The sequence below is a fragment of the Saccostrea echinata genome, unplaced genomic scaffold, assembly GCF_033153115.1.
Source record: "Saccostrea echinata isolate AGI-Se365-2 ecotype Australia unplaced genomic scaffold, CSIRO_AGI_Sech_v1 ptg000047l, whole genome shotgun sequence".
NCBI lineage: Eukaryota > Metazoa > Mollusca > Bivalvia > Ostreida > Ostreidae > Saccostrea > Saccostrea echinata.
This window is the reverse complement of record NW_026889796.1, coordinates 4,479,748-4,609,325: the sequence shown is the minus strand read 5'-3', so window position 1 is coordinate 4,609,325 and position 129,578 is coordinate 4,479,748. Positions and strand designations below refer to the sequence as shown.

At 32.2% G+C, this 129,578-nt stretch overlaps 4 protein-coding genes, 1 long non-coding RNA gene and 1 pseudogene across 5 annotated transcripts; 2 read left to right on the top strand and 4 right to left on the bottom strand.

Moving 5' to 3' along the window:
- The first annotated feature begins 28,048 nt into the window (after positions 1 to 28,048).
- On the top strand, positions 28,049 to 32,906 carry LOC133202293 (homeobox protein not2-like). Its single transcript, XM_061338082.1, has 3 exons — positions 28,049 to 28,644; positions 32,077 to 32,221; positions 32,368 to 32,906. Exons 1-3 carry the CDS (start codon positions 28,230 to 28,232, stop codon positions 32,636 to 32,638), a joined length of 831 nt encoding a protein of 276 aa, XP_061194066.1. The 5' UTR covers positions 28,049 to 28,229; the 3' UTR covers positions 32,639 to 32,906.
- Positions 32,907 to 54,940: 22,034 nt separating this feature from the next.
- Positions 54,941 to 58,035, top strand: LOC133202906 (heavy metal-binding protein HIP-like). Its single transcript, XM_061338768.1, has 2 exons — positions 54,941 to 55,268; positions 57,535 to 58,035. The coding sequence occupies exons 1-2, from the start codon at positions 54,941 to 54,943 to the stop codon at positions 58,011 to 58,013; spliced, it is 807 nt and encodes a 268-aa protein (XP_061194752.1). The 3' UTR covers positions 58,014 to 58,035.
- A 5,419-nt stretch (positions 58,036 to 63,454) lies between these two features.
- On the bottom strand, positions 63,455 to 66,605 carry LOC133202736 (uncharacterized). Its single transcript, XR_009723288.1, has 5 exons — positions 66,518 to 66,605; positions 65,658 to 65,771; positions 65,271 to 65,323; positions 64,563 to 64,707; positions 63,455 to 64,207 (listed from the first exon to the last, which is right to left on the bottom strand). It is a non-coding gene; the product is annotated as an uncharacterized LOC133202736 (long non-coding RNA).
- An 18,466-nt stretch (positions 66,606 to 85,071) lies between these two features.
- Positions 85,072 to 95,548, bottom strand: LOC133202905 (uncharacterized). The gene is made up of 5 exons (XM_061338767.1): positions 95,415 to 95,548; positions 94,451 to 94,721; positions 93,626 to 93,696; positions 90,151 to 90,219; positions 85,072 to 86,528 (listed from the first exon to the last, which is right to left on the bottom strand). Exons 1-5 carry the CDS (start codon positions 95,546 to 95,548, stop codon positions 85,085 to 85,087), a joined length of 1,989 nt encoding a protein of 662 aa, XP_061194751.1. The 3' UTR covers positions 85,072 to 85,084.
- Positions 95,549 to 112,591: 17,043 nt separating this feature from the next.
- LOC133202338 (coiled-coil domain-containing protein 15-like) lies at positions 112,592 to 121,954 on the bottom strand. The gene is made up of 11 exons (XM_061338139.1): positions 121,809 to 121,954; positions 118,859 to 119,008; positions 117,263 to 117,392; positions 116,234 to 116,295; positions 115,662 to 115,778; positions 115,488 to 115,545; positions 115,073 to 115,195; positions 114,525 to 114,717; positions 114,013 to 114,204; positions 113,423 to 113,571; positions 112,592 to 113,190 (listed from the first exon to the last, which is right to left on the bottom strand). Exons 1-11 carry the CDS (start codon positions 121,950 to 121,952, stop codon positions 113,141 to 113,143), a joined length of 1,368 nt encoding a protein of 455 aa, XP_061194123.1. The 5' UTR covers positions 121,953 to 121,954; the 3' UTR covers positions 112,592 to 113,140.
- Positions 121,955 to 124,638: 2,684 nt separating this feature from the next.
- On the bottom strand, positions 124,639 to 125,128 carry LOC133202703 (complement C1q-like protein 4; annotated as a pseudogene).
- Positions 125,129 to 129,578: the final 4,450 nt, after the last annotated feature.

The window sequence follows — 129,578 nt, the reverse complement described above, 5'->3', positions numbered from 1 at the left end:
AATCTTTATCATCTCAGTAAAATTTATATACTCTTATATTATTTGTTTGATATGTTGAATGAAGAATTGGTTGAAGTTTTTTATTCTTTTTAGAATCTGATCTGTACTCTAGAAGTCATACAACACTCTTATCTTTGCATTTGTGCACTTTCTACTTTTCATGGTTTTTGTTTTGTTTATTTCTTGAATTAATTGTCAACAAAGTCATCATGAACTCCGTACAATAGGTTTATAAAATCAACTTTGCATATATAAACTGTACTCTTTGTAATTATATTTTACATTTCGGAAGTGTAAAGTCTCAGTTTGAAATTGACAGTTATGTGTCTAGATCATGATTTGGTATTTATTTTCTATGAGTGTAATTACCAGAAACTGGTCTTCAATAAGTACAGAAAATTGATCGATTTCAATGTACTTTGCAAATATACCAGTAAATTGTTTCATGCACTTAGTAATTGTCTAAATGATGATTTGTGTAGGATGGGATCGATTCCCATGCACTTTGAAGTAAAATTCTATTAATTTCAATTTCTGGATAATAACAAAGATCTTTAATGCGAAGGCTAATCAACGTGTAACAATTCAGTTTTAATTTTTGACACCTTTTTTTAGAAAGTGAATTTCGCAAAAGTTGAATTTTAATTCTTCTCCTTAAAAACACTGTTTTCCTTATTTGAAAACAAAGACCTTTTGAAACATCTTCGTGGTTTTTGAAAAAGTGCACAGTAAATTTTGTCCACCCCAACCCTCTTTCTCTTTTTGTATATTAGAAATGCACAGAATAAATCTCAAGCTTCAATTGTTTTCAGTCTTGATTTTTTTTATGTATCGGTTATACTAAAATTCAACATTTTTAATGTTTAAAAGTTCATAATCTCGCTATATGTAATTAATTTAATACAGTCTAGGTATATAATTAAGCACTTGCTTCAGTAAAGGCTATATTTTAGTAGGTCTTTGGTTACAGGAGTGGAGAGGAAACATCTAAAACTCGATCAAAGAATACAGGATTAATGTGCAGTTTATGAATATTCTACAGAAATGAATCTGGAACAGTTAAAATTTATGTTGGAGTGCGGAAAGAAAATTTACGGTTCCTGGCAGCCTGGTTTTATGGAGCATTTTAAGATTTAATTACTCGTCAAATGACTTAGTGCGCCTTTGTCCGTGCCAGACTGGGTCTATCACAGACTGCCATTAGTCAAAATGGCCAATGCTTATTCGCTGAGCCGTATGGTTATCAAGTCTTAAATAACCCCACTTCGTTAAGTCCATTAAAGCGAGAGAAATGAATCTCATTACACGATCATTTACATATACAGATATATTATCTCAGTTAATAAGTCGATATTATTTCCAAGGTATGATCGTTCCCCTTTGTGTTTTTTGAAAACTACTCCATAAGCTGCGTTTTTATGTTAGTGAACGAGGTTCAGTCTGTGCAATGTGTCTCAGTTTGATGACAGTTTCAATATGAAACTTGAAGCTATTTAACATATAACCGTGAATGAAGAAAAATGTTAAGTCACAATGATTTAAAAGTCATAAGGATCCAAATTACAATTTTAATTTAGTATTTTAAAGTAGTTGGAATCTCTTGTAGACAAATATCTGACAAAACTTTCAAAATTTTTATTGTCTCCTTTTGATATATAATGTACATGCGTTTGGAGATTTTAAGAATTATTTATAATTTTCCAGTATATTGGACACAAGGACGCATACAAACAAGCACCAAAAACAAAATATGTAAAGTGTTAAAAGATATTTTTATCGATAAATTACGAAACGATGCCTCATGCATAAGACATTTATATTTTAAATTCATCCACACTTTTAATTTAATTTTAGTGAATGTTGGTTAATATACACGTCCACACTGGGTCTAAATAAAATAGTGTACCTAATGACCCCGCTGTTGACCTTGTTGACCAGTAAATTAACTCGGTATTATAACGTACAATAGGATTAAATATTTTTGGCGTATGGAATCAATCAGATGATAATCGGGGTTGTAAAAGTCTTCACTCCGTTTTCAAATTCCTGCGGTGCAAAAATAAATTCGAAGAAAAACCGTGTTACCGTCAAAAGCATTTATCGTAAGTGTGTATGAGCACTCTGTGCGCAACAATCATTTATTGTAGCTTGCTATCTTTCTTAAGTTGATTTTAATCAAAAAGTATGATAATTTAGAAACTAAGTAAATATATCTAAGCTCCTTTAGGTTTATTGGTTTATAATCATTTTTTAGAAAGATAAAGTAAAGTCTCTTGTTTAATTTCACATCCTTTTGCATTAATTCTGCATATTGACCCAAAAATGTAATTTTATATTATTTTTTTTTCTTTAGAAATTCCATAAATGAATCTTTATTTCGTGAGAGAATGACAGCAGGATATAAGTTGATATTTTCTTCCCACCTTCTTGCCAAAAGGAAACTGCATAATGATAATTATTGCCTGGAAGAATATAATTCTTCAAGCTTTTTTTTCAGATTTTAAATGCCATGTCTTAAAAATCGTTTAACTAAACTTTAATGATATACAAATGTGTGCTATGCAAACTAATTACGAGCTTTAATTGATGTTTCTCATGCATAATTCATGATAACTTATCATTCTCAATAATTAGTCTTCTGACGGTTAAAAAAATATTACCTTCTCAGTGGGTCAAATATGTTTCAAACAGATCTTTAAAGTCTCGTTATAAAGATTTTCCAATTCATTATCGGATATTTGTATTTACTGTATAAGTTATAGAGTTCAATTTTCTTGTTTTGCGTCTAGAAGTGCAAACATAATTTCGATTTACTTATTAGTTTCCACCTTTACGGGGTTTTTTTTTGTGTGTAATATTTGATTTTACATAATTATTATTTTAATAAGAAAGACTTCTAGAAATTTTGGAAAAAAGGAACAGGAATGTCATATAATTTTTTCCTAAAATGTACTAAGAAAACAATTTTAACTTATTATTTTCAAGAAAACATAATTTTGATAAAATTATGAAAAAGTAACATAAAGGAATATATTTTTAAAGAATTACATAAAATGAAAGGAAATCATTCATTGAAAAAAAAAATGTTTATTTTTTATTGTCATATCAACAAAGAAACAGAAAGAAAGCAAAAGTAATCAGATTCAATTTTAAAATGCATAGAAAGAATTAAGCCCCCCAAAAATATTTCAAACTATTTAAATAAATGCAAAAATATGAAAGCACTAATAACTTTATTAGTTTTATTTAGAACGTTAAAATAAATTATTGGAAATAATGCAATATAAAAAGAAACACAGGACGAAATCAAATTCTTTCTGCTTTTTTTATTGTTTTGAATGAATATTCATAAAGTAGCTGCTGAACACCAGACCAGAAAATTAGAAGTATTACACACGCAGGATGGATCAAAATGTGCTCTGAGGACCTGTCAAACTTCTCACTAATATGGATATTTTTATCTAACACTAAAATAAGGCAATATATCAAGCCGCCTAGGGTAATAACCTCCTCTAGTGTCACATATTTTTGCCACAACTATTGAAGATATTTCTATCTTGTTCACTTCATGCAAAAAAAGCTTTCGAAAGTACCTAATGGATTTTACTCGATGCATATATTATTCCTTTCGGAATACAAATTTTGCATTCTAATTTTATTTTTCTATATTCAGTTTGCATGTTTTAATATTTGCAAAATTGCTATTTTCTTTCTTTTTTCTTTTTTTTTCTCACTTTCTCAAAATGTCAAAAGAGAAATTAATTTAGCAAAGCGAATTTCAAGGCTTGCAAATTTTACTGATATCTTGTTAATGCTATAGTTATATCTTCACAGAGCATCTCTGCAATGAACAAAGAAAGCATCCTCTATGCACATTCCTTTTTTAAAATTACCATTAGTTGGATAATTTGACCAAAAAAAAATAAAAAAAAAAATTAAATTTAGAAAAAAAAACCAAACTTATTCAAAGTATTTTCTTTTACTCTGGTAAATTTCTTATTATATCTACAACATAAGATACGAGAACAATGAAAAAATGTAAAAACAAACATTTAATAAGAATTTCCAGGGGTCCATGTAAATCAGCCCTGTTCACAGATTTGTTTTATTTGCAGGTTTTATGAGATAGATCACCGTACGTCATCTTCACCTTCGTCATTACTAGAATAATTTCCCAACTGGATCTTATTAGTCGAGAACATTATTATTTAATCTTAATCTGTCAAATGTTATGATTCAACAGAACTAATTTTGCCTTGTAGTTTTATTTTACAGATATTGAACTTTCTAGGTGACCTGGTTTTTACGTTGCATTAAAAGTTTAATTATTCTTAACTTTATCGGCTCGTACCTTGAAAATTAACTACATGTCAGCATACTTATTTCAATTAAAATTCCACTGACTTCTTAGTATTGTAATGAAGTCCCAAAGTGTGTTTTTACATATTTTAACAGAATTTTAAAGATGTAAACCAGTGCATTAAAGGTTACCAATGATGTCAGAATGGTGCTAATTGTCGTAGTAGAACAAATTAAGTTTCAGATATATACGTACAGAGCCAAAATAAAACTGTGATCTACGTATAGCATACAAATGCTTAACAGACTATTACATATATTATACAAATTCTTTTTGACACTTTATATCATAATACTGAAATTACTTAATTGCATAGTCATGCCTCTCAATAACATTTTAAAATTTAAAATACAGTTTTTTTTTGATATAGTGAAAAACATTTTTAGGAAAGTAAACTTTCATCACGATCTATAATTTTTGATAACACGTACCTTAAGTAACGGTGTTAATGGTAGCTGTTTGGTATTCATATAGAACTAAAAACTGCAGAAATGTATGAAGACGTAATTTGAAAGTCATTTTTATGCATTATATACCTATTGTATATAATTAAGTTAACATTTAGTTGTAAAGAACTAACTGTCCATCTTTCTCAGTTTGCTAGTAGAATAACCACGTCTCAAAATTTTAAGTTTCAAAGTTTAATAAATATACGTGTTTTGAGAATATCAATGCAGGTATGTCACTTTTTGCACTTTTTTGGCAAGACCGACATTAAACAACCGATGCAATTTTACGATGAAGTTTTCGCAAATAAAGCTATAGGCAGATTTTGGAAATCGTATATACCATTTATCTGACTTCCTCTTTAAATGTTTTTTTCTCATATAAAATTCATTTCCTTGTAATTTTTTTGGTGATCGGATGTATGCTCAAAGGTTTGTCTTGGTTTGTTTAAAATTTATCAGATCACGCTATATTATTATTTTAATGACCCCATCTGTTGATTCTTCATAAAATAAATAGCTGATCTCCATTAAATAACCCCATGATTATATTAAATAACCCCATGATTATATGCTATTTAATAATCCTCTTTTTTATATGTAAAACCTCTTCAAAAGCTGATTCATTTTTTTATTGTTACAATGTGTAAATAGGAGTACTGATCTGGAGAAATATTACCTTGGACTATGAGGCCTTATCATATTTTGCATTTCAAGGTGATGGTGATGTGCCTCTTCTATAGATCTAGAAGTCAGAACATTGTTTGGAAATATATGCACGTTTCCTTATATCAGAAACAAGCCACCACGAAAGAAATTCGCACTGTACATAAATCTGTTATAACGGCTTTATTAAGTTTCGATGCAAAATAGACATAAAATTCACAACTTAAAGTGCATAAAATAGCCATAATAGTCTGTAAAATCGTTAAATGAGCCTTCCTGTTTCTTCTATTTGACAGATGGAACGTATGGTACACATCAATCTTTCTTTGTCTCCTTTCTCTTTGGTTTTTAGGGAGATGTAAAAGAGCTCACAGATTTTAGCAGTTTATTAATAGTGTAGAATGAATTGGAAACAGTCTAGTAATCAAGGCAATGTTCTATTGGATACAATCTGTCCCATCTGCGTATTACCTGATGCTGTTATTTGGTAAACCACTCTTTTGTAATTAGCACATTTTATGACAGTAACTGCTAATGATATTATCTATCATGCTATGGAATGTTAATTTCATGTGTTTACCTCAAATATAACAAATGCAAAACCATATGTTTTTTTGTATTGTAATGTTCGGGTGTAAGATGGCAAGGAAATGGCATACATGTAATTGCTAATTAGGCATAATCATGCGTTTGAGGTAAGCGCCCAGATGAAAAATAGCCAATCATATTCGTAGGAAAACATCTTAATTAATTTGCATATTAGTTCTTGCTACCTTGGTATCAAAAGTATATTCCATTTCTACAAAGAGGACTAAAGGCGTAAAGCGCAGAAAAACTGTCAAACATTTCTAACTGTTACTATGTTATATGTTACAATTCATCTTTGCGTACATTACCAAAAAAAGTCGCATATACCTTTAGGAGCATTTGATTGTTTCTGATTGTTCTGAAGGTTTGATAAATTCTAAATGATCTCTGTATTTTTCAGTTTGATTAATTCTATTTTTTTTTAATTTATCGTTATCATAAATTCCATTATCTTTGGTTAATCAAGTTTCCCTGAAAGAAACTAGAGAGACTTTTTTGTAACACAAGGAGATCTAAAGAATCAAACAGACGACTTCATAATTCTTTGGATTTTTCAAAGATAAATGGAAAAAAAAAATATCTAGGTGTCTCTGGAAAAAAAACCCATTTATTTCCTGGAATAAACTTTACTATCTTTAGAAGAATTACAAAAATAAATAATAATGCATCAATAATAGACAATAAAATATCATGTTTATTTTGATGGATAAATAAAGAAAATGGCTGAAACCTCAGAAGAATGCATCTAAATGCATAGACTTTAAATTCTCTTTGAGATGCATGTACAGATCCTTGCAGAGGAGACAGGTCAAAGTGCTTTGTATCTCTATCATAAAAAAAAAAAAAACACTGAAAGTGAAAACAAATGTTGGAGTAAATTAGTGTCCCAAAACTGATTCAAAAATCTGTTGCTTAAATCCTGATTGACTACATATTAAATGACATCAATCATTATCTATTTGCTGGTGGCAACTGCTGCATTTGATGTGAAAGAATATACTTATTTTAATTATACTATTAGTTGTGTCAGAACCTACACCAATATCAGCGTGCTAAAGGAACTAAGGAATTGCAGAGTTACGTTATGTTATTATTGAACAAAAAAATAAGTATTTGTTATTTGCTTGAAAAGTATATGAGATCGTGGCAGAACTGTTAAGTTCTTTATTTCTTTGCGTCATACGACACATCAGATTACATATATAAACATATATACAATATTGTAAAATATAACAATATGAGAGTGAGCCTAATCAATAAATAGCAAGTAAACTATGTAGGACGTGTTTTCTAACAGGCAACTGTAATTATAAAACACTAAAAATTTACAAATGTTTCATTCTTCTAGTGGAAGCTTGATATAAATATTTTCCAAGGTTACAAAGTTCCTTTATATTTTGTACACTTAGAAGTTGAATTAATTTCCAAACACTGGATTTCTTATAATAATACTTTTTCAAATACTTAGATCTAAGGTCATGATAAAAAGGACATTGTAAAATAAAATGAAATTCGTCTTCGATAACATTCAAAGAGCACATTTTACATAATCTGTTTTTTCTAATTTCATTAACATATCTACCAGTTTCAACATTTAGATTATGTGCAGATAGTCTAATTCTAGCAATTTGTATTTTGTACATATAATTAATAGGTTTACGCAAGTAATATTGTATACCAAAATTATCAACCAAATGTTGGTATAGCGGGCTACGGGCATTGCTACAAATATTAGTAATCATAGTATGATTATTCACCTCAAGGAATCTTTGTTTTACTAACATGTAAGTATTATCATTGAAATCTGCATCAAATATATAGCCAAGTCCCAGTTTATTAAGTTCATTTTGAATATCTCTGATCCAACTATCGTTATTCCTTAATCTTTCTTCCAAGCATGATTTTAGTAGAATATTTTGTGTCCCCTTTAGTTTCAAAAAATATTTTATAATTTTCAATTTTCTAGATTCCCTCATAGGCATTCTTCCAAGTTCGAAATACACAAGATTGTTACAGGCACTTTTTTTTAAACGAAGTAACTTTTTACAAAAGAGACTTTGTATTTTTTCTACATCTGGAGCTTTATGAAATCCCCACACCTCTGCTCCATAATTAAGAATACTACATACATACATTTCAAAAAGTGATATTTGAGTTTCGACATTAAAATCAAAGTTGCGGAATTTTTTGTTCAACGCATAAAATGCTTTTCTTCCCTGTTCAGCTACGTGCTTTTGAGTTATATTAAATTTACCATTATAATTGAAACACATTCCTAGATAACTGAATCTATCTACTATTTCAAGTTCTTTTCCATTGTAAACCCATTTTTCTTCATTTCGTAAACTTTTACCATTTCTAAAAACTAAAATTTTGGTTTTATCTGTATTAACTTCAAGACCCCATTTCTTATTATAAGTACTTAATTCATTCAATAATGTTTGAAGTGACATTGGTGAGTCTGCAATAAGTACCATATCATCTGCATACATCAATAGAAAAATGGAAATTAACTGCAGTTCAACATAAGGACAATTGTTTTCTAAAAAATGCATCTCACAATCATTAACATATAATGAAAACAATAGAGGTGATAAAACCTCCCCCTGCAGTAAGCCCACATTATTTTCAAAATACTCCGACAGCATACCATTGAACTTCACACATGATTTCACACTAGCATATAATGATTTAATAATATTGAACATTTTGCCTGTTATACCTTGTTTAACTAATTTACACCACATTTTAGCTCTATCAATTAGATCAAATGCTTTTCGATAATCTATAAAACAGCAATATAGTCGGCCACCCTTTTTCTGCAAAAATTTATTAACTAATGTTTGTAGTACAAATATTGCATCAACCGTACTATTTCCAGGTTTAAATCCAAACTGCGCGTCTGTAATAACATTATTCAAACTATCCCATTCTAACAGCCTAGCATTTAAAATGGAAGTGAATAGCTTACCTAAACAACTAATTAAAGTAATGCCTCTATAATTATTTGCATCATTACGATCACCCTTTTTAAAAACTGGTATTATACAACCCTTAGACCATTCACTGGGAAAAAACCCTGAATTAAATATTGAGTTGAAAAGTTTTGTTATGATGGGTAATAATGAATTAAATAGATCCATACATAAGGCAGGAATACCAAGAGTTTGCCTCTAAATATACGCTAGCTCCCTTGTATCCGGGTAGCGAAGACGCCACAAAAGTTATTATAAATTACATAAATACAAAAAAAATGTGTAAATGTATCAAACTGAGCGTAAAATGCAGAGGTGAGCATATTACCAGGGCCTCTTATTTTAAATAATAAATTCATTACCGGTCTGAAATAAAAGACAGTGATGAAGTAAATTTTGATTTTAAAAAAGGGATTTTCAGAAAATTTTATTTCTGTAATGAAAAAAAAGTGAAAAAATCGACCCAGATGGACCTTGCAAAGGTCCCCCAAGTAGAAAAATGAAAATTCTTAAACCTTATTGCTTCTCGGCAGGACAACTCCAACCATCTTGCAAAGGATAAAATGGCTACTGTGTTTAATGTTAAAGTTTTGGGAACCAGGTAATTGTAAAAACTTTGTTTTTCAAACCCCATTTGGCCGACAGGGCGAAAATAAAAAAAAAAATTAAAACTTTATTGACATCTACAGAACACCCTCAATCCTCTTGCAAATGATGAGATGGTTATTGTCTCATATGTAAGAGGAATTCTGGGAACCAGGTTTTTGTAAAAATGAAAACATCGTTTTTCGATCCTCATTTGACCCCCAGGGTGAAAGTAAAAATTCTGAGATATTGCATATTTACAGGACACCAGCAATCATCTTTAAAAAGACGATTGGTTACTGCATAAAATGTAAGGGGAGTTCAGTAGGCCAAGCTTTCTGTAAAAAAAAAATCTTTCTCGACACCCAATTAGAATCTAGGGTGAAAATGAAAATTCCAAACCTTATTGAACATCTTCAGGACACCACCTATCACATTCCAAAAGATAATTGGTTATTGCTTTAATTGTAAGAGGAAGAGGAAAGTGTAACAGATGGACGGGGGGACCAGAGTAACAACAATTTACCCAAACTTTCTTTAGAAAGTGCAAGTATAATTAACTCGTGTATCGATAGATACATCCGCAGTTCAGTTAGGTAAAGGTTCATGTACAGGAGAAAAAAATAGCCTTTTTTTAAAGAAGGATATGAGATGTCGGAGCGTATGCAATGGACACATCTCTTTTTCCTCAGAGTGCAATGCCCTAGGAAACATTCTTTCACGTTAAAGTTGGGCAACGGTTGTAGTTATTTTGGAACATCATTTTCAGTGTTTTTCTAGGCATTTAAATCTTAAAAGAATTTCAAGACCTTTATGTTTTCATAATCAGATTATTTTGATACATAAATAATTGAATGATATTCATATTTTAACTGCATGTGTAGATTTGTGTAGACAAAATGTACTATCAAAATTTATTTTTAGAGACATTTATTATCAATTTAGTGTTCCTGTAGAAAGAGTTTGTGTATTTTGCACCAAGTTTTTCAGTAGGTAAAAAGTAAATCTAAAAGTAAGATGAGAATATTTTTGGTTTTAGTCGGTGAATGATTTTATAAACACATGTACTTTTGCGATTCCTCTGCAACGTATGTGTCAAATAAGAGACGTTGCATCGTTTGTTATACCTTTGTGAGATTCATTAATTAATTGTATTTTAAATAGCTTATTTTAATGAAGTCCTTCGCATTATTACCAAAAATGAGCCCAATAAACACTGAATGTATACATATATTAACATATTGTTTCTTCGTGTGGTTTGATCATCTCATGTCCGATTCATTTTATAAATGTGAGGAATATCAAAGGATTTTTCTGTCTATATAGAGCAATATTTTGAAATCAACTTGATGTACAATAAAATTATTCATGTATCTAACTTATTACTTCCTGTTTTTCATGCAATATATTCATTTCCTGTTTACATATATTGGACCATCAGGTTTAAACATTTTGTCCCCTCTTCATAAACTTACCTAAACACTTCGGGGGGGGGGGGGGTCTTATATATCAAGAAAAAATATATATAACAAAATCTATTTAGTTCAACAATTTTAGTGTTGTAACATTTCGTCGTAAAATAAATCGTAAGAGAAATTTTGCTAGATCAAACAATTATAATGAACTCTTATGATTTTAATCATTGCAAACTGTTTCTTTAAAATGCAAGAAGGAAAGGAACACAAAACTGAGAAGGTTTTTACCTCCACCTCTAAAACGTTTGGAACATTTGACATTTTATAACGAGTATTTTCCTGTATATGTTTATAGGTAAACTGAATCCATTTGTGGAAATGAAGACCAATCATAGACATTTACATAAGAAATATTAATTTGTTGTCCGTAATTTAAAATTGTACATCATTTGTGACATCGGTCCTAGAATTGTTATTGTAACTTTTGGGCACTAAATAAACCTTGGACTTTGAAAACATCTGGATGTATAGAAGTATATATCTTGTATTTTTGTGCGCTTATATACATGTCCATGTTTTATTAAATACTTAGTGCATACCATATGCATACATGTATGTATATTATTTCATTGAATTCTTAAAAAAATAAATTTTGTACGGATATTTTTTTTTAAAAATCGTTTTTCAACTTATTCTTCTTATAGGTGTAATGTACAAAAAAAAGAATAACTTTGATGTGTATGATGAACTAGAACTTATTATCTTCAAAGCCATAGAAAATTGAACTGACGGTGCAAAAATCATGCTGGCATTGCCTGGGATGCATACAAATGAGGCATCAGGTTTGAAATATCAGTTTATTTCAAATGTATGTATTACTATATCAGAGCCCTTTCAACTAAGCAGTTGATTGTTAATTTTATTCGATTAATAGGACTTTAGAAAATTAAATTTTTTTGTGCAATATACCTGTTTAAAAATAGTTCATAAGCCTGCTTTGGTACACATCACAGTTTTAAATTAAGCTATCTTTCCAACTATTGCTTTTGCAATTCGGAAATTAAAGAAATTGTAATCTCCTTCTAGAGGAAATGTAAATCATAAATAGACTAGGAGGCTTTACCTCCTTAGCAAGATATCATTATGAAGCCAAAACAAGCTCTAAATGATGCTTTATACATACATACATACATACATACATACATACATACATACATATATATATATATATATATATATATATATATATATATATATATATATATATATATATATATATATATATATATATATATGGACTGAATATAACTTTCTTAAAATGACTGAAAAGAATTATTGAACAAGCCTTTTGTGTCCCTGACATAAACATTCCACGGACGTTGACGCCTTATCTGCCAATGGTTTCTTGAAGTGAGATACTTTTTATTTTATAAATAGAGTTGAATGATTGAAACCAATAAATTATATTGAAAAACTAAGGAATATAAAATTTTAAAGAGAAATTTAATCAAAGAATAAGCATTGGAACAAATTTATTAAAAAGAGGAATGAAAGGTATTGTAATATGCTTCTGGAGAAGGGGTCTTCTCTATACACCCTACTTTTTGGACATTGAGAAAATTATATCGTATAAAGAGCGAAATGAGTTTACCTATTTCATCTTCAAAGTAGGGTTCCAGCCATTTACCTCCAGGACAGAATGCTCAAAGACGACAAAGTATTGATGAACAGCAAAAGTGTTGCTTATTTAAATAGGTAATATATACATATGCAAATAAAGTGTCCAGTCAATAAACTTATCTTCGTCTACTTAATATTAAGAAAAGAAATAAGGATCACTCATTACCATAACGTTATAAAGATGAGCAACACAACACCATCCTCTTAAAATATAATATGATTGTATTTTTTTTAAAAAGACTAGATGAAATCCCGCGCAAGCGCGGGGAATTGAATCTATACTACTACCGACAGAAAATATTTTGTAGTTTCTACTGACAGCCTACAGGTTTATAGCAGGAAGAAATACTTTGTTCAAAATCTCGATAGTAAATGTACGTCTCCACCCCCCACCCCCACCCCCCTTTGTAAAAACTTGAAAATTAACAATTTCATTAATTGACGTTTATTGTGAAACCTGTTATACTATGTTCTGGATATTGTACTTCAGATGCTCTTATTTAATTTCCGTCAAGGATAAAAGCACTGAATCTGCACATTTTACTGATAAATTCAGTGATTTGGGGGGAGGGGGTCAAAATTCACAGGTACTTGGGTCTTCGTTTATAAATATGTTTGTACCTTACTGATATGTAATTAATGTACTATACTTTTTTTACATATCAATAAGGTACGTGCATATTTATAAACCAAGACTCAAGTACCTGTGTAAAAAATAGCTTTTAACGCCCTATGAATAGGCCGAGTAGTTGATACAAAAGACTGTTTAAAAAAATATGAAATGTATTGATTAAAGTACAAAATTTTACATCTTTAATTGTTTTTGAACAATACCTTATTCATTAATTTTCTCTTTACATGTAAGCAAGTTTATTACGAAGTATAAATTGTACTTCGGGTTCGTTGCCACGACGCTCTCAGTAAGGAATATATACAAATTTTACCGATAAATTTATTAGGAAAACCTACTACATACATGTATATATATTTAATGGTCTTTCGATATATAAATATATTCACAACTTATAGTGTTATCAATGATTTACCATTATTTCAATGACCAATCACAGAAAAGTTTTTTTTTTTTATGATATGCAGCTATAAGCGCCTCGTTTTTTTAAACATCGGACTCGATGCTATATGATGTTCTAGAAGCTTCCGTCAATATTAAGATCGGTGAATGACGAAAATAATTTGCATATTTCCCTTTTTAATCGGTTATCACAACTTATTTCTTTTATATAATTTAAATCAAGTTTTGATTGAATAATTCCGTGTTGACGTTTTATGAAATAAATAAACGATTGCTTGTTGTCAGTTTCATTAAAAATTGCCAGTAACTTAGATCCGCCAACCGGAAACGCCACCGTACTCACGTTTTTGCTATTTCATGGCTGTTTATAGAAAATAAAAGTAGACTTTTAATTTAATGTACGATTCTTACTATGCGAGTGAAATCTAAATATAGTTTACGGACATCATCTTGTATCTAATGTATTGTTAGAGGAGTAAGTAAGAACTCTGGTGCACCCGTTTCGGAGTTTATTTGCAAAATTTATTAATTTATAAGTATAGATACGATAAACAATAAGCATGCTTCAGCTTCATAAAAATTACCTTTTCTAGAAAATTATCACTAATTCGGACAGTTACGGCGAGGTTCAAGCATTTCACGAGGATGATTGTTGGTAAAGAAGAATGTTGAAGGAAAAATATATATGAAATTTTGATCAAAAGCTTTCAGATATTCATTTCTTGTTTTGTTTCAAATAAAGACAACAAGCAGAACACAAGCAAGACATCATTTTGTCATCAATTTTGAACACTGCATAAATATGACGCAAATAATTAAATCGAAGATTTCAATGCAACATTTTTTCTATATTAAAAAATGTTGCATCTTTAAATCTTTAAAAGTTTGATATATATAAGATGTATAAATATTTATCAAACCTTTAAAGATTAAAACGGATAGACATCAATATGTTTACATATTTCTTACAGGAGAAAGTTTCATTTTCCAATTGTTTAAAATTAAGTCACACACGCGTAGTAAAAAAATAATGAGACCACGATCAAGTCTGAAATAATTAAAATCTTATGAGTATGACTATGCTGATTCCAATGTGCTTTCTTTTATGCTTTTGTGCTAAATAACTGTCAGCAAAGAAAATAAAATATTAACCCATTTTTGAAATCTGCAAAAAAGAGACACATTTGAAAAGTGATCTATAATTCTCTCTAAATTAGACATTTGCAATGCAATTGTTTTTGACAGCGTGCGTCAACAATGTGACAAAGTGAACAGAAAATGCATCAGATTCTTTACAAATTAGCAACACAAACTAAAATCATTCACCGCAAATATCTACCTTTAGCGACAAAATACGCAAGCACGTCTCTGTTGGTGCTAATTTAAGTAACTTTATTTATTAGTTTATTAAATATTCTTTTTTTAAAGAAACAGTTATTGTCCCTAGGAAGTATTTCATTTTTGGCATCCAGTGATTTTTTTTATGAAGTTATGATAAAATAGCTTTATATAAGTGTATTGCAAAACAATTTTACTTTGAACTAATTTTGAAATATTCCTTTGTAAATTTGAAATGAATGTCATCTATGTTAAAAAAAAAGATCAACACTATTTTCTTGAAATGCAGATTAAAAACATTTCCATATGCAACGAATAAAATAAGGGCTATGTCTATAGTGTCGTGTCCTGACACGACATGCTCTGTTCATGTTTTTGTTTTTTTTATTGTCGTTGCAAATTTCCTTCACATTTGCTACTGTTTTAGCTTTGTTCAAATTTTAATGATTTCTCTCATTTTTCAATGGATATATATATATATGTTTGACAACTTCGACAAAGCAGATTCACTTCATTCCTCCATTAGCTTTACCTGCAATATTAAGGAAAATATCATCAGATTTAATGCCATTTAATGCCAAGTTTGCCTGTCAATATTATTGGACTTCATGACACAAAACAAACATTTAATCTCCAATTTTTCACGAAACAATTACGAGTTACGAGATTTTTTCCATATTTAACAGAAAGGTAGGTTACTTAACAGAAAAATGGGACACTTCACAGAAAAGTAGGTTACTTAACAGAAAAGTAGGTAAGAATCGGGAATGTTTCCTGATTCTGAAGCAAAAAATTTACCATTGATGTTGAAAATTTCTAGAAAAAAAAAATCCCACCTACATGTACCTACCGACCCAACTTTTTTATCCTGAGTCGGGAGAGGGCAAACAAACAATATTTTAAAGATGGCCTGAGAAAAATTATTTTGTAGAAAATTTTATTTCATTTCATTACTCCCTCCCCAATTTGCCCCTGGGTGAAAATGAAAATTTCCAAACCCTCTTGCACATTTCAGAACACCACTTATCATATTCCAAAAAATAAATTGTCTACCATAAGAGGAAATGTTGTACTCTGAAATGAGGATAGGTAATAGTAATTACCAATGGGTGATTTCATAAGAAAATTGTCAGACTGTACTCTGTGTTATGTATCTATGAATGTTACCTGAATATTGCAAAGAACTGCATATTTTCCAAATAAATGTGTTTGCAGAACCTACATGTAAAACCTTATTTATATTAATGCAATAAGTATTTTGATAGCCCAGTTACACATTAAATTGCTTATTTCTTTCCATAATCCTCTCATCACTAGAACACCATATCTTATCCTCCTTAAATGAATAAAAAGTCTGTAAAACAGTTTGTCGTGTGTTGCCACCTTTGTGACGTTTAATAATTTGTTTGAAATTCCAAATAAATGTGTTTGCAGAACCTACATGTAAAACCTTATTTAGGGTACCCCCCCCCCCCCCAAGCAAAAAGGGGTTATAAAACGGATACATTTACGTAGGTAAAGATACATGTAGTTTACATTGGTGTACGTGAGTAGTGTTGAATAAACGTCCAAATTTTATAATTGCATATTGATATTTACTCTCGTACAATTTTAACATTCCCACATAAAACTTTTTTGCCTGCGAAAAAAAAATTGAAACCACCTCTAGAGTGTATTCAAGATTTCAATTAATACCACCGTAATGTTTTTTACTTTTACAGTATATCCTTTTACAATGTTGAGATACATTCGAGTCAAATCTGATTCAAAGGCACCACTTCAAATCTTATTAGTAGATTACACTTATAAATTGGGAGAATATATCCAAAGTTTCATAGGATTGTATCTGCATCTACTTTTGGAGTAAATAAAATGAAAACTTCTCTTTCTGATACAAGAACAGCTTATACCAGAAGTTGTATAATTCTTTTTTCAGATCCTCCTTCCTTTTCTTTTATCATTAAGCGGAGGACAATAATTCCTTGAATTACCTTGTTTCGTAATGAATTTTAGTAAACGGAAATCAAACGTCAATCATGATATGTAGATTGAAGTTGATTGAATTGGTCTCCAATTTTTACTTGATAGTATTAGAAAAAAATCTCTTGGTGTGTTTTCAGAGTAAATTATCATATCTAACATAAAAAGATATGATTTACAAGACAATTTGATCTCATGGAATAAAATTAATACAGGGTAATTTATTCACATTTTATTCTACTAGTAGGCTAAGTAACCAAGAGAAGTCAAGATTTTGAAAAAGATGGAAATACATGCATGGCAAATAATTCTTATTTAATTTTTTCCACCTGTCCATCATCTTATTGTTGCTTTGTTCCTGTTGGCAGTAATTAGCTATTAACTTTTAAAATGTTATCAGAATTTGCTCATACAAATTTGTTTCATGCGCAGTTTTATAATTTACGACAAAATGCATCCCAAATGACATCAAGGATCCTTTCAACATACCCTGGTTTCGAATTCTGTGGTTTAAATGTTGTTCTTAATTTTTTATTTCCGACTTTGTCTTGACTTTAACTTTGACTTTGAAAATAAAATGGAACGTGTAAGGTTAATATGCCACTAGATTTCATTTCTAAAATAATTGAAAGTATTTTATTTGTTGATATCGAAGGCCACTGTACTAATCCATAAAACAATACGGAATACTTTAAGTAAGCCTTGAGAAGCTTTTCGGCTCATATGATTGTCTATATGTAAGTACGATGGGTTTTGCTAAATGTTATGATTATGCATTGCAATGTATAACTTGAAAACGAAGTAATGCTAGTGATGTGTAGGCAAAAAAAACAACAAACAACAAACAAACAAACAAACAAAAAACAAAACAAACAAAAAACAAACAAACAAAAACAAAAACGCATTTACATGTAATGGTAAAATAATGCATTACAATGCACTATTTTGTGTAAACCCAAATTTTTTTTTTAAATTAAAAAAGGAAATTATTGTAAAGATAAAATAAATTCTTAAAATAATAAAAATGAATTACACAATTTAATCTATTGAAATAAATTTACTGTATAGTTAAATACGCTTTCACTTTTATGATATTCTATCTAATTTATAATTACTACTCATTGAAATCTCCATACTTATTTTAGATAAGCTTTAATTAATTTCAAAGAGTATTCAAAAGAGTTTAAGATTTTTTTTAATTCCAATATGAGAAACACTAATTAAGGTACACTGTACACTGATAATTGCTACATTGTGAATAGAATGTCTGCAAAACACACAGTGCCTCTAGGATTATGTACCAATTCAAACTATGTATTGTTTTGAGAAGTGCTCCAAAAACCAATCCCTTTCTCCTGTTCGTATTTATGAAATATGGATTGAGCTGGTCTAGCTGGAACTGACCATGACAAATCTCTTGTACCAAAAGGAATTGAAGACCCTGACATGTAACTTTTAGTAGGAAAAAGTGTACACAATGCCCAACCCCCTGTACTTGTCAATGTTCTTTTTTTTCAAAAGGTACTTGCTCAAAACAATCTTTGTCTGATAAATTCAAATAGTTCAGGATAGGTGGTAAAATGTCCCAAAAGTTTTTCTTTTCTGACATAAATCAATAGTTTATTACATAAAAAGTACATATTCACATGTACAAAATTTGATCTAATTGATATATGTAATTGAAAATTTTATTCTTAAAAATAAACAAAATATATATAAGTTATAAACAGTGTAATAAATAGTAACTGATAATCAAATTTGAAAAATCAACATTCATCACATTAATTTTGAAAGGGGTGGGATCTTTTTGAAAAAAGTTGCACGAATTTTGATTTTCTATTTTTGAAAACCCAAAAAGTAATGGTAATGCATCACTTTACTAAATGGTAAAGTAATGCATTACTGTAAGAATTAGAGTAATGGAAATGGTAATTTAATGCCCGAATTCTAGAAGTACTTTACAATGTAATTCGCCCAAGTCTGATTGTAAGACATGAATTCTTTTAGTTCATTAATCTAAGTCACATGTGTATGAAGGAGGTATGCCTGACCGCTAGTATTTCATATTGTGTCAGTACACGTAGAGAGAAGAATGCCCTACTCCTACCGGAATAAGCAGTTTTATTTGAAGTGATAAGTGATAATAGTTTGCATTAAATGTACAAGACCAAGTTCTTAAAAAAATAAGTAAACCATCCTCTCTCCCAACAATGCAATTATCTTACAAATGTATATACCCTTATTACATGTACAACGCAAAATGTAATAACGACGCAAAATGCAATAAACTGAGTTATTACAATTTTCGTTACTAATCAACGCAGAATGTAATAACGCAAATTGTAGTAATGTACTTTTTGGATAATACATTTTGCGTAATTACATTTTTAGTTGAATTTGGAGCAGAATGTAATAATACAAAATGTAAAAAACACTTTTTTTGTTATTACTTGATTATCATTGATGGCATTTAACAAGAATCATGACACTTTATTTTAGTACACTTTGCCTCGGGATCAATATAAAATGTATACTGACAGGAAAGTTAGGAATATTCTGGATAAGTTAGTTAAATTTCACCTCGACGCATAATGTAATAACACTAATGTAATAATCCAAAAAGTGTGTAATAACATTTTGTGTTATTACATTCTGCGTTGATGTCGACTCAAAATGTAAAAATTCAGTTTATTACATTTTATATGTTGTGATTACATTTCGTGTTGTAACATATCCTCCTCTCTCCCAACATGTACATATTACAAAAGTATATGCTCTCCTCTCTCCCAACATGTACATATTACAGATGTATATGCTCTCCTCTCTCCCAACATGTACATATTACAGATGTATATGATCTCCTCTCTCCCAACATGTACATATTTCAAATGTTTATGCTTTCCTCTCTCCCAACATCTTACAAATGAATGAATACTATTATCTCTTTCAACATATATCTTACAAATGTATATATGATCCTCTCTGTCCCTATATATTTGATAAAAAAATTAAGCCAATGGAAAATAGGTAGCAAGTGTTTCTTTGCCAAGAACTCTACATTATTGAAGTGAACGTTGCGGGATGAGATCTAAAAAACTGAAACTTCGTGTCACGGCAGGTGTTCGCACGGTAAAGATCCCTCACTGTTCAATGGTCCTTCGTGCAAAGTAAAGGTCTAAATTTGAAGCCCTTCAAATGGCAAAGCCCAGCATCTAGTGAGGTTTCAAATTAAGGAAAGGGACGTAAAACAACAATCAGTCAATTTGGTTATGGTTTAAACAGAACAGAACGTGTGTATAGCTAACAAGTAATATATTAGCGTTTAGATCCTTATAATGAAATAAGAATGTGCATTTAATGACAACATACAAAAATAACACATCAGTACATGTTTGACGAAGAACCTTCAAGTGTGAGTTGATGAAAACACTATGTACATTAGAGCAAAAGCCTTCTTAATTGGATTTAAAAAATATATATACTTACAAGACCCGTAGGAAGCAGTGTCAGCTGTTGGGGGTGTCATTAGATGTTATCATTGAAAGGGAACAACCGTAAATCACCTTTTTTTACTATCGTATAGAGTATGTTATAGTCGACCTATTTGAAGCAATGGAAATTAAAGAGTAATTGGAAATTTAAAAAAAAGTAAATGGTGCGACTTTTCGCAAAAAAATGTTTCACCTCAAAAGTGAAGCGAGCAAAAAAATCTTCATTTCAGGATTTCAGGTGAAGTAAAATCTTTAATTCCAATCCAACTTGGTAAAATGTGAATATTCATAAGCTACCTTAATGTCAAGGATGGGGGTTTTCATGTGATTAACCTCAGAAGTAGCTGCATCCCGCCCGCCTTTGTAACTTTGGCTTTTTTGTCGTCCTTTATATGTGCAATATGTAATCAGAAGTATTGGTTTTAAATCATATTTAACTTAAATGCATGTAGCTTTATAAAGCATCAGAAAAGATAATTATGTACCTTTTTTCTGCTAAAATAATTTGGACAAATCCACTTTAAATGAAATCAAAATTACCAGGTACAGCTCATATGTACTATTTCTATGTATAAATTACATGTACATACATATATACTTTTTTCAAATTTTAGTTTTATTTTTTCTTTGCCTTTTTGTGACCCTAATTACGGGTTCCAGGACATTTCCCTGTATATTCAGAAAACCTGTAGTTCTTTACAATTATCACGTACCATTTGCATATATATCATATTTAAATAGTATGCATTGTTTTCCCTAAAAATCATCCCTAGCTATAGATAATTATTTTAAACAAAAAAATGCTTTCTTTCGTTGTTGACGCTGGGATAACGGTTGGACATTATAGATCGGATTTGTAAATTTCCCAGACATTCTGCAAACTTTATATTCGATGCTTTTAAAACTCGTCAGAATTTCACAAAAAGAACATTCTAATATAATTTATCTTCATTTATGTGCCTGTATATATGTATATTGTTAACATATAAACAGTGACATATAGGTCCTTTGGGCCGGGTGTAAAAAACTAAGTATATTGTTGTAAAATACACTGTATAACTGTATAATACACATGTCACTATAATAAATAATTTACTATTTACTTACTTATAGAAAAATACATAATCTGCATTATAAGCGGAAGATGTAATTTTTCAGAAAGTATGGGTACAAAAAAGGTGAAAGTAAGTAAAATATTGTAATATTGGTCCATACGTTATATTGATGGAAAGGCCCACTTTTTAAAGAAACTTTCACATGATTTGCTTTAAAATCGATTCCTACTTTATTGTTTATGTAGTGATAGGACAATCGGTTTTCATAAGACTTAAAGGGGAAAATATTCAGTGGATGTAAATATTAAAAGTTTTAAACTGTTAACCCTTTTCAGAACATGCAAAATACAATATTGTGTTTCTGTTGCTCTGCATTAAGGATATGGATCAACAAATGGGACAATGCTATACAGTAAGTGAATTAAGTTTACGGCATTTTTAGCTTATTATGCATTAATTATTAATGCATAATTAAAAAAAAACATCTGATTTTCGATAAAAGATGAATATATGTACTAGGCCATTTCATTTTAAAAATGCCCTACACGGTCATTTAGGGGTGTACAGGTATACATCTATCTTTTCAAAATCTTTTCATAGCATTTTTTTTTCTCTGTAAATTTGGAAGGAACTGGTAAAAGTAAATCAAAATAAATTAGCGTTAAAATATCTTATGAGGGACTAAAAATGTCGATATTTAGATTATCTTCTTGACCTCTGATTTCTATATAATAGTGAAAGTAAAATAAACTCTAAAGGTATCTTTAAAGAAAGACAAATATACATATCATTAAAGTAAAATTAAAGCAAGGCAATTTATTCACTTTTGTCTGTTAAGTTACCAAGAAAAAAAAGTTTGAATTTTTAAAAGAATGAAAATATACATGCATGACGCATAATTCTAAAAGTTAATTTTTTCCGTCAGTCCATATCATCCTAGCTTAATTCCTGTTGACAGTAATTAGTTCAATTTAACTTCTAAACTGTTGTCAAAATTTTGCTCCTTATACAAATTTGTACCATGTGAAATGTTATAATTTACGACAAAATGCATCCTAAATGACGCCATATATCCTAAAAAGAGCAATTTACATGCTCTGGTTCCGAATTCTGCGGTTTCTTGTTCTGAATTTTGACTTTCTGACATTGCAATATTTACGTCTCCACTCTGTCTCTTGGCGAGTCCATAAATTTGGCCGCACGCATTGGACTTCAAGTTTTAATATCTTTATGGTCAACTTTTATTACTTACCGATTGTATTGAAATTAGATCTAAAGAAGAAACAGGACCACATGAAGAGTTTAGATAAAAAACACGAAATTTAGTAACTGGTCATTTAACGGTGATAGTGGTAAAAGGTCGGGTATGTTACGCTCTTTTTTCCAAAGGCCTCATGCTGAGTCCCGCTCCCGATTTAAAAAGACGAGCAAATTATTTAAACATTTTCTATGTGTAAATCCATACTTATTAGATTTAAATTACCAGATGGACGGCGAGAAAATCTAATTAGAGGTGGATAAAGTCGATCTATGTCCATTATCCGAAAACGATTTCTTCTTGAATCAATAGTTTTCAAGTATTTGCTAATGCTGTGAAGAAAATATTACCGTAGGACATAAGGCTAAAATAAGATGAAACGTTTTTATCCCTATCGTGTTCGAGATTAAATTGTTGATAATGATAATTACAATAAGGTGAAGATTTGTTCAACAAATTATAGCAATTTACAACACTTGAGTGTTAACAAAAAGTACACCACGGGACAGGTAGCAACATTAGATTTATGGTTTGTGTCTGGGAAAAGTGGTGTTAACGAAGTTAGGAAAAGTACTAAATATGCATGTGTGTGGTTGTTTACTAATTAGCACATGTAAATTTCACACATTTCAAACACGCACGAACTATCGCCAAATTTTTACACAATTCAATTATCTTTAAAAAGAGTTGGATAATATCATTACAAAGATATAAATGAAAAAAGCTAATTGATGTCGTATCAATAATTAAGTAAACAAATTAGGTTTGTTAGTTAATATATATTCTTACATGTATTACATATAGAACAATTTCCAACCAATATAAAATGTGTATTTCAAAATAAATTCTTATTTCTTTAAAGTCATAATTAACTGAATAGAAAGTCAAAGTTGAATAAAATATAGCTTCCCCCCCCTGCTTTTCAACAAGGATAGATTTCTGCATTATGACTTTTAACTGTGTGCAATTCATTTTTATTTTAATGAAAATACAGTATACATGTATTATGCTTAAAGTTTGAAATTAAGGCAAATATATTCTAACTTTATGGTACAGAGGACGTTTAATTTAATTGATCTAAATTTTAAACTCTTAATGTAACCGTACATGCTTTTATTCTAAATAATGATGGTCAATGTACTCATATTTTAAAATATATTTTTATATTCCTCTTTTCGGGTTATTATTATTATCATTATTTAGTTTCTTTATTTTTTCTATTCTTTTTCTTTCTTTCTCTCTTTTTTTTTTGACAATTAATGGGATCTTTATGTATACAAACAGTGAAAATTATTGGTTTATTTTTAAGGAGATTTATTACAAATTTTCTAGTAAAAATATCTTTTTGATAAGTTTTCAAGGCTGGCGCCAAATTGATATTCGTTTGTTGTAATGTTCTGTTCGACCTTTGTAATTAATTCTATATTAATTGACCAAATTCCTCAATTAGATTGTAAACCCGGAGATATATCAAACCGAAATAAGATTAAAGAAATTGCTTAACCGGGAAATTCTGGAAAATACGAAAGGAATTAGTCATACACAATAACAGAAGAAATGAAGAGAGGAATGTCTCTTCATTAACAAAAATATTGTGTATTTATTGAGATAAGAATTTACTCCATTTTCCGAATATTTCTTATAAAAACACTCAAGTTTCGTTTGATATTGGCGCTAATCGAGTGTATATACCCCCAAAGCGGGGTTTTAACTGATAGTTTTATAATCAAAGATTACGCCATGTTCCAAATGTTTGTTTGTTAAACATTTTAATTGAGCTGAGTATCATTTTCCCCATTCATAGATGAAACACAAACACCTTAGGGCCAAAACACCTATTTCCCATCGGTGTGAAACTTACAGGCTGTATATTATTTTCGTCCATTTCTTTGGGAAATGTGTTAATAACTGGTATCAACATTATGCGAGTTGTAGGTCCCAAGTGCAAAATTGTTTAGACTCCGCTAGGAAAATTGGTGGTTACTCATTCTAAAAACTAACTAATGAATAAAAACTCATTAGAAACCGTAATTGATTTAAAAGAAAATCCTTCGACCCCACACCTTATAAGAAAATTTCAAAAATCACCGCTTCTCTTTCATCTATCCATGGTTAAGAATCTCTGTTTTCTAAGAAAACAAAACTTAATTTACATTGTAATTTGTTCAGCTTATTGTGTTTTTCTGGTCATGTTTCAAAAATTGCATCACTAAAGTTTTAAGATTTTTTATCAAGACACATTTAATTCAACCGGGGTGAAAATGAGAGATCAAAAGGAAAAAATGTCAACAGGTTTTTGTCCAAGTTTACCACCTGTTTTGATTTAAGAAAGATAAAGCACCTACAGCTCGTGGGAACGTTAAAATCACATGTGTCTACATGTACATGTATCTTATAAGTACTTGGTAAAAAAGACATAATTATATTACGATATGTGTTGGAAAATGAGCAGATCTGAAATTATTAATGGGTATATAAGACATATTTAAGACTATAGTTGGGATGTATATACTGAATAAAAATTGCCTCAAAATACCAAATATGATTTATAAACTATCGATGCTTACATTACTTAAATATGTTCCTTTCACGTAATTCATTATTCTATACCAAAGCACAAATCTTTAAAATATCACTGGCTTAACCCTTATATATATAAATATATATTTATTGAAAGCAAAATTATTTAAAAAAAATAATTACAGTTCACAGAGGATGGACAATACAAAGACATTTTTTATATTCCTATGTTCGTAAAACCATGTTTCAACAATAATTAACGATAGAAAATTAATAAAGATCCATAAATTTGCTAATGGTATCGCCTACATTGTCCAGTGTTGAATCTTTGACCACAAAACGTGACTGGAACTCTTTTACATTTCTAAGAACGTGAACACTACTCTAATAATAAAAAAAAGTTATACGGGCGTGCACATCAAATATCTCCAGTCATCCTTAATTTAAATTCTAATTTACAAGCAGCGTAGTAGCACTTTTGCAAACAGCCTTCTCCAATACGAATATCATTTAGCATCCTACCCTCGAAATCACATTTTAAATGCAATTATTAAAATAAAAAAATTAAAAAACATAAAAATGTATAACACTAATTTCTTAACATTTATGACTGTGCGAATATGAAATTAAGAGTAATTAGAATGAATTGCTCATTTGAACTGCAAGAAATATACATGGTCACAAGACCGCGGTATGCAAATTTTATAAAATGTCAGTAAGTTTTTATTCCCAATTAATTTGAATGTTTAACATTCAAGGTAAAATTAAAACACAGTTAATTAAAGGATATGTTCGAAGCTTTCTATCTAGTTCATTGAAGTATGTATCAAGAACCATATTTCCAATTTCACTCTTTCGATAGGGTTTCCACGGAAATGTGAAGGTGCCTAATAAAGATTGAATTCTTTATAATTCTGAAGAAAATATATTTAAGGTTGATTACACGCGCCAATTGCGCTTATTGGAATTAGCGCCAGATTATTTATAACACAACAATGAAAAAAATCGATCTTTCTTTCCTCTTCAGGGTTTTTAAGAGATGTGACACGTTTCAGCGAAATCGCGTTGATCCAATTTATACGCCTAAATGAAGGGACTTCTGTGTTTACACTGTGAAATTGACCAAAAGTACTCCGTATAGGTGATAATTAAAACTGTCTTAACAATTTTTCACCATCGCAAATACAGCACAAATAACTCATTCTAAACCTTATTCTAACTTAATTTTTGTTTGTATATGCATCAAATGATATATTTATCTGTTTGTTTTGTCGAGTATAAATCTGCCATACTGTTTTTCCTTTTCTGTATTATTCCAACCAACTTTGAAGTTGTTAAAAGCGACTATGTAACAAAACTATGTGGTCTTTTCTAAGCCTTTTTACTTAAAATGTGTAAAATACTTAAGTCCCACACCAGGACGAGTGCGTAAATCAAATCATACCAGAGACATATTAGGGCACGTCCAGACAAGATGCAGTCTGACATTTAGTTTTTCTCGTTTATATTTTTAAATTACGTACAATAAATGCAAATTATTGATATATTACGTAATTTGTTAATGAGAGTTTTAAGCAATAAATGCAGTTTTTATATACCACTATAAAAGTACTCGTGATGTTTAATAAATTCATATTATGATATATCAAAGATATAGCTACCAGATAATTATGTAAATCTTTCTGCATAAATGCATAAAATGCATGAACTACTAATGAAGTCCACCTTGGTATATATGTGCTTTCGCTTTTCTTAAATGAAGGTAATGAATATCCTATTTATCACCAAATTCCTCGAAGTCGTCGACTTTTAAAATTCACGAATTCTGGGGAGATTGATGGCGGCCTTTATAGTATTTCATCAAGATTTTTGTTTAAATACTGAATATTTTTTTTAAAGGTGCCTCATTTTAATATAAAGTTGCCGCAAAAGTACGGCTATATAACCAGGCGTACCTCATTTATCTTCATTTATATTTACGAAGTCAAATATACTTAATGAGATGATTATCTGCTCATTCATTTTAATGAAGTGTTGCATATTTGCATTTTATTTCTTATGATATTGAGTGATGCTTTATAAAACACTTAAAGGCTAAAAATAAGTTCTGACTGAATTGCTAATTTGGCCTCAAAGCAAGAATATGAATTATATCTTGTAAATTGTACAAAATTTTTATAAATGTATTTTGGTTGTTATAGAAATTCACTGGATATAATACGATTTGAAAAAAAGTATTGAGTCCTTTTTTGATAAAGTTCGACTGTATTATCAACCTGTCAAATTTATTTATTGATAAAAAAATTCCCATATTAAAATATTTACGCCTGTGTTATCTTTTTATTTGTTTGCGGTAATAATGTGAGAAAATTGATGTTCGCCACAATTTACATACGTTTCAGCACCTTGAATAATTATTCCCATTTCACCTGAAAATGAAGTTTGCCTATTACATATTTAGAAGTATTAAGAGTGCCTGTAGGTCATTAAAATGGTTTCGCATTATACGCTCCGGTGCCAGATCGGCCATTGATACGCCAAGCGTAAAGACATCAACCAATCAGAAAGCGACCAAGAGAAAGCATGAAAACACAATGTTTAAATATTCCCGAACTAATTGTTTACATTTGGGTATAAGATTGTCGCAACTTCGATTTACAAGCATCAAATCTTATCCTTCTGCATAAGATACCAATCTACTTCAACTTTAAAGGCACTGTGTTTCCTCACGATAATTAATTTGTTTCAAAAAAACAATTTCTGAGGAAGGAAGAGGAAAAAATATTATCCTTGCGTTTGACGAAGAATTTTAGCCAGTGGATATATTCTACCAAGAAAAATGAATGTTTTACCGCAAACTGGTTATCCATTTCCTCCCGGATTTTGGCCTTTTGCGACATGTGCCGGAATGAAGACGATGGATCTACCAATCCACCCGGCCTTCATCCATACACCGTATCCAACATATGCAATCCCTCCATCCGCCACCGTTCCACCTATGATCCATCCAGGAGTTCGATCCAAAGCCGATTCTTTTACGATCGATGCTATTCTTAACAGAGACAAATCAGAGAGTATTTCAAGAAAGATCAAATCACCGAGTTATCTTGACAATGAGTGTGGAAAAGATGTTGACATTCATTCGAGGCGCCATCAAAGACTTTTTGCCAATTCTCATCCATATTTAGCATCTTCTGAAAAATCCAACTGCGATCGTTCATCAGTGAAAAGTCCCCCTGAAGTATTTGATGATGGTAAGTGCATTGATTTCAAATTTTTTGAAACTCTAATTAATTGTTTAAGAAAAGATAAAAATTGGAATATTTTTTCCAATAATAATAATAATAATAATAATAATAATAATAACAATGATAATTAAAAAAAAGACATTTACTTAAATTCAAGTACTTTGAAAGGAAGGTCTTATTCATGATGTTTATTTAAAATTATTTTAATTATATCGTATTAAGCTTAATAATTAGTAATGTTTAAAGTAATTTTCTATGCAGGAAGAAATATGAAAATATTGAACTGTTCAGAATATGAACAGAATAACAAATTATCAGAGTTAATTAATGATCCTTATTACATTAGTATTTGCTGGCGCGTTAATTAAGTAAAAATATATGTCTTTTTTTTTGACGGTACTAGAGTACTTTTTGCAAGGTATTACCAATCTCTAGCATCGCGGATCTTGACACTTACTTTCTGTGGGGGTGAATATTATGCAGAGGAAATTCTTATAAAAAATGATTTGTAAACATTCAATGACAAGTTGTAATATAAAAGTCAGAATGACAAACGTCAGTCGGAATGAAGACGGACTGAACTTGTCAACTGAATGCCTTCTCCGGGGACGACAAAACATTCTCAGAGAAATTTTAATCTGACAAGTACAAACAACCAGATACGATTAATTAACTGCTTTTCTTTTAAATGAATGTAAATTTGTATAACCGTACTTCTTCATTTTAAAAACGTCTGGATTTTTGATTTTTTTCTTTACTTTTTTAAAATTTGAGAGGTCTTATAAAAAACATCAAAAATAATTTCGAAAATGTGCTTTTCCATTTCTTTAAATTTTTGCTTTCGAATGGTTATTGAAAAAAATCTTTAAAATTTGACATGAAAGGATGAAGTTTTAAAATTACTTACCATATTAAGTAACTACAATTAATCTTGAAAAAGGTTGAAATAGGTTATGCCTAATTCTACTCTCTTTTCTGAATGAAATATTTTTAATGATAATAATAATAAATTGCAAATTTGTGCAAGCATGCTTTTTCATTTTTTTTTTTTTTTTTTTTTTTTTTTGCTTTTCAAATTCCTTTTTAAAACAAGAATATCTTAAAATTTGAGATAAAGATCATATAAAAGTATAATGTGTATTTTCCTCTTAAAGTTATCGAAATTAACTCCATCGTTAATAAACATAAGACTATTTTTTTACATAAGAAAAAAAGAACCGGATTGTATTTACAGTATCTGTCAGTCTTCACAGTGTCAAATCTGTAACCGTCAAAGCACGATGAAGGAAATACGTCTCTTCAATTATTTTGTTTGAATGATATTAAGTAATCAACTCTTGAGATTAAATTAAGTTTATATTGACTGTCTCTAAAGGTGTTTATAGTCCAAGAGGTGTGGCATTTCGCCACCAGGTTCTCTTGTTTCGCTGCTATTTCCCATTTTCTCCACAAAATTAAGTTTACACGTGAGGTAATGACATCCGAAAAAGAAAACATGGGAACCGCGGTGGTCGGAGAGATTTATGGGATGTATGGAACTGCTGTTGTAAATAATTTGTTTCCTCGTTAATTTGACTACTGTAAATCTAGCAACGTTTGTGTAAATCTTGATCTTGCAAAAAAAAATCTTAAAATTCACATTCTGTCTGACAGTAATAAAATAGTTTTTGATATATTCTAACACAAATGTTAAATCAAACTTTTACTTTCATATCGGATGCAAAAATCTGTGCAGCTTCGTCATTTTTACTCGAGTCAGTTTTATGTCCTTTTACTTAAATTCTGAATTAAAAGAAAAAGAAATTCTCAAGAAATTTTCTCATGTGAAATATTTGTGAGATGGTCCGTCTATCTGAAAGTAAATAAACTTTTAATATCATTATTGTAAGTTCATTTGTAAAAGGGTTTCGTCTCTCGTTGCACGATTTGTCGTATTGTAGTAAGAATCCCAAAACCATAATTATCAGTTCATAAGAGTTCCGTGTCTACACCACCCCCTTGCAATTTTGCATAGTATTGCATTAAAATTCATAACACTATTCTAAAATAGGTCGTGAAAAGTCACCTGTTCATTCAGATTTTCATAAAACGATCATTTGGCTTTTTTAACGACAACCGCAAACAACACACAGATGTTACTTATATTACGACACTCTAATTACTCATTTCTCCCCCTTAATTTTATTCTTTAAACCACAGACCCGTAATCTTCTCTTTTCAAAAGAAATTCTATAAGAGACGTATGAAAGAGCAATGTTTATCTTTTTCACGAAAAGTTCAAATAAAAGCTTTAAAACTCCTGAAATTAAACAATGCTTTTCAGCAAAAATAAATAACTTAAATGCCACTTTACTGGAGAAAAAAACTTTATGTATAGATAAAAATTGGGATTTAGTTTTTCAGAATTAATAAAATAGCCACAGAGAGTAATTATTGATTAAATAACTTCAATCATTGACAAAATAAGGTGAAAAGACATACTGGATTTTTCAATAATTTTATTTGGTGACGAAAATTATAGAGCTCGAATTAAACCTTTGACAAGGTTTAGATCCCGTTTGATTTCATTATCACGATCCCGACATAATAAGGAGAAAATTCTCACCAAGTTTATAACTTATTCAGGTGTGTTTAAAAACGACAGCCAACACATATAATTTAACGCCAATTTTGATTTTTCATTATTATTTAAAATTCTGAATTCAAGTTTGCTTCTCCGCCTATTTTACACAATCCGTACAGAATGAGAAATCAATTAAGTACAATAAATGAACGGGAGATTTTCCATTTAACACACAGTTCTCGGGCAGATAAATGGCAAGTAAACATAATAAAAATGTGGTAAAAATGAGAATGGTGCAAAAGGGGCGTGGTCTCTGTGTCAACATGTTCCTAATTCTCACGCTTATGAATTTATACGGCTACAAAATAACACAATCTAGCTATCGAAAGCAGCTTGCGAAATCGGTGTAAAAATTAACAAAATCCTTTTATAAATATAAAGTAAATATCGACAAGTTTTTGGATTTGAAAAGCTTATTTAGAAAAAAAAATGACAACGAATGAATTATAAGACAATGAGTCAATATGTTAACACCTGCATGTATATTTTATGAATGTACATGTACACGTACAGCCAATGACTTAATGTAATTTTTTAAGGTTACATCATTTTTAAAAAGACATAAATTAAGGGAACGCACATATTTTAGGCTTCCACAAGATAAAATATATGAATGAATAAATAAATAAATAAGTAAATAAATAAATAAATAAATAAATATGGGACGTATTTATAAAAAAAAAAATAAATAAAAATAAATGAATAAGAGACGTATATATTATGATTCAAAAATATACAAAATATAGTTATGTATGCATATATGCAGTCAGAAATATTTGGATCTTACTTTTATATAAATCTTTTTTATTTATCAGATCAAAAAGAAGACAAAAAATTGGATTGTAAACAGGGTTGGAAGCAGGGCAAAGGGAAGAGAGTGCGGACGATCTTCACCCCAGAGCAGCTGGAACGATTAGAGGCGGAATTTGAGAAACAGCAGTATATGGTGGGAACAGAGAGGTATGCATATTTTCTTGTATTGTTGCATAAAAAATACTAGCATCAAAATTTCATTCTTATATTACAACAGAAAAAATCTTTCTAATGAATTTATAAAGATTAAAAAGTAAGAATAAATTTTCATGTTTTTTTTTCAATAAACACAGGTACTATTTGGCTTGCTCCTTGAACTTGACGGAAGCCCAGGTGAAAGTCTGGTTCCAAAACAGGAGAATCAAATGGCGGAAACAGACACTGGAGCAGCAGCAAGCCAAGCTTGCCCGATTTGATCTCTTTAAAGATTCCTTGGAATCGGAATCAGGATACAGTGATTCAGACGATGATAATTCTACCAAAGGAAGCCATTTCCCCACGTCTCCAGATCAGCGATGCGTTACGGCAGAAGTTCCGTCAAATGCTTACACACCACCGTATTAGAAAATGTTGTGTGGCATCATTTTTCAGATCAGTATTAAAGAAAACGAATATTAGCCTTGAGGTAGCACGTGACTTGGTGTACTTATTTGCCTTTTATGAAAGAGTGGATTCAATTTAATGTATGCTTAGTTGCATGGCTGAAGAAAATGCGTTGTTTTGTGTGATGCTTCTTATTAGTAGTGCTTTAGAAGATAGAATCTATAAGCACTTTGTTGTTGTTAAGTTTGAGTATATATTTTTGCATATTGATGGATTATCAATTTGTAAATATTCTTTATTTATTTATCAATAATGTATAAGAATAGACTTGAATAAAAAATGTGATTGATATGAAACACATATACCGTGCCTCATTTTCTCTTCTGAATTATTTTGAATAATCCGAAGAACGTTTTAATTCTGGGATGAAATCTGGTGCAAAGTAAAGTGTCAAAATATTATAAAGATATACAAAAAATAAATAAAAATAACAAAGCCCCCCCCCCCCCCACACACACACAAACAATTAGAAAATCCAAAAAAACCCTAAAGTTGTGGTTTCAAACTGAACATGATGTTAGTTTAGATAAAACTAAAACACGTATATAAAAAACAAAACAAATTTTCAATGATCCAATCCATACAATAACATGATAAAGCTTTGCAATATGCCTACATAAATATCATGATTCTAAAACTATTTAATATTCAGAAGTATGACTCATAACATCCCATAAAACGTGATACAATGAGGATGACACTAGACAGTTTGTTGCTGAGAGAGAGAGAGAGAGAAAGAGAGAGAGGAGTCGGAAAAAAATCTGCGTGGAATTTGGATGCATTCATTGGGAAAGGAAAATATATTCTGTCGAAATATATTCAACTTGTGTCTTATAAAAATAATGTTCTCTTTTTTAATAAATGTATTATCATGGATGATACATATCACATCGCCAAAACAGCTGTTGAGCTGCTCAGTTATTACTATTGACTATCTTCGCATCGTGCATCATATTTAGTTAATTAGGAGGTTGATACATACCGACAATCATACTGTATACACTGATTGAGCTTGAGTCATTGATCAAAAAACAAAACGAATTTTAGCACAGGTACAAATGCATAACATATAATAAACAAAAGAGAGCGACAATTCGCACAAGCAAATTTTTCCCTTCGTTTTGAGACTGAAAGGAAAATATGACGCAGTGTTCGTAAGCATTAATAAGAATTTGTCGCAGCATACTCCATAGAAATGACTCTCATCAGAAATATATTGACTATGTTATTTTATTATTGATTTTAATAATTTTTTTTATACATAAAACTACATTTGCTGGACATATGAAAATAAGATGCCTTTCAACGTAATCTCGTTAAATTTCCTTTTTTTTTTTTTTTTCTAAAATGAGATCCATTGTATGATGTACAGTATCCTCGATTTTTAAATATATTTATATTCTGAGTTTCAATTTCCACACTACGAGAGTTTATTTTTACACTCAATTAACGGTGACCTGATGTTGAGACAAAAGTTATAATAACGCCTGATACATTTTATCTAAAGTGTCTTTAAATGGTAACCTAACAACAAAACTTAATGATTAACGAGATGACTTCAACTTCTCTATCATCAACTTCCCTTATCGATGTAGCATTACAGCATTCAATATCACCTGCATATGGAGTTTATGTCTCCCAGTTGATTCGATAAGCAAGAGAAGGCTCAATTTCTAAAAGGAAACAAGATATTGACAAATAAGTTGATGAAACAAAAATATCAACAGTCTCGTTTAAGGTTAACATTTCAAAAATTCTATGGTCGATACAATGACCTTGTTAGCAAATTCAATCTATCATTAAGTCGAATGTTGACTGACAGTTTTAATACAAATTGTTAGGTAATTATTTTCACACAGTATTGTCCACATTTTTTTCCGTTTTCCCGATCTTGACAAGGAGCAAACGGCGGGAGTGACCAGTCGACAGGGGACGCTTACTCCTCCATGGCACCTGATCCCACCTCTGATGTTTTTAGAGTTCCATGTTTGCTCTGCTCCAAATTCGTATCATTTCAATGGACTTTTGAGCTGGATTACTGTTCGCTATCTTCTATTTCATCAAAAATACTATATGAAAATCCGTGAAAGCGAGGATCATTGATAACGGAACAATTCCAAAATATCATACTGTTTTCTATTGAAGTTAATAATGGTCTTAACCCTATCAAAAAAATACTATAGTTAACTATAGTTTACTATAGTTAACTATAGTGATAACTTTGACACTATGAAAACTTTGATTTACTATAGTGATAACTTTGACACTTTGATTTACTAAAGTGATAACTATGAAAACTTTTATTTACTATAGTGTTCACTAAGAATACTTTAATTAGCTATGGTGAAAACTTTGATTTACTATAGTGATAACTTTGAAAACTTTGATTTACTATAGCGATAACTTTGACACTATAGTGATCACTTTGAAAACTTTGATTTACTATAGTGATCACTATGACACTATAGTGATCACTTTGACACTTTGATTTACTATAGTTAACTTTAGTTAACTATAGTAAACTATAGTTAACTATAGTATTTTTTGATAGGGTTATAGCAAGAAAAAATACTTCAAATGATCCTTTGTTCAAAATATCAAGTTACTGTAAGAGCAGACAATATGTTTTTTTTTTTAATTTGCTTTTCACGTCTTATGTATAGGCCTAATATCTAATCAAGGTTGTAAATATTGTATTAAAAATAACTCCAGATTTATCGATGAAAGCACAGTCTTTAAAACAGATTTGGTAAAATGTGAGAACCTGGAGTGCGGGTATGTGTACAACTTTTCCTGCACATGTTTGAAGACTTTGACATTTTCTCTGTACATGTAATTCCTGTTGTACATAGATATTGTACTTCGGGTTCGTGGTCATGATGCTCTGTTTTCATTTCCATCAAGGATAAAAAAAAAAAGCGAATCGCATATTTTACTAATAAATTTACTGTTCTACTACAACTTACTAAATAGTTTTTCTATACTTACTCGTAAATACTTTTCTTTTCATAAGTAATGGCTAATTTATCTACTGTGGAATCATAATTGGTTCATGCCAATTGGTTAATTTTTGTGGTTTAAGTTTTGTAAATTTTTAGGGACATAAATCCATGCATTTACACCCATTAACACCAATACTGTTTTGGCACACGACATTTATCATAAACGGAAAATTATGTAAGTACTAGTATTGGAGTTGCATAATAGTGATCTATATATTTGAAAATCCCAAAATGCACAAGTTTATGACGTCACAATTAGCATTTAGGAAGTCAAATGAGAAAAACTATTGATCTTAGTGCATGGAGTTTTAACATGAATTTTAATTTCTTTCATCACTTTCATATTTTAGAAAAATACAGTTCCATATTTGTATTGAAACTATACCTTGTTCTTTGAGGCGGATGTAAATTCGTTGGTGAGGATTACTCACAAAATCCATAAATATGAACCATAACTAATTTAATAATACATTAATTGTCTAATAAGTGAAGACTTATCTAGCTGTTAATCGATCTAGAAAGTGATTTTATTTATCTTATTCTAATGTTCTTCTTATTATCAATTTACTGTTGAAATAAGTGATGGTTCATTTGTTTAAAGACCAAGTAAGTGTAGGTAATCACTTATTCAGAAAGTATCTAGTAAGTGATGACTTGTCCGTTTACTAATCAAGAAAGTAATGGGTTATCTATTTACTGATCTTTATCGTGATGATTTATCTGCCTACTGATCTAATTAATGGTGGTTTATCTTATGAATGACCTATAAAAAAGATATGACTTACCTGTATACTAATTTAGTTAGTGATGACTTATCTTTTTACTGATTTAGTAAGTATTGGATTTTCTTTCGACTAAACGGGTTTCTTTTCGAAATAGATTTCATACTGATAAAAATATCTGAGACTTCTGGGGGCAAAGTATACATGTATCTCATGCTTTTCTGTTTACTAATCTAGCAAGTGAGGGGTAGGCTTATCTTTTCTCTGGTGAGTGATAGCTTTTCTGTTAACTGAACTAGAAAATGATTGGTAATCTGTTTTCTCATCAAGTAAGTGAAAATACTGTTCACGTAAGTGTAATTCTGTTGTATTTGCGTACTGATCTAGTAAGTAATAACTTATCTGATTACTGGTCTAGTAAGTGGTGCTTAATATATGCACTTCAATAGTACGTGAAGTTTTTCTGTATACTTATCTAGTAAGTGATGACTAGATTATCTTATGACTGATCTAGTAAGTGATGACTAGATTATCTTATGACTGATCTAGTAAGTGATGACTAGATTATCTTATGACTGATCTAGTAAGTGATGAAATATTTGTTAGTAAGTGATGACATATGTTTGCTGAAACACTATGTGGTGGTTTTTCTGTTTACTGATAAAAAAAAGCGGTGGTTTATGTATTCATTTGTTTAGGATGTGATGGTTTATCTGTTTACTGATAAAATAAGTCATGAATTATTCATTTAATTGTAATTGTTATCTGTTTGATGATCTAGTGAGTAAAAATTTTTATCTGTTTACTAAGTCAAGCAAGTGAAAAAGTAAATGATGGTTTTTCGTTTTACTGATCGAGTAAGCGATGGTTTCACTGTTGACTGATTAAGTTAGCAATTGTGTATCTGTTTACAGATTTACATGTAGTACTTGATGACTTCTCTGTGTACTGATCTAATAAGTTACTTTTATAATATTTACTATTTTAGTAAGTGGTGGTTTGATTTGGTATTGATCAAATACGTTATGAGGTATTTGTATTCTTGATCTAGTAATAATTTATTTGTTTATTGATCAAGTAAGTGGTGGTTTATGTTTGCAAATCTAGTAAGTGGTAGTTTACCTGTTTACATACCTAGTAAATGATTGTATGATTGATTGTATATTGTTTTACGTCCCATTCGAGAATTTTTCACTCATATAGAGACGTCACCATATACCGGTGAAGGGCTTCAAATTTTGACCTTTACTCGGCACTCAGGGCCATTGAGCAGTGAGGGATCTTTATCGTGCCAACGCCTGCCGTGACATGGGGCCTCGGTTTTTAAGGTCTCATCCGAAAGACCCGCAACTTCCACTTCAAAGTGCCGAGCGCATGGCGAAGGAACAGTTGCTACCTATTTTTTATCGAATTAGGTCTGTCGCGGCCGAGATTCGAACTCACGACCTCCCGATCACGGAGCGAGCGCGCTACCGACTGAGCTACCGTGAACGGTCAGTAAATGATTGTAAATCTGTCCAGGGATATAGTTTTAACATATTTACTGATCTAGTAAATGATAAAATGTCTGTTTACTGATCTAATCAGTGTTAATTTATCCTTTTACTGGTAAGTGATGGTTTATTTGTTGCTGATCTAGTAAGTGATCTTGTACGTTAACGTAATTACGCCTATGTAGTAAATTTGTAATTGATGACTCAGTTTTAGTATGTCTGTTTATTATAATTTTCAAGGAACACTTAAAGATGGAAACGAAAGTTAAAATACGAAAGTTGGGATGAGAGAATTAAGAAAGTAAGACTTTGACAGTTAAAATAAGAATGTTGTAATAAAAAAAAAGTTATTGAACTTCCTCAACAAAATAAAAAAAAAAACAACAAAATTTTATAAATGAGAATCAAACTGAGGGAATTTTCAAAAATACCAAAATAAGAAGGAAATAATAATAATAATAATAATAATAATAATAATAATAATAATAATAAAAGAATAAAACTGGAACATTGATAAAAGTTCGAATTACCTGTAATACAATGTATAAGAAAATAAATAAAAATTTTAATATAAAATTGGAAAAACAAGAACTTAGAATTAAAATAAGAAAAAAAAGTAAGTAAGTGATTATTTATCTGTTTACAAACCATTAAGTGATTGTTTATCTGTCTACTTATCTAGTGTAGTGTTTACTAGCTGTTCTATCAAGTGATGATATTTTTCGAATTGAATCTGTACTGTTTGATCGCTTTTGCACGAAAGCAATTCATATAAGAAATGAAACATATTTTGTGTACATTATTGCAAAGGAACATAAAAATGAATTTTATTCATATTTTATGTAAAAGTTCCATCGATACATGTATATGTATAATAAAGATAAAACCTTTACTTACAATGCAAATTCATTAAGTATTTATTAGGAGGGGTAACTCATAAAGTTACATTTTTGGGGTTTTTTCTTCTTCGTTCGTTTGTTTATTTTGTTTGTTAGTTTGTTTATCTCTGTTTTTTTAAATTAAATATATTTTTAATTTCTGATTTTTTATGCTCATAAATAACATCTCGATATATACGAAAAAAAATAAATCTCCCAAACAGTTACACTATTTCGGTTTATTTTTTGTTTGTTCGTTTGTTTTTTTTGTTTTTGTTTGTTTTTGTTTCTGTTTTTGTTTTTGTTTTTTGTTTTGTTGTTGTTGTTTCTGTTTTATTTTTATTTGATTTTTTTCATTTCTGATTTTTTATGCTTATAAACAATCTCTCGAAATACGAAAAAAATATCGCAAAGAAAATGTGACATTATACAATATTCATAATTCGTAGCATTATTTTTCTGTTTTTACACAAGTTCCCTTGTAAATTATTTTAGTATATCAAAAATATTCATAAAATATCAACAGACAACGTGCATAAGAAACACACAAAAAGTTCAATTGAATTATATCTGCTGGGGAGAGAGAAAAAAGGACGCAACTATACTGCCTTATAAATAGACGCTCTTGTCTAATTCTCAATTATAAAAGTAATCAAGCATTCAAATGAAGATGATGAATACTCAATATTACATTGGTTGGGTGACTAATGGTGCGAATCTAATATAAACATCGTCGAAAGCTTTCATTATCACCCCTATAATTGACAATGCACCACCATTATTAGGAATGGCATACATTCGTTTGATTTGCCTCTCTATTTCATTTACATTTTTCTTTCGGCGTACAGAAAATTGATGAACGATTTATATTCAAGTATTTGCATGCAAACGTTAAAAATGCTGACTATTGTTTTATTAGAGATTTAATTTGAGGTTACTTGTCGTTAATAATGCGGGTCGTGAAATATGCATGGGTCATGTTTTATTTCCACATGGTAAAACCAATGCCAACCCTACATTATTTTAGACAATAATGACATTGAATGTAAATTTAAGAAATATTATATAGAAAAGGAAAGGTTTTGTTATCAAAGTCTTACAAATTATAACCCTTTCGGCTCTTAAATATACATTTTAATATCATCGTTGAGAACAAGTGTGAATACGTGGGTCATTCAATAAGTAATGCAACACACAGTTTATCATAATAAATGTAGTATTTGATTTTATTTTTTGTTTACAATTGTAAAGTTCTATTAAGGAACCCCTTATCACGGAAAACTTCATGCTTTTTCCTATTATTCTCGCAAAGGAATCCACTGTTAAAGGAAGCATGGTCACTACGCTGAGTTGATAACTGTTTAAAATGATCTCTGCCAAGAAGATGAAAATGAGGGCGTATGTGAAAACTGTGCTTCATTACATAAATAGCTGAAGAACCAATATAAAAAATATGATTTTAATATGTAAAAAGTCCAGTCTTTCACGCTGTATAGTTTTCAGATGGATTCGGAAATTTAAAAGTAAAACAAAGTACAAGTAAAAGATTGCAGTCAAACTGGTCAATTGAAATCTGTAGGGGTACCAAAGAGCAACATGATATTTGAAAACGCCAGATTTACTTTGATAGACATTGCTAAGATGCTAAACATTTCATCGTCACAACAATTTGTAGAGTTCTGACAAATGAAATAAATCTAACAATAATTCTATCAGATGGGTGCCTTATTTCCTTACAAATGCTTAATAGAAAACACACATTAAATGGCCAAATGGTTTATTTAAAATTGAACATTTTTCCAAAAAAGAAAATCTGATAAACTTGAGTGATAGATGTCGAAACATGGATGTAGTTTTTATAGCCAAAAGGGAAGATCAAGAATAAAATGTGGAATCAAAGAGGAAGCTATCGTCCTATTATTGCAAAGAAAAGCAAGGGCTCCGAATATGTTTTATAAATTTTCTTTTTATTCAAGAGATTCAGTAATCCTACAGCCAAAGGAAAAACTATCAATGGTAACTTTTGTGTTAAAGCTTCACTCAGGAAAGTTAGACAGATTTCCTGCAAAGCAAGACCAAATACCGGTCCTCAGGGTATTTTTCTGTACCTGACAACGCTGCTGCAAATGAGCATAGAGAAAGAAATAAAATTTTGAAGTTAAGTAAGTTTACAAAGCTAAGCCACCTCCCATATTCGCTAGATCTCAGCCATTATGAGATCTTTATATTCCAAAAACGTATGAAAACAATCAAAGGAAGACTTTACAATTGTTAGTAGATCATGGAAAACGCTATTCATCAGTGTCCTCAGGGCATCCTTAAAGATGAGTTTGCTGAAGTTCTCTGGTCATGGGTACAAAGACTTTAGACATGTGTAACTATTAGCAGGGAATGCTTTTAGGGATTGAAAGTATTAAGAATCTGCTTTACAAGCTTTTCCTATTTTTAGATGACATTTTGCATTATTTATTGAACAACCCTCGTATTAATAGACAGGAGCATTACGAAGCATGAGCTAAAAAAAATACAAATATTTTCATACGACAGTAATAACCACACCTAAGTGTTTGCTACAAAATATACCCCCTTCTTATCGGGGAAACTAGTGAGGAAGTCACGGTTATACTGTATTTATTCTATAATTTACATAAACAGACATGAATCCAATTAAATGCATTAAATTCTCTGGTGATGGTGTTGCTCATAGGTATATGTATCTAACATAAGTATTTTATATAATAAATTCACTATCAGCATGAAATTAAAACATAAAGAATTTAATAAATCATGTTTGAAGTATAAATAAACATAAAGAATTTAATAAAACATGTTTGAAGTATAAATTTTTTGAAAGGAGTTTTTTTTTTTTTTTTAAAATGGGGGGGGGGGGTGAGGGGAGGAAAATAAGCCCTAAATGGCCTCCTGAATGAAACTAAAATTTGCACATCTAGAGGACACCACCAATCATAATCTAATTTGGTAACATGCGTAGAATGTAAAAGTTCTTGGAGCATGGATATTGTCTAAAAACGTTTTTTGCCTCCAAAATGGCTACCCATATAAAAATAAAAATACTCGCCTTTTTGTAAATGTATTCCATCAAAGAGATAATATGGCTACGGCATTGTTCTCAAAAGAAAGTTATTGAATACTATGGTCGTTTTTTCTCACTCAATTGATCCCAGTGTATTTTGAAAATTCCCGAACCTTATTGCACATCGAGAGGATATTACCAATCATATTCCAAAAGACTAATTGTCTACTGCAGAAAATGTAAAAGGACTTCTGAAAAGATGGTTTCGAAGAAAAACGTCATTTTTGAACCCCTTATGACCCAAAGGATGAAAATGAAAATTATGAAAACTTTTTGCATATGTACAGGATCACCAATCATATACCAAAAGATGATCTGGTACGTAGTACTGCATTAAATGAAAGAAAAGTTTTAGAGTATCTTTGAATAACTACGTCATCTTTCGTGCACATCATGGGCACCACCAGTCACATTCAAAAACATGACTCGGCTACTTCGTAAAATTTCAGAGGAGTTTTGGGAAAGAATCGAAGAAAAAACGTCATTTTATGACCTGCAGTTGGCCCAAATGAATATTGAAATTTAGAAACCTTATTACAAATCTACAGGAAATCACAAATCATATTCCAAAATACAATGTACTATTTTCCAACTGCATACAATATAGGAAGAGTTCTTGAAAGAAGATTTCTGGGAGAAAAAAAACGATTTTCACGCCAAAATGCCCCCGCCCACCCGGTTAAAAATAAAAATTATATTATAAACCTTATTGCAAATCTACAGGAGACCAGCGATCATACTCTAAACAAAATGAGGAACTGCCTACTGCTTAAAATGAAAGAGGAGCTTAAGGAGGAAGATAGTGTGACAGACTGCCAGCCGGGCAGGAAAACAACAAAAATACCCGAACTTTCCAAAAAAAATTGAGAAGATTAAAAAAAACTAAGATATAACTCTCCGGAAATATGTTCAATCATGTAAAAGAAAAAAAAATTCTGAACATAACAAAATAAAGATCATAAAGTTTTCCTATCAAGGCATAATCATTAAAGTTTTTCCTTGGAGATGGGGGGTGGGGGTGTTATTTTCGTTACAAAAACAGAAATTGCATAATGATATTCAAGTCACTTATGTCTATAATTTCACCAAAGAGAATCAGCATCCTTGGAGAATTAACTATCCCTAATCCTGATCCTAGGTGTTAACGTCTCATCCAAAATCAACTTTGCCTATGTTTAATTGATTAATAATAATGAAACCAAATATACCAGGTTATATCTTTTATCTTCATAGCATCGTCGGGTCCCTTTTTATTCTTATTAGTTCAGAGCCTGCAATACGTGGCTTATGTTCAATTAGAAAGAAAGATAAGGACCAATGGAAGGAAGACAATTGGGGGGGGGGGGACTGAATTTTCATCGTGCGCGTATTATTAAAATCAAGCGTATTTACAGTTTTATAGCAAATATTTTCGAATAATTTATCAAATTTATCAAAATAAAAAAAATCACTAGTTAAGAAATCTAATTGTAATTTTAGGGAACTGATTTTTTAGCGATTTTTCTACTGATAGGAAGATGGACGTAGTAATAGTATGTTTATGGCGTAATGATGAACTGAAGTTCTTTAAGAGGTGGTCACAAAAATGTTATTAAAAAAGTATAAAATATATGCTCCTGAAATTTTAAACAGAGGAATTTGAAAACCTCACAACTATTTTTTAAATATCGTATTTTGTAGTACTCCACAAAACAGGTAAATATATATTTATATTTTTACATTTTGAGATGCCCCCTCTGGAAACCAGACGATAGAATTTAGTGTTTCTTACATGTAATGTGCAGTATAGTATTACTCATCATATAATTTCGGCAAAATGTCTATTATAGTATTTGTAAAGTTTACTTTGTGGTGCGAAAAATACGATGGCCGATATGAGCCGTCAAATTACAAGAAAGAGTAACTCTATTATGCACACAGAATTAATTGACTTTAACAGTCTGTAATACAGTATCATTTTGTTCATGTACACCTTTTGTCAATGACAAAACGCTTGTAGTTATATGTATAAAATATAAATATATACAAAAACTAATCCAAATATAAATTTGTACATGTACAATTCTTGAGACAAAATACATTTGAAACTACTTAACATTCCTCACCTTAATTGGGGAGATTATCTGTAAACTTAGAAAGGGTTTAAATCAAAAACACGTGTGTGTTGTTTTCTTCTCATGTTTTCTACTTTTTTTTCTTGGGGGAGGGGGGGGGGTTAAATAAATGTCGTATGCCTTAATTTTAATGGTATTAAAAAGAGCAAGACTGTTTTTACTTTCATATACGTTGTCAAGATCATGACCTTTGGATTTTCAATCAAAGAATCAAAGAATATTTTGTAAGTGTCTTTATTCAGATTCCTGGTGCTTTTTTTAATTTATTTATTTATTTTAACTTCTTTCACGACAACGCAATATCAAAATTCTTTCTTAGGCCCCAAATACTAGTTAAAGATTCCAGAGACAATGAAGCTGCATCTTTAAGAAAGAAGTTTATTCATTTCCTCATTCTTTTCCTTGTTCCGATGAAAAAACAATAAAGGAGAAAAATTTATATTGGTACAAGGAAAAGAGTAGAATGAAAAATAAACAAACTTTTTACTTACTCAGATCATCGAGCAACAGTCTTTTATCTGGAGGGAAGGGAAGGGAAATAATAAAGATGCAGCTTCATTGTCTCTGGAATCTTTAACCAGTATTTTGGAGCCTACGAATGAATTTAAATATTGCGTTGTCGAAAAGGGAATTAAAAACAAACAAAAACACAAGGAATCTGAAAAAGACACTAACAAAATATTCTTTGATGGAAAAATTTGAATGTTGAGATCTCAGACGACGTAAGTGAAAGTAAAAATAACCTCACTGCGTTTTGTGATCATTAAAAATTAGGCATAAAGCATTATTTAACAACAAAAAAGGGTGGAAGAAAAGAAGAAGGGAAAACCAGACACATGTGTTTTGTTTAAGTCCCTGTCTTAGGTTACAGTTAATCTCCCCAATAAATCTTAGGAATGTTAAGTAGTTTCAAATGTATTTTGTCTTAAGATTTGTAATGTACAAATTTATATTACAACTATACAAGCTTTTTGTCATTGACAAAGGTGTACATGTACAAAATGATACTGGTATTACTGTTAAAATCAATTAATTCTGCATACATTATAGAGTTACTCTTACTTGTAATTCGACGGCTCATATCGGCCATCGTAGAAAAACTAGCACTTTCTCATATAATCCTAAGAGATGGTACATGTAAATGCACCAATTTTGAGATGGTTCCTAAAAATACTCAGACGACAGATTTTCCCAAAACTTGGCAAATACACTGAATTCAATGTAAGTTACATATGATATAAGAATAAAGAGTTTTTCTATTGAAGTTTTCACACAATAAACCCCAGTCGTCCCCTTAAGGAATCCCGTGTCTAGTTTGTTGGGTATACCAGAGGTCAACGAAAGCTGGAAACGTGGGGTTTGCATAACGGGAGGAAAAGGTGAAGAAAACGAAAGTGATCAATCTCAAAAATCCAGTAAACAAAACGAATCGTGAACAGGGAAAAAACAATGACCCCCTGGAAACACCAGAGGTGCGATCACGTGCCTAGGAGGAGTAAGCATCCCATTTTGACTGTCAATTTAGTATAAAAGCAATGACCTAACTAATGGTATGAGATAAAATACGAACCAACACTAAGTTGTATTTGCAAACAAAAACATTATAACGACTGTTGAATCACTGACACATTAAAGTTGTGACTAAGAAAAAGTTTCAAATTGCTTCGCAAAATCAATTATTTGACCATTCTGCACTCACAAAATGTGATTTTTCTGGCATTAAAAATTTAACCAGCAAGAACATTATTTAAAAGTCTTAAACTTTTGCTGAATTTAAGCAGATTGATCAAAGTTATCTTATATATTCAGAAAAGAAAAACAAAAGTGGGGGTCTATGATATGTTAAAATTGGCTCAATTTTTTCCTGGACTTTCAGAATATATTTACTATATTTGTCACAATATAATGAAAGAATTCATAAGAAATAATTTAATAGATATTTCAGAACCAGCATAAAACATTTCACTGCAAAGAACAGCTCTGTTTGCAACCAGCATGGAAAAATAGGAATCTAAACTTAACAGTTCTGTATATATTTCAAAGGGAAAAATTGATCATTTTCTTCTAAAAAACCTTCCGCCACAAAATATAGTTCCTGGCTTAATCCTATTTGAATGGAATTTAAACACGGTTTTTTCTTTGGATATAGTTTAATTTACATTGTAGAATCCAGATTTAATGTAAGAACTTATAAATGATGCAGAATTTTAGAAATAAAGGTCTAGACCAAAATCTGTTCAAAAGCTCAGGATCGAACCTCCTTAATAAGGGAAGTTGACAATGGAAAAGTTGAAGTCATCCAATTTGTCACTGAGACATATTTCAAACTTGAATCATTTAAATGCTTAAAGTTGCCTGGAAGAGTCAATCAGAATAGTATAAAAAATTAAAATAAAAAAAAATCACAGTCTGAAAATAAATCATTACTGGACAAATAGAACAAATGAATGACATCTCAATTTGTTTAATTAAAGTTAACAAAAATATTATGCAATTCAAAATCCTCTGATAGACAATCTAAAAAAAGTATCGCATGTGTCTGCAGAAGGTGACAAACAGAACTATGTTAAAACGTAAAAAAAAAATATTCACACCAGTCAACGGTACATGTATCTCAAATCCTACTCCAGTAATTTTAAAACGTAAAATCAAAATTTAAAAAAAAGAAGGTTTTCGTATAATAAGAGAGCAAACGCATGAAATTAAAGAATGTATAGAAAGTACAATGCTTTGTCAAAAGAAATATTTATAAACAACAATTTAACACATTTTTTGTAAACAAAGAAAAACGTGTGAAATATTATGTATGCCGTGTCGTTTTTCCTATACTGTATTCGTGCTTACGTACATGCATGTATGTGATATTTTATTGATATTTTTCATGCTTACGTACTCTATAATTAATTATAATAATGTTAGGTGCAGCGAAAAACACCTAATAGATGCCGTTCAGTATGTTTGTATGTCATATTGAGAAGCTCGTAGTGCAAATAATTCCCACGAATTCAGTGAAATCTCACAATTTACTCTACCAATAAGGTTGGTATTTTGATACTAATTAATTAATAATGTGAATATCACTCTTATAATATTACCCCTGACATCGTATGCACATAATAGTGCTAGTCGTTCAGGTGTCTGAAATAATTTTATGATTTCTAAATTTTCATATATATATTTAGGGTATTTAACATCCATTCATCTTTCCGGGTAATTATCCCCTCGCGCAACAAGTTGTCGAGGAATATAGCTGTTGATGTGCGTAATAAATGTGTGTTTGTTTGTATGAGGGTGTGTGTTGGCGTGTTAGTGAACAAGCTTGTGGGTAAAATTAAAAGAGATTACATTGTACTTAGCTATAGGTCAAAGCCAAATACGTTTCCAAATTATTTGTAAATTACGTATTTCACAGGATACTGTATTGTTACAATAGAAATTTCATGTGCAAGTTAACAACAAAGAATTACAAATAAAAGCATTCACCTGAATGACTTCCGGGTTAGTGTATTAATATTGATCAGATTTAAGATTTTATTTGCTAATTTAGTGCACAGATATTGCCAACTTTTGTATAATAAGCCAATATAAAACAGTACTACTTATTATTGAAAGTGACCAGGCTAGTGTTAAAAGTATAAGAGATTAGTAGAATATATCAAAAATTTCCACTGTCAAAAACGATTCAAGATGAGACTATATAGACCGAGGTCACGTGTCGCAGTAGGTGCTGGCACGAAAAAGATCCCTAACTGCTCAAAGACTTAAGTACTGAGTACAGATCTAAATTTGCATCCCTTCTCCGACAAGTGGTGGTCTCAATATGAGTGAAAAATTCTCGAAGATATGCTAAACAACAAAACAAACAAACGGAGGGGACGACGTCATCTTTTCCATTGTCAACTTCTTTTATTTATGTAGTAATATTCCATTATCACCTGTATGTGGTGTTTATGCCTTGCAACTTATTCGATACTTAAGAGCATGCTCGTAATACTATCAATTTTTAAACAGAAGCAGGCTACTGACAAATACATTTGTAAGTTGATCTTGCAGGGATTTCTATAATCTCATTTCGAAATTTCTACCGTCCCGGTAGCTCATTCGGCAAAGCGCTCGCTCCTGATCGGAAGGTCGTGGGTTCGAGCCCTTGCAGCGACTGACCGAAGTCGATAAAAAAAAAAAAATAGGTAGCAACTGTTCCTTCGCCAAGCGCTCGGCACTTTGAAGTGAAAGTTGCGGGTCCTTCGGATGAGACCTTTAAAACTGATGCCCCTGTAACGGCAGGCAATGGCACGATAAAGATCCCCTGGCGCTGAGTGCCGAGTAAGGATCATAATTTGAAGCACTTCACCGGTATATGAGTGGAAAATTCTCGAACGGGACGTAAAACAACATACAATCAATCAATTAATCGAAATTTCTAAAGATCGTTAAAATGACTTTGTTAGCAAATACAACCTCTAATTGCGTCGAATTTTGACTGGCATATGTCATAAAAATTACTTTCTTTTAAACCAAATTTGAATAAGGGGTATTCCGTCTACAGAGTACCTGATCAATGCACAGGGTTACGGTGGGTGTCACCTGTCGATAGGGAATGCTTACTCCTCCTAGGCACCTGATCCCACCTCTGGTGTTTCCAGTGGTCCGTGTTTTTGCTCTGTTCGAATTCGTTTTGTTTACTGTATTTATGAGATTGATCACTGCATGTTCGTTATCTTTACCCTTTACATACTCATTAGCCATGTGTTCAGTACAAACTGCACAGGTGTTTAATTAAATAAAAAGAACCCTGACGCACTTGGGTGAATGCTTTTCATTGGCTATGGAAAAAAGGTTGGCTAAGTCTTGTATAAGAAATAGAACAGTATTGTATTCGTAAGTCAAATTTGTTAGGCTTGGAAAAACGTATATATTGAACGGAGAAAAAATATGACTTATCAGGTAAGCCCAACCGTGTGTATCGACCTTTAATAATAATTTTCCTAAGACGCAAGAGCAAGACACACTGTACATATATTGACAATACTAAGTGTACTAACGAGGAATTGGAATCATACATTGAACTAGTTGAATTTTTCAAATTATCGAAATTATCACTGCCACTTCTAAATATAAGTGCACTTTGAATATCATGGTGATTAGGAATTGTTACGTAACCTCCAGAGTGTTTCATAATATATGTTACGTTTTGAATCTACAAATTGACAAACACAAGAAAATGTTTCAATTTTGCCTAAGAGATACTGAAAAAGACTAAGGTGCAATAGAAATTTATTTGCAACATGAATTTTCCAGCTAAGACGATAGCGAAATAAACCACGGGCCACAAAATGTTTTAGGACTTCTTTAAAGAGTTATAGACATGTATAACAGGTTTTTTTAATGTGGTCTTCAATAACTGCAAAGCATCTTTTATTCGTGTGCGAGCAATTTCCGCGAGTTTCGTGACCTTGCTTTGCTTGCTTTCTCGCTTCGAATTATTTATTTCATTGTGTATTGATGTAGTCATGTAGAATATTTCTTCAGCTGCGAAAAATAGTCGTCGCGGTTAGATTTCAGACTTACAAATCGCAAATAAAAGTTGTGGCGAAAATCATGGTTTATCGAAGAGTAGAGGAAAAATCTTCAGTGAGAATGGATTGGATAAAAAAAAAAGTAATTTCGTGATTTCGCGCTGTAGGATTTGTTGAATATAAGTACATGTACATGTAGGTTTAATTCAACTTTGCTTGGTGTCTGTCTGTAAAACACAGCAAAAGAGACAGACTGCATCATAGCCCATTTAGACGAGGTAAAAATTTTGATTCCTTCGGTCCTTTCAAAGTTTCTCTAAATGCTTTATTTTCTAAGAAAAAATAAAATAAATATTTTTTTTAAAAAAATTCTTCAGATTTTATTGAGAAATAAAGTATCCTTTCATCTGAAAGTTTCTCTCACTCTAGATCTCTCACAAGGCATGTACTCACCATATGTAAGGTTAAATATTGTGTAAATTCTGAAAATAATATGATTTTTTTTTAATCCAATGTTTTATTTATCATGAATTTTAACAAATATCTCTGATTTTTTTTACACAAAGATATGTTCAAGATTTTTCTTTATTCTCCTGAATCATTATTAGTGATTCTGAGGCAATATTTTGCATGTAATTTTGATTTCACGGTATTGTTTAAAAATGACGTTCAGTAAGTGATTTAAGAAATGTTTATTTTCTGTTTTGTGTGAGTTATTGATGTGTAAATCACACAGATTTGTCGCGTAGGTTCATGAAAAATATGCCTACATGCAAGTGTGTGGTGTTTACACACCAATAATTCACACACAACTGAAAAACATTCCTTATATTTACATTTTACATGTTTAAACGTAGCAAAAATACACTCAGTGTTTAAATTTCTCGCTGCCCTATATCGTTATATTTTCATTGACGTCTCTGTATCCTCATCGTCATGTCACTTTAGCGCGAATTTCCCCTGTATATTTCTACGCGTGAGTATACACGAAAATGACCATTAAATCAATTTCTTAGTAGTATAGTAGAAAAACAAAGCAAATGTAAATATTTATGAGTCGTTATTTTAAAGTTTTTTCCCCAGAATCTTCATTGTCAAGTTTTTTCTGATTGTTTTTGTGCATTTAATTGAATTGTGTAAGTGGAAAAATATTCTTTCCTTTCTCTTCTTACTTCATCTCTCCTCTGTCTGTTACATGACGTTAACAGTAACTTTAGCTGAAATTTACTCTCTTGAAATCTACCAATATATAGAAATGGGTTTATCATACAGTTCAAAAGACGAATTAAGCCGAAAAAGAAATCTAGTGCAGTTTGTCTTTGGATTTCACACAGATGTACAAGAGTGAAATATATCACTGCTGGTGACTGAAGAACAAAAAATATGGCAATAATAATTGAAAGTTTTGAATAGTTTTTCCGAAACATCGGAGTAAGTTGAGATCCGTGTTCCAGTGGGGAAACTCGTTGGCTTTTCCTAGTAACATACGAAAGATAACCAAACATAGCATAATCGAATATTAGTATTCCTAACACAATGTAACATGAAAAACCATTCTCATGACTAATGCTGTATTCTAAACATTGTATGCCTGTTGTGTTTGGTTCGCCATTGAAATACAATATGTATGTAAGAATAAATCCAAGAATCCATATAGAAACGCAACAAAGTTTAACTTTCCTTGGTGTAATTTTTCTGTTGTAGTAAAAAACAAAGTAGCTAGCACAGCACTGGTCTATATTGATAAACGTTACAGTTAAAAATGAGGCGCGCAAGACGGTGAATAAAATATATTTTTTCACGTAACACCCCAAAAGTTTGTAAAACCAAATTTTTGGAACAATGAGTATCAGTCCTGTTCCAAGATCACACATGCACAGATTCATGGATATGATGGCAATCTGATAGGGTAGTTTTTTACTCCTTTTTAGAATTAGGGCTGCGAAAATATTCAGGATCACTATAATGAGACCGGTAACTAACAGGAAATAATATTCTATTTCTTCTATTTCGTATGACACAGATTTAGATGCGTTTGAGAAATTCCCAGCCATTATACTTTGAAAAGCAATGTTACCTCAACTCTTGTAAGCAAGTCCGAATAATGATCTGATTTGCTTTACACTGGGTTATATACGGGGATGGCCTGAAATTAACACATGTATATAACGTGTGCAAATGACACCGCAACTCTTGCATAACACGACTGCCCTTTTACTTCAATGGAATATTGATTTTGATCGAAAATACCTTTTGCTTTTTGCAGTAAGGTATTTGGTCACAAAGATCTACTATTTTTTAGCAACATTTTTTTTTATAAGTGCTTTGTATGAAAGAAAAAAATCCTTATGTTTAATATTTAAAATTTCATTTATTATTCTTGAACCAGGAATTTAAAAAAAAAATCTTAAGATGACAAGTAGAAGAAATTAATCATCAGATCATGACATTTTGGCCTAACTCTATTTTTTTCGACTACGTGCACCCGGTTCTCAGATTAATTAGACTTACATATCAAAATTACACCTTTCCAATTAAACATACTTCGATTCCATTTCCAAAATTTGGATTTGACTTGAAGTAATTCAACTAAGTAAAAAATGTCTAAAAGGGCAACCACTCTCATCTAATTCAACCGAGCACGAAATGCTCGGTCGATATGCTTTCTCTAGAGTCTTAAAGCCCTACATTTCTTAATCACAAGATTAAAAAATTCCATCTTCATTCATATGAAAAAGTTCTTTCCCTATATTGCAGGGTCACCCTAAAAACACAAATACCATAACATAACAAAACTTGAATAAACACATCCCGGGGATCCTTCTTTCTCAATATAACTAATATGGAATTGCTGTTCTGCAGAAGAAGAAAATATACACTAGGTGAAAACAGCTCCCTTTTTTAGCCTTACTCTAACCCCAGGATTTATCATTTGAAGAAAACTGTTGAATCCACTACTATGGAATATTTCCATATAAATGCCATTAAATGTAGCCCTGCTATTTTTTAAAACAATGTTTTAAATTTTCCTTTTTAGATATTGATCTCCTGATGTGGCCCAACTTAACCCCCGGGGCATTAATTGAACAATCTTGAATCTTGAATCTGAACTACATAATGTTTTCATCTAATATCTCTAATCATGACCCAACTGTTCTTGAAAAGATTTTAAAACAGTTTCCCCTATATTTCAGTGTAAAACGATTCCCTTATGTGGCCCCATCTTACACCCGGAGGGCATGATTGGAACAATCTTGAATCTGTACTACGACTGGATATTTGCATCTTAAGGACATACGCAACGTACCTTACCTACTGATAATTTTTCAAGATATTCTTAATTTAAGTTTATAGTGCCATCAGATGTTCATAGACAAAAAATCAGCATGCATTACCAGGGGTTTTGAAAAGATATCAATTGATGAAAATTCTCGTATAATTCAAAGAAAAATATACAAAAATTACTAAACATATATTCTAGATGTTTTGTTTATCCAAACTTGTTTTAGAAGAAGTGTACAACAGCATATATAGACATAGAGAAGTAACACACACTTCCTTTAAGTATTGGAACTCTTCAACTCCAGGGAAAAAGACAATAAAGTTCAAACTTCGTTGCGTATGTCCTTAATATTACTAAACATTGCCTTGTTTTCTTGAAAAGAAGTTTATCAAATATTTTTCTCATAAAATCCCATGTTAAACTTTGATCACCTATATAGTAGCCCCATCCTACCCCTTTGGGTCATGATTTGAACTAACTTAAATCTATATAAGACAAACAAACAAACAAACAAATTTATATAAGAAGATGCTTGCATATTTATGTCACTAATCATGGTCCTGTTGGTCTTGAAAAAAAACAAAAAACAGCCCCTCGAACTACATGTATGTACTCTTACAACAGTCATATACGGGATTTTCCCAATTTTGACCGGGCCAGCCAAATAGGTTCCCGGTCTTGTAACCTTAATTCCTTTTGACTGTCGAGGGGTCTCTCTCAGACCCCTCCACCAAAAAAGATCAAGGTCTAAATATGGGATCCCTGGTGTTAGCCAGCCCCTCGAACTATGTACTCTTACAACAGTCATATACGGGATTTTCCCAATTTTGACCGGCTAGCTAAATAGGTTCCCGGCCTTGTAACATCAATTCCTTTTGACTGTCGAGGGGTCTCTCCCAGACCCCTCCCCCAATAAAAAGATGAAGGTCTAAATATGGGATCCCGGGTGTTAGCCAGCTCCTGGTTTAAGGTTTACCTATTCCCTCCATTGTCATCATTTTGGTCAGGCTAGCTACATTGATTTGGTGTCCTCACTCTTCTTTTTTAAGTGATGTCTTTGACTTGCTTCTTTAACATGTATTATAATGAGTTATTCAAAGTTTTTGGAAAAAAATTATTAGGACACTTACGGTAATTTGAATAGGGAACCGGTCAAAGCATGCAGTTCGCCATTCGAATAGTCAATAGGGAATATGGAACAGCCTTCTAACTTCTGATTGCCAAAAAACTTAAATATTGTAAAGTTTAACTTTGATTTCTTAGTATGTGTGGCCCATCCTAATTGCAGGGAAAATAATTTGAACAATTTTGGCGCAACCCTACCCAAAGGACCCTGATTTGAACAAACTTGTATCTGCACTACCTGAGGATGATACTGTTTATCATGTTATTTAGTAGAGTGCTAATTTTAACTTATAGTATCGTTTTAGTAGCAGCTCAATAGAATGTTAATCTCTAAAATAGTCAGTATTCTTCAAAGAGTTCTTCTTTTGCAAAGTGACGGAGAATGTGTCTGCTAAAATAAATTACATCAAAATTATTGGCATACTTTAGAGACAATTAAAAAAGGGTTAGAAAGAAAATAATTTGAACATTGGAATGGACAAGAGTACATCCAAAACAAAACGAAAAAATAACTTGTCTTCAATTTTAACAGCTAGTATTTTTATATTACAAAGGTTATGCATGTACCAGTGAAGCACAATTTAGATACACTATAAATACATTACTTACAGAATATAATAAATTTCAAATAATATAAATCACGATAAATATATATTTATAGAAATTAAAGTTGTAGCGTCAATATCTAAAACTGACCAGTCTCCCGGGCTTTATTCCCTGGTCTTTCACCTAGGGGTTGTGGTGCAAGACATCCCATCCCAAAGTAAGACTTCTTGGTCATTCATATCAAATGATGCTGTTGAGTTCATTTTAACAATGCTAAGTACCGATTTCAGGATGGTATTTGAAAGATACTAGCTAGTATTGCATGTTCGGAAAGTGCATGATTTTCCTATTTTCAAAATGCTCAGAAAATATGGATCAGTGAAATATGGATCAGTGAGATACACTGAGGACCGTACATAATTGACGGCCATGTGTACAAAATTAGGTCTGCGATAAGGAACAATTCTTGACAGTGTACGTATATCTCAACATGACGTATCTTCAAAGAGTGTTCATTTTTGTACTGTGTTCTGTTTTTACAACGGAAGGAAGATTGGAAAATGAAGAGTGGAAAATTCATATGGAACAAAAAATGGAGGAAATGTTCCAGTTGATAGAGAGACAAAATGACGTCATTGAAAAGCAATCCAGATTCATTGAGGGACAATCCAAAGAAATAAAAAATCTAGAAAGCAAAGTTCAGTTCATTGAGAGTAAATCTGTTTTGGGGATTGTGAATGACCAAACGGAGAAAGTTAACAAAATGGTCAATAAAACAGAAAGAAAATTAGGAAATGTGAAATATATGCATGAAGCAGGTATTATTTGCTTTATTAATTTTATAATCATGTGATGTAAGTTAATGAATATTCATCGTTTAGAGAAAGAACTGTATATTTTTTTTCTTTTCATCTTTTCACGAAAGATGAGAACATACATACAGGCTTCGTATTTCATTATCAAACTAAATAGGACAAATTGGAACTGACAATGAACTCGAAAAGGACACCTGTTCAAAGCCAGGGTTGCGAGACTAAAACGGTGTAGGTTGGAAAGGAGTACCTTGAACCCCAACCTAATGTCGGACACTGAATTCACGCATTTTGTACATTAATCATTGATATTGCTGCAGTAACTGTTTATTGTGATTTATAAGGCTTCAGTTTTATCTAAATATAGATAACTATTTATCTCTCAGTGTCTTTCACTTGTGAACTCTTTGTGGGACTTCTTCCGTAGAGAAAAGAAAAATGTTGACTTGTCTGGTCTGGAGAAGCGATAAAATTTAGTTTTATTTGAAGTACATTCCTGGCTACCCCAATTTCTCTGACGTAAAAATGGATATAACATTAAATTTTAATCAAGATGGGAAATAAGACATTTATTACTTTTATTATATGATTACAATTAAATTTATCCTTATTACAATTCTACGATAATTTTATGAAATCAATATTGGGAGAATAATGCTTTCTTATACCTATGAACAGAAGCTGATAGTGTTGCCCTCAGATTGACCTGACAGGATGGTAGTTTGATATTCATTGGCCAATATCAGTAAATGGAACACAAAATAAGTTGGCAAATTAATGTGATATATAGTATAAACTATTTGCAAATATGAATTTACTTTAAATTACAGTATAGTTTAAAATGATAGAAAAAAGAAAACTTTAATATATATCTGTTAATAATTGTTTTTCACGTTTCACTTGCTAGGTTGTAGATTGCATAAATGTGAATAACAATATTCCTTATGTACTTCATTTAATTTGTATGCACCAATCAGTGATGCAAATTTATATATAAGTAAATGTATGAATGAAAAAAAAAACATTTATTCATTGCTTAAGGTATGTCACTCGTCAGCCTTTTAGAAAATTTCAGTCAGAACCTCTTACTTAAAAACTATTCATTACAATTCAATCTTTATAACATATTTAAATTTAACAATGTAAAATGTTCAACATTCAATTAAAAAACTGCGCAAAAATTCACAAAGAAGCAAGAATTATAAGGGACTATTTCTCGTGGCGGAAGGATATTAAGCAGAAAATTCTTCAAATCTACACATTTATTAAATTTAACATCTTGGAACTTTAGCCTCACATACTTTTACTCAGAGAATATTTTCCGTTATGATATGCCTGGAATATTAAATATAGGTCTCAATTTATATTTTTATAACAAAATTTACACCTTCGCTCAACAAACATTGCCAAGAAATGAAGATATATTAAGGAAGTCGAGATAAAATTACACAGTTTTTTTGCCTGAAAATCGCATATTTTGACCAATATTTCAAAATTTACATCACTGACTCCAACTTTTTCTTTCATTATTTTAAACTACTCGATACTTTTGACCCATCAGCACTTACGTCGTAAAAAGTTTGATACAAGAAAATATTCTATTGCCTATTTAGGTTTTTAATACCTCAAATATGAGACTTTTTTAGTGCAAAAAGGTCACACAATAATTTACGCGCATTAATTTGCATGATTTGTTCAATGATAAATATTATCCAAACTATTTTACGTAAAATAAGATTATGTTTATTGCCATAGTTACATCTTATAAAATATGATAACGGTTAAAGTGATTAACCAAAGAGTTACAATTTAAGTGCAAAAAGGTCAACTTAATTGTACCGTAGCTCAGTTAGATGCACACTGACCCCCCATTTTCTCTGCGATTTTGAGTCATACTTTATGAGTACTTATCCAAAATATACTTCTCAAAAAATTCTTGATATAACAAATTTCACGAGTGACATACCTTAAATGTAGATTTGTACAATGCATGTACTTCAAAAAAGATATACATATACTTCAAAATCACTAATTTTCGTGGGATCAAATTTTCGTGGTTTGAGGAAATAAATATTGGTTCTTGGGGATTTGATTACGTGATTAAAAAAGTGTAGCGTTATCTTGATAACAATTTTAACACTTTAAGGAGGACATAAATTCGGCAGTCATTTCATACCTCGAATACAACTAAAATTAAATCCCAGCAAAAGTAGCTGATTTTACGGTATCTAATTTAATATCTTATAAAAATTTTGGAATTGTGTCTTTACAGAATCCAAAAAGCAGCAAATACGTAGATTCCTTTCACCAGGTTTGGCCGAGGGTCATGTAGCCTTTTATGCCTACATTTCAAAAGACTTCGGTGGAGTTGGCGTGGATCACGTGTTTCTATATGATACTGTGGTAACGAATTACGGAAATGCATACAGCCAACACACTGGAGCTTTCACAGCGCCCACCAGTGGAGTATATGCATTTTCCTACACCATCTATGCTTCTGGTGAACATGTTGCTGGAGAGTCGGGCGATTACGGTGAAGTGTCGGTCCAGCTGGTTCATAATGGTGCGTATAAAGGTTCCATTCATGTTGATACTGAGACGAATTGGGAAGAAGAAATGTCAACAGGGTTTGCCATCCTAATGTTACAAGCTGGAGACACTGTATTAACAATGTCAAAAGGTACAGGCGAAGGATCCTTCCACAGCAACGAGTCTGGAAGATGGTCTTTTGCTGGGTTTCAGATTGCTTAAACAATGTATTAAAGAAAAAATACAAATATTCTTTCTCTGAATTTACACTTCCTATGGTCATAAGCAAACTTTGTGTGAAGTATGCTGCAAAATTAGAAAGTAATCCTCTTTTTTTTTCTACCAGTGAATTTGGCCAAATGACCTTATCTCTTCCGGTCAGCCTTCAGGGACAGTTCATTTACATGAAATATGAAGAAAACGAACAGTATTCAATTTCGAAAGTCCAATAAAACGATACAAATTTAGAGCAGAGCAAACACGGACCTCAAAATTTAGAGGTGGGATCAGGTGCCATCGAGGAGTGAGCTCCCCCTGCCGAACGGTCACACCCGCCGTGTGCTCCTTGTCATGAACGGGAAAAAACGGAAAAATCAGTAGAAAGTTCAGTGTATAAGCAATGGCATAACAATTAGTATGAAAAACGTCAGTCAGCATTTGACTCAATGATAGGTTGTATGTGCTGACAAGGTCATTGTATCGACCATAAAACTTGCGAAAAGATGACTTCAAACGAGACTGTTGATATCCTTATTTCATCAACTTGTTTGTCAAAAGCTTGCCTCGTTTAAGAAATTGTTCATACGTAGAGCATGTTCTTGCGTATTGAATCAACTGAGAGACATAAACCTCATATGCAGGTGATAAGGGTTTATTGCTACATAAGTAAGGGAAGTTGACGATTGAAAAGTTGAAGTCATCACGTTTATCATAAAGCTTTGTTGTTAGGTTACCATTAACGTCTTCTCCTAGTAAAATATTTAAATATGAGATGGATATGTCAGAATCTGTGGTATCTTTTACTTCAAGATCACTGGGATATATCGAGTCGACATATGAATGAAAGTAACTATTGTTAATTGATAATACGTCGTCAATATATCGAAATGTCGAGTTGAAGGCCACAGCAAGTGTTTTCGTCTTCTCATGCAGAAGTTTTTAAATAAATTCTGCTTCATATGAACACAAAAATAGGTCTGCTAATAAGGGGATCAATTGGTACCCATGGGAATTCCAACAGATTGTTGGAAGAGCTGATCTCCAGAAACTACATAGATATTGTCAATCAGAAACTTAAGCATCTTTTTAAAATCAACTTCAGAATACTTGTGTGTACATTCAGAGTGCTTTTTAACAGAATATTTTTGTAAATGACCAATGACAAGGTAAGTATATTTACGAGTTCCATTTTTATTGAAAAAGCAGTTGTCTATGCTGTCAAAAAGCCTGGACTTCAATTTATCGTGGGGAATGGTTGTATAAAGTGTTGAAAAGTCGAACATTTTGATGCTATTGATTTTAGTAAAATTTTTTGATTTCAAATTTTCCAGAGGTTCTTTGGAGTTTTTAAGTGTCCACATCTGATTTACACCACTTCTGGAAAATACTGTTGTACAGTACTCCTGACGGTTCTCCTTCATTAAAGTAAATATTTTAGTGGGGAGTAAAGAAAGAGGCTTGGTGGAACAATTACTGGAACCCGCTATGTATCTTTGTTTGTAATGATTTTTATGAAGTTTAGGAATCCAGTAAAGGTATGGTAATTCAAATTCATTTTGATTGTTGGGAATATTAAAAATATCTAAAACGGAAATATGGTTTTGAAGAATTTCCTCCTTAGAAAGGGAGGTACAGGTATGGGTGTAAGTTGGATTTCCATCCGTAGAATTAAATCCTAGTTCCTCTACAATACAATTCAAATAATGAGCCTTACAAACAAAGACTATGTTGTTAGCAGCTTTGTCAGAGATTTGCCCAAATATTTGAAATTAAATATTTACACGTATGAAATTTGACAAACAGGAATCTATACAGATAAGGTGTATTGCATCATTAGTGTAGTTCATATGACTTCAAATTTCATAAAAAATATATTTATATCAAAGTATCATTTAAGTCAAATTAATAAATATTTAATTCTTTCATTTTCCTTGTTTTATTTGTTCCATGTATAGCTGAATATAAAAACATAAATGTGTCAATAAAGTAATAAAATGACTCAATCAGAACATCCTCGAGGCAACTAGAGATACTCAGGGAAATACAGTATAAATGTGTAAAAGATGAGGATAACGAACAGCGATCAATCAATAAATCCAATACAAATCGTTAACAGGGAAAAACCACGGACGCCCGAAGACACCAGATGTGGGTTAAGATGCCTACAAGGAGTAGGCATCCCCTGTCCACCGGTCACACCCGCCATGAGCCCTATGTATTGATCAGGTATACGGAGTACTCCGAAGTAAAATTAAGTATAAAAGCAATGATTTAACAAATGAAATGAAACATGATGGACAAAATTCGACCCAGCGATATTTTGTATTTGCAAACAAGGTCATAATAACGACCTAGTAACATCAATATATTTGTCAGTAGCTTTTCCCTGTTTAAATTTGATCGTATTCAGAGCATGCTCTTGCGTATCGAATCAGTTGAGAGACTTAAACATATACAAGCGATGTTGGAATATTGCTAAATAAATAAGGGAAGTTGACGATGGAGAAGCTGAAGTCAGGATATACTCAGCGAACTCGAAATAAAAGAACTTCAGAGTCTGTCACATCTGTTTCATATGTGGATGTTCTACTGACTAAAGACAATAATTACCCACAATAACTAAACTGTATGACAAACTGGATGACTTCAACTTTTCCAATTGCTAAAACGTCGTCGCAGCAATAGTCTTCTTTTTCTTGTAATGGTTCCATGAATATGTTACAACATGTATTTGCTTGTAAATGCTTGTATCTCTAAAAATTGTACATATTAAATAAAACTTTACCAGACAATTTCTAGAAAACATTATAAGTATGCTGCAAATGCGAAATAAATACAAGGAGGTTTTTTTCAGTATTTAGCTATTTAGTACATTTGGAACACCTTGGATGACTATAACAAAACACCAGTTGCTGTACTCTTGTTTTTTTTAAGATATCATATATACAATATACATTGAACATAATGGAAGGTCCAAGTAGTATAAAATTGAGCTCCACAGGTCTGCAGTTCAGACGTTTGTAGATACACGTTCTGATAAGATCAGACAAAGGCAGGGAACTGAAAGAACATGGGGATGGAGAGTTAAGTTGAGTAAATGTAATTTTCATTAACCAGATCTTCTGCTTTAATTTTTGATTACAATACAGTACACTGTTTTACAATGTACATCTTCCACAAGTTTTACTCAGAATCGGTAGTCTTCTGAACTTGCCGTTGTAAATTGCCTACTATTTGCTCAGACAAAAAATGAACTGAGCTCAATATTGCAAACTTCTCATATTATTCACAAATGTATGTCGCATTGCATTTTATTAATATTGCCATAGTTTTCGTTAACGTTCGTCTTCAAATAGATGCCTGCAAAAACCTTTGCTATGTTTATGTTCATTCATATGTCGACTCTATAAATCCAGTGAACTTGAAATAAAAGACACCACAGCGTCCACCACATCTGTTTCATATTTAGATGTTTTACTGATTATAGACGATAATGATCAACGAACAACTATAAACTGTATGAAAAAAGAGATGACTTCAGTTTTTCCATCGTCAACTTTTTAAATATATATTTAGTAGGGATGTCAACGAATATTCGAGTACTTGACTATTCGATCATACCAACTATCGACTAAAATTTCTTTACTCGGTTATTCGTTAAAATTTTGCAACTTAATAGTAATCTTAAATTCAAGGTAATAAAATTGGCTCCGCCTTTTTCATTTCTCAGCGCATCAATGTTCTCGAGATTAAAACTCAGGTTAAGGCTTTACCGTTCTTAGTTAAGGAAATACGCAATGTAGTTTGAACTTTATTGTCTTTTTCCCTGGAGTTGAAGACTTCCAATGCTTAAAGAAACTGTGTGCTATATTTTAATGTCTATACATGTGTATATGCTTTTGTACACTTCCTCTAAAACAAATTTGGATAAACAAAACATTTAGAATATATGTTTAGTAATTTTTGTATATTTTTCTTTGAATTATACAAGAATTTTCATTAATTAATATCTTTTCAAACCCCAAGGAAATGCATGCTGATTTTTTGTCTACGAACATGGCACTATAATCTTGAATTCAGAATATCTTGAAAAATTATCATATTATATGCATATGTCCTTATTTATTCGGCAGACATACCTCCAAGATCTACAGTTTCGGGTTGACAAAAAAAGTTAAATCTATGTTATTACAGCTGCGTTAAACTGAACTTGCATTTAGCAGTGGAACATCAAATATGATGTATTTTTGCCGACATCCGTCAAACATATATCGAAATCCTAAAGTGAAACTTTCCTATCAAAAATGCCAAGTGCAGAGCCGGGAAAAAATGTTGCTATATTACAAACATGATATAAGGGATTGTCTACCTCGTATCGTTGTAAATGGAAAGGGTTTTCAAGTATTATTGGGTTTGTCATATACATTCATGATTATTTTCATGATTACAAAGTTTCTATTCGCAATTCCATAAGATCTCGTGTAAAGCTATTACTTTATTAAGATTAATTAAACGGCTGTCACATATTTGGAAAAAAAAAAAAAAAAAAAAAAAACATGTTAGGGGGACAGTTAGGACCGTAATTAAATGGTGTTTCTTTCTGATATTAATATCAGTCATCAATAACGGGTATATGTACTAGTGATATGAAAAGAAAGGACAAATGCAAGCGTTTGATATCCTGCATTTAGTTTGCAGTAAATAGTATGTGCAGTAAATCAAATACATTGTATATACATATAATTATTTAAGAAATGAATTTAATTTTTGAAGATTCATGAGGACATGAACTACGACGCTTCACGCCGGCATATTTCATGAAGCGCGTTAGCGCTTCATGATAAATATGCCGGCGTGAAGCGTTGTAGTTCATGTATCTCATGAATCTTCAAAAATTAAATTCATTTCTTATATTTACATTATTTTTATGATGAGATACCACAAATTTCACCATTCAACTGTCATTTTTAAAGCAAAACAGTTTGAACTATAGTTTTGACGTCAAGTACGGCATTATGACGTAACAATTGAGATATTCATTAACCCTAATGTAGATTTTCCGTAAGATCAGTGGAATTCCATATCAAATTCCGTGGAATTCCATGGAAAAAGTGTTCCATGGAATTCCAAGGAATTCTCAAGAGTATTGGGACGGAACTTTTTCGGAATGGTATGGAATTTCAAATCTAGCCTGGAAAAGAGCGGAACAATGCCAGAATAGAAATTTGCGGAAATAGCTGGAAATCCATGGAATTCCAGGATATTTGGAAATCTATGGAATTCCACGGAAATCCAAGGAATTCCAGGAAAATACAAAAAACTGGAATAATCAAAATAATTTAAGGGCCAAATAATTACAAAAAAAATGACTACATCACAATTTTTCATAAATCAAATCTATATTTTCAAAATAAAAAATCATTTTTGCTTTACGATGTGTTTGGGGACAAATATTGCATACACACTTCTATGTATAATGAAAGCACAAATTTTAAAAAGTATTATCACTGAAAGTATTTTACATCAAAGGTTATTTAAACAATGTTATAAATCCACAGAAAAATATCATTACTGGATGATCACCTTGGTTTAATTAATGAGAATTATTATAATATACATGCATGTACATGTAGTAAATTACAGTCTGCATGAGAAACAAATGACTTTTGATTAAAGAAAATCCTTTGTACCTAGAGTAATCTCAAACATATGACACTTTTTGATAATAAAACAAAATAGATTAAAAAAAAAACCCATTAATTATGACCTTTTGCTTCATTGAATGACCTTGGGAAAGGTCACTAAAGCCTTAACAGAGTATATTTGCAACATTTGTATGCAGTTACAATGATCTTCCAGTGGTCCATATACATTTACCATACAAAGTTAATGACTAGAGTGACAAACATAGGTATTAAGTACACAACTATCTACATTGTACTACACAACTATATTTGGAAGATCCCATAAAATCAACACATGCTATTTTTTTCCCCAACATGCCCCAAGATCCTAATTATTGAAGGTCCTAAACTTCTGAAGTATTGGCTAGAATCACTTCCTCACTGGTTCTGCTAGAGGGTAGTCAGATAATTGGTGTCACGAATGGATTCACTTTTGGTACGACGGCTTCAAAAGCTCAGCAAGTTTGATGTTGATCATTCCCAAAGACACTTCAAACTTTTCTTGCTCAATTTCTGAAAGAAAAGATCACCATAAAGATGTATGATATTTATCTCATATATGAATATATGACAAATAATAAACTAAAGCTATATAAGACAACCAGGCAGATCAGTTTAATACTGTAGAATAGGAATTCATTATCTTGTAATTTTTTGTTCAGATTAGGATTGATTTCTTTTTAAACTAATGGAAGTTGTGAAATTTAAAAAAAAAATAAAGAGACATGATTGTGTCTAAGTTAATTAACCTTGAATATGAGAGAGAACATTGTAAATTACATAAACTACATATATGTACCCTTAAAAACATTCAGCAAATAAAGTTAAGGTGTGAAATAAAGTACATTAGTAAATATAATTTATATACCATATAAAACATTCAGTTTTGCCTTGTCATTGGCTCGTCTTTTGTCTCTTAAGCTTCTGATTAAAAGCACCCTGAACAGGAGTTTGGACGCCTATGCTGCCTTTGATATATTATCCTCCATATCTGCTTACTCTGTTAACTGACCCTTGAAAAGAGGAAAAGACGAATTTATAGGCATATGTAATTGCTTTAAATGCACATTGGTTAATTTACAATGTAACAAAAATATAGACAAAGCAAATAACATAAAGTGAATATATAGAATATATTTGTTCTAGGCTTCAAACATGCAAATACATGTACATATATTTTATTTTTGAAAAATTAAGAAAATATTAGATAAACTGTTATAAATACATGTAACTTCCATGCATCAACAATTCAGTATTGAGTAAGATAATATATTAGCACATGTATACATGTACTCCTTTATTTCTCGAAATTTATATCTGCGACTAAGGTTATAGGTTTGTGTAAGAATATGATGAATGACATTGACAAGGCATAGGTAAAAACTTGTGAACAGGACAGAGAACTGATATAGGAAACAAGTTAAAAGCAACAACTTCTTAAAATAACTAAAATATATTTGAAAGAGTGGAGTCTAACATTCATAATAATTTTTCTCAATGCCTGGCTAACATTGATAAACACATAATTTCAATTCTTTTGATTTTATTGATTAGGAAAATGATTAAAAAATCTTACCTTTGTGTAAATTTCCATACAGCTCTGAGCTCTTGTCCTTTTTGTGAGCATTCCTGTAAATAATGCATGCATGATTTTATGTCATAGAGTATAGTCATTTTTGATATTTATACTTAAATAAAATGTAAAATGATTATGCATGTACTCCATGTAGGCATTTAGCATGTTTAGATTACCTGTCAAAAGTTATAATTGTTATGCATTATTGAGGAATTAAGAATATAAACCTCTTGTTACTTGCTCAATAAAAAAAAATCTTATGCTATAAAACATTAATTAATAAAAACAATGTTAGTTTATTTGTGCTGAATGATAATTATAAAACATTAATTAATAAAAACAATGTTAGTTTATTTGTGCTGAATGATAATTTGAGCAGGCTCTCACCATTCTCACAAGCTAGGTGACTGATTGACTTAGCATCTACATCTACATATTAGGACATTTCATCAAACTTGATGATTATAAAATTGCCGGCGCTGTGCGAATCGAGTACTTCAGCTATAAAATAATAAAAGTAAGTGCTGTGAATGATCATGAACATGCATTAGAAAATAGATATAATTATTTACATTGTACTCTGTAAATTTTAGTAGTATCTGTACTAAGGAATGTTATTAGCTAATAATTTGGACCAGATTTCTGAACTGAAGAGAATTCCATAATGGGGGGGGGGGGGGGGGAGCTTAATATTTAAATTATCTGTGCAAGTACTGAAGGTCTGAAAGTAAGGAGGACTTGAAATGCCTTTGTTGGTGGTAGTCTGTGAAACTAAATAGAGGCTTGGGTCTACCGCAACTAAGTTTTGCACAACTTTATATCATATAGACGGCTGATAGAGCATTATTATTCTACCACTATCTACCCGTTTTTTCTGCGCTGTAAACATGGTAAAGATAGCCAATTTAGATTTTGCAACATGTTGGAGACACTAATAGTGTTATGATGTCTGTGTACGATGTAACATGGACTGTCGTGGCGCAATTGGCAACGAGCCACTAGCATATATAGCGAGGTCTAAGGACATGTACGAACGGAGGAAATTCGGGTTGAAATCCACACATTGTTCAAACATATTTTGATAAGAGATGTTTAGAGTTGTACAATAATTATTACAGAAATGAAACTGCGCTCGCCCTAATGGTTTCATCGTCGGGCATTCTATGTGTGTGGTGCCCAGACTGGGGAACAGTCAATTATCCATTCAACTTCAAGGACACAAATAAAATACTGTACATTGTACCTACCGGGTCTTAAAATGTCTGCATCTTTTGTCAAAATACAAATTCCATTCCAAGCTAATAATGACAGCAGTTCCCTTCTTCGTGACACTCTTTTTCCTTCTGACCAACAATAAAACATGGCAGCCGAATTGCTGAATTTTGGCGGGCTGTGGTTTAAATTAATTGTTCATCGAGCCCGACATCGATCCCGACGTAATTGTACTATTAGCCGACAGTTTAAGAAAAAAATTCTAAGTTATTTTCCACAACTTTCCAAACCTCAAAATGTCTAAGTCCAAATTTGTTATTCAAATTCCAAAAGATTCCAAAAACTTCCATAAACACTTTTAGACTCTTGTATGGAAATGTTTGGAATTCCATGGAATTCCAAAACTTTTCCAAACCCTTTGGAAAATCTACATTAGGGTGCTCATCCATGGTAGTTCATGAGAAAATGAACAGCATTCTAATTTGCAAGGAATATTAAGAAAAAATATTTGGAAATGTAAATATTACTACATAAATGTCAAAGATTCAGAAGTTCGTTGTATGTTGTTGATAGCGTAGATTGAATATTGTACAAGCAGTGTGTACAAGACAAAAAGTGAAAATGACATGGAAAATTAATTTACATTTCAACGAGTACTCGACAAGCGTTCGTCTAAGCTGTCCGAGTAAAATTGACATCCCTAATATTTAGTATTATTTCACATACATGTATCACTGTCTACGGTGTTTATGTTTCCCAACTTATTGATACTAACGAGCATGCTCTAAGTATGCTTGATACTTGATGCTTAGCGTTGATGCTACAGGGATTTCAACTACCTAGTTTAAAGTAAACATTTCGTAAATTCTATGGTCGTTATAATAATGATCTTGTTAGCAAATATATCCGATCAGTGTGTCGTATTTTGACTGACATATTACATACCGATTGTTAGGTCTTTACTTTTATACTAAATTTGACTACGGAATAAACCGTCTACATGATCAATGCATAGGGCTCGCGGCAGATGTTACCGGTCGACTGGGGATGCTTATTCCTCCTTGACATCTAATTCCTCAAGTAGAATTTCCACGGATCCGTGTGTTTGCCCTGTTTTTAAATATGTATTGTTGTAAGTTTTTTTTAGATTGATCACGGTTCGTTATCTTTACCTTTTTCATTTATACATACAGTAAATCAATGTTTGATTTAGACATGATACATATTAGGCCATCTTTCATTAAGTGGATTTGTTTCAAGAGGTACAGTGTATAAAGCTAACTTTGAGTATAAGGGGGTTTTGTTTGCTTTCTTTTAGGTGTAGGCCCAAAAAAAGATTTTTTGTTATATGTGTGTATTCATTTTAAATAAAATTTGATAAAACAATTTACATCCTGTTCTCCTTCGTTCAACATACAGATTAAGGAGCTTCAGTATGTTGCAAAGCTAAAATAAACAGCGTTAAGCCGTAACAGTTGCATGTCCGGAAAGTGCAAAAAATATTTTCAAAATGCTCAGTGAAAAGGATCAAAAGGTTAGCGTAAGCTGGCGAATTTCAATTGACGCTCAGTAAGGACTGTGAAAGTGAATAATTCTAGTCTTGTGCATTATACCGACATGGGCTTATTTCAAAAAGTATCCATTCTTGTTCTCTTTGCTGTTTTTACAAAAGAAGGAAGATTGGAAAATGAAGAATGGAAAATTCATATGGAACAAAAAATAGAGGAAGTGTTCTTTTTGATAGAACGACAAAATGACGTCATTGAAAAGCAGTCTAAAAACATTGAGAGACAGTCTATGGAAATTGAAAATCTAAAAAGCAAAGTGGAGTTCCTTGAAAGCAAGATTGATTTGGCATCCATAAACAACCAGACGGGCAATTTCGACAAAACAATTAATGGAACAGAAAGAACTATCGGAGATATAAATGGAAATAACTACATGCAAGACACAGGTATTATTGATAACTTATTAGTTTACCTGAACCAATAGCTCGAGACATATAATAACAAGCATTCTGAGAGTATTGCATTAGCAATACTAGTCCCCTACCGGCAAGTGTAACCTGGTTCCCGTTAAAAATTGCGATGCCATAATTCCGTCAAAAATCAATGAAGCGGGACGAAATGCAAACTTGATCTATAGCTAATCAAGGTAAAGTCACATACCAAAAATCAGCTCAATATCTGAAAGCGTTTAAAAAAAAACTGCGGAAAACCCTTAAAAATTGAAAAGGCCGTAATTCCGTCAAAAATCAATGAAGCGGAACGAAATGCAAACTTGATCTGTAACTCATCAAGATACACTTGCATACCAAAAATCAGCTCAATATCTACAAGCGTTTAGAAGAAAAGTGCGGAAAACCAAGTGGGACAGACTGACAGACAGACAGACAGAGGGACAGACAGACGGACGGACAGACTCAGAGGAAACCTATAGTCCCCTCCGGTTTCACCGGTAGGGGACTAATAAGGGGCTGTATCAGATACAATTTTAATACGATAGGTTTAATAAAATTTAATAGCGATTCTCTGTAACCACTTAAACTTCTTTGCCACGCATGGTCACCGATTTTGATGAAACTTTGTCCATTATTACAACTTGACACCAGAAACATATATCAAATAAAATTTCGTTGCTATGTGTCTTGGTTGCCATGGTAACAGCCAGAAAAGTTGAAAAAATTGAGATTTTCAGCTACTTTGAATCTTTATTAAGCCTTAATAAAGACTAAGAAAAACAAACAAACCATTCTCACAAAAACATGACACCTTGTTACCACTTATGCTATAAAGAAACTATTTAGAATTTATCTCTAAGTAAGTGGTAACCATGGGTACATTTGGAATACATTTTAGATGCTGAAAATGCTGAAAAACGCTCAATATTTACTAAAGATAGATGTTACATGATTAAACTCAATCAACAACCAAAGAAAAACAATAAAAAATATTTATTTACCTTTTAATCATGAAACATACTAGTATTAATTTACTCACCTTGAATCGTTCTTATCTGGTAGAACTAAAGTTGAATATTATATATTGATAAAGTTTGTTGAAAAATACAACACTGTTGCTATGGTTACCAAGAAGGGAAAATGTTTGATTTTGTTAATTTATTATCAATATTAAATCCTATGTGCCAGCTTTTTGCATCCAGTTAGAGATTGGGTGGTAATCAAAATTGAAAGTCAGGTTAATTGTTCATATATATCAATCATAAAAGTTTTGGGAATCTACATACAAGGGTACGTATCCAAGGAAACAGAATATTTTTCAGATTTTATGCAAATTTTTTCGGTTAGTTTCCATAGCAATGCTCTATTTAAAGAATTGAATTTGAGTTTTTTGAAATGTGAAAATTAGGGTTACACCAACGCCTTTAAAAACTGATCATCAGTTGTACAAAAATATGGTTTTTAAAAAAGATACATGTAGGATAAGATTTAAACACTAAGAGAGCAAATTTAAAATCCCTTTGTGGTAAGACCATGGCAACCATTTCCAACCTATAAGAAATATCATATTTCATCCTTAGTATATTTTACATGGATCTCTTGCCTATTATTTGCTTGCATTTCAACCTATAATTGTTTTTATTCTTAACTGTATGACTTTATAAAATCAAATGAACAAAATTATTACTTTTGAATACTTTGTTTCCATAGTAATTTATGTCGATCCCAAAATTTTGGAATTCCCCTTTATGCGTATGTACTCTAATTATAGCAAGTAAGAGGGGTAACTCCATTTTCTTACACACGAGTCGTTTTTTTTTTTTTTTTAAAGAAAATTCAAGCGACATAGATCTATTGATTCTGCATATACATGTACATGATTGTAATGCATGCAGAAGTGTTGATACTTACGCATTTACTGCCTCCGCGACTTCCACCCATGCCTCCTCTTTAATTTTCACATTCTTGACACCCCCCGGCCCTCTCATCTTGCCGAAGAGGCGGTCCTCACGCTGTCGGACCGCCTCAACCAAAACGATTTTTTCTTTCTCTATCTTATTGGGCCGGCGGGGTGTCTTAACCACCTTCTCTTCCATTTTTTTGCATTTGTTGGTGTTGCAGACGATTATTTACATTGGATACTATAACCGGAAGTAAGGAGTAAGCCCGCTTATGTGACGTTGAAAAAAAAAAACTCAGTTGAGGAAAAAAATAAACTTAGCTGTTTGGCTGAGTTTGTTTCGAGAAACGCGATTTGAGAAAAATCTTAGCTGAGTTTTTTTCTCAGGATTTGAGATTGAACTTGAGTAAAAACTTAAGATTTTTTCGAGAAATCCAGTTTCTGGCCTTCAACTTTCAGAAACAGTACGTAGTCATTGCCACTTGTTTGCTTTGCTGCAAACGTTAACTGTGGGACTCTGAGCATGTTGAAAAATGCCATTTTTCAAACTTTAGGACATGTTGCTATGGTAACCATGACATGTAGCAACCAATTTTTGCCTGATTTGAGTTTACGGTGTCAAAGACTTTTATCATAGGGAGTTTGGAGAAATTCTGAGACTAAAACTTCTTTGAAAGTCTCATTAAATTTTATTCAGTGGTGTAGGAGGAGAGATGGGTACCCCTAATATTATGAAAAGAATGGCAGTGTCTAGATTTTGGGAAACCCAAAATATCTCTCCGATCGAAACGAAATCTAAAAAGTGCAAAATGACACTATGTTATAAAGTGTCTCTGAAAGTTTCATTAAAATTAATCCAGTGGTATAGGAGTTGCAGATAAGATATGGGTACCCACATGTTATTAAAAATGACAGTGTTCATATTTTTTTCCACGGGTAACCCTATTTATCAGCCCGATCAAAAACTGAAATAGGAGGTACACAGTGACACTGTGTTATAAAGATTCTTTGGAAGTCTGATTAAATTTTATTCAGTGGTAAAGGAGGAGTTGCGGATAAGGTATCCTTAATCTTACGGACGTACGGAAAGACGGATATCCCCTCCTATATACCCCCCTGTTTTTCAAGTGTGTGTGTGGGGGGGGGGAGGGGGTTTAATAATAACATAATCACTAGTCTAAAGACACGTTAAAATATCAACTTTCGGAGGTGATGCGAAGATGATGCGTTTTTAGCTACGACAATGTTTTTGTAAATACGATAGATAAATGCAAAAATAGATACAATTACGAAGAAATGTCTGAAAATATTACACATTCCTTCATAGTTTAAATGTACACTCGTATTTTGAAATGCAATTAAGTTAGGTGTTTATTTCATTTGTGTATATTACCACAGGAGTCGGCAATTTTATCAATAAGTTGAAAATAAACTAGAGCAGAGCTCGTTGCAAAGCAACGAGTAGGTCTTCCGTTGGAGCTGCGAACAGGAAGAAGTGACCTTGAGTCAAGGTCATGCCACATTCTAAGGTTATAAGCAATCTTGTAAGGGGTATCAACTTGCAATGTCTCACCAGTAGAAAGACAGTTAAGGAATGTTGTTTCTCCGTTGATGACCTTGAACTCGTTCAAATGACCTTGCATCAAACCATGACACACTCTGATTATAAGAAAACCCCATCTATGTGTAACCGACTCGACAAGTTAACACATGTTCTTTCAGACCATTCATCCAGTCAAAACATTCTTTCCTTAGTGACCCTAAATTTAATCAACATGGCCGTAGGAACCGAGGGGGGCGTGCCCCCCAATAATTTTGCCGATATATAGATTACAATAGTAGACATAGATACTATAGCTTGTGCCACCTCAATAAAAACGTCTGATAACCTTCTTTTTTTTTTTTTTTTTGCTTGTCAAGGAATATTTGGTAGTTGGTGACCTTTTTTTTTTGCTTGTCAGGAAATTTATGGTAGTAGTGCCCCCTCAACTGTCAACTGAAAATGTATGGCTGTGCCCCCCCCCCCCAAAAAAAACTGAATTTGTTTCCTATGTGCCTGATCAAGGCAATGATACACTCTGTATGATATCAGCGATACCCTTTTGTGTGTTTCGGACTTGACAAGTTCACAGTTTGCATTTATTGCATGATAGTGAGGGAGACATGAAGATTTCTTCGCCCATAAAAAATCATATTCCGCGAGGGTAACATGAAGATTTCTTCGCCCATGAAAAATCATACTCCCCGAAGGCAACGCCCGAGGGAAATAATTTTTCATTTGCGAAGAAATCTTTATGTCTCTATTATGCAATAAATTGTTTATAATACCGAATTAACCAAAATGCAGGAATTACAAAGGAGATCCAATGAATAAAGCAAACATGCATTTGATGAGAACGATATGAAAGAGATGTAAGTTACAGGTACACCAATAGCCTCGTTTCATTAAAAAAAAATTCCTACGTGACAAGTTTGTGTGATCACACCAGTAACATTCAAACACCATTACATTTTAACACATTTAAATCGACACAATCAATCAACGATAATATGTTGACGGTGCGACCGTTGGGCGAGTGCATTGTTCACTTAATTTTAAGATCCGCCTCTTCAAACAGCACGAGACATTTGGAACGTCTAGACTGTGACGTCTCATGACGTATGTTAGCTGTACTTCCATAAACGAATTTTGAAAAGTGCAAACATTTTAACAAAGAACGTTTAATCTACTATCTGTATGCAATTCCATTAATTAAGGTGATTTTTTGGGGTGAATTTTTAGTTGTTGTTACCGCGCGAACGAAGTTAGCAGCGTCGCTATAAACAATCTAACTCCTCACTCGTTTAATTGTGACGTCACAATCGTGAAACACGACGTTTTGTTGCAGGGCAAACATGATGGACACGAGACTTTCTCGGCCAATCAAATTCTATTTTACTAGTAATTTTTCACTTGTAAGCTAGTTTTCACAGAGGTATAATAAACGTTTTTTTAGACCATACATCGAAATAAATTATCATAATTTCTATAGTCGTAATTTATTAGGTTCAACTCACTGCTTTAAAGGATCATTGTAAATGTTTTATGCCCGATTTGGATACTGAACAACGTGTGATTTTTGAAACACTGATGCCCCCATATGGCATCTTATGGCAAAAGTTAAAGTTTCTCAAATGCAAGTCAAACTCCATGGTCAAGATCAAAAGATAAAAAAAATGTTATTACCCAAATAAAGGTCTTGAACAAAGAATATACTGTGAAATATATACTAGTATAGCAGTAACAGTTTAAAAGTTATTGCCAAGGTTAATTTCTTTAAAAGGTCAAACTCCAAGGTCAAGGGATCATAATTGTTTTTACTTGAGGGAAGGTCTTAATTGTTACAAGGAATACACATATGGTTTTAAAAAAGCCTTAGCACCAACTGTTCAAAAGTTAAAACCAAGGTTAAAGTTTTTCAAAAGTAGGACATACTCAAAGGTCATGGTAAAATGGTCAAAATTAAAGGTATACAATGACAGGCCTTGTCACAAGAAAATTACCTATGTAATATAAAAGCCCTAGTACTAGTCATTCAAAAGTTATTGTCAAGGCTAAAGTTGTTTAAAAGTTGGTCAAACTCCAAGATCAAGGTCAAATGGTCAAACATATTTATACCCAAGGAGGAGACTTATCACAAGGGATACAGATGTGAAGTATAAAAGCCACCAACTGTTCAAAAGTTTTGGCCAAGGTTATAGTTTGGTAAAATTTTGCGAAAGAGGATCAAACTCCAAGTTCAAGGTCAAGAGGTCAAATATGTTGGTACCTGAAGGAAGTCCTTGTTACTAGGAATACACATAAGAAATATGAAAGCAGTAGTTCCAACCAATCAAATTTTATGGGCATAGTTAAAGTTTTTGCGGACAAAGAGGCTAACACAGTCTAACAGACAAATAGACAGGTGGACAGGACAAAAACTGTTTGCCCCCCGGATCTTCGATTACAGTAGCATAAAAAAAATGTCGGCGTCTTTGGGTTTTCGCATTGGCCTTAAATCTGAAAATCCAAAGGATTACAAGGTGCATTACGATACGCTTTCACATCATGTTCTATAACCCAGAGCATATTGTCTGCAAAGATAAATATTTAATTCAGTATCTAATTAGCTATGCATAATTATCTATGTTGTTTTAAAAAGAAAATATAAAAAAATATTTGTTTTATATTTTTCGATGTAGAGATATGCAGAAAATGTTTTCCTTTTTTAAGTCCTATCGCAATACATATTTAAAAGAAAGTGTGTGTTGGAGGGGGGGGGGTCATTACATTTTTGCTGGGATTCGCCTATGTATGACCGTAGAGAAACAAAGAGTGGGGAGGGTGCAAGCAGCAACTAAATCAAAATTTACATATTAAAACTACAGCAAAAGACTATTTTCAGAAGGTCTCCCCCCCCCCCCCGGTACAATCCGTACAACGGACCTGTGAAAAAAATACTGATCCTACATTCAGAGTCCCAGGGCACCAGGAAAGAGTGGCAAAAAGAGAATATCGCTTTATTTCAGTCTATAAGTCGAATCAAAATATCTTTTCCTCAAGAGTCTTCTTTCTTTGAGTTCATCCCAGTGATCGTGTGATTTATTTCATTTATTTTACGTTCTGTACTGGACTTGGAAAATGAGGACATCTTTAGGTTCCTGAGCTGGCCTTGAAGCCCGCAGAACAGATTTTCTGCTTTATGATAAATTCAAGTGATATGTAATCCGGTATTAATTTTGTGTTGCTTTTTTTAATGTTAATTTCATCAAGAAATATGAAAAATTAATGTTTTAACTATACACAGTGAGGCATTTTTTGTGTGGAACGATTATCAAATGGGGTTTTCACGATTTTTTCATATGGTACACATGATGAGTAAGTTCAATAAATATAATTTGTGGAAAAAATGTCCAACAAGCCCCGGGGTTGAATATCGGGGGGGGGGGGTCTGTCCACAAGTACCTTTTGTCAAGCCCGTAGAAAGCAATTTCAGTTTTTTTGGAGGGAGGGTGGCAAATAGAAATTTCCACAGGTACTTGTACTCGATTTTTTCCTATGGTACACATGATGAATAAGTGAAATAAATATAATTTGTGGAAAAAAATGTCCAACAAACATCGGGGTTGAATTTGGGGGGGGGGATCCTGTCCACAAGTACCTGTGGAAATTTCTTGATACATAAACAGAATTTAAAAGCATGTATAAGACATCAATTGAAGGGGAGAGGGCACGGCCGTAATTAAAAGTTATATAGAGACTAGGAAGGAATGAACTGTCATTAAATTTTGGTTAAGAACTATTACCTAAACTCTTCACTTTCACATTTTCAATTACAGTTTCTTGTTTTTAAAAAGCTACACATGTACATTGATATGTATCTATTAGATGCATAAATTATGTTATTAATCATTTTATCTTAAAGGAAAAGTAAAAATCTCAATCAAACTTGTTCCGCATATTATGCTCTCTGATTCATTACTCAACAGATGCTTCATATACATAGACTGCAGACTGCAGGTGTGATAAATTCACAGCATGCAGCTCCAGCCTTAATTCCAACTTTGTTCCAAAATATTATTATTCAACGCGAAAAATTAGAATTAGCCGATAGAATATTTTGAATCACTTCGGAAATGCTGCCGTAACACCAGACTGAGTTCACAATATCGAGTGATTTTGATTGACAGGTGTAGCGCCGTTGTGCATGGATTTCGTGTAACTGCAGATTGTGGTTGAAAATAATAAACAAACAGATCTAAAGAAAAGATATTGTATACTGTACATATATTTGTTAAGAACCAGTTCATTCATGAAACGAATTTAGTCGTATTCTGTGGGCCCATGTTAGATCATTTAGGGTATTCCGAATCACCCCGCATATCGCGACTCTCGGTAATTTACCTTAACCGCTGTACCTCGCACGACACATGCACAGGTGTGACAACCAAACAGTCATTATTAGTAAGGTCTATACTTATTGCATACAACAAATAAAGAGGTAAACATAATGCGTTAACTAAAAGAATTAATTATTTTAATTCATTATCTTCCTACCCTTTTCGAAGAAAATTCCCGTGTAGAAACGTTGCATGGTATTTCTCATCGATGTCGTGGCGTTGTTGGTGGATGAAACATGGCATATAAGGTATCGATAGAACGGCAATTTTATAAGCTTTTGTGAGTATTATTTGTTTTTTATAACACCTCAAAAATATACTAGTTATGGCCGCATTTGTAGCCCCCTATAGTTTCGAACCACGTGTGTACATGCCCCTAACCAAATAAATTGCACACGCTACATGTATACTTGTTATATGTCAGATTATTATTTTTTTTTTATAACATTGTTTTTCTTAAATGCAAGGGGTATGAAAGTAATGATTTGACAAAGCAAGAGCTATAATAAGACTATCCCGGGTCCCGGTATACACTTGATCAGTGTTGATCAATGTTGATATGTACGAGTACACGTATGCAGTGATATACGTCATTCTTGATAATCATGAAATCTAAACATGAGTTGGTTTAATTCCTTTTCACAATTTTTTTTATCATCATTATATCATTATTTGGTAGCCTACTCGTAGAATTATGACAGTTCAATGTTAATTATTTGCATTAAAAAAATCACATAGGTAAAAAAAAAAATTACATAATTATCATGATTATATTTACAGGACAACAATTTACAATCAGGTAATTTCAGAAAGTAAATATTCTGTTGGTATTTGCTTTTCTGCATGATCCGCCACTGAGAACGCTGTTTTATAGTGTGTCTACAGAAGGGGGGGGGGGCTTTAATAACTTAATAAAAAAACCAACAACATTCAACAAGAAAATAATTCTTTTTATTTTTTGATACTTTTGGTAAACAATACCAACTAATTCATTAATTATAATGTTGTTATCTGACTGTTTTTAGCCATTTACCTGGTGATTCGAAATACCCGGAAGTGACCTGCAATACACTAAAAAGGTGATGTAAATATAACCCCTCTCAAGGCCGCTGTATCGTAGATAGACTCGCCGTGTAATGTAGATTTGATTTTTCATTGAATTGGCTTTCCTTTAATACCAACCAACCATTTATAAACTTGTTAATAAAATCGTTTACCGTCAAAATGTAAAAACTGATTCGGAATACTCTAAATGTACTCGTTATAAAAACAACTCATTATCAACTCAGTGGACCGATAATTTACTTCAAAATAAGCTATAGATCAATAAAATTGATTTCAGATTGACCAATATTTTGTTGCAAAAATAATGTAAAACAGAGACCGGGGATTTTGTATTTCTCTGTATTTTAAACACTCGATATGCGTACATTTGGGGCGCTCTTGCATATACATGTACATTTGTACATTCGAATTCATGATCGTGCTTATAAAAAGAGCATGTTCTGTACTTGCATGTATGTATGTATGTATGTATGTATGTATGTATCCGTAAAACTTTTCGATTTTCCCGAGAATTCATCCTCACAATGTCAATTAAGGTTCCGAAATCACATGTGAGGATGCCGAGAATTGAAAAAGTCACCTCCACTTACAATTATCATGCATGTGTACATGCAGTTTAAAACACGAGACAGAAAAATAAATTGTTGCAAACTTAATGGTTAAGTCGGCAATTAAAATGCGTAAAACTTGAAATGAATAAATGCACGGGCGGTAAGGATTGATAAAAATAAGCATGAGATAGAGTAAAATAAAATAATATGTAAGATTCGAAATGATTTCAAACCCAATTTTCCATTAATCGCTATGAGTACACAATGTATTTTAATACCGATATGACCCCGGCTCTCTGCGGCCACGTGTGCACGAAGACTGGGTTACAAAGCGACAGAGCAGAATGTAAACTGTGTTGTAAGAAGGCGTGAATTATTGTATGTTTAAAAGTATTATTTGATGTATATAGTTTAATATTTAATGAAAAATTAAATGAAGAAACAATTAAGAGACTGATAGTAAAAATTATACTTTACACAAGTATTAATACTTAATACTTCCATCACTAATTGCAATTATTTGCCTTAGCACCTTTTCAATTACAAGTGAAATAGAAGATTCAATATAAATTTAAAAAACACAATGTTTCATTAGTTGTTGTTTCTACACGATGGATTTAAAACGTGATCATAGTCTTCACAGATATTTGTTTTGTTTACATGGTTTATGACCGCAGGTGGCTGGTCGATGGTGACCTCGGCAACGTGGGATCGCGGGTTGTGTTACATAACTAAAAACATTTAGGTGAACATGGAGAAATGCGTACTGTTAATGATCATTAATTATTCGATGCTTAAAGTTTAATATTACTTATATAGTCATATAGATACATTTAATTCCTTCCTTTATTTGAAGACGTGTTCTCTTTAAATCTAAATTAAAAAAGAAAAGAAAGTTGTAAAGAATAATTAAAGAATAATTTATGAGTGAACCACAGAACACGTTTAAAACCTTATTTAGAAGAAAATTAGCATTAAATACAGTAGGGTATATAATTTATTGCAAGTTTGTTAAAGTAATACACATGAAGAGTTCCGATTTACTTGCCGAATGAAAACGCTTACCTGTTTACGGGACCTGCTTTTTACCTACATATTACGACATATTATGCAATACTCGAACAAAACAACATTTGTATGAGATCAATAAGGTGTTAAAGAACAACTTTAATTCCAAAAGCCATATCGAAATATTTACCGTTTTTGAGTTATAAAGCGAAAACTTTCAAGGGCTCTAGATCCCTAATTTTAGGGGCCAGCCCCTTTTAAATGATATCAAATGAAAGCTCTTGCTATTATGCACAACTTTTATTCTACATGTTTTAACAAAATATTTTTAGTTTTAAAGATATAAAGGAAAATATGTCAAAATTTTTGCTCTTTTCCGCGTTCTAACTTTTGACCCCTCTCTAGCGCCATTTTTAATGCAAAAATCAAAAAACAAAAACCGATGTGCACAACTTCAATGCTTCTTCTTTTCAATTTCAAAGGGTTTTGTGCTCCAATTATTACAGTCTCAGAGCCTTTGTCTGGAAACCAGAGGCATAAAAATTTCAATCAAAGGGGAATAACTCGTGAACAGAAGGTAATTTCCGAATTGTATTACAGTATTCTGAGAGTGTTTTGCAAAGTCTAAAAGCTCTGAAAATTTGAACAAAATCCGTTCAGAAATGAGGAAGATATGAAGCTTCAAAGTTGGCGTCTAGGAAAAAAAAAGAATAATAAGAATAATCTTAACCATCAGAATCAGTAGAAGGTCTTCCGTTGGAAACGGAAGACCTTAATAATAATCTTAACCATCAGAATCAGTAGAAGGTCTTCCGTTGGAAACGGAAGACCTTAAAAATTGCAAAAGTAAAGGCAACTGAAAACTACTTAGCTGCACATATCATTATTATGCACAGTGAATATTCATTGCGTTCTTGGTTTTAGGTACTCTTTATCTATTCGTGCATGCAGGATGTAAACGATGGAAAATGGCGTTGACGATGCCATGCCTGTTTGTTTTTTATTTCTTTGTTAAAACTTGATCCGATTTCTAGTTAATGCTAATTAAACGAATGGAGTGTTTTATTAGGAACTGTGTGAGATTGATTGATTGATTGTTTGCTGTTTAACGTCCCTCTTTAGAATTTTTCACTCAGATGAAGACGCCACCACTTGCAGGTGGAGGGCTACAAATTCTGACGTACATTGTATACTCGGCACTCAGGGCGCAGTAAGGGATCTTTTTTAGTGTCAGCATCTACTGCGACACGGGGCCTCGGTTTATACCAGTCTTCACGTCCCGCAGTGGGATTCAAATCCGCGACGCATGGATCAACTCCATCCTCGATCTGCGACTCTAGAACAGACGCTCTAACCACTGGGCCACGCGGGCGTCGAATTGCGTGAGAAAATTTTAAGCTGTTTGGAGATATTATGTTTTTCTTATCTTGACCGAAATCGTTGCCAAAATGTAGGTGTTATAAATTGTGGCAAGGAGGGAATGGCTTTTTTTAATTATGTCGTCTGCCCTCAGCATAAAGAGAAACAAAGTACAATACATATGATACATGGTACACTCTATTAAGGGACTCCGAACTAGTAATATTTCAAGACAAACGCTAGAATGTAGGAGATACTTTGGCAAACTCTGAATTGATGAAGAATTCAATGGTCAATACAACAGTAAAAGTACAGCTGACCTTGATTATGATTTAGAAAATGTTGATAGAATAATTTAGATGATTTCTTTTTAATAAAAATTTATTTATCTTTTTTAATAAACACTTTGACCTTGGAAAATTCCCTTACTTTTTAGATATACAGTTTTAACGGTAAATATATATTTAAAAAAAAAACAAACAAAAAAACAACGTATACGTTTACTTCTTAAACAATTAAGAAAGTGGTTTCTTGATGATTATGATGATGGGTTTACTAGTATTACTAAATATTATATTTATTATATTATTGAATTTATTTTGTGTTATGCCCGGTTCACACGGAGAGTTTAATTCGAATTAAACGTACTCTAAGTTACTGCGAATTAAATCTGAACCTTATTCACACGAAAAATTTAATGCGAATTAGTTTAATTTGAATTAGTTTGCTGCACATTAAATTACTTCGCATTACCTCCATGTGAACGCTAAGCGAAGCTAATTCGAAACCATAGAGTCAATTAAAGTCAGTTATAAAATGTTATTTCTAATTATAATCTTACTTTTTAAATATGAGTATATTGAATAAATTATATACACAACATGTAGTGCTTACAAACACTTAATAGTTAGAAACTGCACATAGATTCAGATTTCAATTTTGGCTGGGTATCTGTAGACCACACTATTTTGAATTCCATACATTGTAGCTTCCGTGATTTCGCATTTATTTTCAGTCACAAACAACTAAAAAAGAGACATTCTTAAACGTAAGCGTTACCTTCCTCATTCTTAATGACGATTATTATTTTGATGATATGTTTTCGTAACAAAAAAGGGGAACATAATTTATACACTCTATGTGATTAATTCGGAAGCTTAGTAGTGCCGCGTAATTTTTTTTTAAAGTTGCTAATTCCAACTTTAAAGCTGACTTTTCCGACTTAATGTCGGCATATATATAAACTCTAATAAAGGATAAAGTTGGAATTTCAAACTTTCAAGTAGGAAAAGCCAAAATTAAAGTTGGAATTTTCAACTTAAAGGTTGAAATACCAACTTTAAAGTTGGAATTACTAACTTTAAAGTTGGAAAAGCCAAGATTAAAGTTGGAAAAGCCAACTTTAAAGTTGGAATTTCCAATTATAAAAAAAAAACCTATTACATGTAAGTGTCAATAATGCGCTTCCGAAGATTTATGAACAAGCAGTTGTGTGTATAATTATTGCTTAAAACTCGCCAATATGAAATTGAAAAAAAAAAATCAAATGATCCTGTTACCCGAAAAAACACATATTCTGTGTCGGATAGAGTTTGTGGCTCGGTGAGAGTTCCATCCATATAATAACATCTGAATATGTGTTTTTAGTAAAATTTCAAACATATGTACTTGTAGACCCCCCCCCCCCCAAAAAAAAAAGTTCAACCCCGGGGCTTGTTGGAAATTCCTGCACCAATTACATTTACTAGTATAACACATTTTTATCATGTATACCATAAGAAAAAATCGGGGGAAAACACAAAATAATAGTTCTTTCCAAAAATTACCCCACTTTACATTATGTTTGACAAATACTTTCCGAAATTAAAAAGTCCCTTTACATTTCGTATGCTTAGAAGTAATTTTCCAATACTGTTCTTATAGTAATACATTTTCAAATGGTTCAATCTAAGGTCATGATAAAAGGAAAATGTGTTATTAAATGAAAATCTTCTTTAGTAACATTTGATGAACATATTTTAAACAAAATCCCCGTTTGAAAAGCTTATTTAAAGGCATATCTATTTTAAATTTTCTTAATTCCATCATGTGCATTCTACCTATTCAAAACATCCTAGTTTTTTACACATATTTTTTTTTATTTTGAATTTATCATTTATTTGCATAAAAGACTGTAATTTTTTTTCCGGACATTTGCATGGGGCTTTATGAAATCACATCTGTGTTCCATATAGTTCAGACTACTGCTTACATAAAGTGGTACATGCGTTTCAAAAAATATGATAATTAAAGATACACAATTATTTGCTCAATTTTCTTTACTCTTGACTTCTCGGAATTTTTTGGGGGAAATTCCTAAACCCAGATGATCGCAACATTGCTTCAAAGACCTACGAGACATCTCTGTATGATCTGCTAGAATAATCTTTAATCAAAAGGTATTGATAATAAGGTTCAAGCATCCAAGCCACACTGAGCTGTTCTCCAATAAATATTAATGAAATGTGCGTAATGAGGATGCGCTGCATATTAAGTCGAAGTTGTATTCTCACTCGTGCAGTTTTCATTTTTACGTTTGTGTAATTTTCTCATTATATCATGTAAATATTTTGTTCATTATTCAGTTTTTCCATAGTTTGTGTAAATGTCAATAGGTTAGTTTGTATTTCGCACACTTTGTGCAAGTTTTTATTTACTCGTGTAATTTTTGTTTAAGGTCGTGCTAAATACCTTTAACGATATCGGCGTGCCATAAAGGTACACCTATAGCCTACAACAAAATTGCATATTGTCTAAAAATATATGGTAATCTTGCAGCGTTTTAAATAATATCTAATTTATCTTTCTTTGAGACAACCTTCGAATGAAAAAAGAAGTCTCTTGTTGTTGCATATACATGTATCGCACTGAACTCTAAATAAGAGACACCACAGAGTCTGAAACATGTTTCATATTTACATGTAGATGTTTTACTAGAAAAAAAAATCACTAATGATAATCAACCACACTTTATGATAAATGTGATGGATTCAATTTTTTTATCGTCATATTTCCTTCTGTAGCAATACGAGGGCCATTCAATAAGTAATGCGACATTCAGTTTATCATAATAAATGTAGAAGTATTTAATTTTATTTTCTAACAGTTGAAAAGTTCTATTTAAGAACTCCTAATTACAGAAAACCCCATGCGCTTTCCTATTGTCCTTGCAAAAGAAATTCACTTTTAAAGTAAGCATGGTCACTACACTGAGCTGAAAACTGCTTAAAAATGATCTCTGCCAAAACGATGAAAATGAGAGCGTATTTGAAAACTGTGCTTTATTACATAAATAGCTGAATAACCCATATTAAAGATATGATTTTTATATGTGGAAAGACTAGTCTTTCACGCTGTATAGTTTGCAGACGAATTTGGAAATTTAAAAGAAAAAATATACAATTGAAAGATTGCAGTCAAACTGATCGATCGAAATCTCTAGGGGCACCAAAAAATGTCGATGCTGTGAGCAAGATGATATCTGAAAATGCCAAATTTCGGTTGATAGACTTTGCTAAAACATGAAACATTTCATCGTCATAACAGTTTACAGAGTTCTGACAAATTGAAATAAATCTAACAATAATTCTATCAGATGGGTGCCTTATTTCTTTACAAATGCCTAAGAGAAAACGCACGGAAAATGTGCCAATGGTCTATTTAAAAATAAACATTTTTACCAAAAAAAAAAAAAAAAAAAAAAAAAAAAAGATTTGATAAACTTGAGTGATAGATGACGAAACATGGGTGTACTTTTTATAGCCGAAAAAGAAGATCAAGAATAAAATGTTGAATAAAAGAGAAAGCTGTCGTCCTATTATTGCAAGAGAAGCAAGGGTTCCAAATGTGTTTTATTAATTTACTTTTTATTCAAGAGGCCCAGTGAAACATGTAATACATTTAAAGAAAGGACTATCAATGGTAACTTTTATGTAAAAATTTCACTCAGGAAAGTTAAGCAGATTTCCTGAAAAGCAAGCCCAAATACTCGTCCCCGGAGTATTTTTCTGCACCTGAAAATGCTGCTGCAAATGAGCATAGAGAAATAAATAAAATTTTAAAGAAAGGAAATTTTACAGAGATACATAATATTGGGCTTCCCCCATATTAGCTAGATCTCAGCCATTGTGAGATCTTTTTCTTCCAAAAACATATGAAAGTAATCAAAGGAAGATTTTACAATTTCAGGTATATCATGGAAAGTGCTATTCATCAGTGTCTTTAGGGTATCCCTAAAATGAGTATGCGGAGGTTTTCTGGTCATGGGTACAAAGAGTTTAGACATGTGTAAATGTAAGCAGGGAATGCTTTGAGGGATTGAGAGTATTAAGAATTCTTGCTTTATATGCTTTTTTTCTATTTTTAGATGACCTTTTGCATTACCTGATTAAGACAATGGTTTCATATGGCAGGTGTGAACAGTCAACAGGGATGCTCACTCCCTTATGGCACCTGCTCCCACCTCTGTTTTGTTTTGCTCTACTCACAATTTGTATTGCTTAATTGGATGACTTTTGATTATGATAACTGTTAGTTACATTGATCTTTACATTTCAAAATCAGTCGAAGTGATCTATTTGATGTAAAAATCGGATTATAAAATGAAATTCGTTGGATAAAAATCATACTCAACTACAAACAAAAGGAGATCCTTTATTAATTACAATGTAAGAAATAAAGGATACATGTATCTCAAAGTTCTACGACTTATTGAAAAAAATATTGTAATAGTCTGAGAAAAAAACCCGGCATGCTATATATGCTACATCGGAAACCGCTCAAAAAGTTCCATACAATACATTTAAAGTGAACTATGTGTTTCCAACAAATCTTCGAATAAATTGACTTTATCAGAATCTAACATCCACTCTTCGTAGTAAAGACCTTTCAATGTCTGCAAGAACTTTGGAAAATTCAATCGTGCTTGGCGCAAAGTCTGCGGATCTTTGAAAGAAAAGAGGTTATATGTCTCTTCCTCGAATGAACTCCAAGGGAACATCAGTTTGACGTAAGGATTTCCATAAAAGAAATGTGGTAGGAGTTCTGCATCAATACTAAGATGAAGATATTTAATGAAGTATCCTAATGCTTCTTTAACTCCACTAAGTTTATTTTCTTTGCTTGCTATCGTCAGGAAGAGGATGCAGTAAAGGCAAATATTTTTAAGGTGGTACGATTTTACAACACTATCTAGCTGTGAGATGCCGCGTGAATTCAATCTGAACTGATGCAACGCACCCTTGAATAGTCTACAGGCAGTCAAAATATACCTCTGACTTTGGTTTCTGCGAGCTACATCTAAAATGTGCTTTTCATATCCACAAGTTGAATTTCTCCAAAGTACATCTCTGCTTTGCATTGGGTCTAATGGAATGGCATTGGTACTTTCATTGACCCATTTCATGACTCCGTATCTTTCACAGGGCATCTGTCTATCTCTATAGGATGTTGGGTGATGTTGTAAGCACGGATGAAAATCATGAACAGTGTATGGATCCGGTACTGTGTCAGACGACAAGCAAATGGCGGGGACCAGGTCAGCTTCTAATTCTATAACCTCTAATCCTTGGGACGACTCAAATACTATTTTATCTAACCCTTTTAATCCACTTTGACTTCTCACCTGCAATGTAATTTTTAAGTTAGGAGCGTATACACTACGAACAATGCGGTAGCTTTCATTCCAAGTTGTCTTTATCTGTAACTGACTGTTAATTTCATCCCTTGATTTGTCCAAAAGAGATGTGAAAACTTTCTTCTGAAAGTTATTTGTGTTAATATATTTCTCCCCAAAGTCATCCTCAAGTAGACTATGTTTTCTCATCCATGGTGGAGCATCATAATCATTGATGATTTTCTCTTTGAAAAAGCCAGGTAGTACATTACCATAACGATCAAAAACATTCTCTTTCTGAGTCCTTAAACCTTCAATGCGAAATGGCGAAATAAAATCAAATTCTAATGAATCGCAGACTTTCAAACCTTCTCTTGAGCTTCCTTGTTTGATAAAATTGTCATCTAAAACAAGTCCTGGAAAATGGATGTTGGCTGAATTTTTCATTTCACGTGCTACGACCCTCATCACCTTGTCCATAATCTTACAGCTATCTTCCCAATCAGCCTGATCTACGTGCAGACCTGTTTCTATGAAATATCTGCCTATGTCACTTTCTCCATGCCCAATTTCGAAAACTGGCTCCCTCCATTCATTATAATTTGATCCAACATTTATACTTGATGTTGGCCTAAAATCAAGAAGGAAAATAGTCACAGTGTTAGTAAACTTTGTATATTCATGTTAATAGTCTAGTAGAGTTATATCCGCACATGACGGGTGTGATCGGTCAACAGAATATGCTTATTGGAATTTTGCGAGAAGCGCTGACTTTTACAGTCAACGGCTTACTTTTACACTAGGACAATATACGGAAGCTCTTTTGCGATATAAATATTTAGCTTAAAGTTAATTAAAAGATAATGATGGGTAATTTCAAAGCACATAATACGTTGTCTAAGGAGGGAACGGAGCCACCCTTTCTTCAACCTCCTTTCTTCCTTCATTGACCAACTCCTGCTTAGTTTTCCTTCCGGAATGTGTTTTCTTCTTTATTTGATTCCTTTAGAAAATGAGATAGAAAGGAGGTACTGCCCCTCACAAATAATTTTATGCTGTCTCCCGCCATCTCTTTGTTGATTGTATTCCGTCCGGTAAATCATTTTAACGACACTAACACCATACCTGTAACCACTATTAAAGTTTTCTTATCCATTATCAATTCCGTACCTCCGTACACAACGCAGGTTTAAATGTCAAAGTAAGCCGTCGATTGTAAAAGTCAGTGCTTCTCGCAAAAGTCCATTTCTCTACGTCTCTACATGTATATGAGTGAAAAATTCTCGAATGGGACGTTAAACAACATACAATCAATCAATCTATGGCACCTGATTCCACCTCTGTTTTCTGAAGTCCGTGTTGGCTCTGTTCACAAATTGTATTATTTAAGGAGGTTCGATCCTGAGCTTTTGAGCAGATTTTGGTCTGGACCTTTATTTATAAAATTCTGCATCATTTTTAAGTTTAAACATTAAATCTGAATTCTACAATGCAAATTAAACTATATCTAATGAAAAAACCACGATTAAATTCCATTCAAAGAGGATTTAGCCAGGAACTATATTTTGTGGCGGAAGGTTTTTTAGGAGAAAATGATCATTTTGTCTCCTTTTGAAATATATACAGTACTGTTAAGTTTAGATTCCTATTTTTCCACGCTGGTTGCACACAGAGCTGTTTTTTGCAGTGAAATGTTTTATGCTGGTTCTGAAATATCTATTAAATTATTTCTTATGAATTCTTTCATTATATTGTGACAAATATAGTAAATATATTCTGAAAGTCCAGGAGAAAATTTAGCCAATTTTAACATAAAATTATCACTTTTTTAGTAATATCTAAAAATTTACATCATAGACCCCCACTTTCGTTTTTATTTTCTGAATATATAAGATAACTTTGATCAATCTGCCTAAATTCAAAAAAAGTTTAAGACTTTAAAATAATTTCCTTGCTTGTTAAATTTTTAATGTCAGAAAAATCACATTTTTTGAGTGCAGAAAGGTCAAATATTTGATTATGCGAAGCAATTTGAAACTTTTTCTTAGTCACAATTTTGAAGTGTCTTTTTTAAATAGACTAATAGTTTAATTTGTCCCATGATTTATTTTGATAAAAACATTGGAGGGAAAAGTCGAAGATGTGATTTTTGATTAAGACACATATTTCAGTGCAAAAAGTCATATTAAATGTACTGTAGCGCCAAAAGAAGCGTATTGACCCCCATTTTTTGTTTTGATTTTTAATTAAGCTATATGTGTAGAAACTAAAAATATACTTGACAAAAAAAGTTTAAGACTTTAAATATTAGGATCCAACCTCGTTAAATGGAAATTTGAACATATTCATTGTTTGCTATCTTCACATTCCAGCCACGTTTAACTTCATAACACAGTGATTAAGGAAGGTCCATACTTTTACGGATCCATTTTTAATTTTATACACCGATTATAAAATTCTCGTTATCATTTGTCTATCAAATGATTGTTAACAATACAGCAAGTGTGTAATAATTTGTTATAGTGTCATTGTACAAACTAGACATCTAATATATATTTTATGGAAATTTGCACTCTGTCCATTGGATCTATGTCATTTTATACACACATACAGATACAAAATTTTCAATTGCCTGTATCATGTGTATGGATACAAACATAAAGTATTTTTCATACAAATTGACTTGAGATTTATTTTTATTTATTTAAGACTGTACCATCTTTGTATATTTTTTTTTTTAATTTTGCAAAGAATGATTGTAAATCTTGTTACCCCAGAATAAGGGTTTACATGTTCAAAAGACTGGTTTGTAAAATTTATGTGGTTAATCATGATAAAAATGTGTTTTTGTTAACCTTAAATATGGTATTAAATAATTTTAAAGAAAAAATGTTATCAATTTAGATTTTGAGAATTATTCAAAATTAAGGTATTTTGTGATTTTTTTTCCTGGGGACATTGGCAGATTCAACATCATTTTTTTTTTCCTGGGAAAATCTTCAAAATTTCTCTTATCAAATGAATATTTTTGATTTTCATAAGTTTTATTCTAAATATGACGTGTTTTGGTGCATAAACAAATAAAATATTAGATCATACTTCTCTATATTAAAATTCGGCTGTTGAATTTTAAGAGCTCTGTACGTCGAGACAGGTTGTTTGAAAATAAGCATGCAAAACCTGTCATTTATGGGGTTTTTAGTTATTTTATGAGTTATTTATGTATCCAAATGAAAAATAGATATAAGTTTGAAATAAAGTTTTGAAAGCCTGGACCTACCCTAAAGCTGAGCATGAATCGTTAAAGAATCAGATTTGAATCATATAATTTTATCCATAATATTTCTCCTTCATTCCGCCATATTAATTTTTATTAGCCTGTATTTCTAGAGCCCATATAAAAAAATTTTCCTGATCTATGGTCCAATGCATTCGCCTTTTCAAATTTTCCTTACGTGGACAAAAAAATGTATATCCTTTATTGCCATTGGAAAATACACTGAAATACACAGTTCAGGTCGATATAATTATCCACACACAATAAAATGCAAAAAAATAGAAACACAAAATAATATAAACAACATAACTGCATGTCGTCTATTTGAGCACAAAAACGAAAAAAAAACAGTTATTTTTTCTTTCTGATGCACTGGCACATTTCATATTGTCAGAACAGTAATAGAATGGAGGTCGATTTTGTTTGTTTGTTTAACGTCCCTACGTTTTTTGAATCCTATTGAGATACCACCACATGCTGGTGGAGGGCTGCAAATTTAGACCTGTGCCCAGCACTTACGGCCTTTGAGCAATGAGGGATCTTTTTCGTGCCATAACCCAGTGACCTCGATTAAAACAGTCTTATCTGAAGGATTGGTATCACATTCCGCAGTGGAATTCGAACCTGCGACGCATGAATCAATTTTTACCCCACACTCTAGAGCAAACCTCTTATCCAATGCGCACGTAGGCAACGAATGGAGATCCGTACAACAGGGTATGTATCAAAACGAGTGAATTTGCATAATTTATTTTATTTTTTAACACTTTTTTCCATAGGATATTGTCCCCAGAATACATTTATTATGGAAGCCTGCAGACTTTCTTCCACAGAAGGTCTGATTCCAAAATCAAAACACGTATATCTTTGCTCAATGCATATATACCCCTCCCCCTTCTGGATTCTCTCTTTCTCAAATGAGGACTTTAGAATGTAATTCTCAATTTATCATTTATCATGAATGATTCATATATACCTTGTTACAATGGGTAAAGCTTCGTTGGACCTAGACCATCCCCGACAACTGCAGGTAATAATCTCTGAGCTAAATATGAATTTTAGAAGAAAAAAAATTAATAAATGCATTATAACTGCATTATAATAACGCATATAATCACAGGCACTTGGGGTATGGACCCCCCTTTTTCCATTTTTTTTAAAATCTGGGATCAAGTCACCTTTTTCCTATTTTTAAATACATGTATATATCGATTTCGACTGATACATGAAATGAGAGAAGGCTCTCTTTTTATGTATCAGTCGAAAACGATATATATAAAACAGCTTATAGAGACAAAAGGATTACATTATCGATAACATATAGTGCATACTATAACACAAAAATATGAAAATAGTGACTTGATCCCAAATTAAAAAAAAAAATGGAAAAGGAGGAGGGGGTCCATACTCTAAGTGCCTGTGCATATAATAGAAAAAATAATACCAAAAGCGAACGAAAAGGCGTTGCCGTAAATCGAAGGTTTTAACTGCATATATGTTTAAACTCAGATAACATTCGCAAATCATGCATAGATATCAGATATCCTTAATATTAAATTGATATAAAGAGAAGATTTATTAAAAAAAAACGTCTGCGAGTATTTATGGGTTTGCATTGTTAACAATAACTTTTTATTGTGTTAAATTTTCCGTTTCCAGCTTTCTTAAATTAAGTTATACTAACTCATTTGGTCTCCTCCTATCGGATCTAAGTTTACTTGTCAGATATATTGGAAGAGCGATCGCAGCTGTGCCAACTATTGAGGCGATACCAATGGTAAATGGATCTTTCAATTGGTCTCTCATAATAGACAAAAAATTCCTTTGTCGTTGATCTTTCGATTAGAAGTCTGTGGTTACAAGTCAAGTTCTTATTATCAAGAATTCTATGGTCGGTTCAGAGTGCGCCACGTACAACGTTATCGTGTGCATTCGCTGATGTCCTGAGAAATAATAGATAAATTATTAATCTTTCAAACATAACTTAATACTTACATTTGCTGTGTTTTTCTACTTAACCAATTATGAAATTCATTTGAATGCCATTTTGTGCCCTGTTCACACGGAGTTTAATTCGCAGTAAATTAATGCGAAGTAAAAAGATGCGAATTAAATTATTGCGAATTAAGTTGCGTTCACATGACAGCTAATGCGAAGTAAACTAACGCGAATTATAATTTTATTTCTACAACAAGGCTATTCAGCAAGGCTATCATGACGTCATTTACAATCACGTCATATTGTGCAGAGCAGATATACATTTGACATAATGTCATAGTGTCTGTAAATATTTTTGTGATTAACATAATTTTCCTTTGTTTTCCACTCAAAAATAACACAAGTACATTTATTTGACCACCGACATGTGGCCTGTGACTTATGCCCTGTTAACACGGAGAGTTTAATTCGAATTAAACGTAAGTTACTGCGAATTAAATTTGAACCGCGTTCACACGTGGAATTTAATGCGAATTAGTTTAATTCGAATTAATTTTCTGCGCATTAAATTACTTCGCATTAACTCCGTGAGAACGCTAAGCAAAGCTAATTCGAATTAAATTTCGACGCATTCGTTATGGCACAATTAAGTCACATGCCACATGTCGGTGATCAGATATAGGTACTTATGCTATTTTTAGTGGAAAACAAGGAAAAATTATGTTAATCACTGAAATGTGTATTATACTTTCATAAATACTTGTGCTATATGTTGGGCTACAAAAAACGCACAATTAAAACAAGATGTGTTTGTGAAACACTGATGCCCCCGTATGGCAACTTATAGCAAAGGTTAAACTTTCTCAAATGCAAACCAAATATAATGGTACCCAAAGTAAGGTCTTGTCTCGAGGAATATTCCTGTGAAATATGAGAGCCCTAGCAGCAACCATTGAATAGGTTTGGAAAAGGTTAAAGTCAAGGTCAGATGGTCAAAATTAATGGTGCCTAAGGAAAGGCTTTCTCACAAGAAATATACTGGTGAAATATGAAAGCTGAAGCACCAATCGTTCAAAAGTTATGGCCAAGGTTTAAGTTTTTCAAAAGTAGGTCAAACTCCAAGGTCAAGGTCAATGGATTATAATTGTTGGTATCCAAAGGAAGGTCTTGTCACAAGGATTAAATATGTGAAGTAAAGCCCTAGCACCAACGGTTCAGAAGTTATGGCCAAGGTTAAAAGTTTTCCAAAAGTAGGTCAAACTCCTATGTCAAGGTCAATAGGTCAAAGTTGTTGGTATTCAAAGGAAGGTCTTGTCACAAGGATTACATATGTGAAATATGAAAGCCCTAGCACCAACGGTTCACAAGTTATGGCCAAGATTAAAGTTTTTCAAAAGTAGGTCAAACTCCAAGGTCAAAATGTCAAAGTTGTTGGTATCCAAAGGAAGGTCTTGTCACAAGGAATACATATGTGAAGTATGAAAGCCCTAGCACCAACGGTTCAATAGGTATGGCCAAGGTTAAAGTTTTACAAAAGTAGGTCAATCTCCTAGGTCAAGGTCAAAGGGTCAAAGTTGTTGGTACCCAAAAGAAAGGTCTTTTCAAAAGAATTACACATGTGAAGTATAAAAGCCCTAACACCAACTGTTCAAAAGTTCTGGCGAAGGTAAAAGTTGGGTAAAATTTTGCAAAACTGGGTCAAACTCCAAGGTCAAGGTCAAATATAGTGGTACCCATAAAAAGGTCTTGTCACAAGGAATACACATGTGAAATATGAAAGCCATAGCTCCAACCAATCAAAAATTATGGGCAATGTTAAAGTGTTTGCGGAAAAACAGACAGACAGACTGACGGACGGACGGAACAAAAACTATATACCCCCGAATGTTCGATTTGGGGGCATAAAAATAATTTCAGAAGGTAACGCGGCGCGTTTACCATGTTTACGTTGACGGAGATTGGGTACTTGGGAATTATAGTTCTTTCACGATAACTGCGGTACACATGTAAATTGATAGTGTTTTTATTGAGAGATAATCAGATGAAGTATATTAAATTTTTACTTAATTTAAGATTTTAAAAAAGTAAAAAATCATATTTCCTTGCAAAAGAGCGGTACCGCAGTCGTGAAACAGTTTCAAATAATCATTTTCCCTACAAAAGAGCAGTACCGCAGCCGTGAAACAGTGACGAGTCTATAAGGGTCATTATTCAAAATATGCAGTCTTGACCAAACCAAAATTAGATACAACGTTACACCACTTACAATATTAAATCAGTGTTGCACCACTGAGAGAAAAAATGCCCTGTAGATTTGTGTCACATGAATTCACTCATTTTTAGATGCTATCTTTTTTTACTATCGGCAATCACACACTATCATCCACCTTGTACCGAGTTCCTACTTTCTTTGGCTCATCAATCTCACAAACAACACCATCAATACTATACCAACATTCGTCAACAACACATTTTGGTCAATAAAATTGAGATTTCTCCAATTTTCTCCCAACCCTATGCATACAGCGCCCATACACACTTCCTCTTTGTCTATATCGTTGACTAAAGCTAGGTAAGGCTGGTCCTTGCACAACACAACAACATATTACTTATTTAGCAAATTTTCTTCAGTCTCCATCTCTGTATTTCAATTTGTTATGGTGCTTTTGTCACTTCTATGGGAAGTAACGGAATAAATGGTTCGGTATCCAGTTTCGGTTTCTCATGTCCTTCCTTTTTTGTTTGTTTGTTTCTTTGTATGTTGTTTAACGTCCCTCTCGAGAATTTTTCACTTATATGGAGACGCCACCACTTGCCGATGGAGAACTGCAAATTTTGTCCAATACTCGGCACTTACGGCCATTGAGCAGTGAGGGATCTTTTTCGTGTCAGCACCTACTGTGACACGGAACGTCGGTTAAAACGGTCTCATCCGAAGGACCTGTCTCCACGTCCCACGGTAGGATTCGAACCCGCGAGGTAAGGATCAACTCCTTACGCCGCGACTCTAGAGCAGACGCTCTAACCTCTGCGCCATCCTTCCTTGTTGATGCTCACTTAATGTATTGTATTGCTTCACTGCAAACATGTCGTTGCATTATCAAACGATGTAAATCTTTTCGGACATTTGCATTTCCTCGCGGAGGATACACTGAAAAGAGAGGATTTCCAAGAAAACTTAATAATAAAAACATTTGCCAAATGCCCATGTAGCTCATATCATTGCAGTCATCAATTGCTTCATTCTGTTATATTTCAGCCACAGTTTTTTTATTAAGAAGAATGCCTGGGACATAATTTTCTGAATACTTTGCAAAGGAAACTGATAATTCATTTACAGTGCTATTATCAGCAAGTCCTGCTCGGAGATATTCATTTGACAAGTATAGTTCCTTGTGAATGGCTAGTTCAAACACTATACGAACTCTCATCTCCTTGCAATAATCCTTGTGTCCAAATGCCAAAACGCTTTCTGTATATGGTAAACAGTTCCCATCACCAGTCACAACAACTGGATAAATAACTGATCTTTGTTCGACATCTGCTGGATAGAGATTCAAAGCATCTTCATCTACAGTCAATCCAGTGCTCAAAATAGATGGGGTTGACCTAGTAATTTCATTATCAGCTACATGTAACTTGTTTTCATGATTCACACAGTATTTGTGTATCTCATCAAATGTTTTCATCTTTCCAAGAGTGAATAATAAGTCCTGATCTTAAACATGCATCTGATCCGTATCTCAAATCCTCTTTGACATCTTCAAATGATTCATTTCTCAAAGACGCAGTTCTAACATCACCATTTTCTGTTTCACATCTATCAGATAAACTTGCCTCGATATCATCAGATTCTCTTTCCAGTGTTTTGGCTTTCTTATTTGATTTTCTATTAGACTTCTGATTTGTCATGAAAACGAACTTTTTTAATGCATGAGCTTGATGTTCATTTCCTGCAGTACATGAGCAACTGGCATCGCTACACAAAAATTTCTCCGAATTGGTCTGTGATGATTTGGTGTAGTCTCATGATATTCGGGACTGCTTTGGGGAGTGGCATGGTTTCTTCGGAGGGACATAATAGAGTGATATGTTTAATTCTTCATTTTGTAGTGTCTGAAAAAAAGATTTTATATCTATCTGGAATGAGATGTCCTTGGAGAACTTTGGTATTAGTAGTCCTTTTTGGAACCCCACCAATTCCATCTGGTGCAACTTTACCATGTCCAGATTCATGGAAATTCCAGGTTGCATACTTATTTCCCCTTCTAACAAGCTGTGTGGAAAAGAGGTGAAAGTTACCTTTCTGTTTTTACTGACTGTGTGGCTGGACCATCGCTAAATATGTGTAGGGTGTCAAGTGCTTCATTTTCTCTCTGCATTTCATCTAAAAGAGGATTACGATAAGCCCACACAGCACATGGACTGTGATCCATACTTTCAGAGACGGTACAGAATTATTTTACTTTCGCATTTTATTCTATTGTATGAATTGCCAGTGTTAAGTGTAATCTGAGCACGAGAAGCCCCCAAAATTTATGCTCTGGATTCCCTTCCTTAATTTGGTTAGGTAGCTTTCAGCAAATTCTATATGGATAAATCCTTCGTTTTGTTTAGGATTCTCTTTCTGTTTTTTATAGTGAATCAACTGATTCCAGATATTGAAAGAATGTTGCTTATATCTGAGCATTTGGTCAATGAATCCTTCTGTGAGGTCTTCTAATGTGCACTCTATCTCCTCCTTAGCAGTTATTACAGGTTTTTTCTCCTCTCACCAATATTTCCTCCCTTTTTGTAACCTACTGTTTCCAGGTAACTGCCTCACTGTAATCCACCTTTATATCCTCTCTCAAACGGCTCATGTTTATTTCGCTGCATTTTGGGCATTTGCTATACATGCACATTATGTTTTTAGTGTCAAATGAAACTCTTTTTACCAATAGCTGCAAATTGTTTGTATTAGATGTCTCTTTTCAGTAAGGTGTCTGCCATAAGCTGTGTGTTTTCTTGTAACTTACATACACATGTTTTTCTGTCTGATTCCTTAGGGGCAATGACCCAGAAGGGTTTTCGTCTACTGAAGGAACTGTAACTAATTTTATCTTTTGTTTCAGCGACGTATCTGTGATATAATTCCTGTAGACTTGCAGTCAAAAAGCGCTTTTGTATTTTCATCTTACGGACAGTAATTGTCTGCTTAATCCCTGGTGTCATTCGGCTGTTAGTCATCTCTTTCAAAGAAACTATGTACATCTTTATAAAGTCTTTTTCTTTTTGTCAAAAGATTCTGTCGGCTTTTTGTTGCAGCATTATGCATTCCGATGCATTTTCTTGTTTTGTTTTGTTTTTTTAAATAAGTTTATATTTTTCAGCACAGATGCTGTTGCCATTTCAGATAAAGATTTCTTAAATTTGTTTCTACTTTCTTTTTATTTTTGTTTAAGTGCATTTTCATTGCAAAATGAAATAATAAAGTTCTCTTAACATTTTGCTTTTATTTTTTATCTTCGTTTGTTTGCATTCTGAATTGAAATCTTCTTAAAGGGCGTTTTGTTTTAGTTCTCGGTGTCTCAACCTCTTCTCTCTCTCTCTCTCTCTCTCTCTCTCTCGTAGCCATCTTTTAATATACTTTGATGTCTTGTTCTTTTTTTTAAGCTCCTCCTCTGAGCTTCTCGTTGTTTCTGTAACATTTTGCTCTCGACCGTTCCCTCCGTTTACCACTTGATATTTGCATATTTTATAAGTGATAAAATAATATGTTTTTTCTTTTCTTTTTTGGTAAAAATAAAATGTGAATTATAATATTTTTTTATTTAATTAAATGTGTTTTACTTTGATCTTTTAATTAAGTATTTCAAGAAAAAAAAAATGCAGTATACAAAATATTAATGGTGTAACAAATAATGTCAGTGGTCTAACACTTATCATTTTCCAGATTAAAAAAAACACATTATATCAAATAGGCAATTTATTCTAGATATTCTAAAAGTGTCGAATTTGTAAAATGGATATATGATAATTTCTCAAAATATTCTGAATATAAATGAAATGAAAGAAAAAGTTAAATCTAAAAGTAATGTCAGTGGTGTAACAATTTTTGTTACTGGTGTAACAAAATTCCTTGTGACACCACTGATGTATCTGGAGTAAATTTAGCAGTATGACCCAAGAGGTCAGAAAGTACAAAAAGCCACATAGTTTATGTTAAATATGATAAACATTCCTCATTTTTGTGAAACCTTTAATAGTATGTTATTCCATTGACGGGTATGTGTAAAACACAAAACGAGAAACAAGAAACGAGAAACAATGGAATGTCAGATTCAGCATAAAACACAAAATGACCTTAAAATGTCAACAAAGGGGGGCAGCTTGTGCTTTTGATTTCATTTTGTTAGATAACAGCTAGATGCAGAGTGAAATGAAATATCTAACTTAGGTCAGATTTATCATCGACCCGCACAACTATCTCACACACAAAAAAATAAAATGTTGACAGATTTAATTAATACAATACTATTACCTGAAAGAAAAGCTTACTCAGTTTTTGCTTAAGATAATAATAATGTTGTCATCAAATGATACAATTTTTGCTTATAATTCAGAAACTATGTTAATCCATATGGTCAGTTAAAAATGTCTTTAAAGAGGGAATTTGTTCATTATCATGTGAACCCAACATATATATTTTAAAGAGAGATGAAGCATTTGATGCTGAAAAAAATAATGTGACACATAATATAAAATCATTATTACAAACTGATCATAAAAAAATTATTCAAAGAAAAATTGGGACTAATCATTTAATCTTGTAATACTTTGAATAAAAAGGATTAAAGGAGACATTGTTTATGTTTTGTTCTTTGTGATTTAGTAGTTCTGGTAATATTATTGGTGAAATTTATAATCAATGTTTATATAATAGCTCTCTTTACTACATATATAGCAAAAATAAAAATATATTATTTATAAATAATTATTTATGAACATATTATTTAACTTTTTGTTTATACTTTGATTATGTAAAAATCAGAAAATAATTTGAAGGAATCTGTCTCTTACCAGTTAATTGTGTACTTTTAAGCTGTTGATATTTAATTAAATCTGTCATGACTTTATGGGTTAGCAGTGCCGGATCACTGATAAATCTATCAGTCTAAAGTAATCTAAAGTTATGTTTTAATTTCACTCAGCACTTGATTTCTATCAAAATGAAATCAAGGCAAAAGCTGCCCCTTAGTTGACATTTTTAGGTCATTGTTTTTTTTTTTATTATTATTTTATTGTTTCTCGTTTCGCATTTCTTGTTTCTTGTTTCTCGTTTCGTGTTTTACACATACCCTTCCATTGACACAGATTGCATTGTAGTTCTCTGAGCACCTGCTGCACAAAATATCGTAAAAAATTTTATTTGGGTTGCTTTTGTCATATTTGACAACTGTTGACGATGATAAGGTCAGAACAGGTAAAATAGTCATAAAAAATTTCACCTCACTTAACATAATTAATTAAATCCCCTTTTATCGCATACGTTAGATAAAAAAGTCTAATATGATTTTTTTCTTATGACCTGTCTCAAGTATATTGGTGCTATCGTTCGCTTTGTTTACAATATGTCATCAGAAATCACATATCCGAATTGGAAATTTTGGCTTTTATAATGACATTTCCGCTGAGGTCACGACGATAGGACCTGGGCGGGAACACATCGGTACTTTGAACGAGATGTAATCTATCATTTTAAAAATGCATTATTTTTCTAAACGATCAGTTCAATTGTAAGAAAAAATATTTTTAACTAAGGTAAGATTTATACTTCAAATTTGTTTACAAAACAGACATGATAAAATTATGGTATCGACCTCCGAGGATATAAAAATTAAAATAATTAAAATAAGTCAAGTGCAAACTTATTTGTACTTAAGTGTTTGTGATCCAGAAAAAAAATAATTTTTCTTTCGCATTCATCAAGAACTAAGACTCTCCGCGATTGTTGTAACCGTCCGAGAATATTGGTTAGAACTAGACACTTCTTATGTAGTTTGCCACCACAGCTAATGACGTTATATTCTGATATGTCGTCACAAAGCTCTGACTGTCTTAGGAAAATTTTCATAATTACAATTTTTTGCCAAAGTTACCATAATGTTGAAAATACATAATCAGTTTTCCACTGACACACACAAAAAAATGTCCTTGACAAGTCTACTACCCCCTTACCACCTCACGAAATAGAGTTTTGGATATTGCGGTGGGTTTCTTTTGTTTTTGTTTTTTTTTGTTTTTTGTTTTTTGTGTGTGTTTTTTTTTTTTTTTTTTTTTTGCTTGTTAGACATTTTCCTGAGAAGAAGAAAGGAGTTAAATATTAAATAATCCCCCCTCGTTCATCTTAGATCTAAATAGCTTGTCCTTCACCGGCATAAAAAATAAATATCCTGACTTGGAAAAATTTGCCATCCCCCCTCCCCTCTCTCGAATCTTAGAATCAAATGGTCGTCCCCTAATGAGAAGGCAAAACGTCAACAGGTATGGCTTATATATTTGTAGGCTTACTTCCCATGAGTTTCTAGAGTAGGAAAAAGGGATTCAAAAATATGGAGAACACAATATTTTCTCTTCTGAATGCAAACACACAGTACCATGAATGGGTTAAATTCTTAGTTGGTGTTTACGAAAATGAAAATTAGCAAATCGGGAGCAATTAAATTTTCTATATATTAAATACTTATGACAATTTACAAAGTGTTCTAGATACTAAAGTAATGACGCTATAAATTGAAATAAATAGAGGATATTCAATATTTTGTAGTTGGATATGGAATCTAGCTAGCTGTTTCACGAATGGGACAGGATTTTTTTTATTTTCACGAGTGCGAAGCACAAGTAAAAATATTTTTTTAAAAATCCTGTCTCACGAGTGAATTAAATTCCATATCCAACTACAAAACATTGAATTTTCTGTTTATTGTATTTTCTTTGATCTTAAAGGTGCTTGGACACAGATTTGAAGTTAAAATTTTCTCAAATTTTCTGTACTATTTCATGAATTATATGTTGCTATAGCATTTTATGCTAAAATATAATAAAAATCTTATTTCATCTCGAAGTTATTAAAACTTCGAATTTCTGGACGCGTTGGATTGACACATCCTTGCGCTTTCACATATTTTAATTTTATTCTTAATACTCAAGAAAAGTGGCAATTTTGTTGTGTATTAATGAAAAATATTAAAACTATAACCCAGAAAATTCAGAGTAGAAATGTTCGAAAGCAAAACCCACTCACAGTATTGCAAGTCCGTGCTCAGTGGTGTGTGCAGAGTTTAACAATTGAACACACCTGGTGAATCGTAAACATTAACAATAACAGAGCTCGTGCCCTGTTTACAAAAACAGTTTACGTTTCACGAGTGTGTTCAATTTGTTAAACTCTGTACACATCACAGAGCACGGACTGACAACACTGGTGAGTTGGTTTTGCTTTCGAACATTTCGACTCTGAATTTTCTGGATTATAGATGTAATATTTTTCATTAATACATAACAAAATCGCGTCTTTTCTTAAATATTACGGATAAAGTTAAAAAAAACTAAGTGCAAAGATGTGTTAATCAAACGCGTCCCGGAATTTGTAGTTCAAATAATTTCCAGATAAAATAAGTTTTTAATTATATTTTCGTGTGAAATGCTATTGCAATATATAAGTCGTGATATTATACAGAAAATTTGAGAAAATATTAAGTTCAAATCTGTGTCTAAGCACCTTTAACACAGTGTCATAGGCTGTGACGTCATAGTTGAGCGGTTGAGATGTCATAGCTTAGCGAGATTGAAAACATTGTAAAATGAATTTTAGCAACATATTTGGGAAGAAATTGGCAGTTTTAGTCTCTATCAAGGCGGTTTAGTTACTAGCTCTACATTGTATCTTGTCTTATGACAGACCAGAAATTTTTTTTACTTACTTTGCTATCCTCTCACACTGTGAGAGAATATCACTTTGATATCCTTTCACACTATGAGAGAATATCACTTTTCTTCAATAAATAAATCATAGTATTTCACAGTTGAAAATGTAATAAATGTAAATACCTAACGTAAACAAGATGATAATAGATTCGAATAAACAAGCGATATTTTAATAAAACTTTTTCCCACAATTCGATTTGCTTATTAAGCAGTTTTAATATTCCCAACAATAAAAATGAATTTGAATTACCATACCTTTACTGGATTCTTAAACTTCATAAAAATCCTTACCAACAAAGATACATATATAGCGGGTTCCAGTAAATGTTTTACCAAGCCTCTTTACTCGAGAGGGACGTTAAACAACATACAAACAAAAAAAACACAAAAAGCAAGCCTCTTTCTTTACTCTTCGCTAAAATATTTACTGTAGTGAAGGAGAAACTTCAGGAGTACTGTTCAGCAGTATATTCGAGATGTGGTGTAAATCAGATGTGGATACTTAAAAACTCCAAAGAACTTTTGAAAAATTTGAAATCACAAAATTTTACTAAATCAATAGCATCAAAACGTGACTTTTCAATACTTTGTACAACCATTCCCCACGATAAATTGAAGACCAGACTTTTTGACATCATAGACAGCTGCTTTTTCAGTAAAAATGGAACTCGTAAATATACTTACCTTGTCATTGGTCATTAACAAAATTATTTTGTTAAAAAGCACTCTGGTTATACACACAAGTACTCTGAAGTTGATATTAAAAAGATGCTTGAGTTTCTGATTGACAATATCTATGTAGTTTTTGGAGATCAGGTCTTCCAACAATCTGTTGGAATTCCCATGGGTACCAATTGCCCCCTTTTAGCAGACCTATTTTTGTATTCATATGAAGCAGAAATTATTCAAAAACTTCTACATGAGAAGAAAAGACTTGCTGTGGCCTTCAACTCGACATTTCGATATATCGACGACGTATTATCAATTAACAATAGTTACTTTCATTCATATGTCGACTCGATATATCCCAGTGAGCTTGAAAGAAAAGATACCACAGATTCTGACACATCTGTTTCATATTTAGATATTTTACTAGAAAAAGACGTTAAAATCCCACTGTGGGACGTGGAGACCGGTCCTTCGGATGAGACCGTATAAACCGAGGTCCCGTGTCGCAGTAGGTGCTGGCACGAAAAAGATCCCTCACTGCTCAATGGCCGTAAGTGCCGAGTATAGGACAAAATTTGTAGCTCTCCACCGGCAAGTGGTGGCGTCTCCATATAAGTGAAAAATTCTCGAGAGGGACGTTAAACAACATACAAACAAACAAACAAAAGACGTTAATTGTAACCTAACAACAAAGCTTTATGATAAACGTGATGACTTCAACTTTTCAATCGTCAACTTCCCGTACTTACTGTATGTAGCAATATACCCTTATCACCTGCAAATGGGATTTATTTCTATAAGTTAATTCGATACGCAAGAGCATGCTCTACGTATGAACAATTTCTAAAACGAGGCAAGCTATTGATAAACAAGTTGACGAATCAAGGATATCAACAGTCTCGTTTGAAGTCATCTTTTCGCAAGTTTTTCGATACAATGACCTTGTCAGCACATACAACCTATCATTGAGTCAAATGCTGACTGACGTTTTTAAAACTAATTGTTAGGACATTATTTATACACTGAACTGTCTACGGATATTTCCGGTTTTTGTTTCCCGATCATGACAAAGAGCACACGGCGGGTGTGACCGGTCGGCAGGGGATGCTCACTCCTCCATAACACCTGATCCCTCCTCTTAATTTTGAGGTTCGTGTTTTATCGTTTCATTGGACTTTCGAGATTGAATATTGTTCGTTACCTTCACATTTTATTGTATAATTTTATACGAGAAATATTATAATTATAAAACAATAAAAAAAAAAAATAGAGAAAATAATTTATTGTAAAATATCAAGGAATATCAAATGGAAAGAAAACTCTAGAAGTATCAACTTGAATGAAAAACATGTTAATTAACAATGGTGAATGTTGTAAACATACACTATATAATGACAAAAAATGCAATATTCGTATAAACTACAATAACGATTTCTAGACAGATATCAAAAAGTCTTATCAAAAATCTTTTTTTACAAAAAAAAAAAAAAAAAAAAAAAAAAAAAAAAAATGGAAAAAAAAACATACATAAAAAAAGAGCTACTTTTATGCAGCAAAGAAAAAAGGGACATCTTTTCGGGAAATTAGATGGTGGACTGTTTTAAATATCAACTTTGCAAGTTCTAAACAAGCCATTAAAAATACAATATACTAGATTATTTATTAAAAATTTGATCGTTCAATGTGAATACACTTCAGTAAATGGTTAGTAATCAAACAGGTATTTAAAATTTATAAATAAATTTGTTTATTTAATCGATTAAAAATTCCGAGATCCAAATATAAGACGTGGTAAACAGTAGAAAGACCATAACATTAAGACCAAATTAATTATTTGAAATACTAAACAAGTCATGCATGCTAGAAAAAAATATATATACATGTATATGAAACCATTGATCCAATTTTTTTTTTAAATCTTAAGAAGATAAAATTTCTCTTTAAAAAAAGCCTTACATGTATTCATTTCTTAAAGAAGAGGTAACCAAAGTATTCTTCATGTCGTTGCCTTCAATATCCGATTCGAAATAGTGCATTTGCGTTACCATCATTACAAAATCTTAAACGCTTTATATCGTTCTTTCTTTTGAATCAGATGACATACATATATGTATATAACACAGTCTAAAATACATACTATGTAAATTTAAACATATCTGGTATTTGGTGTGGTACGTGTTTGAATTACTTCAATAACAATATAAATAAAGGTATGCACTATGCATTTGCTCAAATCCTATCAGCTTTTTAAGAGATCCAATGATTAAGTCTTTTGAGCAGCACAGTAAATATATCACAGCGAAATAAAGTAATAAAAATCATCTTAGTTATCAGAAATCGAGACACTTGTCTAAGTTATTCCTCATTCTGCAACAAAGACCAGCCGCTTAGGTTTTTTATTTCCACCACTGAGACCGAACTTGGGATCATCAATTCTAAGCATCTCTGCAGCTTGTCTCGCCATTTCCATACCGGAAACAGGACCTCCGCCCTTTGTTTGAGAAATTACACGAATCGTTGGATTTGGATTATAAGCTGGTCGACGTTCATGTCCCTCGTATGGAGGTGGTGGGCTCATAAATCTGTCGCCCTGCTGAGTGTCGCGTGGGTGTCGAGGTGGCTGAGTGGGTCTTGGCGGAGGCTTTCTCGGCGAATTTTCTCTTCTGCCTTCTCTGTCTTCCTCATCTTCTGGTTTCCTCTGAGGTGTAGGTTTAACTTCGTTCACCTTACGAGGAGGTTTGCGTCTATCGGAACGCCCGCTCATTGTTTCTTCTCTAGTTGGTCTTTCTCCTGGATTTGTAGGCGAGTAGCCTCTATCCCGGCGGTTGGGAGGCATTCCAGTTCGTTGTCTTTCTCCTGAGTTATCAAAGTTGTGGTCATTTCTTTTCATTTCCTCATCGGAGCCATATCCTTGTTTTTGGGGTTGTCGTCTGCGAATTGGCGACCCATCATAATCGTCAAGGGAATCCTTTGTAGAACGGCGTCTGTGGTGGTCTTTGTGATGATCATTGTAATCCATTGGATGGTGATACATATCGTTTTGTTGGTACATCGTCTGCATCGGAATAACATTTGGATTATTATAATTAGACGGACCAGAATAAGCTGGTGGCATTTTCTTGATCTCTGCATGATGCTGTCTCCTATCGTCTCCTTCTTCCGGTATTGCCCAAGGTAATGGCGTTTCCTGACGTACCCCGACGTTGACGTCAGAGACGCTTGCTTTAGATGCAGGTCGAAGGTGACTCACAGCCGCCACTTTCATAGCAGTATTTTCTGGAGAACCTCCCACTAATGACGTCTTGTCGTTGTTATTCTGTGATATAACATCATGGCATTCATCGTCAGAATCGTCATTATCCTTTTCCTTTTCTTTTTTCTTTGGACAAAGATGTTGTCTACATTTAAAGCAGCAGTATATGGCGCTACAGCCACCATATACCAGGACAATGCAGGGCAATACAAGATACATAGCAAAATTATTTTTATCCTCATAAAACTCTTCTATCTTTTCAAACAACGTTTTACTTTCTTCCACAGCCACTGGTGCTGACGTTGTGGCGTTGAGGAGCTTTCTTCCAAGACGTCCCTCAACATGTTTTTCTGAAGATAGTATTGTATACCCTGTAATATAGAAGAAAGAATTGATTGTGACCATTTAACACGTTGCAAATATCAGAAAATATTTCTCTTGAAAAGTATTACAAACAATAGAATTTCAGTCTATTTATACATGAAATATCGATACATGCAGCAAAAATTTGTAAACAGTGAGATGCTCAGTTATAACAGACATGCCAAATTCACCGATTCTGCATGGATTTTTTTTTAGAGGAAAGCGTGTATGCTTTTGAAACTTACAAGAGCAACAGTTGCATTATTCAATTTAAATTGTAGAATGCATTGTATGTGTGTTTTACAAACATTTTACCTTCAGTAAAGGACGCTGCCACAATCAATGCAAAGCAGAACGCTCTCGATACGACTCCCATGTCTCCGTCCTATAGGTGAAAATTCTGAAACAAAAAAAATTGCCTGACATGTCCTGAATCTATTTCACCTTACGTTTGTGTTTTAATTAATTTCCTTGGTGTTAGAAGCAGGTGATTTTTAAGTCTTGCGTCAATTCTTATAAAGTCTGATAATCACTATAATGTTCACTGTAATTTTCTGTTTGAATTCCATGAGATCAAATACGGCTCGTCTTGCTTGGACTAAAGAAAATCAATCGAACTCCGACAAAAAAACCTTAGTTATATAGATTTTTAATATAAAGATCAATAAAGAAAGAATGCTTGTGAATAAATCAAGGAATTCTTACAAATTCTTAGAAAAATTCCTTCAAATAGTGAATTGTTTTGATATCGGTGTAAGTCACGTGACGACTTTTAATTTAATAAAAATAATGAAAACAATGATTTTAAAAATGAAAATTAGTAGTGTAAGATGAATATGACAGTATACTTAAATTAAAACTACGCAAATAATTTACATTGCACTTAAAGTTTTGCATTTGGGCATAGTTCAATGTCATATTCGAATACTCCAATAGTCAGTCTTTTATCAAATAGTGGTTAAACTTGTGCCAAATTAAATTCATCTTATCGAATATATTACATACATGTAGTCCATACAAAGCGTTTGATAACTTTAAGGAAAAAAGACATTATTAATAGCACAAAGCCACAAACAAAAAATTGGATGCTTTGGTTAATGGATTCTGGACTTATTTGGGTTGGAAACGCGTGCATGAAATCTCTGAAACATTAAGAAATTGTAGACATTCTATGATGTTGAATTTTTTTTTTACTCTATATAGGGCATTACTGAGAAAATTTGAATGGAAATTGAAATTTAACCTCAAGAGGCTAATTTCATTCATTTTACTTACATGTATATAAACATACGTACATCTATCATGTGTATACATGTATAGTTATTTTCATGGTTTTCAAAAAAGAAAAATATTTGATATTATTTTTTGTTTTTAAAAAAGTGTTTTTGTAGCATCTGTCCTGAGAATACAAAAAATAAAATGAAGGCGCGTAATATTGGGGGAGGGTAGAGGGCAGGAGGACTGTTTAGTCTTTTTTTTTGTGCTTGTCAAAGTTGTTTTTTTTTTTTCAAATAAGTTATCATTTTTTGGCTGTCCCCTGCTCTTTCAAAAACGATACTATATGCCTGAAATGTAACTGTTGATATTTTATCTATATCATAAACACCATGTCGAGGCTCCCTTGTTCAGCTATTAATTTTTTCTGTGACCTGTCATAATTGAAAAGTGAGTAGAATTGTTAATTCCCTTAAAATTGCTGTAGAAATTTATAGCTCTGAGAAGCGAAATAAGCTTCCAAAGTCAAGAGAAGATCTTTATATTATGTATGGATCTATTAACAATATTATGAACATTTTCAAAAATCACAATGGATGAAAATCCCAAAATTCTTAACAAGCTTATATAAGTTAACAACATTTATGTATATGCATACCGCTTTAGAATAACTTTAAAATTATCTTGAAAAAAAAACAAACAAAAAACAAAACAAAACAAAAAAAAAAAAAAACAAAAAAAAAAAAAAACAAACAAACAAACAAACAAACAAAAAAAAAAACCCTGAGAAATTCGTGATCCTAGAATAATTTTATTTCTTTTACAGATTTACGTACATTGTAAAATAAAAATCGCTGTTTTCGAGGACTAGGAACTTCATCTTAGCTAGCAAAGGGTTACGTAGCTAGGATCCATGGAGGAATTTAGCATTTAAAAAAACATAGAATAATCTGCAAAATTATTTCAGAATGCTCTTATATTTGTGGAGGCGTTACATTTCAGCTTCTTTTAATTATTATTTGCATGCACTGTAAAAAATGGTAATTTTTTTTCCTTGCACTTATTTTTTCTTCTTCTTTTCTCACTCATCCTTGTCATATTTCTTGATTGAAAATTCAATCTATTATATTGAAAATACTCGGATCTTCTTCTTTACCGGAGTAGTTATCGATCCTTCAATTATACTCTTTGTTTTTAATGTTCAATGCTTGGATTTTTTTTCCCAAAGTTTTTTGAGAATTCAGACATAAAAAAAAACTCCTATACAACTTTATTGCAATGATATAATCATACCCAGAAGGAAACAATTTCAGCTAAAGGGAGGGGAGGGGGTTAGATCTATGACTGAACAGAAATTCCTTGACAACAAAAAGGGGGAATCAGCACAACCCTCACCCCCACTCCGGTTCATGCTGGAAACTACTTCGTTACAAACTAGCAGTTGCATATCCGTGTTTTGAACAAACGTAATCGAGTGATCCAAAACACTGACCTGCAGTTTTTAAAGCCTGAAGTGTTTTTTTTTTTTTTTTTTTTTTTTTTTTTTTTTTTTTTTTTATCAAAAACACTTTAAAATAAACTTTTTTCGTAATTCTAAAAACTAGTATATGACATTTACTTACATAAACAAATCAACATTCCAATCAATTCACTTTCGAATTTCATTTATCTACAAGTACCAGTATTTTCCAAGACTTTTTTTTTTAAATTATATCCAATCAATAGGACATTGAATTCATTACTTTTATACTAGTATGCTAACAGCATATTCTGCTCGAAGGGAAATGACACTATTGAATTTTTACGAGGTCTCGTGAATATAAAAATTGATCGCAGAAAATGGCTTACTACGTATTTGCGATCGCTCAAAACTTGAAAATGGACGAGCAAATACCAGTTACTGACAACATGTCGAGGACTTTAAGTAGTAAGGTTTTTGCGCATCGATTAAGTTATTGAAAATTGCCGATATAGACAGGAATCGGCAAAGTCTTGTTTTCAATCACATTGGTAAGAGGTTTTACAAGTGTAAATACAAACAATTGTCATTCCAAACTCAAAATTTGAAGCTTTCAACTTAATTTTCGAATTCGGTAATGCAACAAAAGAAAATTGATTTTCAATACTAATTTATTTTGAACTGAAAGTTTTCTAAAACATTCTGTGTTTGTTAATTATAGACAAAGGCCGCTAGTTACAATGTATTATTATTATCTCTTTTTTTTTACTTTTTGGATTGTGCATGTATTGTTAAAAGCAGATAAATATAGCATTAGTCTGTTATCTATAAAGAGATGGGACCTTTCATGTTAAATACATGTACAGTTGACGGTATAAGAAATCGTTAATTTTTATTATAATTACTGTCATTTTTTGTTGGGGTGGGTGGGTGTGTTACACACGAAGGAAGGTATTATTTAGATTTATTATGAAATAAATGCCAAATGGGATACATGTACTTCTAATTTCTTCTTTTTTATTGGGAGGATCCTTTTTTTCGAGTGCTATACTGCATGGTGGTGTATAATTCATCCAAAAGATTTAAAAAAAATTGTTGAATTTAAATATAATGATAATAACTGGAAATTTCATATTTTTCTTTTAATGTTCATAATAGCCTAGTGTGTATCTTTCCCATTTTTTGTTGAAGATGACGTCACGTTCATAATTTTTAATTCTATTTCACATTATGACATTTTTGTTTTACATTAATAGTAACATCATGATAAGTAATAAAACAAGGTGTGTTTGTGAAATACTGATGCCCCCGTATGGCAAAGGTTAAAGTTTCTCAAATGCAAGTCAAACTCCAAGGTCAAGGTCAAGAAATCAAAAATGTTGTTACCAAAAGAAAGGACTCGTGTCAATGGATATACCTGGTAATTATGAAAGCCCAAGCACCAACCATGACCAAAAATTATGGTAAAGGTTGATGTTCTCTAAGAGTGGGTCAATTGTCAAGGTCAAGGGGTCAAAATTAATGACACGCAGGAGAAGACCTTGTCATAAAAAAATACACATGCAAAACATAAAAGCCCATAGCACCCACTGTTCAAAAGGTAATGGCGAAGATTAAAGTTTTTCAAAAGTATGTCAAACTCCAAGGTCAAGATCAATTGTTGGTATCCAAAGAAGGTCTTGTCACAAGGAATTTACGTGTGAAATTCGAAAGCCCTAATACTAACTGTTCAAAAGTAATGGTCAAGGTTAAAGTTTTTTTAAAAGTGGGTCAAACTCTAAGGTCAAGGTCAAAAAACATTTACACCCATGGAAAGGTCTTGACACGGTGAATACACATGTGAGATATGAAAGCCCTAGTACCGGCTGTTCAAAAGCTATTGCCAAGGTTAAATAGTTTGGTAAATATTTGCAAAAGTGGGTCGAACTCCAATGTTAAGAGGTCAAATATGTTCGTACCCAAAGGAGGACCTTGTCACAAGGAATACATATAAGAAATATTTGAAAGCTATAGCTCCAAACAATCTAAAGTCAATGTTAAAGTTTTTGCGGACAGACAGCTAGACAGACGGACGGACAGCTAGGGCAAAAACTAACGAATCTTCAATTACGGGGGCATAAAAAGATCATATATACGATTTTACAATCTGGCGAGACCTAAGAAGTATGCTTCCAAATCATATCAAATTTGGTTTCAACCATAGTCCTTGCGTTTTTAAGTTTGTAATGTTCATCTTAATTGAATAATTAAATTTAAAAAGAAATCTTACTTGATTTTTCTGTCTTATATTGTTTTTCATTTCCATTGAAATACGCGTACGTGCACTTTCATAAAACCATTGAACTTCACTAAATTGCGAAAACCAATACATGGCATCGTACTTCAGAATCTGTAGTTTCGTAAGGTAAAAATAATTGAAAAGCCCTAAAAAATCAATCGTGACGTACAAGGCTATTTATTAACATGAGTTGGACCATTCCAACAGATCGAAGAAATATCGAAGCCCTTGTACAGTAAGCTTTCAGATGTTGTTTACAAAGGTATTAACATCAAGTCCTATTGTAAAACCGTGTTTTAAAAGAATGATTAGATTCCATTATTACTTTTTCCTGACTGTTGAACCATTAATCAATCGATGACGATTTTCAAAAAAAAAAATAAATAAATAAATAAAAATAAAAATTATTATGTTTCTGTTATTAGATTTTCACCGACTCTAAAAGAATCTCTCTTTTTTTTTTAATTCTATTTTATCGTAATTGTTTTTTTTTTTTTAAATTAAGCATGCTTTTATTTTAATCCAGAAAAACTATTAATCTGAATAAATCATTTGCTTTAGTTTTCTGTACGTCGAAGAATATTCAGATTTAATGTGTAAAGGAAAATGGAGTCATTAAAATATATAGATAACAAGATGTGTTTGTGAAACACTGATGCCCCCGTATGGCAGCTTATGTCGAAGGTTAAAGTTTCTCAAATGCAAGTCAAAATCCAGGCCAAAAGATAAAAAATGTTGATACCCAAAGAAAGATCTTGTCTCGAGGAAAACACCCGTGAAATTTGAAAGACATAGATACAACTGTTCAAAAGTTATGGTGAAGGTTAAAGTTTTTTTAATGAAAGTCAAACGTCAAGGTCAAAGTCAAAGTGGTTGGTATCCAAAGGAAGATCTTGTCACAAGGATTACATATGTGAAGTATGAAAGCCCTAGCACCAACCATTCAAAAGTTATGGCCAAGGTTAAAGTTTTTCAAAAGTAGGTCAAACTCCTAGGTCAAGGTCAAAGTGGTTGGTATCCAAAGGAAGGTCTTGTCACAAGGGTTACATATGTGAAGTATGAAAGCCCTAGCTCCAACCATTCAAAAGTTATGGCCAAGGTTAAAGTTTTTCAAAAGTAGGTCAAACTCCTAGGTCAAGGTCAAAAGGGTCAAAGTGGTTGATATCCAGAGGAAGGTCTTGTCACAAGGAATACACATGTGAAGTTTGAAACCCTAAGCACCAACTGTTCAAAAGTTATGGCCAAGGTTAAAGTTTTTCAAAAGTAGGTCAAAGTCCAAGGTCAAGGTCAAAAGGTCAAAGTTTTGGTATCCAAAAGAAGGCATTGTCACAAAGAATACACATGTGAAGTTTGAAACCCCAAGCTCCAACTGTTCAGAAGTTATGGCCAAGGTTAAAGTCTCATAAAATTTTGCAAAAGTGGGTCAAACTCCAAGGTCAAAAGGTCACATATGATGGTACCCAAAGAAAGGTCTTGTCACAAGGAATACACATGTGAAATATGAAAGTCATAGCTCCAACCAATCAAAAGTTATGGGCAAGGTTAAAGTTGACAACAGACAGACAGACAAACAAACAGACAAACAGATAAACAGACAAACAGACAGACAGGACAAAAACAATATACCCCCGGGATCTTTTGATCCGGGGGCATAAAAACTTAATTTACCCTATAACACGACAATAATTTACGTTCCTCCCGATAAATTAATCATTTATTCAATAAATCAATCAATGCAGAACTTCCTTATTTCACCGGATCGAAAACATTTTTCTAAAAATAATCATCGAATCCCGTTCCAAATTTCCTCTTTCTTGCGGACAAGCAGTACTATACATGTATACCCTACTTATAAATACATGTATTATGTAATCTCGACATAGTCACAGGTTCCCGAGAACAGGATAACCCCCCCCCCTCCAAAAATATACCCGTTAATACCGGACTTTTTCCGACCTTTTCGTCATAAATAATCTTTTTAAGACATATCTTTTCTATCAATCCCAAAAAATAACTAAAACAAACATTTCATTAAGTTTTATATAAAAGAAGGAAGCCAAATTCCTCTCGATTCCGAGAGGCACTGCTGAGGAATTTCTGACAAGGTCTCATGAAATTACACCTAGCCGTTACACTAACAACTTCATGCTGTAGGTTGAATCTTCATTTCTACCACCAACTCTCAAAAAAATTTAGCAGTTCGTAACGGCCAGTTTAGAACTGATGCAACTTCAATCAACACTGCTGGGTTTTTTTTCATAATACAACATGGAGAATGTGATTTTTTTTTATTAAAATTGTAGAATAAACTAAAACATCTACCGAATCAGTTTCACGGAAACTATATTTTATGAGCTTTTAACACTTACATTTACATGTACAAACACATTTATAACAAGTTATTGGCAGCTAAATAAAAATGCAATAGGACAAACACATGTACTTTGTCTCAAGCATTTACAAAACTGTTCATTTTACAAAAGAAAGGCTCATTAAAATAAATATTCAAGATGTGTACATTTGTTTTGTACATACCATACAACAAAAAGCATTATTTGTGCTTATATTCATGTTTTACAATATTCACAAATTGCTCTAGAAATAAAATTAGATGATGTACTTCCAATGATAATCAGTGGTCTAAATTCCAAAAATGAATACTTTAATTCATTTCTTCCACCTTCAGAATATTTTAAAATCATATATCTGAATTTAAGTTTATACTTTTCCTTAAACTTGTTTTGAATACATGAACATTTTCATAAATATCACAGATAATAAATAATATTTTGAATTTCTCTGCCTTTTTAAACATTTCCATTTCAGGATATTTCATTTGCCATCAGCAAGGACTGTAATGCCTTTGCATATCCTGAAAGTAAGAGTAGGATATTAAATTTCAATGTTCAATTATTGTTCACATTTTCTCAAATCTGGAAATCTTAGAGGATATGACATTGAGAGTCTCAATACCAATCTAACTACATCTAAAGGAAGACTATATTTTCTTTTTTATGATCCCCTCCAATTCATTTAAAGGATCAGAAGTATACAAATCAGAATAAAATTTCCAACATAATTTTCCCCGACAAACAAGCCTTTACCTCTGGGGTTTCTGTAGAACACACAGTTATTGGCACAGGTGTCAGGATTGGTGTCCCAAAGTGTCATCCCACAGCAGCATAGAGGAGGCAGTTCTACCCCACGTTTATCCATCTTCTCCTTTAATTGTTGCTTCAGGGCTTCAACAAACCTGGGAATAATTTTGACATTCATATATGTGTAACAGCACATTTAGTCCTGCTTATAATGTAGTAACTGCTATTTACATGTAGGTATGTATTATTACTGTGCACATCTTTTATAAACAATTCAGAAAGTTTGCAACATACCTTATAATGACAATACAGTGAAACCTGTCTAATCCAACATGCACTTAAAGACAAATTTTGTATTGAAATAGGGTGTCAGCACACAGTTGTAAAAAACATGGAAGTTGTAAAATAGGAATAAAAATAGAGGTTGGAATTCACAGAGAAACGGATTGCACAGGTGTTTGATTAGACAGTTTTCACTTACTTTCAATATATATTTCAATTTGCAAGAAGTATTTTAACCTCTAAAGAGTAATGAAAACAATACACAGACCTACATGTATGTAATTTAGTGAATATAGAATGTATTCCTATTGTACCTTTCCATTTCCTTGACTTTACGAAGTCTCTCCTCATTTTCCCTGATGACTTGTACCACATGCCGATGCTCCTCAATTTCCCTTTGGAGGGCCTCCAGTGATGTTTCTCCTGTGAGGGGATCACGAGGTTCTACTGACCTCAAGGACATCTCCTCCTCATTTCTCCTCTCCTCTTCCTTCTCTAGTTTTAATCTGAAAATATCCACATATTAATCAATCAAGCATTCATATAAACAAAGGTACATTAGTCGTGAAGTAAAAAATAAGTTATGCTGGCAAGTATAAATCTGGCAGTTCTTTTCCAATATTGTGGGTTGATGCTACATGTCTTTTGATAATTCACTTTATCAGAATTGTCCTATTTCATTCTGCTCATACAAGGAGAAGATCACAGACTCCAACAGACTCAGTCACTTAGCACCAAAAAAAATGGATAATTAAAAGTGTTATCTTACTTATTTTCAAAGACAAGAAGGGGCTAAACTTAGAAAATATTTCAATTTATTTCATACTTTTGAATTCGTTTGTGATGTTCCTTCCTGCGTATGTTTTCCTTGACTTGTTCCCTCTCTATGTCCATAAACAGCCGTCTGTACGTAGCCTGCTGTAACTTCTGCTGCTTCTTCTGCTCCTCTTTGTGAACCCCGGCATAAATATCAGGTACCGGCTTCCTTCTGTGACTCTGGCCCCCCAGAGAAGCATGGGCTAAAGAATGGCAAATTTACAGAAATTTAAAGGAAGATAACTCAATCTATCAATTGATGGCAATAAAATCTGGATCACCTATATTATTTTTCCTAGAATTTTTATACTTTCAAATAGAATCCTGTTTTTACAGGAAACATTAAGAAATAATGAAGTCGTATGATTTCAAATTTTTACAACCGCAATATTTATATAAAAAAATTACAATGATTTCAGCTTGTTTGGGAATAATAAACTGTGGCATGTAAGCCAGTAATTCCTGTTGAAAATCTCTTTCAGAGAATTCTTATCTCATGAAAGCAAGAAGCAATTTTCGTCAAATAAAATGATTCAACTCTACAAATAATGTCCTTACCACTTTTACACCTTGGTCTCCCTTGTTTTATTTCATGGAATGTAGGCTGTAGATTGAAATGGACCACTTTATCCAGAGGGTCTGTACTCTCATTTTCTTTGTCTTTATCTTCATCTTCAGTATCTAGAACATACACAGAAAAGAGAATATTAGGTTAAAATGGGAATTCATTTCGAACACAAAATTAATGTTTACTTGCTTTCTGTATATAAAAAGAATGAATCCTTAATAATAGACCAGTGGACTCAACTGTGTCACCAGTCTTTTAATAACTATGTACATGTAGATAAAAAAAAAAATGAAATCCCTTGTGTGGTCACCAAATTAAATTCCATGATTTCAACAATTTCATTTAAAATATATTGATGTTAAAAATTCAAAATTTAATACAAAACAAAGCAAGATTGCAAATTACCTTCATTTTCTTTTTCCGCATCTTTAATAGTCTTTTCATTTGAAGATCTCAGAGGCAGCTAAAATTAGATGTAAATACCTGGTAGGTTATCCATAAAATTGAAAACCAAGAGATAAAACAAGATGGACCTAAGGGACAAACCATCTTAAATTTATATTATGTCTATGATCTTACTTCTCTTGAGACAGACACCTTCCACACCCCTCCTGGAAGTCCATCAGAGATGACATCGTCTGTTAATATCTGCTTAGAGACTAGTCTGCTCCTGGCCTGTCTTGTTACTTTGTGTACCTTTAAGTTTAATTTTCTTGTACATGAATGAAATGTTGATGTACACATATGTTACCAAATCTCTTCTTCACCCCCCCCCCCCTCCCCCCCCCTTTACACTCACAAATACAAACTCAATTTAACAGGGAGAACAAAATAATTTATTCCCTAAAGATTTATTAATTTTTACTTATCAAAATGAAACATTTTTTGGCAAAATATTAGCTTATTAAATTATTAATCTTTTAACATTAAAAGATGTTAAAAGACTAACATCCTCAGTATGTTCAGATGATACATCCTAACATAATACCTAACATACATACTAGGATGATACAACCTACCATTTAGTGGTAGGTTGTATCACCCTAGTATGTATGTTAGGTAGTGCCTTAAAGAGTTTGGAAAATCCCCCAAAACAATTTGTTTCTACAAACTCTGTTTGGTGGTATAAAAAAAAACTGTGATAGTCATACCTCCTCTGTGTGATCTATGAATGCATGTTCCTCTGAATTCTCACTATTTCTCATGTTTCCCTCTATAAAAAAAAGGAAAATCTTAACAACAAAGGGATTCAGAGCCTACGCATTTTCACATGTCAATTTAGAAACAGGCATACATCAAACAGAATTAATTCAATATACAGGTCAAGCGTGCTTATGGATGGCTACATGTACTGTCATACTGCCTTTACCGAGATAAACATTTATCAGTGTGGTTCATTATGAAAAATTATAATATTGCAGTTTTTCATAATAAAACTATATTATGAAAAACATCTATAATATGAATATTGGAAAAATGTAATACATGTACTGTGTTTTGCAAATATTAAAATAAGTCTATCAAATGCATAAATACAATTGAAATAGCTCTTAACTTTTTTTTTTTTTTTATTGTTTTCAAGGTGCAGTGTGTGAATTATATCAAGCAACTTTACTTATATTTGCACACTTTCAATGTCTCTATTTCGCAAACAGAATTTTTTATGGGAAGGCAGTAATTTCCTTCACTGTTAAAAAATGACCGTGAACTGATACTAGTCTTATGTCTCCATCCTCTCTATAGTTGTTTGCTCCATGCAACCACTGTTTCTTCTACTGCATTACTAAGGCACTACTACTATAAATTTCTCTTCTTCACCAATCTAAAGCCTTAGATTAGACACATGACATTCCTCATATATCAGCACTACTTAATTTTCATGCTACACATGTAATAAGACATAGTACTGCACCAGCTGATACATGACAATGGGAGAGATAACTCCCATTAACACTTTGTAACAGAAAATAGTAATACAAGGCCAAAAACATTAATCTTTACTTTCTCAGGCCAAAAATTTCAAAATGAGTACATCCTAGAAACTCAATGTTTAGGACACCTGAACTTCAATGCCTGTAATTGCAAATGTTCATTTAATAGACTAAGACTTTAATAAAGAAATAAAAATACAAATCTTTCATAAACTTTCAATATCCAATGACTGTAATGACAATACTAACCATATGAACTAGATGGACGTATTTGCTTAATTGCATGTGTTCCATGTTTTCTGATCAAACAACTGTCTTTTCTTGGGACAATGTTTTCACTGAAGGCACTTTGCTGCAAGATGCTCTGCTCTTGTTCAACCTGCAAAGTGAAGATTACAAATACCCATAATTAGTATTTATATCTTATAAACATATTTTTTTTTAAATATCTGGGAGACTGGGATAACGACACTCATAACTGTTCTTCCACTTCATCCATACATGCTTCATCTAAAATGGTTGAATTTAGTTTTGTCAATCAAGAGAAAGAGCTGAAAATGTTCAAACTTTATGAAGGATACACTTCAATCGACAGGAAGAAAATGTTAGGTAACTTAAAAAGACATGTTTCATTTGAATTTTTAATGAGCGGCTAGCTGCATCATACATGACTGTGTAGATAAAATATACAATACAACAAAAGACCAAGTTTTCTTCTTCTTACAGCATATAGTCTAGCCATGAATAGAAATCTGACAAATACAGAGCATAAGTTTGGTTAAACTACATGTAATGATCTTGACATTTTGATCTTAACCTTTGAATATGTGTCCTAGAAATTTATACATGTAAGTACAATAGATCCCATTAAATTTTGGTAAGGCAAGACAATTATTAGGTTTTTTAAAATTTTTTCCTAAAGTTTGGTTCTTGCTGTAAAAATCTTTAACAAAACAAAATAGAGGTAATATGAGCTATGAGCTCAAAAAATGATACCCCCCACTCCCATATGAGTATAATTGCAAAGTCCATGTTTTGTTATGGGAATCCCCAAATATTAGTCTGATCAAAACGTTAAATAAAAGGTGCACAGTGGAACTATGTAATAAGGATTTTGTGAAAGTCTCTTTAAATTTTATTCAGTGGTATAAGAGAAGTTGTAGAAAAGAGATGGTGCCCCCTATGTTTAAAGAATATTGATGAATAGGAAGACTGCATGGCTGCTGAAACGTACTCAAGTTTTTCTGCTATATAAACTGTGTTGAAGGAAAAATAAAAAATAAAATTATTTTGACTGTCAATAAATGACCTGAATCTATAGGTATTTCTCTTTTACCATTGTACAGCTATGTAATGTATTACACGAAGTGAACTTTTTAGAATAAAATCTGTCTCTGCATCACTTAAATAATGCAACAGGCATTTTGATAGTCTGGACTCTAAAATCAAATTACAGAGCTGTATACCCCTTTTGTTGTTTGTCAGTATTTTAGATGAGATTTTCAGTAAGATTTGGCATTTATCATTAAAATTCTCACATTTATCATTTATCAGTTCAATTTTTTTCAGGTGAAGAGATTAAATTAAAGAAAAGTTATCATAATAAATGGCTATGAAAACCATGACTAATCCATTCCAGATGTTTGCTTGACAATAATTGTTTTACTGCTAAATTGTTAAAAATATGGAGAAACTGTGAAAGTAAACAGGTCCAGAATTACTAATTGAACACCTTTGCAAGTACTGTTATACAACAATAATCAATCCACAGAGTACATAAACGTGTTTTTTGTAACATTTCATTATATCGTTTCATTATATCAATAGTTAAAAATGGAAACTCACAGCATTGAAGGACTTTTCTAGCTCTTTTTGTTTGCGTGCTTTTTCCATTAATCGCACTCGGTTTTTCACGTCTTCTCTGAATCTTTTCAGCTTTGCTTCTTTTTCAGCTTGAGTCTGTCTTATTCTTGCTTCCTCTTGTTCTGCAGCTGCCTGTATCAAACCCAAAGTTTTAGTATACATTATTGTAACAGCTGCCTGTATCAAATCCAAAGATTTAGTATACATTATTGTAACAGCTGCCTGTATCAAATCCAAAGATTTAGTATACATTATTGTAACAGCTGCCTGTATCAAATCCAAAGATTTAGTATACATTATTGTAACAGCTGCCTGTATCAAACCCAAAGATTTAGTATACATTATTGTAACAGCTGCCTGTATCAAATCCAAAGATTTAGTATACATTATTGTAACAGCTGCCTGTATCAAATCCAAAGATTTAGTATACATTATTGTAACAGCTGCCTGTATCAAATCCAAAGATTTAGTATACATTATTGTAACAGCTGCCTGTATCAAACCCAAAGTTTTAGTATACATTATTGTAACAGCTGCCTGTATCAAATCCAAAGATTTAGTATACATTATTGTAACAGCTGCCTGTATCAAATCCAAAGATTTAGTATACATTATTGTAACAGCTGCCTGTATCAAATCCAAAGATTTAGTATACATTATTGTAACAGCTGCCTGTATATCAAATCCAAAGTTTTAGTATACATTATTGTAACAGCTGCCTGTATATCAAATCCAAAGTTTTAGTATACATTATTGTAACAACTGCCTGTATATCAAAGTCAAAGTTTTAGTACATGTTATTGTAGCAGCTGCCTGTATATCAATTGCTAAATTTTAGTACACGTTGTTGTAACAGGTGCCTGTATAATATCAAACCCAAAGTTTTAGTTCATGTTATTGTAGCAGCTGACTGGAGAAGTTCCCATGTACCTTATACATTACCTGATATTTTCAGACAAAACATATTTTTGATATTAAATCTACTGTAAATGATGTGGAAAGTTCAGCCATTTCGAGTGCAGTAAATCATCAACTCATATTACATATAAATATAGCAGAGGTGCTTATAGGTTTCAAGGAATGACAATTTCCTCTATTATCCTCAATTCCTTCCCATCACTGAATATTGCAGAAATTATACAATATGTACTCTTGGTCTTCAATCAACTGCTTGCACACAAAATTGTGTTAATGCATGCAGACACAGGGTAAAACACTGAAGGTGTCAAGAGCTCATAATTATGATGCTACATGTATCATTAAGCCTTGGATTAACTTTTAACACGTAAATTTTGCATCTCCAATAATAATTATTGTGTTACTGATTCTCAAACAATGCCTCCCATTGCTATTTAATATCACCTGTGAGGGCATGCATAAGGGTTAATGTTACGATTTTCTAAGTTTTTATTTTGACCATAAAAATATATTTCAGGAAAACATACACTTAATAATTATTTTTAAAAATAACTTTATTCTTCAAAAGCAAGAAATAAATAAATTACAAGAATGTTTCCTGCAAATTAATGAATTCATCATACTATTAGTATACTTTTTAAATGTACTTGTGTAATTGTATTTTGAAAACAGAAGGTACTATGCAGGACTTTCAAAAAGATTAGAAACAGGTGGCACATTAACAATTTCGGAGGTACATTGTGGAAGCAAAATTTTTTTATTAAATGTTATCAAATTTTACTCCAAAACAAAAAAAAAAATTTACTCCAAAAAAAAAAAAACTTACTCCAACTAATATTTTGGCCAGTACAATCATGATTTCTGCCCGGTAAAAGTACCGGGTACCAGCAAATACTGAAAGGGCCTGTACTATGCCAAGGCAGGGATATACATGATATACTAACAGTAACAGAACAGGCAAGTTGCAACTCTTGCAAGCCTTGGGATATTTTGGCAGTTGGCATTTCATTAGTCAATCTTAATCATAATACATGCATTACATATATATATATATATATATATATATATATATATATATATATATATATATATATATATATATATATATATATATATTATATATATATATCAGAATAAAGATTTTAATTAAGGAATGAATTTAGTTTAATAGCTACCCAATTTATACAGCATAAACTGGGTTGGGGCAGTTTATGCTTTTTAACCTTTATAAACCGCAAAGCGTAAACTGTTCCAACCCAGTTTATACCATATAAATTTGGTAGCTATTAATTTCATTCCGTATAATTTAATTTTCATTCATTTAATGTAAGAAAATAGGATGATTGCCCTTATGAAATGACTTCAAATTGAACAAAATTTAAATGTAACGTCGGTGGATCGATACGTTTTTGATGCAAGTTATTGTGACCTGGGAAACCCATTTTATACAATATAAAGTAATTTTTTTATCCAATCAAATACCTCATTATAACCTGATAACCAGAATTAAATTATTCATCGATCAAAAAATCATTCAAAATTTGTTATTTGCCCTGTTTATACTCTGACCTTTGTTGTATTTTCAAAATTAACATATGCCTCTGATCAGCTGTATTTTGAGATTTTGCAGAATGTGGTGGGGTTTCGCTTATATTTAAATCATTTTACAATGCATGCTTTAATTTTTTTTTTTTAAAAATCCACCCCAAAAACAAAAAGAATATTCAGACTATATTTATCAGAAAACAAACTTTGTACTGGAATTAAACATAAGCATCAAGCCCCCCCCCCCCCCCCCCCCCCCAGGAGGCCTGTATTACTAGTTAAATATTCTAACCACTGAGCTATCCACGCTCATAGAAATGGCCTTCAAATCCCAAAATCACTACTTATATTCTATCTATTTCCTGATTTTAATTATCAATATAAACTGACTTTTCAATTAAATGTGAGCATGATCGGACTTGTACGAAGTCCCGAAGAATATTTATATTTTAAAGAAAACTAATCATACCACGCCTTCTGCAGGAGCGGAATACGCTGGCTGGACCCAAGCACCAACTGCTCGAATTTCTACATTCCTGTTACCCATCACATCGGTGCTTATAACAGGTTTTGTTATTTTTCTCAACCCGACTGTATTTGTTTTGGCCGCCATCTTTAACATGAGTACAGACTCAACAATTCCGTTCGGATATTACCGGAAACATTTTCGTAGCACCAGGGACCAATCACAATTTCACGGACAAGCGAAAAAAAAAAAACGATCTTGCCGGAAAAACTTGAGAAGATGCGATTGGGACCTATATAATAAATAGTATATAGCGAAAATGCATTTGTGTATTAAATAAGCACTCCCAAGAACATGTTATTTTTTTTTTAAAATACTGAGATCTGGCTTGAGTTTTACTAATTAAGCTTCTTATCTTGAGGAAAAAATCTGACTATAAGATGAAATGAAGAAGCTTAGTAAAACTCAAGCCTGGTCTTTAATTTATCGTCACGGTGGTGAATGGTTGTATAGTGTTTTGAAAATCCTCCGTTTTAATGCCATTTATTATGGTACAGGTTTATCTTCAATCAAAACCTGTCCCTGAGAACTTCAGTCTGTTGTAAAAAAAAATATATATATATCAACATGATCAATTAACGAGGTTGGATCCTGATATTTAAAGTCTTAAACTTTTTTTGCTAAGTATATTTTTAGTTTCTACACACATAGCTTAATTAAAAATCAAAACAAAAAATGGGGGTCAATACGCTTCTTTTGGCGCTACAGTACATTTAATATGACCTTTTTGCACTGAAATTTGTGTCTTAATCAAAAATCACATCTTCGACGTTTTCCCTCCAATGCTTTTATCCAAATAAATCATGAGACAAATTAAACTCCTATTAGTCTATTTGAAAAAAAGACGCTTCAAAATTGTGACTAAGAAAAAGTTTCAAACTGCTTCGCATAATCAATTATTTGACCTTTCTGCACTCAAAAAATGTAATTTTTCTGGGATTAAAAATTTAACAAGCAAGAAAATTATTTTAAAGTCTTAAACTTTTGCTGAATTTAGGCAGATTGATCAAAGTTATCTTATATATTTAGAAAAGAAAAACAAAAGTGGGGGTCTATGATGAAAATTTTTCGATTTAACTAAAAAAGTGTTAATTTTATGTTAAAATTGGCTAAATTTTTTCCTGGACTTTCAGAATATATTTACTATATTTGTCACATTATAATGAAAAAAATCATAAGAAATAATTTAATAGAAATTTCAGAACCAGCATAAAACATTTCACTGCAAAAAAACAGCTCTGTGTACACCCAGCATGGAAAAATAGGAATCTAAACTTAACAGTACTGTATATAATTCAAAAGGGAAACAATGATCATTTTCTCAAAAAAAAAACCTTCCGCCACAAAATATAGTTCCTAGCTTAATCCTCATTGAATGGAGTGTAATTGCGTTTTTTTCATTGGATATATTTAATTTGCATTGTAGAATTCAGATTTACTGTTTGAACGTAAAAATCATGCAGAATTTCATAAATAAAGGTCCAGACCAAAATCTGCTCTAAAGCACAGGATCGAACCTCCTTAACTCTCAGTAATGCTACATTCATGAAATAAGTCGTACGTTTGGGTTCAAAATTTGAATTTTAAGATCTAAAATTATTTTGTTTATGGGTATTTCCTGTATGGATAGAGTGGTAGATCTCTGCATATGGACTTACATTTGTACATGTATATGGCAATTTTCGTATATACCATGTAGAACCTCATATTGTTTACATATACATGTACATGTATGTATTGTGAATTTCAAATGTTTTGTCAAAAACAAGGTTGTTTTTGAGAATATGACGTCATAATGTGCACTGCCTATGACATGCCTTGAATTCTATGCATGTATAGGAAAATGAATTAAACTTTCTCTTAATATAATAGATATATCATGCGTTTTTATATGCCCATTTACAAAATTATATACCTAAGCTTAGCCTTCACTCACTTGCGGAGATTTTTGAGGTAGCCAATCAGACGAAGCACACGTGCAAGTATGTGTTTTCATGCTGAATCACTCATATCATCCTGTCTTCATTACTAATGCATCTTTATGATTTTAAAACTGATTTTAAACTGTCTTTCAACAATCTGTTGGAATTCCCATGGGTACCAATTGCGCCCCCTTATTACATTTAGCAGACCTTTTTGCATTCATATGAAGCAGAATTTACTCAAAAACTTCTACACGAGAAGAAGAAAACACTTGCTGTGGCTTCAACTCGACATTTAGATATATAGACGACGTATTATCAATTAACAATAGTTACTTCCATTCATATTTCATATTCAACTTGATATATCCCAGTGAGCTTGATATAAAAGATACCACAGAGTCTGACACATCTGTTTCATATTGGATAATTTACTAGAAAAAGACTAATGGTAACCTTACATGTACAACAAAGCTGTATGATAAACGTGATGACTTCAATTTTTCAATCGTCAACTTAACAGTTACGACATGCAATAACGATATGTTTCGTAAAACAGTTCTACGATATGTCATAACTTTGGGAGACCCTAGACTTAGGACTTAAGAATTTACCTCTTTTTGTAGAACTTTCCTCAGGGTTGTGGAACTACATATGTAGTAGGATGATTAGCAAAAATAAAGGTTTGGCACGCAAACGAACCGTCCCTGACCAGAGGAAAAAAGGTCATTGGGCTAAGATCACTTGTATAAAATGTGTAAAATTCGTTAACTGTCCATTAATTGCTAAAGGTGAAACATTCTTCCTACATAGATTGCTTATGACCTGAATAAGTGTAATTTCAGATAAAATATATTTATCGTGTAATACATTGCTCAAGCAATCTGAAACCCAGCAAAAGACCATCTTCCAGACTGATTGCTATGGAAGGAACCTTGGCTTGCACCTCTTGACATTGTCAATACGACATCTCCAGCTTGCAACATTAGGATTGCAGACCCTGTAGACATATCTTCATCCCAATTAGCCTCAGTATCCACATGAATGGAACCTTTGTACACACCATTATGAATCAGTTGGACAGACACTTCTCCGTAGTCGCCCGTCTCTCCAGCAACATGTTCACCGGATGCGCAAGATCGTGTAGGAAAATGCAAATACACCGATAGAGGGCGCTGTGAAAGCGCCAGTGTGTTTGTTATATGCGTTTCCATGATTTGTGACCACAGTATCATAGAGAAAAACATGGTCCACACCGACTCCTCCAAAGTCTTTTGAAATGTATGCATAAAAGGCTACCTCACCTTGTTTTTGGAATCTGCGTGTTTCAGTCATTTTGAATTCTGTAATATCACAGGAGTCGGCAATTTTATCAATAAGTTGAAAATAAATGATAAACAGGCATAAATCCTACCAGTGAGCTTCGCGAGCGTAGCGAGCGAAGCGACAGGATGGCAACGAGTTTTCTCGATTTTCTCTAATTCGCTATCCAACCAACATCAAACACCAGACCCTACCCTACATTATCATTCTTTATTATTCTTTATTTTTTAACAGTCTGGTCGAACCCCCGAACGGGGGTAAACGGAAATGGGAAATCCATACCCCCAAACGGGGGTACGAGCATGCGCAGATGCTTAAAAATGTGCGTATTTCACGCAAAAAGTAGGGGTTTACAAAAATCGCCGGTGCAAAGTAACGGATTATTTGGCAAATGTAAAACCACTCGGAAATGATAGATTAAAGGTGTTTTTAGAGTTTGTATTTTACAAAAATACAACTTTATTGTACAAATCGGGATTTATTCACTGGCAAAGTTGGCGATCTTTTGCTCCTTGACATGCAGGTATTTAAGATAAAACATTCGATAAACAGACATAAGCAACTAATGCTAAATTGAAATTATATAAAAAAATGTATTATTCTACATTATATCTTTTATTTTCATAATAAAATGCAAGAAAAAATGGTGCTAATATCGAATTGTTTATGATCGTGGGTTTCAGTCCGCGTTTCCTCTGACTAGCAATCAACGGTCTTTATTATCGATAATCATGCCCAGGAAGTGTAACAAAAATACATATAAAAATAAAATTCAAATGAAATCTATCGTATTTATTGTCTTTTATATCTTATAAGAATTAAATAAAATGTTTGGCAACATATTGTAGTTTTTTTTTATATTAATAAATATGATTGTTTGAGAAAACACGATTGTATTTTATTTTATTTAAATCTAGGTTCTAAATTAATATTTTCCTCATTCTTAGAATATTTTTCCTTGTGTTTTAAATTCCACAATCTTAATTGAGACGTCCTACAAAATAATAAATAATTTCATGAAATGACGGAAAATATTTCGTTATTCCTACAGTATAAATTCAAACTATGGAAAACTTAACCTGTTAATTTTTTTTCTGTTGAAATTTTACCAATTTCATAGCAGAAATAACATTATTATCGATCTTTTTCCTTAGATAAATGATATATAGGCAAGTTTGTTTATATTGGATACGGCAAGAGTTACTGTTCTTGCGCATTGCATGACGGGACGGAAAAACCCTCGTTTGGGGGTATACCCCCGTTCGGGGGTTCGACTAGACTGTTTAATGTTCAAATAACCAAAAAACATTAACCAACTCTATCCCTTAATAAAAATTGGAATATGCTTATTAAAAAAGAAAGGGAGATAATCATCTACTTTCGTTTGAGGGAAATTTGAAAACAGATATTGAAAATCGTTTCGAAGAGCTGATTCAAGACAATTTAAGATGTCCAACAAATTTGGAGCTTCTGTTTGATAAGTGGATTTTTTAAAATCACTTAATAATGCTGAAAACACATTAAAAGAGAACCGAAATGTTGATATTGCCTAAAAATAAAAAATGTGGTGTTTACTGCAATGAATGTGACGTCACGCAGAATTGTCAATGGCCGCTGGTTGTAAACTAGATGTGAAGAAGTGTGATTAAAATGATAATGTAGGGTAGTTGAATGGTAAAAAATGTCAGGAATTAGTTAATGGACACTACGGAGTTGATATCTGGTGTTTGATGTTGGTTGGATAGCGAATTAGAGAAAATCGAGAAAACTCGTTGCCATCCTGTCGCTTCGCTCACTACGCTCGCGAAGCTCACTGGTAGGATTTATGCCTGTTTATCATTAAGGTCTTCCGTTTCCAACGGAAGACCTTCTACTGATTCTGATGGTTAAGATTATTAAGGTCTTCCGTTTCCAACGGAAGACCTTCTACTGATTGTGATGATTAAGATTATTCTTTTTTTTTTTTTTCCTAGACGCCAACTTTGACGCTTCATATCTTCCTCATTTTTAAACAGATTTTGTTCAAATTTTCAGAGCTTTTAGACTTTACAAAACACTGTCAGAATACCGTAATACAATTCGGAAATTACCTTCTGTTCACGAGTTATTCCCCTTTGATTGAATTTTGCATGCCTCCCATTTCCAGACAAAGGCTCAGAAATGGTTATAATTGGAGCACAAAACCCTTTGAAATTGAAAAGAGGAAGCATTGAAGTTGTGCACATCGGTTTTTGTTTTTTGATTTTTGCATTAAAAATGGCGCTAGAGAGGGGTCAAAAGTTAGAACGCGGAAAACAGCAAAAAATTTGACATATTTTCCTTTATATCTTGAAAACTAGAAATATTTTGTTAAGACATGTAGAACAAAAGTTGTGCATAATTGCAAGGGCTTTCATATTATACTATTTAAAAGGGGCTGGCCCCTATGATTAGGGATCTTGGGCCCTTAAAAGTTTTTGCTTTATAACTCAAAAACGGTAAATATTTCGATCTGGATCTTGGGAACAAAATTGTTCTTTTACACCTTTTTGATCTAATGAAAATGTTGTTTTGTTCGAGTATACCATGGGTATTGCGTAATACGTATTAGAAAGCAGGCCAGGTGAACAGGTAACGTTTTTCATTCGGCAAGGAAATCAGACCTCTTCATGTGTATAACTTAAACAGACTTGCTATCAATAATATACCCTGCGGTATTTAATGTTAATTTTCTTTTTAATAAGGTTTTAAACGTGGTTTATGGTTCACTATTAAATTATTTATTACAACTAGTCTTTCTTTTCTTCTTTTTTAAATTAGATTAATAGTGTTCAAAAGCGGAGAATATTAAATCTATCTTTCTACGTTTATTATTACAACAAACTTTGTAAGTGATTTTAAACTGTATGCATTGAATAATTCACGATCAATAGCTGTATGCATATTACGTTCTCCATGTTCAGCTCGATGTTTAGTTATGTAACCCAACGCGCGAATCCCACGCTGTTGATCGAGGTCACCAGTGTACTAGCCACCTGTGGCCATAAACAAAGCTAGTATTTGTGATCGCGTATAATGTCAATTTTGTACAAAGAGCTATTAATTAATGGAAAGTTATGTTTTTAATTATATCGAATCAGTAAGATTACTTTACCGATCTTTTATAATCTTAATTCCAAACACTGGTGCATAAAAATCATTTTGAATTTTAATCGCTGTTTTTGTCTGTTCACGCAACAATACATTTAAAAAAAAGTATTGCTCTATCCCGTGTTGTTGTATTTTAATTCATCTGCAATTGTAATTGAATGGGGGCTTCGGTAAATAATTGTAATTACTACGCATGCTAAGCACATATTATTTTTACCACCACTCTTGTGAATGTCCATTTATTATTTATAGAATTAAATAAACATTAACATAAATAAAAATTCCTTCAAATATACATGTACTATAATTCAAGTCTTTGTAATATAGCAAACAGTTTCATCCGTCTCTGCCGCTTTGTGTCTTTAAGTGTTGTAGTCCAGTCCTCGTTTACATACACGTGGCCACAGAGAGCCGCGGGCACCTCGATGTTGAAATACATTGTTGCTCTACACCGCACAAACAACTAGGGTGTACATGCAGTGTAGTAATTGGCAAAGATTGTTTGAAAAATATAAACTCGCATGTGTTCGCTACGAAGCATTCATTTTAAAATTTTATTTACATGTAGATACCTTATAAGAACAAAATAAAGTAAATACAAATATCGTGTGCTCGGAAGGGAAGATGGCTTGAAAGGGTGTGTCTGTGAATGCTTAGATCTAGCAAAACACTTCGCAAAGTTAAGCATACTTGTGTCCAAATCCTTTAAAAGTGGGGGCAATCCCTAATCCTCGCACCCTTCCTTTTTGAATCTAAAAATATATACCATACTGAGTGTTGTATATAGAGCGGGAATGTTATTTTATTAGTCCTTAAAGGCACAACTTAAGAAATGACTTATAATTTTTTTTTAGATAAGATTGTTTCGCGATACAGCTGTGATAAATCTTAGGAACTTCTAAAGTTATAACTTAGGCATATCTTAAGATAACTTAGGAAACGTTTTTGAAACAGGCATGTCAAGCATTCAGTCAGATCTATTACGACGTCCATATTACCATATAAGAGAATGAAATTTTGTTTTGTATATAAAGTGGTTATTACAAATATGCGTGTTACAAAAATGTATGTTGAAATCTTCAAAAGCTATCGAATTATTTGCATACGTGTACTCGTACATATGAACATTGATCAACACTGATCAAGTGTATACCGGGACCCGGGATAGTCTTATTATAGCTCTTGCTTTGTCAAATCATTACTTTCATACCCCTTGCATTTAAGAAAAACAATGTTATAAAAAAAAATAATAATCTGACATATAACAAGTAAACATGTAGCGTGTGCAATTTATTTGGCTAGGGGCATGTACACACGTGGTTCGAAACTATAGGGGGCT

What these genes read in the sequence shown, in the direction of transcription:
- LOC133202338 (XM_061338139.1), bottom strand. Translation starts at nt 121,952, where the DNA reads ATGGCGGCCAAAACAAATACAGTCGGGTTGAGAAAAATAACAAAACCT. An exon ending in CATCACAAACGAATTCAAAA is followed by an intron (nt 114,205 to 114,524) that starts GTATGAAATAAA and finishes GGATATTTTCAG; the next exon opens with ATTAAAACTAGAGAAGGAAG. An exon ending in GTTCTACAGAAACCCCAGAG is followed by an intron (nt 113,191 to 113,422) that starts GTAAAGGCTTGT and finishes TCTTACTTTCAG; the next exon opens with GATATGCAAAGGCATTACAG.
- LOC133202906 (XM_061338768.1), top strand. Translation starts at nt 54,941, where the DNA reads ATGACGTATCTTCAAAGAGTGTTCATTTTTGTACTGTGTTCTGTTTTT. An exon ending in GAAATATATGCATGAAGCAG is followed by an intron (nt 55,269 to 57,534) that starts GTATTATTTGCT and finishes GTGTCTTTACAG; the next exon opens with AATCCAAAAAGCAGCAAATA.
- LOC133202293 (XM_061338082.1), top strand. Translation starts at nt 28,230, where the DNA reads ATGAATGTTTTACCGCAAACTGGTTATCCATTTCCTCCCGGATTTTGG. An exon ending in CCCTGAAGTATTTGATGATG is followed by an intron (nt 28,645 to 32,076) that starts GTAAGTGCATTG and finishes TTTATTTATCAG; the next exon opens with ATCAAAAAGAAGACAAAAAA. An exon ending in TATATGGTGGGAACAGAGAG is followed by an intron (nt 32,222 to 32,367) that starts GTATGCATATTT and finishes CAATAAACACAG; the next exon opens with GTACTATTTGGCTTGCTCCT.
- LOC133202905 (XM_061338767.1), bottom strand. Translation starts at nt 95,548, where the DNA reads ATGGATCACAGTCCATGTGCTGTGTGGGCTTATCGTAATCCTCTTTTA. An exon ending in CAGTCAGTAAAAACAGAAAG is followed by an intron (nt 94,722 to 95,414) that starts GTAACTTTCACC and finishes TGAAATTACTAG; the next exon opens with GTCAACCCCATCTATTTTGA. An exon ending in GACTTGCTGATAATAGCACT is followed by an intron (nt 93,697 to 94,450) that starts GTAAATGAATTA and finishes GTGTTGTGCAAG; the next exon opens with GACCAGCCTTACCTAGCTTT.